Raw genomic sequence first — 102,688 nt, 5'->3', positions numbered from 1 at the left:
TAGGCCGCATGACAGTTTTATAAGACACCGTTAGGTTCAACTATACTGCTAATAATTTCATTCTCGGACCGGGAGTTTTTAATCCCGGACATAATACCACACCTAGGCAGACAGTTTAATAGCTCGTTTGTATCTCATTCTCTCTGACTTGTTTCCTTCATAAGGGGCGCAAACGTCAGACCGCTGTTTCTAGCTGTGGTCAATACAGGAGAGAGCAAATTCGTTTCTTTCGTTTAAGGATTCTTCTGGCAAATGTCAGACCGTTATAACTGGCAGTTTTGTTGCTTCCTACACTCAGCTGTAGGGCTCTTGGGATCCTTTCTAAAGGGATTGTTTCAGGAGAGGCAAGTAGGGTAATTAGAAGTTGCTATTACACGGTGCCAACGGTGGCTCCCAGGTATGAGATGTAGGTCCTCAAACACCAGTAAGGCTCTCAAATGGGGTGCTTCCTAGAAATATGGATTCCTAAGGCTGCACCTCCCTGAGATCCAATTCCCAAAGTCCTCGGATGAAGCTAAGGAGTCTTAATTTTACAGAAGTTAATGATAAAGGGCAACTAAGGGAAAACCTTCACTTAAAATGGGGGAGCCTGCCTTGCTCAGTCAGAAGAGCATACATACTACTCTTGATCTCAGGGTCGTGATTCAAGTCCCACTTTGGGCGTGGAACCTACTTAAAAAAAAATCATACTTCATGGTGAGCCTTCATACTTTCCCTTTAAGATCAGAAACCAAGCAAGGACACAGGCTCTCTTCATCTCTATTCAACATTGTACTGGAGGGTGTAGTCAGTGCAAAAAAGGCAAACAAAAGGCATCCAGATTGGAAGAAACAAAACTGCCTTTATTTGCAGGTGATGTGATCCTCTGTTGAAAATCATAAGGAGCACGCACAGAGCAAAAACAAAAGTACTGGAACTTCTATGTTTAGTGAGGTTGCAGAATACAAGATAAGTATACAAAAATCAACTATTTCTCTACACTAATATAAAAAATGAAATTAACAACTGCATTCATAATAGCATCAAAAAGAATAAAATATACTTAGGAAAAAGTTTAATAAAACAAATCCAAATTTATACACCAAAAATATAAAACATACTGAGAAATGAAGATCTAAAGTAAAGAGACTTTGCATGTTCATGGTTTGTTAGACTCAGTATTAAGATGGCAATTCTCAAATTGATTAGATTCAATGCAATACCTAACAAAATCCTAGCACGTGTGTGGTAGAAATTGACAAGCCGATCCTGAAATGTATAAGGAAATACAAAGGACACAGAATAGCTAAGCCAATTTTGAAAAAAAAAAGTCTGAATTACACTACCCGATTCATAACTGACTACAAAGCTACAGTAATTGAAACAGTATTCACGAGGATAGGCCTATAGAGACAGCGAAACAGAATTGAGAGTCCAGAAACAAACCCTTACATTTAGGATCAATTTTTGACCAACATGCAAGATAATTCAATGGGAAAAGGATAGTGCCTTCAATCCAGGATATTGGTAGGGTCAATTGATATTTAGTTCAGTTATTAAAATATTAAAATACTTACACACTTCGCATTTCCCATTTCCCCAGACCCAAGGTTGCCTTCTCTGCCTCCTCTTATACTCAGGACCCCTCCCTCCCATACTTATCCTCTATCCAGCAACTGAAGGGTTTACTGCCTAGCACAGCAGAGGATCTATCTCTACGACTTAGCTCCAGCCATACATTCTGATAGATCAGTGCAACACTAGCTAAAAATAACTTCCCATTATAGATGTATTTCTTCCTAGGGCACAGGCAACTAGGAAAGAACCAAAAACAAAACCATAAAACAGTGTCAACTGGGATAATACAGACTGTTTCTCATTTATTTCCTCAACAATCATGCCCTTCATGTTAAAAAAGTTTGCAGATGTACCTGTGTGTTCCTAAAAACAAAAACAAATACAAAACAAATACACACACACACACAAAATAAAAAAATATTTTTTAAAGATTTTATTTGTTTGTTTGACAGAGAGAGAGCGAGCACGCAAGCAGGGGGAGCAACAAGCAGAGGGAGAGGGAGAAGCAGGCTCCCGCTGAGCAGACGTGGGGCTCGATCCCAGGACCCTGAGATGATGACCTGAGCCAAAAGCAGACGCTGAACTGAGCCACCCAGGCGCCCCCCAAAATAAAAATATACATTTTTAAGATTTTACTTATTTGACAGAGAAAGACTGCGAGAGGGAACACAAGCAGGGGGAGCAGGAGAGGGAGAAGCAGGCTTCCTGCTGAGCAGGGAACCCAATGCGGGGCTCGATCCCAGGACCGTGGGACCACGACCTGAACCAAAGGCAGACGCTTAATGACTGAGCCACCCAGGTGCCCCTAAAAAATATTTTTGAAAAATAGTGTTATATATACAGGGAGAACCTACTTAGTATGTTATGAACCAATAGGCAGGAATTCTAGATCATCTAGGTAAACCTCTGTTGTAATTTAGGAATTCTCCAAGATTCCTGACAAAAATGGTCATTCAAGATTTTGCTTAAGCAATTCTAGCAACTAAGGGCTAGGGAATGCACTAGTTTTTGTGATATCCTGTTCCTCATTTGAATAATAATTAAGAAATTCTTCCTTAGGAGTGCCTGGCTGGCTCAGTTGATGGGAGTATGAGATTCTTGATCTTGGGGTTGTGAGTTCAAGCCCCATGTTGGGGACAGAGATTACGTAAAACTTTAAAAAAAATCAATTTAATTAAAAAAAAAATTCTGGGGTGCCTGGGTAGTTCAGTTGGTTAAGTGTCTTTCAACTCAGGTCATGATCTCACCATTGTGATATTGCATCCCACATTGGGGTCCACACTGGGTGTGGGGCCTGGCTTAAGATTCTCTCCCTCTGCCCCTACCCCCACCTTAAAACACACACACACACACACACACACACACACACACACACACACACACACACACACGTGGGGCCTGGCTTAAGATTCTCTCCCTCTGCCCCTACCCCCACCTTAAAACACACACACACACACACACACACACACACACACACACACACACACACACACACGTGGGGCCTGGCTTAAGATTCTCTCCCTCTGCCCCTACCCCCACCTTAAAACACACACACACACACACACACACACACACACACACACACACACACCCCTGTTTCTGAAGAGGCTGTCCTGGCTGGCTCATTGGTAGAGCATGTAACTCTTGATCTCGGGGGGTTTTGGGTTCAGGCCCCAAGTTGGGTGTAGAGATTACTTAAAAATAAAATCTTAAAAAAAATTGTTTCTAAAGTCATAGTGTGTGTGTGTTTTAGGGAGTAAGATTTTCAGAATAAAACACTAAAAATCTGTTTAATGGTGCTTGATATCTATTATAGCAGACAAGAGAACTTATTTGATTAATTCTTATTTCTGCAACCACATTCAGGTATAGGATATAACAATTCACCTACCTGGTTCAGTTCTTAAATAGACTGCAAAGGGTGGTGGAAAGTGTCAAGACCATGTCTCCAAAGTCTTTCTAGTTTCGAGAAGAGGTCAGAATCTAGTGCTTAGAAGACTGAATAGAGAAGAAAACTGAGTCTTGGCATCTCAAGACCAAATCCTTGATCAACTTCCACCGCAGGTTAAGATGTCAGGCTAGTTGCTTACTCCATCTTAGAAGACATGAGGCTCCTCACTGTGGTCTGCTCCATCCCAGAGATGGGAAGAAACTGCCTGCAGTACCTCACAACCTTATAGGTAAATCTCCCATCACTCCTTGGTGTAGAGGAAAAGAAACTCTAAATTGAAGTTTCTACTAAGCTAGATGTTAAACAGATCACAGATCTGTATTAGAAAATACCAGCCACCTTTAGTTTGAATCGTTTGTTGACTCAAAGCTCAGTCAAAATGTGAATTTAAGGGCCCCTGGGTGGCTCAGATGGTTAAGCGTCTGCCTTAGGCTCAGGTCATGATCCCAGAGTCCTGGGATTGAGTCCCACATAGGGTTCCCTGCTCCTTGGGAGCCTGCTTCTCCCTCTGCCTCTCTTTTTCTCTCTCTCTCCTCTCTCATGAATAAAATCTTTTTTTAAAAAATGTGAATTTAGGGAATTTCAGTCCAGTAATGACTTCCTTCCAAGCAGTTCTGCTCTCAGTGTTTGGGAAACAGGATAAATACCTGGTTTATAGTATAAGAAACCCAGTTTGTAAAGATAGTCCTCTCTGAGGCATCTCTGCAATGAATGTTTGCTTTAAATCCTAATCAACACAGTTTATTCTAGTATTTTATTTTTAAAGATTTATTTATTTTAGAGAGAAAGAGAGCATGAGAGAGTGGGGGAGGGACAGAGGGATGGGGAGAGAATCTCAGACTCCCCACTGAGTGCGGAGCCTGACACAGGATTTGATCTCACGATCCTGAGATCATGACCTGAGCCAAAATCAAGAGTGGGTTGCTTAACCGACTGAGCCACCCAGGTGCCCCATATTCTAGTATTTTACATACAGAACTTGGTAACATGATTCTAAAAGCAATTTGAAAAAATAGATGACAGTAAAGACTCTTCTGAAAAGAAGAATGAAGGTAAAATAAAGTAATTCAATTACTTGTAGCAGTTTGACATTCATTTCTTTGGAGACATATCAAAAGCTTTAAGTACATGTCCAAACCTTGACCTAGTAATCCCACTCCTGTAAAATCTTTTCAAAGAGCTCTGTGGAGAAAGGTATTCATTGTATCATTAGAACAGATAAAATTGGAAACAATAAACAAGGTAATAATTAAATACTATATCTAGTCTGTAAAATGTAACCATTAATATAAGCTAGGAAGAACAGGTAACATAGGGAAATATTACATTAATTTTTTAATTTATTTTCTTATTATGTTAGTCACCATACATTACATCATTAGTTTTTGATGTAGTGTTCCATGATTGTTTGCAAATAACACCCAGTGCTCCATTCAGTACGTGCCCTCTTTAATACCCATCACCAGGCTAACCCATCCCCCCACCCCCCTCCCCTCTAGAACCCTCAGTTTGTTTCTCAGAGTCCATCGTCTCTCATGGTTCATCTCCCCCTCCGATTCCCCCGCTTCATTGTTCCCTTCCTTCTCCTAATGTCCTCCCTGCTATTCCTTATGTTCCACAAATAAGTGAAACCTTATGATAATTGACTTTCTCTGCTAATACATTAATTTTTTAAAGCTGATATAATCTTGTGTTATGTTCCATTTATGTTCAAATATGTAATGCATGGACAGACCAAAAAGGAACAAGAGAAATCAAGTTGGTTGAGGGGATTTTCCTCAAACTATATTTAATGCTGTAATATGTTTATAACATTTTTACAGTATTGATTATGTTCTACTTTAGTCACAAGACTGCTGTTCCTTTGGCCATGGCCAGTAACATTCAGTTTTTCCCAAAATGGACCGCTTGGTCCTTCATCTAGTTTCCACTTTCACTGAATCCTAACATTAGACTCAAAGTGAAACAAAGCTTAAACACCATAGCAAGTCATTTGGAATGAATTTTTGAGGCAGACGGATGGGAAAAGAAGAGGGTATCATGTTAGAATTTGTATAGCTGATTCCAGCTATTATTACTGCTTTGAGTCCAGTGGCATGCCCCTAAACCTAAGGCGAGATATTCGCACCTTACAGATGAATTAGTCACTGAGTCTTTTTTTTTTTTCCTTAGGTAGACTCCACACACAGCATGGAGCCCACTGTTGAGCCCAAACTCATGACCCTGAGATCAAGACCCAAGCTGAGATCAAGACTCCCCAAGTCACTGAGTCTTGAAGATGTGAAAAGCCATGTAATGATAGCTGGGTATAATGTGTCATTGAGGCTGCACATGCTTGAGGGGGTGGATGACTTAATAACAAGCAATAAACACATACCCCATTTTTAGGCCTTTTCTACATTTAAAAAGCCAGGGAGTCAAGAACAGAAATGGAGTCCTACCTGGAGTGAGTGGGAAGTGGCCAAGGTAACAAACCTGTGCCCAGGGGCACTCAGTGCTGGCCCCTAGCCGAATACCCCCACATCAAAGGTCCAGGCAGCAGCAGAGCAAACATGCATTTGACAGCACAGACATAAACCTGAGTAAGGGAAACACGGTTTGGGATTTCAAACTTGAAGGAGGGGACTGAGCTTTATAAAATTCTTAAAAAACACTTAAGACAAAACTGACCCAAGTTATTTTGTTTTAACCACAAGTATTTATTGATGGATCGAAGAATACAATTTTAATGGAACAATAAGGCACAACCGTGGATTAAAACAGTTTGCTATACAGCCAAAAGGAGGAAAAAGCCATATCTTAAGGAACTTTACATATGGAAGTCAAGGAGCCTCTGAAGTACCTCTCTAACAGATGAGTGTCAGAAAATTCTTCCCTTTTATCCATTTCCTATATTACATCACTTGATCACAAAGTCAGACTGATACTTCATCCAGAATTCCTCAGTCATTTATACTTGAGTCATCCGGCCTGGCCACTCCTGTTTCCCACTCTTACCAATCCCTTTGCAGTATCTTGTTTTTGTTTTTAAGCAATTCCCTGCCAAAAGTATTCCAAAGCAAGGAAACAAGGCCTTCCAAAGCAAGGAAATAACCAAGCGAGCAAGCAAGGTGTCAGAGAAAATCAGCCAAGGGCAGATATATAGACGAAGAGACTCATAAAGACAGGAGGACAACAGTCTGATTCACTGAGGTCTACACTAAGCTGGATAGGCAGAGAAGTTGCTCTGGCTCATGCAAAGGCCTGTAAATGCCACCTCAGGTTGTGCCACTGGTGCCAGACTCCTTGTTTCTAAGAGATGAGTAGTGGTTTGCAAGAGGAGCTGGGAAGTCAATGTAACCAGGCAGCTTATGATAATAATACATTCAATGCTTGGGACCTCTTCCAGGAGCGGACTATGGCTTCCAGCATTAACATTTGCCAAGTGTAAAATTCATTGAGAATTTTGTGCAAAACTTCAAGACACTGAGGACAATCTTTAAATCTCTCGGACTGGGCTAAGTTAGGCACTTCCGTTAACACTGCTCATCCAATTTGGAAATGTGACGTGAAACACATTCCAGGGCACATAACACTGAGGCATAAGCCATGCTGCAGAAGTTTGGGGATACACCAGGCTTTCAGAGTGCCCAGGCTCCCTGACCAAAAAGCCACGAGAAAGGCCCCAAGCACAACATCAGGGCAGCCATTGTGGTGGTGATGGTTTCCGAAAACTAAGCAAACCTGCCGGCATATGGCCCCTTTCTGAAGAGTCAACACTGTACTAGCAAGAGTAGCCACGTAGTTATGTAAGTTGAGAATCAGAGGCCAGAGGTAGAGCGATCCGGGCAAGCCACGTGGAAGCCTTGGCTCTATACCTCTCACCAAGGCCACCACCTTTCAACAAGAACATCTAACCAATAGCCCTTTGATGACAGAGCAGAGTACAGGGGACCAAGAGATGATCATTCTTTTGAGAGAAGTGTTGGTTGTGGAAAAGCTCCTGTAGAGGCAACATCCCAGAGACCCATTTAAGAATAAAGGTAGACAAAAACCGCCAGACCGCCACACTATCCTGCCAAGTGAGAAATACGCTTAACGGGCATAGCTTGGGGGGCCAAGTAGAACAGAGGGACTGAAGCTTAATGAAGAGCAGGGAGACTGAAGAACTAAGTGACAGAGAAGTAGGAAGGAAAGGACATACTAAAAAAGGACGAAGGAGCATGCCGAAGCCTGGCTGGAGGGGAGGCAGCAAGGCTGTCTTCTACATCCAGAGAAAGAGCTTTGCTGGTTGGTTCTTGGCATGGATTGCCTCTCTCACTTTTTCAGACGGGATGGACATGTGGCCTTCAGCAGGGAACCAGGGGAGATGATATTTAGAAATGGAGATAACTGGTGAATGATACTGAACAGAATAGACTGGGGTACCATTCTGTAATGCCCTGTTTATACACCAAAGGCAAGTTTACGTTGACAGAACATAGTTGGGGTTGTCATGCAACAGCAGTAGTACTTTGGGAGAAGGGGAATGACGGGGTGTTGGTGGGGCTGGTGGACAGGAGGACTCTCAAGTTCCAGTTCTTAAATACTAGAAAGCAGGGAACCGTTTGGTCTCAGTCCTTCAGTGAAGAAATCGGATGCTCATTTTCTGTTCTACGTCCACCTTCTCCAAAACCTGGGGGGGAGAAAACCCCCCCAAAACCCAATTATGGTTATGAAGGTCAAAAGAGGAGATACTGCCCCAAGTTCTTATTGGAATGTTTTTCTCCCTCCCTCCTACGCGACAGAATTTTCAAACTTTTTCAAACCAAGAGGTGACAGACTGACCTTAACAAATTCTGTGAAAGATATGGCGCTGTCCCCATCCTGATCAGCCTCCTGGATGGTCCTGTCTGCAATGCTGCCCAGCTGCTCATCTGAGATATTTACTCCAACCATCATGCGTAGCACCTACAGGACCAAAAGCCAGGAATAACAGGAGACTTGGGGGTCAGTGGGACTCTTTTAAAGAAAAAGATTAAAGAAAAAGCCACCTCCACCCTCTTTTCCTTTGATGTCCTCAAATGTAACAGCCAGAAAGCGGAAACCCTTGTCTTCTCATCTAGGCCATTCTAGACAATGATATGAGCAGAACTCTCTGGCAAGGTCACTGGATAGGAAGGCAAAGCTTCACTGGGGGAAGAGTCCTTTGCATTTTGCTCTTCCCATTTTTTTTTTTTTGTAAATTTTTTTTATTCTGTTATTTTTTTTTTAAAGATTTTATTTATTTCTTTGACAGAGAGAGACAGCGAGAGAGAGACCACAAACAGGGGGAGTGGGAGAGGGAGAAGCAGGCTTCCTGCCGAGCAGGGAGCCCAATGCGGGGCTCAATCCGAGGACCCTGAGACCATGACCTGAGCCGAGGGCAGATGCTTAACGACTGAGCCACCCAGGCACCCCTTATTTTATGTTATGTTAATCACCATAGGTTACATCATTAGTTTTTGATGCAGTGATCCATGATCCATTGTTTTCGTATAACACCCAGTGCTCCATGCAGTACATGCCCTCCTTAATACCCATCACCGGGCTAACCCATCGCCCCACTCCTCTCCCCTCTAAAACCCTGTTTGTTTCTCAGAGTCCATAGTCTCTCGTGGTTCGTCTCCCCCTCCGACTTCCCCCCCTTCATTCTTCCCTTCCTATCTTCTTCTTTTTCTTTTTCCTTTTCCCTAACATATAATGTATTATTTGTTTCAGAGGTACAGGTCTGTGATTCAAGTCTTACACAATTCACAGCACTCACCATAGCACATACCCTCCCCAGTGTCTATCACCCAGCCACCCCATCCCTCCCACCTCCCACCACTCCAGCAACCCTCAGTTTGTTTCCTGAGATTAATGCTCTTCCCATTCTTTTTGTCTGGAACATAGATATGATGCTTTGGTGGTAGAGCAGCCATCCTAGGGACTGTGAGATGAAAGTCTTCTGTGTTATGCATGCCAGAGCAAGAATACAGAAGCCTTGTTCCTGGACATCACGTAGGTTCTGTATCAACCCAGATAATCTATCCCCAGACTTCTTGTTGCGTGAGGCAAACTAGTTCCTTATTGGTTTAAGTCACTTTGGCAGGGCTTTCTAAGAATCCCACATGAATGCAGTCCTCTCTGAAGCAGTGCATTAACCCAGCTATTCCTAAAGGACAGCCAAGAAACATAAAGATCTTTGAAGGTTTAAATACTAAACCTTTTTTTTAGAAAAATAAGCACATTTAAGGGACTGTAGTCAAGAGAATTTAACACTGTTTCACCAAATTTGCTCCACACATAACAAAAAACTCCTCCCAATTCAGCTAACATTTTAGGGTGTAAATATATTTTGAAAATTATGACTTTAGGCAAAATAAGCAACTGTAGTGATATGACTGTTAGTATGAAATGGGGGACAGGGTGCTTTTGTGATGTCTCACATCACTGTAGTCAGCCACCTCTGCCTTCAGAGGTAAGAGGTGAGCTTTTCCATAGGAGAGAAAGACCTTCTGGCCCAGGAGTTCACAGGCCCCACTCCTTTACACCCTTCTCCAATCTCATGACATAGATTTTTAAAGAGTAAATTATAGGATTTTCTGAAAAGAAAAAAAGAGCTGAAATACTGATTTGCCTCAATACTAGTTATTTCTTTTCACAAATTGATTCTTGAAAATTGAAAGTTGTACATTTGGGGGTACAAAGATAGGCAAATGGAAGGATTAATAAAAAGAGGCAATCTTGGGGCGCCTGGATGGCACAGTTGGTTAAGCGTGACTCCTGGTTTCGGCTCAGGTCATGATCTCAAGGTTGTGAGATGGAGACCCACCTCGGGCTCTGTGATCAGCATGGAGTCTGCTTGAGATTCTCTCTCTCCCTCTCCTTCTGCCCCCCCCCCAACTCTCTCTCTCAAAACAAGAAAAATTTAAAAAGAGGCAATCCTGGCAAAAATACTGAATGGCCAAGCCATTTGCCATCTTCCTTGATTGTGTGTGCCGGACTAGACAAGTCCATCCTCAAATAGCAGCTTCTTCTGATCTCAGTCCAATTATTCTCTGAAGTGTTTTATTTTTAGAATTAGAGAACCCTGTTGAGCACATGTGCTCTGTGGGGAGAGGAGTGGTGTTGTCTGAAGAATCACTCATCCAGTCTGTTAGCGAGGACAAGAGGGTCTAGAAGTGGCTTGATCCAGGTCCCAGCAACCAGTGGCCCTCGCTGTCTGCCATGCCTCTGTGCCCAATCAGCACTCCACAGAGCTACTCAGGGTTCCAGTTGGAAGTTCATTAGCAAATAGGACTTTTATTATTACTACCTTTTTTTAAAAGATTTATTTCTTTGAGAGAGAAAAAGAGAGAGAGAGGGAGCACAAGCAGGGGGAGTGGGAGAGGGAGAAGCAGGCTTCCGTGGAGCAGGGAGCCCCACGTGGGGCTCGATCCCAAGACCCTGGGATCATGAACTGAGCAGAAGGCAGACACTTAATGACTGAGCCACCCAGGTGCCCCCCTACTTTACCTTTTAGGTGTTATCTTGAAATAGACAAATCTCCCCCAGAAAGTCTTGAATGTATTAGCTTCCTAGAGTCCTCCAGAATCATAAATATTAAAGAAAAGAAAAAAGGAGAACTTTCTCCCCTCTGAACTTGTATTTAAGGAAGTGGGGAAGACAAGAGGAAGGCAATGCTAAGAGGATGAAATGCTAATCACTGCTAGTAGGAGGACAGGGGATTGTCCTCAGGAGTAACAGAGGACAGTGAGCACTTGGCTCTGTACACCAGCCCAGCAAGAGTTCCTTGACTCCTACATCAAGCCCACGGACAGGCGGGACAGCAGCATTCACCTAAGTGTCATCAGAATATACCTGGATATCAATAAACTTATATAACAATAATGGAACTATCTGACTTAGACCATCTTGCATAGTTTAGCTCTGCCAGTCAGCACCTAAAAGACATTAAACTGGCTTTTAAATAGCAGAGACATCTGTCGTTGAGAACTCAATGAGCCATTTCACGTTCCCGCGGGGTCATCCGGCTCTGCCTTATATTTAAAACGGTACTCTGCACTGGCAGGTGTTAAATAAACACTTGCTGAAAGAACAATTCCCGCCCAAAAGGACAAGCAGACAGAGCCCAAACAAGTTGTCCACATGCACAGCAGCTGTCCCACATACCTGTAACAGCTCATCACGGGAAATCTTGTCATCTTTATCCAAGTCATAGAGTCGAAAAGCAACTGGTAGGGGAAAACGAGAAGTTACTGGAAATTAGCAGTGTTTCACCCTTTCGCAAGGAAGTAAATACATAAAGAACACTAGACAGGAAACTGACAAGTAGTTTCTCAAGAGCAACTGACATGACCTCTAGAGCTTTTAAAGACATTATACCATTTAAAAAATTGAAATGCATCTCATAATTGATGACATCTTAACCCTGATAAAATAGGGCCCCTCTTCAGGCAAATCAGAAAACTTAATAAAAAGAAACAACTGGATGTTCTTTTTCTTACCTTAGAATGTTTAAAAAAAAAAACACAAAAAACAAATCTGTAAATGGTTCTAGACATGAGGTCATCTCACAAAACCCACCAAAGTCTACTGTGCACTGCTCAGAGGGAGCCAGGAACAGGAGCCGTGCAGGTGAAGGAGCTGACTACACAAAGTATTGCTTGGGGAAAATGGCCATTTTGGCAAATTTCTGCCAAATTTCAAGTAATTGTCTTCCATCTTGGAACTCTGAAAGTAAAGAACATCACTTTTTTTTTTTTAAGGATTTTATTTTTTAAGAACTTCACTTTTAAATAAAAATGCCAAGAATTTGATGGTTTCCTGGCCTTATCATGTTTCTCTCCCTTAAATATATACGTAAGTCTTCCGGAAACTAGGATACATGAGAGAATTCAGAAGAGCAAAAATCATTCAGACAGGGCCACGTTGCTGAAGAGCTACCAGGTGAGGTGTCATACCACTGGATGATTTTACTGGCAACTGTGAGAAATCGTCACACTGAGGAAGTGACTGCCTTGTAATTATAGTTGAATGAAGTGTGGTTTTGAAGCTCTGAATCACAGTATGCTACTAAGGTTTTTGGGTTTTGGTATGGTGCTGTGAATACTAAAAGGCCAAAATCCACTGTTCTAGTTATTAAGATAGATTTAGATCTTGTCCTCTGCAGCTCATGATCTAGTAGAGGAGAGCAACATACTTCTCACTTTAATACATTTGCAATGTTATCATACATATGAAATGCTAGGGAACAAAAAGTATGGCAGTTACGCCTTTCTGGTTCAAGGAACATTTATTTTATTTATTTATTTATTTTTTTAAAGATTTTATTTATTTATTTGAGAGAGAGCATGAGAGGGGGGAGGGTCCGAGGGAGAAGCAGACTCCCCACCAAGCAGGGAGCCCGATGCGGGACTCGATCCCGGGACTCCAGGATCATGACCTGAGCCGAAGGCAGTCGCTTAACCAACTGAGCCACCCAGGCGCCCTCAAGGAACATTTAAACATGGTCCTGAAAGACAGAGAAACCTGATGACGGGTGGGATTCTAGGCAGAGCTCATACTAGGCACAAAGGCATTAGAACATGGATGAATATCTCAGTGTTGAAACCACCCCTTCCCCTGCCAAAAAGGAGTGAGTCCACTAAAAGTTGAAGTAAAAATTTTAATTTTTTTTTTAAGATTTTATTTATTTATTTGAGAGAGAGAATGAGAGATAGAGAGAGAGCATGAGAGAGGGGAGGGTCAGAGGGAGAAGAAGACTCCCTGCTGAGCAGGGAGCCGGATGTGGGACTCGATCCCGGGACTCCAGGATCATGACCAGAGCCGAAGGCAGTTGCTTAACCAACTGAGCCACCCAGGCGCCCGAAGTAAAAATTTTAGAAAAATTTAACTTACTTGTTGTAAGGTACATATTAGAATTCTAGGGGGGGCCACCTGGCTGGCTCAGTTGGTATAGCATGTGACTCTTGATCTTGGGGTTGTGAGTTCAAGTCCCACATTGGGTGCAGAGATTATTTAAATAAATAAACTTAAAAAATTCTAGAGGGGGAAATAACTGGGAGACTTTCACTAATGTTTGTTTTCTTCAATTTGGTTAGTTGGTTAACTTTATCAAATTTGAGAATTTATATGCTTAGGAGGTTTAGATTGCAAAGGAAAGAAGGATCATTACTATTCCTAATGGAATATGTGTTTATTTTATTTTAAGATTTTATTTATTTATTTGAAAGAGCGAGCGAGCCCAAGCAGGGAAGACGGGCAGAGGGAGAGGGAGAAGCAGACTCCCCGCTGAGCAGGGAGCCTGAAGTGGGGCTCAATTCCAGGACCTGGAGATCATGACCTGAGCCAAAGGCAGATGCTTAACCAACTGAGCCACCCAGGCGCCCTAGTAATATGTGTTTAATACAATCCCTAGAGTGAACACACAGACACACACATACCTGTATATGTTGTCAAGTTTAAAATACACAAAATGTGTTATCTACTAAGCACTCTTCAGGATGATTTCGGAATGGAAATCTGTTTGCTATATAACCCATAAATATCTGTTTCTGAATTTTTTTATTTAAACAACCATTTATTTTCATTTTTTTTAAAGTAACCTCCACGCCCAAAGTGGGACTCAAACTCATGAACCCCAGATCAAGAGTCACATGCTCTACTGACTGAGCCAGCCAGGCGCCCCTGTTTCTGAATTTTTTAATCAGGTAACTATTATAAACACATCTCCTTCTGCCAAGGTATTTACAGAAGCCTGAACCGCTAATTTTTTTTTTTAAAGATTTATGTATTTATTTTAGGGAGAGAGAGAAATCCTTAAGCAGACTCCCTGCTGAGTGTGGAGCCAGACACAGGGCTTGATCCCAGGACCCTGAGATCATGACCTGAGCTGAAATTAAGTCAGATGCTTAACTGACTGAGCCACCTAGGTGCCCCTGAAACAGCTAATTCTTAAAACTCAGCTGCCAAGGACTGAATATTTGTATCCCCCCCAAAATTCCTATTTTGGAACTCTCAATCCCCAATGTGATGCTCTTAGGAGGTGAGGCCTCTGGGAGGTAATTAGGTTTGGATCAGGTCCTGAGGGTGGGGTCCTCATGAGAGAATTAATGCCCTTATAAAAAGAAGAGACAGGAAATTTCTCCTCCTCTCTGTCTCTACCTCCCTCCCCATATGAGGATACAGTAAGAAAAAGGGGGCTCTTCTGGGTGCAGCAGGAGGACCCTCACCAAGAACCTGAATGTGCTGGCATGGTGTTCTGAGACTTCCAGGCTCCAGAAATGTGAGAAACATCTGTTGTTTAAGCCACCCAGTCTATGGTGAGCAGAGGAAGATATCAGCAGAGAGGTAAATACAGAGATTACCCGATAGGACCTTTGAAGAAAAACTGCAGCATTAGTAGTTGTTTCTTAACTGACCTGGATTCCTATCAGGCAGTTCTGGCCCTGAACCAGCAAAAACATTTTCCCCAAGATAAACGAATGGTCAAATGCGTAAATGACTGAGCCATTTTGTTAACATTTCTCTTTACTCTTCTCATCTCTCTTTTATCTCCCCATTCTTGGTCCTATGATTTGGACTCTCCCAATCCAGAGCTATCTTCTTGCATCTCTGTTTCCATGGCTTTAATTAAACGCTTTTCAGTGCTTGTGATTCCCAAACGTGATCTGCTTGTGATTCCCTCTGCTCTGAGCTCCTGACACTGATGTCAAAGCGATATGGTACACTGGTTAAGACCCTGGCTCTGCAGAATTCTGGCTCTGAGGGTTACGAGCTATGTGAACATGAACAAGTTACTTGAACTCTCGGTGCCTCAGTGGTCCAAAAGGGGTAAGCAAAATGAGGATAACAGAATCCACCTCACAGGGTTGTAAGGACTGAAGGAATTATACACAAAGGGCACTTAATTTTTTTTTAAAGATTTCATTTATTTATTTGAGAGAGAGAGCATGAGAGGGGGGAGGGTCAGAGGGAGTAGCAGACTCTCTGCTGAGCAGGGAGCCTGATGCGGGACTCGATCCTGGGACTTCAGGATCATGACCTGAGCCGAAGGCAGTCACTTAACCAACTGAGCCACCCATGTGCCCAAAAAGGGCACTTTAAAGAGTGCTGCACACACAGTAGGAGCTCAATAAATATCACCTACCTTCCATTACCTCCCTCCCCTCTTTTCACACTACTCACCTCTTTCTTGGTAATGCTTTGTTCTCTGAACATTCCGAGTACTCACTTACCCTGGTTATTCCTGTGCCCAGAGCTCTCTTCTGTTCTTTGCATGGCTGGCTCATTCTTAGCTCAGAGAGGCTTTCTTTCACTCACAACTTCTTCTAATGCAGTGGCACCCCTCACCACTTTCTCACCTCACCTTATCCTTTTCCTTCACAAGACTTGCCACACTCATAAAGTTTTTCTTCAACTGTCATTTCTTTTTCTTCTTGTTTTTTTTTAAGTAGGCTCCACGCCCAGAGTGGAGCCCAACACGGGGCTTGAACTCATGACCCTGAGATCTAGACCTGAGCTGAGATCAAGAGTTGGACACTTAACTGACTGAGCCACCCACGAACCCCCATCTGTCATTTTCCATGTTGTCTGTTTCCCTTATTAGATCGTAAGCTCTATTAAAACAAAGACCTTATCTGATTTAATGCATCATTGTATCAAGGGACTAAATTAGTGCCTGGCATACAGTAGTTGCTCAAACATTTGCTTAATGAAAGACCAAATGAATGATCGCAGTCAAACCTTTACCTTTTCATCACTGATTCTTCTTTAAAAAAAAGGGGGGGGTAAAATATACATAAAATTTACCATTTTGACTCTTTTACAATTACAGTTAAAGTACTTTCACATGGTTGTGTAACCACCACCACCACCAACCATCTCCAGAACTTTTTCATCTTCTCCATGAAACTCTGACCCACTAAACAGTAATTTCCCATTTCCCCCTATCTCTAGTCCCTGACAACTTTCCATGAATTTGGGCTACTCTAGGAACCTCATATAAGAAGAATCAAACAATATTTATCCTTTTGTCTGACTTACTATTTTTTTTAGTATCATCCATGTGCATGTAGCAGAATCTCCTTCTTTGAGGTCAACTACTGTTCTACTGTATGTATATAACGCATTTGGTATATCCTTTCATCTTTCAATGGACATCTGGGTTGCCCCTACCCCTTAGCTGTTGCAAAATGGCTTTCACTGTTTCTTCTTGGCTACTCTCCCTAACTCTACTTTATAATACTCCTCATCCTCCAAATAAAAGAGCTTCATGCAGACTCCTTATTTCCCACATCACTCATTATGTGTTGTAAAAAACTTCAGGGGCGCCTGGGTGGCTCAGCTGGTTAAGGATCTGCCTTCGCCTCAGGTCGTGGTCGTGGGATCCTGGCCGGGGGGGGGGGGGAGTCCCTGCTCAGCACGGAGTCTACTTCTCCCTCTGCCCCTCTCTCCTCTTTCTGCTCATGCTCTCACTCTCTCTCTCAAATAAATTAAAAAAAAAAAAACTTTTTTTAATAATGAAGAGGGTTTTTTTTTTTTAACATTTTATTTATTTGACAGAGAGAGAGACAGTGAGAGCAGGAACACAGCAGGGGGAGTGGGAGGGGGAGAAGCAGGCCTCCTGCCGAGCACGGAGCCCAGTGCGGGGCTCAATCCCAGGACCCTGGGACCATGACCTGAGCAGAAGGCAGACGCTTAATGACTGAGCCACCCAGGCGCCCCTTAAATAAATAAAAAATCTTAAAAAAAACTTCAATCATTTAAGAAGACAATTAGAACATCAACAGGGAGGCTTATAGACCTCTTCCTTACCACACCTTGAACCACCGTAAGGTGGGTGGTACCTTTCATATAAGACATTATAACCTCACTGATCCGAAGAGGAGAGCACTTCTCCTAACCATTCCTCGAGACAAACAGATCAGTAGTACTATGTGTGCTTGGGCCTGTGCCTATATAGGTACAGTTCAGCCCTGGTGGCTGCCTTTAACACTTACACTGCAGCATAAAAAAGAAATAGGACCAAGTATGCTCTCAGAGTTCCTATTCTATGTAAAAGATGGTTCATAATCAAATTTGGTTCTAGAAACTCGTATTTTTTTTTAAAGATTTTATTTATTTATTTAATTGACAGAGAGACAGCGAGAGAGGGAACACAAGCAGGGGGAGTGGGAGAGGGAGAAGCAGGCTTCCCGCCGAGCAGGGAGCCCAATGCGGGGCTCGATCCCAGGACCCTGGGATCATGACCTGAGCCGAAGGCAGTCGCTTAACCAACTGAGCCACCCAGGCGCCCCTAGAAACTCATATTTTTAAGCAGATAAATGTGGAAGGTAAATGTATCTTAGTGGCAAATATGTTGTTAGATGTACAACGTTCAATTGCTCTTAGTGTACACCAAAAAGTGCTGTCTTGCTGCTGCTTTAGCTCTGTGGGAAATTCAGAGAAAACCAACATATAAACAGAAGTAGACATATAAGACTCCTCCTGTAGCTTTGGTTTCATCAATCGAATCACACGAACGTGATCCCAACAGATAGACTGCAACAGAATTCTAATTGGTTTTCAGCTCTCTGTAAAAGTTGGTCTGAAAGCCAAGACTAAAGTAATGGAAAAACTATGTATAACGTACACAGCACTTTGCTATTATTCTATCTCATTCTAAATTTTTTTTTTAAAGATTTATTTATTTTGAGAGAGTGAGAATGAGAGAGAGAGAGAGTACATGAGGGGGGAGGGTTAGAGGGAGAGGCAGGCTCTTCGCTGAGCAGGGAGCCCGATGCGGGACTCGATCCCGGGACTCCAGGATCATGACCTGAGCTGAAGGCAGTCGCTTAACCGACTGAGCCACCCAGGCGCCCTCTATCTCATTCTAAAGTTTGCCATTTCTGGGGATGCCTGGCTGGCTCATTTGATAGAGCATGTAACTCTTGATCTCAGGGTTATCAGTTCAAGCCCCACACTGGGTGTAGAGCCTACTAAAGAAAAGAAAAGAAAAGAGAAAAGAAAGGGAAGGGAAGGGGAAAGGGAAGAAGGAAGGAAAGTTCACCATTTCTGTGGCATTCAAACCTTCTTCCTTCCTAACAGACTCTCATCCACAGCTGTCTGTCTCTGTCCCATCAGATGTGAACAGGGAAACAACACAGCCTAGTTGCTGATGAAAGCCATCATGTGACCACAAGGAGCCAGCCCTTTGGATGAAGCACATCCTAAGGATGGCAGAGCAGAGCAATAGAAAAAAACACAATTAACTCTGACACTTGCCTCACCTGATTTGTAAAGTGAGATAAAATACTTTCTTATTGTTGAATCCAGATGAGTCAGCTAAAGGAATCCTAACTGATACACCAATAACTACCAAATCTGTTTGGAATGTTTTCGTCAAGGTCAGTGTGAATTAATGCACTTAGACCATAGCAATTTACAAAGGAAATGAACTACAAAGAAAAGACTAATCCACGTGTTGCATAAAATATCTGGATCAAGCCATGGGAATACAAAGCTAAAGAAGTATAATTTTTTTTTTCTTTTCTTACTATTAACTGCTTGCTGATTTCAAAGGACTATAATGCAGAAATTTTAAAAAACCACAAGGGATTCAATTTGTTTTACCTACTAGTTTTCCTTTTTTTCTATTGGGGTAAAATACACATAGAATTCACCATCTTAACCATTTTTAAGTGTACAGTTCAGTGGCAATAAATACATTGACATTGTTATACTATCATCACCACCACCCATCCCTAGAACTCTCTTCATCTTGTAAAACTGAATCTCTATACCTATTAAATAATAACTCCCTATTCTCCTCTCCCCCTATCCCTGGCAACCACCATTATATATTCTGTTGATTGTGACTACCTTTAAGTACCCATATCAGTGGCATCATACACTATTTGTCTTTTTGTGACTGGCATCATGTCCTCAAGGTTCATCTGTATTGTAGAATATTGCAATTTCCTTCCTTTTTAAGGCTGAATAATATTCCATTCAATGTATATAGCACATTTTTGCTTATCCACTCATTTATGGATGGACACTTGAATTGCTTTCTCATTTTAGCTATTATGAATAACACTGCTAAGAATGTGGCTATAGCAGTATCTCTTCAAGACCCTTTCAATTCTTTTGGAAACATACAGAGAAGTGGAAGTCTGAGTCATATGGTAGTTCCATTTCTAATTTTTTGAGGAACCACCATACTGTTTTCCACAGAGGTTATACCATTTTGCATTCCCACCAACAGTGCATGAGGGTTCCAATTTCTCTACATCCTTAACACTTGTTATTTTGTTTTTGGTTTTTTAAAGATTTTATTTATTTACTTGAGAGAGAAAAAGTGAGAGACAGAGCACGAGTGGAGGGAGAGGGGCCAAGGGAAAGGGAGAAGCAGACTTCCTGTTAAGCAGGGGGCCCGACGTGGGCTCAATCCCAGAACCCTGAGGTCATGACTCCAGCCAAAGACAGATGCCCAACTGACTGAGCCACCCAGGTGCCCTTATTTTGTTTGTTTTTTATAGTAGCCATCATAATGGGTGTAGGGTAGTATCTCATTGTAGTTTTGATTTGCATTTCCCTAATAATTACTGACGTTCAGCATCTTTTCATGTGCTTGTGGGCCATCTGCATGTCTTCTCTGGAAAAATGTCTATTCAAGTCCCTTGCCCATTTCTGAACTGGGTTGTTTTTGTTGTTTTAGGAGTTCTCTATATATTCTGGGTATTAAGCCCTTATCAGATATATGATCTGCCAATATTTTCTCCCATTCTGTGGGTTGTCTTTGTACTTTGTATTGTCTTTTGAAACACGAACACATTTTATTTTCATGAAGTCCAATTTCTTGATTTTTAATTATGTCACCTGTGCCTTTCGTGTCACAGCTAAGAAATCACTGTCAAATGCAATGTTATGAAGATTTTGTCCTATGTTTTGTTCTAATAGTATTACTGTTTTAGGCCTTACATTTAGGTCCTTGATCCATTTTGAATTAGTTTGTGTCTATAGTGTTAGGTAATGGTCCAATTCATTCTTTTGCATCTGGATATCCAGTTTTCTCAGCACCATTTGTTAAAAAGGCTGCCTGTTCTCTTTCTATTGAATAGTCTTGGCACTATTGTCAAAAAATCAATTGACCTGGGGCACCTGGGTGGATCAGTTGGTTAAGCGTCTGCCTTCAGCTCAGGTCACGACCGCAGCGTCCTAGGATCAAACCCTGTGTAGGGTTCCCTGCTCAGTGGGGAGTCTGCTTCTCCCTCTCTGTCTGCCCTACCCCCCACCCCCGCTTGTGTTCTCTGTCTCAAATAAATAAAAAATAAAATCTTAAAAAAAAAAAAAGCATTCTACAAGATGTCCTTTTCTTCTTGACCAGGAATTACCTGTAATTCATATGTAAATATCTCGGTTAAAAAAATTCTTCCAGAGGCCCCTGGGCGGCTCAGTGGAACAGCATCTGACTCTTGATTTTGGCTCAGGTCATGATCTTGGGGTCATGGGATTGAGCCCCTTTCCAGGCTCCACAAAGCCTGAGTGTGGAGTCTCTTTGTCCTCTTCCCTTTGCTCTTCCCCTGCTTGCGCGTGTGCTCACTCTCTCTCTCTAAACTAATTAAAATCTGGGACGCCTGGGTGGCTCAGCCAGTTAAGTCACTGCCTTTGGCTCAGGTCATGATTCCAAGGTTCTGGGATCGAGTCCTGCATCAGGCTCCTTGCTCAGTGGGGAGCCTGCTTCTCCCTCTGCCTGCCGCTCCCCCTGCTTGCTCAGTCTCTCGCTCTCTGACAAATAAATAAAATCTTTAAAATAAATAAACTAATTAAAATCTTAAAAAAAAAAATCTTCCTTCTGGGGCACCTGGGGGACTCAGTCCATTAAGCACCCAACTCTTGATTTTGGCTCAGGTCATGATCTCAGGGTCGTGAGATGGGAGCCCTGAATAGAGCTCTGTGCATCTCAGGTAGTCTGCTTCTCTCCCTCTCCTTCTGTCCCTCCCCCCGAGCTCGTGTACATGCATGCGCTCTCTCTAAAATAACTAAATAAAATCTTTAAAGAAAATGGTTAAGATGAAAAATTTTAGGGCAACTCTCTCGGTCCCCTCCCTCTTTGGGAGGTTTGTACTATCACTCCATAAACTTTGCTTTGCTGCCCACCAAAAATTTTTTTAAAAAAGACAGGTTTTATGTTATGTGTTTTTTACTATAATAAAAAAAATCTTCCTTATGATAATGATTTATGGTTTTCAGTGCCTCAAACTTCCAGGTACTTTCTTATAAATGTGCTTTAGTCTACCTCTGGGATCCAAAATCAAATATGGTTCCTAAAATGTATTCTCTTTAGCATAGAGTGGGATTACCATTACTCTCATTCTAAAGGATACATTTCTGTTCCTGTGGCCTGATATTACATGACCCTGAGGTGAGGGTAAAGGTGCTGCAAGCCAGGCAGTCACAGTGTACAGTGGGTGCATCTTAGATTTATCCCTTAGGTCTTGTTCAAACATGGACCCAAGTGCAGCACTCTAGTATATCCCTTACAGCATTCATTTTATTAGATTTAGTCCAACTCTTTGCAGCCTATCAGTATCTCTTTTGGTTCTGATTCTGTGGTATCTTGTATTCATTATGCCTCCAAGTTTACAGTCAACCAGAAACTTGATATATTTACTTATTACAGCTTCAACGAAAGCCACTGATAAAAAAAAAACAAAAAGCTAAAGGAGCCCCACAACATACCACTGGGAACCTCTTTCTGGTCTGACACAAATTCATACCTTTTGGGTGTTCTAACCTACTGCTCCATTGTATACAACAAAATACTGAGAAAGATTTTATTAAATGTTTTTCTGAAAACTATTTTATGTCAACAAATGCCATAGAAATAAGCAAAGAGAAGCACATGAATGTATTTCTCTATTGCTTTCTCCAATGTACTGTTGGCCGTTTTTTGGTTTACTTTTTATTTTGGAGTAGAGATTCACAGGAAGTTACAAAAAAAAAAAAAAAAAAAAAACATAGGAAGGTCCCATATACCCCTCACCAGTTTTCTCTGGTGGTTAATATCTTGCCTAACCGGGGCGCCTGGGTGGCTCAGTTGGTTAAGCGACTGCCTTCAGCTCAGGTCATGATCCTGGAGTCCCAGGATCGAGTCCCACATCGGGCTCCCTGCTCGGCGGGGAGTCTGCTTCTCCCTCTGACCCTCCCCCCTCTCATGCGCGCTCTCTCTCTCTCAAATAAATAAATAAAATCTTTAAAAAAAATATCTTGCATAACTGTAATATACCATCAAAATCAGGAAATCGACAGTGGTACAATTCAAAGCTTATTCAGATTTCACTCTGTGTTTCTGTGTAAGCACACGTGTGTGTGTATAGTTCTAAGCAATTTTACCACCTATGTAGTTTTGTGTCACCACCACCACCACATTCAAGATACAGAGCTGTTTGAAACAGACTCATAAATACAGAGAACAAAATCGTGGTTGTCAGAAGGGAGATGGGTAAAATGAGCAAAACAGGTGAAGGGGATCAAGAAGAACTTCTAGCTATAAAATACATTAGTCACAGAGATGTAAGGATGTAAAGTACAGCACAGGGAAAATGATCAGTAATAACTGTAATAACTTTGTATGGTGATGGATGGTAACTACACTTACCATGGTGAGCATTTCATAATGTATATAAATGTCAAATAGCTATGTGGTACACCTAAAACTACTATATTGTATGTCAATTATACTTCAATAATAATAATGATGATGATGATGATGATAAAAAAAGATAAAGAGCTGTTCCACAGCCTCCAATGTTACATCCTGCTATTTAATAAATAATTGGGATGCCTGGGTGGCTCAGTTGTTTAAGCGTCCAACTCTTGGTTTCAGCTCAGGTGATGACCCTAGGTCCTGAGATAGGACTCCGTATCAGGTTCTGCACTTAGTAGGGAGCCTGTTTGGGGATTCTCTCCCTCTGCCCCTCCCTCTGCTTGTGGGCACATGCATGTGTGTACACACCCTCTCTCTAATAAATAAATAAATCTTAAAATAAATAACAAAGAAGCACATCTATTACTCTCACAAAGTTGCATTAATACTTTGGCAAGTGGGGTGCCTGGTGGCTCAGTTGGTTAAGCGACTGCCTTCAGCTCAGGTCATGATCCCCAAGTCCCAGGATCAAGTCCCGCATCAGGCTCTCTGCTCGGTGGGGAGTCTGCTTCTCCTGCTGACCCATTCCCCTCTCATGCTCTCTCTCACACTCTCAAATAAATAAATAAAATCTTAAAAAAAAATACTTTGGCAATTGTATTTTGATATAATTGGTTTCCTTTATAATCCTACGTATTTGATTTTATGCTTTCAAAAGTGTTCTGAGTGGGGTCAGTAGGATTCACTAGACTGCCAAAGGAACTCATGACTTAAAACAAGTAGAGTCCCCCCTACCCTCAAAAGCAGAGCCCATGCTAGAGAGGGAATTCAGGTAACAGGTATGATTTGGTCTGATGACCTTTAAACTCTCCTCTAATCCTGGATTAGAAAAGCAAGCATAGTTTCATTCTGTGCTTTCATAACAGCACAGAACGTCTCTTAACTGTCTTCTCCTTAACCAACTCACTTGATTCACCGATTCTCTCCCTACCTTTGCAAATCGTTCCAACTGATGTGGTGGCAAACTGCGTACTCGTAGCTAATGGGCAACACCTGAGTGTCTACTCCACCAGCTGTGTTGGATGTTCACCAAGAGTCAGGTGTATACACTGCCCTTACAAGCTATTTGTATTGTTAATAAGAACTATATATAATTAATAAACAGCGAAACATGTATGTGAAAACAAAGTTATTGCTTCGTGAAATTTAGACTGATTACTTCTGAAAGACTCAAAATTAAGTTACTAGAAAAAGAAAACACCTGCTGCTGGGCGCCTGGGTGGCTCAGATGGTTAAGCGTCTGCCTTTGGCTCAGGTCATGATCCCAGGGTCCTGGGATCGAGTCCCACATCAGGCTCCCTGCTCCTTGGGAGCCTGCTTCTCCCTCTGCCTCTCTCTCTCTCTCTGTCTCTCATGAATAAATAAATAAAAAGTTTAAAAAAAAAAACCTGCTGCTAATATAAAGTGTGGCAGAATAAGTGTAAGAGATTGAGGAAAAATGTAAACAACAGAAAGATTCTATTTTTGGAATGCTTTACGAGTATCTTTAAGCTCTTTTTCCACTTAAAAGAAACTGCAACCAGAAACCTCAGATTATACATTATAGATGTGCTCTGTATAAAAAGTTACATGACTCCCATCAGCAGACTTTTATGAAAACAAATAAAAGCCAAAAACTCTTAGTCCCACACCAAAAGACTGGACAGTGAATGTGTTTTTAAATATTTTAAGGTAAATTAAAAAAAATGAAATCTTGCTGTCTGCAATGATGTGGATGGAACTAGAGGGTGTCAAGCTAAGTGAAATAAGTCAATCAGAGAAAGACAATTACCATATGATCTCACTCATATGTGGAATTTAAGAAACAAAACAGAGGATCATAGGGGAAGAGAGGAAAAAAAAATAAAACAAGATGAAATCAGAGAGGGAGACAAACCTTAAGAGATTCTTAATCATAGGAAGCAAACTGAGGGTTCCTGGAGGGGAGGATGGGGTAACTGGACATGAAGGAGGGCATTTAATGTGATGTGATGAGCACTGGGTGTTATAAGACTGATGAATCACTGACCTCTACCTCTGAAACCCATAATACATTATATGTTAATTAATTGAATTTAAATAAATATTTTAAGGTAAAATAAAATATTAAACCATGTATCCTCTTCTGTGATTCTATGCTATCCCTGGCTTTTTCAATTATTATTTAAGCTCTGGTCTGACAACACTGAGTAATAAAATTTCTATTATGTTAATGTCAGAATCAGGCAAACTTGTACTAAACATATGCTGAAACTCAACACGTGGAGAGACAGGCTTGGTTTTAAGTCATATTTAGTCTTGAAAGAAGAAATTAGAATTCACTAACAAACAAAGTAGGCAATACATTTGAGAGCAATTCGTTGGAGTTCTATTTTCTTTTACATTGTTTTGTTTGTACTTAAGTTTTCTGCTCTTCATTAAGGTACATGATATCGTGTTAAAGAAGAGCAGTATTTTACTATTTTGGTTCAAAAATCTTCCCTGTCTCATATAACAAAATTTATTTCAGTGCTTCTGAAACTCTTTACCCGAAATATCAAGAAAGTGAAATCATAATGCCATAGCTAGGGAGATCTGACGATGTGGCCCAAAAGCTACAAGTTAAAAGTTTAAGTCTCACATACCCATCTTTCTTCTTCTATTATTTTTTATTTTTTTAAAGATTTTATTTATTTATTTATTTGACAGAGACATAGCGAGAGAGGGAACACAAGCATGGGGAGTGGGAGAGGGAGAAGCAGGCTTCCTGCCGAGCAGGGAGCCCAATGCGGGGCTCGATCCCAGGACCCTGGGATCATGAACTGAGCTGAAGGCAGACGCTTAAGGACTGAGCCACCCAGGCGCCCTTTCTTCTTCTTCTTTTGTTTTTAAAGTAATCTCTCTGCCTAACATGGGGCTGGAACTCACAATTCTGAGAACAAGAGTCACATGCTCTACTGACTGAGCCAGCCAGATGGCTTGCCTCTTTCAAATGTGTGTAAATTTGGCATTATATTCTATGATTTATCTATATTTGTTTCACTATTTAAAAGCCTTTTATTCTTCTTTAAATCATCCAATTAAAAACTTGATGGGCCCCACTTATTCTGTGGCTTCGAAGACCTCTCTGTATACCACTGTGCACTCTTGTAACAGAAGCCTGGGCTCAATCAATGCAACACAATTTCCATTTCCATTTCAACTTGTGTTGAATGAAAAGAGAAATTCAATTTCAATTTCTGGAGAAGTGTTGTAAGGGACTGGGCAATCCCATACATGAATCAACAAGGACAGAGGGAAATCTAACAAACAGCCAAGGAAAGGAGGCAAGAGGAATGGGGACAAAAGTTAAATCTTGCACTAAGCCAGCTGTCTAAGCCTACTTGAGTCACATCCAGTATCCATCAAATTCTTAGATCAGCTGAGACTGCCATTCCTCCTTACAGGTGGGGCTAGGTCTTACTCACTGTTGTTGCTCTAGCACTCACCGCACTGCCTGGTGCACAGTAAGCATTCTGTGAATTTTAAGGATAATATTAGCAGCTAAGTTCTTATTGCCAGGTACTTCACATACTTTAACTCATTTAATCATCACAACATCCTTATGCAAAACCCCTTAACATCCCATTTTAGGGACGCCTGGGTGGCTCAGTTGGTTAAGCGACTGCCTTCGGCTCAGGTCATGATCCTGGAGTCCCGGGATCGAGTCCCACATCGGGCTCCCTGCTCAGCAGGGAGTCTGCTTCTCCCTCTGACCCTCTTCCCTCTCATGCTCTCTATCTCTCATTCTCTCTCTCAAATAAATAAATAAAATCTTTAAAAAAAAAAAATCCCATTTTACACAAGAGGAAACCAAGGCCCAAAGATTTTAAATAATTTACGCAGTCACATGGCCAAAAAGCAGCAGAGCTGGGATCCGAACTCAGTCCGTGTAATTAATCACTATGCTCTTGTAAATACTTGCTCAATGAATGAATGAGTAAATAAATGATTTATAAATGCAAATGAAAGCAAATATTTTAAGTCAGAAAACTTTATCTCCTTACAGTGCAGTTTGTTGCTTCGGCTATTGAGTGGCTCTGGTCCATTCACATCTTTGCTCTTTTCGTTATCCTCAATAGGTCGAAAATGAGCCAAAGTTCTCATGAATCCACGGAAGTTTACCTGGTCCTCTCTGATTGGGAAACAGAATAAACAGAACACCATCTCAATCAGGGTGATTCTTTGTTATGAATCCAATATATTGGCAACAGTTTTAGCTAGAGTGGCCTGAAAGTCTATTTAATGAGGTCTTTCCCCATATGCACAATTCTTTAGGACTCATAAAATACCTTCATTAAGCATCACCCCCACCTTGTAAGGTAGGTATTATTTTTCCCACATTATAAATAATTAATCAGACTTAGAGAGGTAACAGAACTCAGCAGAGTTACCTACTCAAGTTCCTTATAGCTCTTTTCCCAAAAGGGATTTCAAGTAGCACTAGGGCTACACTATCAGGCAAGCCAGCACTTGAACTCACTGCTTCAAACTCTACAGCAAGCAGTAAAAATTAGCTATGTCAACCCAATGACTTCCCAGCCATCTCTCATGTTTCGCCTGCACTCACATACACCTAGTGATATTTTAAGGTTGAAGTGGAAATGCAGCTTTTAAAATAAATATTTTGCTATGAAAGCAATAAATACATTTTTGGAAATTTGGGGGGGAAAGTAGAAAGAAAATACCACTCCTAGCTCTAGCAATTACTATTACTGTTAATATCTTTTCTTCTACTCATTTTTCTATGCTTTTTGGATAATTGTGAACATACTGCATATACAATTTCCTACCCTTTTTTAAACTTTTAAGCATGTCTTCAATCAATATAAACACTTTGAAACATTTTAAATGTCTGCAAAATAATTGTGTTACTTATTATGATTTTATTATCCCCTCACAAGTGGATAGATGTCTCATGATCATAATTTTGGGAAGACTCTTGTATAAAGCTTTTCTGGAACTTAAGACTAGAAAAAATCTTTCTATTGTGCCACAGGCAAATCAGTAACTCTGTGAGAAATAATTCTAAAACTTGAATGAACAACATACTTCAAAGAAGTATAACCAATGTGACATAGTTATTTATCTATGGCAATCATGGAAAGAACAGGTTGTGTGGAACCACACAACCACACAAGTACAAAGAATGTACTTCTTTTGAGTACATTCTTTTGTACTCAAAAGAATGACTGTTAGTTTTTCAAGTTAGCTAGGTTGCTAATGGAGCAGTAGATATGAGGAATCAACTAATGTGGAATAAGATTTGAGTCATATGCCAGAACAACAGATTAATGAGTACAAATATTGCCATTGGTCTGAGTAAAAGGAAACTAAATATCAATGCTCCACTTTCAAATCTCATTAAAAAAAAATTCCACTTGCATAAGACTAGAGAAGAAACAAAAAACCCAGAAACTGAGGATCTGTATCTTCTTAGAGTAAGAAGCAGAAGTGCAGCCTGCCGAGAGCTTGGTAGTGCAGCCCAGTCCAGGCCTCAGCTTCCTCATGTACACCTGCCTCATGTCCTCAGCAGAACGTTGCATAGGATGGCAGGCGACACTGCAGTCAAAACCGCTTCCCACAAACTGCTTTTTCTGATAACCAATGGTTACTATGGAATTCTGAAAAAAATGTTGGCAAAATGACTCTACTGGGTTTACTTTTCACTGCAAAAGGTTTGGATACAAAGCATAGATGTGTAAGTTATCTCCGAACAGGGTCAATGCTCTGCATGGGCTAAGGAGGAAGTAGGAAAAAAACACAAGATTTCAGCACAAAAACCACACCTGAAACAAACAGGGCAGTTCACGGAGAGAAAAGGGAGAAAATGAAGATGAGGGGGCAGGAGATTCCTCATGGTCAACACGAATCTGAAGAGAGCAGGTCTGTTTGATTCAATTCCTGTCTTCACACAAACTAGCTGCTAGTCCTCCCCCTCTGTCACTCAGCTTTACTGAATGCCCAAATTCTCAACTTGCAAATTCTTTTGCTCTCAGTTTAGAGTTCTAAAATTTCCTCTCCATTTTATCTGATAATATCTTCACTGACATTTAGTCTCATTATTAAGAAATTGGCAACCACTGAACTTTTTAAAGTCCTTTGGGTCATACAGATAAGTCACAAGGAACCAGGAAGAAACTGTTGAAGAGATTACTTAAAATAATATAACATAATAAAGCTTTATTCAGAAAAAGGTACCGAATCAAATTGATAAATATTTACTCAGTACTCTGAAGTCAGTGTATTACGTAGTGAAGCATATCAAAAGCCTAGTTCTACATTAGACAAACCCAAGTCTATTGGCAAACTGTGTGTGTGGTGGAGGGGACTGTATCCTTAGCCAATGTTGTAAAGGAAAAATAAAGGCTGTGGAAATGTTCCACATTAAAGGAGGCCAAAGAAACATGACAACTGACCCAGCCTGGATCCTGTACTGGACAGGGGGAAAGTGCTATAAAGAAGATTAAAACAGGAATATGATTGATATATTAGAACAAAATAGACAATGGGAGAAACAGGTGAAGGGGGTCAAAGGGTATACACTCCCAGTTATAAGAGGAGTAAGTTCTGGGGATGTCATGTAGAGCATGGTGACTATAGGTAACAATACTGTGCGGTACATTTCAAAGTTGCTAGGAGAGTGGATTATAAAAGTTCTCATCATACAAAAACAGTAACTATGTAAGGTGATAAATGCATTAACCTTACTGTGATAATCACAATATGTACATATATAAAACCACTGTGCTGTATACCTTAAACTTAAACAATATGACAATTATTTCTCAATAAAGCTGGAAAAAAGAATACAATACATAATATTTTACATTAGTATTACAGCAGCTGATAGGTGTTGTAGGTGTAAATTACACACAAGATTTCAAAGACTTAATATTAAAAAGAATGTAATATATTAGTAATTTAAATATATTGATTACATATTAAATGAAATTTTAAATACACTGGATAAATAAAATATATATATTGACAGCGTTAACTTGTTTTTTACTTTTTTTATGTGGGTACTAGAAAATTTATAATCCTGTACATGACTTGATTATAATTTCATTGGCTGGAACACAAGGAGACAGAGAGCACATGCCAATGAGGCAAAAGGTTAACGATGTAACAAGAGATGACTCTGGGTGAAAGAAATACAGGAGTTCTTTGTATTATTTTCAATTTTAGCAACTTTTCTATAAACTTGAAATTATTTCCAAATAAAAGTTTTAAAAAATTTTAGTTTTACATTAAAGCTAAACAGAGATTAAAGACAGAATTTTGAAAATAGGCTCATATACCTCTTTGAAGAGATATTCTAGATATGACCAAGTTAAGGATGCCCAATATAATCAGGAGGATCGTGGTTTAAAATGACCCAACCAATAACATTATTCCAGATTTGCCTCAGAAAGGAACCCAACAACTGCAGGGACTTACCCCTCTGGAAAGAAGGCATTGATAATCCGGTCCCCCAATGGGTTGATGGCAAGTTCTGGAATTCGCTGGAAATCTTCCCGGCTGCCAAGAGAATCACCTTGAGTTAGAGACTACTGGCCCTTAGCAGGAACTCATTCAGTCATGCAAGAGTAGAACCTAGCAAGAATATTACCTCGTGGAATTTACTTCTGTGGCAAATTATACCAAATAACTGCAAAGAATAGCACTTTAGCAGCTGCCAAGCGTTTCTTGCACCAACTCAAGAGTGGAAGAAGCCAGATTTGACTACGCCACATTCCAGTGAATTCAGCACACAAGTTACGTCAATAAAACAACTAACAAGCAAATACTGAGCTGTCCCTGTAAATCATTCTTTGAACATTACCATTTTGTACTTAGTTATTAAGTTTGGAGAGTGAAGAGCAATGCAAACTATCAACACCATAGAGCTTGTGTATAGTAGCAAAAATCCTGTATCCTTGGTAAGATCTACAACACCTATGAAATGCAAGGAATTCTTAAGGCAATATCCAAGGAAAGAATAAAGTGTGACAACTAATTGATTTCCATCCTTCCTTGCTCTGATTCTGGCCTTTTCTCCATTTGCCTTCTACAGACTCAGACCACAGAAATAATTAAGCCTTGAATGTGGCAAGAGCAGTCATCCTCTCACAACTTGGAAGTTATGCTGAAATGAGTATTATTAGTCACCATTCACTGTACACACATCATGTGCCGCTCTGGGTATACACATTATCTCATTTCTTCAGGCCAACATTTTATCTGTACTCTTTTCAAGTTGAGGAAACTGAGAGTCAGTGAGATAAAGTAACCTGCCCAGTGCTATGAGCTAGTAAGTGGCACAACTCGGATTTAAATCTAAATTTAAATTTAAGTCACAGCACATGTCCTTTTTTCTAAAAAAAAAACAAAAAACAAAAAACAAAAAACCACATTTCTGGGGCGCCTGGCTGGCCCAGATGGTGGAGAGTGTGACTCTTGAGTTTGAGGCCCATGTTGGGTGTAGAGATTACTTAAAAATAAAATCTTAATAAATAAAATAAAATGGAATGAAATAGAATAGAACAAATGATTAAAAAACACAGGGCGCCTGGGTGGCTCAGTTGGTTAAGCGTCTGCCTTCAGCTTGGGTCATGATCCCAGGGTCCTGGGATTGAGTCCCACATCAGGCTCCCTGCTCCACAGGGAGCCTGCTTCTCCCTCTGCCTCTGCCTCTCTCTTTCTCTCTGTATTTCATGAATAAATAAAGTCATAAAAAAAATATCCACCCACTTCTTGGGGTGCCTGGGTGACCGAGTTTGTTAAGCATCGAACTTCAGGTCAGGCTATGATCCCAGGGTTGAGGGATCCAGCTGCACAGGGCTCTGCACTCAGCGGGGAGTCTCCTCCAGGTTCGATCCCTCTACCTCCCCAACCCCCCTTGCTCTCTCTCTTTCACTCTCTCAAATAAATAAATAAAATCTTTTAAAAAAATTATTCATTTATTTTAGAAAGAGCGAGAACATGAGCAGGGGGAGGGGCTGAGGAAGAAGCAGACTCCCCACTGAGCAGGGAGCTCAACTATGGGCTCAATCCCAGGACCCCGGGATTACACCCTGAGCTGAAGGCAGATGCTCAGCCAACTGAGCCACCCAGGTGCCCCAATAAACACACACACACACACACACACACACACACACGCTCAGCCAACTGAGCTACCCAGGTGCCCCAACACACACACACACACACGCTCAGCCAACTGAGCTACCCAGGTGCCCCCTCCCCCCCCCACACACACCTTTCCCATATTAAACATTCTGAAAGAAAGGTGCTCTCCCAAAAAATATTCAAAAAATGTTTTCTAAAAACTTCTTAGTTTATATTCTGTGCCAAATATATAAAGCTGTCTGTAACATATCTGTGCTGTCTCCTCAAAAATATGAATGTCATGAAGGACAGAGGAAGGCAGAAGATTGTTCCAGATCATAGGAGACTAAAAGATATACAACTGAACTCAATGCATGACCTAGGCTAGGAATAACATTGCTACAAAGGACATTACTGAGCCAATAGGTAAAAATGGAACACAGGCCATACAGAATATGGAATTATATAATAGTACTGTATCAAAACGAAATTTCTTGACTTTGACACAAGAATGTGACACTAAGGTATGTGGCAAAATATTAACAATTGGTAAATCTGGGTATCAGGTATGTGGAAGTTCTTTGTATTATTCTTGGAACTTTTCTGTAAGTTTGAAATTATTTCTAGGTAAGAAGTAAAAAAAGAAAAATAAAACTCAAACGAACCTGATTCTTGCCTTCAAGACATTTACTAACAGAAGAGATAAAACTTATTCCTCTACCCCCTTTTACTAAGTGCAAAGGAAATCCTTATTTTAATTAATTTATTTTTTTAATCTTTTTTTTTTTTTTTTTAGATTTATTTACTTATTCATCAGAGAGAGAGAGAGAGAGCACAAGCAGGGGGAGCGGCAGGCAGAGAGAGAAGCAGGCTCCCCGCTACACAAGGAGCCTGATGCAGGACTCGATCCCAGGACCCTGGGATCATGACCTGAGCCAAAGGCCAATGCTTATCCGACTGCACCACTCAGGCATCCCAATATCCCTATTTTATCCAGAAGCCTTCAATACTCTGTTTCTCTTAGAACGGTTTAACATTTAGATGGTGCTGAATTAATTCAAGAAGCTCATCTTCAACACATCTGGTGGTGACACAGGTCAAAACTGACCTGGGTGGGCGCCTGGGTGCTCAGTCGTTAAGCATCTGCCTTCGGCTCAGGTCATGATCCCAGGGTCCTGGGATCGAGCCCCGCATTGGGCTCCCTGCTCCACAGGAAGCCTGCTTCTCCCTCTCCCGCTCCCCCTGCTTGTGTTTCCTCTTTCACTGTGCCTCTGTCAAATAAATAAAGAAAATCTTAAAAAAAACTGACCTGGGGACTAAATGTAAAGCTCTGGAACAATAACTCTGAATTCTAATCTTCCTTGATCACTTCGGGTAGTAATTTTTTAATCAATGAATGAACCAGAAGAAGCCATTGCTTAAGATGCTAAAAGATAAAGGAAATTATGGAGGTCCTGAATTATTTGATTCCACAAACATGTACTAAGCTCTTATTACATAACTCGTTCTGTAATACAAAGTCCGCATTATCACCCAAAGTGGCTCCTCTTCTTTGACAGAGGTTAAGAAAAGTAACTACTCCCTTTTAAATGAAGATTAAGGCTCATTTGAATTGCATAGCCACATACCTCAGCTTAATGTCTAACAAGCTGGAGTAATTTTAGCTGAGAAAAGGCACAGTTTAAATACCAGGTCTAATATCAAGTGGTGAGTACACAACCTAGCCTGAACTTCAGTCTCAAAAGGGATCTAGTCTTGGAATTCCAATGTCAATAAGACCTAAACTTGCCCTTTGACACTTTTTTTCTTTACTCTTGGAATTTAGATTGTATATACAATGCAGTTCTATAAGACCAAGAATACTGTTGATAGTATCAAAATTAAAATAAAAGTACAAAACAATAGTTTGTAAACTGCTAAACAATACAGTTTGTTATTATTAGTTGTTCTATAGTAGAATGGAGATCATCTGAGCAATTTTTCTAAAACATAGCTTCTTACATTTGTCCACTAACACAGACCTAATAGAGAAAACATAGACTCTAAGCAGTCTATACACAAGTAAGATTTGTTCAAAATTTGTGTACTCATAAAAAGCATGCCAGTGTTATATTTTACCTTACAGTATACCTAGGAAAATCTTCCTCAAAGATATTTTAAGAAAAGATGTTATACCTAGAAGTAGGCAAGTCTGAGAAGAGAATCATATATAACAGCATTCTTTGTGGCCAAGAAATTCCCAGGGAAGAGTGGTTTTCCAGACCTTCACAGGCTCAGGGATGTTTGAGAGACCTAGAGTAACCAGAAGTGCCAGCTGTCTACACTGATCTTCATTATGCAAGTTCCTTCTCTTACCTGGAAATTCAGCCTCAGTTAACTGTTTATATTTCAGGCCCCAGGGTCGATGGTGAGATGACATGCATAATGAGGACATTAAAATCTGTTAAAAGGACACACTTGTGGGAACATACTCAGTTAAGAAAAGTGTTCCAGGGCCACCTGGGTGGCTCAGTCGGTTTAAGCGTCTGCCTTCAGCTCAGGTCATGATCCCAGGGTCCTGGGATCAAGTCCCATATCCGGCTCCTTGCTCAACGGGGAGCCTGCTTCTCCCTCTGCCTGCCACTCCCCTTGCTTGTGCTTTCTCTCTCTCTCTCTCTAAGAAAAGTGTTCCCTATTTAAGTGATATAATAGAAATAAATAACTTATTATTTAGATTTAGCACTGAAATGATTTCCATTATTTGAAGCATTTAATTAATAGTTTATTTATATTTTTTAGTAATCTCTACACACAACGTGGGGATCCTTTTGTCTCTACCTGCTCCCCTCCACAAAGGGTAATCATTATGCTGACTTCTAACACCATACATTAGATCAGTACAGAAGATATTTTTCTTTAAAGGTTTATATTTGAGAGAGAGAGAGAACACGCTAGCAAACACGAGAGGGGCAGAGGGAGAAGGGGCGGAGGGAGAAGCAGACTCCCTTTCCCTATGTGAGGCTTGATCCCAAGCAACCTGGCATCACGACCTGAGCCAAAGGCAGACACTTAACTGACTGAGACACTCAGGTGCCCCAGTACAGAAGATATTTAAACAAAAGAAATCATCTTTGTATTCAGATGCTGATGAGATTCTCATCTTGACCTGACCTGCAAAGGACCGCTGCAAGACCCTTTACAAGACAGATGCTCAGGGTGCCTGGGTGGCTCAGTTGGTTAAGTGTCTGCCTTCGGCTGGGGTCATGATCTCAGGGTCCTGGGATCGAGTACCGCATGGGGCACCCTGCTCAGTGGGGAGTCTGCTTCTTCTTCTCCCTCTATGTGCTCTCTTTCTCTCAAATAAATTAAGTCTTAAAAAAAAAAAAGACAGATACCCATTTCAGGAAGATCAATTTCAACAGCAGTGGTAGAAACATTTTACCCAAAATAATAGCATCTGAAGAAAATAAGATTTGTGAGGTTACAATATATTTTTTTATTCTATGAAATACAAATCTGAAAGATGATCCATGTAAAAAGAAAGTCTATAGGAAAACTGCAAATCATTTGACAAATACTGTTTACAATATTCCCTTCTTAAAGAGGCCCAATTCACTTGAGCATATTAAAGATGCCAGGAAATCCCATAAAAAAGAATCCTGTTAAACCATGCTCACAAAGTTTTGCATAAAGTTTAGTTGATAGTTTTTTCTTCTTCTTTGTATACAACACCTATAGGTAGACCAAAAAACTAGTATCCTATTAAACATAGTTTTGGGCGAATCTCTGAAAGCATCTTGGAGAAGCTCCATTTCTAACCAAAGCCTTCCATAGTTTCTGCTTTATGTTCCCACTGGGACTGACACTACAAAGGAATACAAATGCTACGGATGGTACATGCCTCTTGCTCTGTAGATCTGGCTTCAGGCCCAGGCATGGAGCATCACGGGAAGAGGAAAGTGAAGAAAATGTAAAAAGGAAATTATTTTTGCTAAAAGCCTTCTTAAGAAAGTGGGGCCTGTTCCAGGTAACAAAAGATTGGTCACTTGAGTTTGGCTAAGCACCCTGATGGGTTCTGGAAAGATCAAGACAGGACTTGAGCTGGGTTTGGCAGTAAAGGCTAGAAAGATCCATTATTATACTGTAGTATAGATTTTAAGAGTCCATCAGGTATTCTCTAAAGCTGGAGGGAGTAGAAGAGATGTGGCTGAGGAAGAGGGTAAGACAATCTAACAGATGGCCAGAGGCAGATATGGCTGTTGTCAGGAAGCATAGCCAGAGTGAAACCCCTGATAGTGGGTGATCCAACAAAATGATTTACATCTCATATGCTCGTTGTTTACTATGTAGTACAACAGGGTAATTTCTTCTTGTACTCAAGGTGGCCTGGGGCTTCTCCCATATTTGAATCCACACCACATGGAGATCAAAGCACAAATTTAGGACCTAGTGCTTTGTAAAGCTGAGTACAAAAAAATCAGTTAGATCCAGGCAGCTATGAAATAAAAAATTATCACTTTCTACCACCTCTTCTCCAAGAATATGTAGAAACAAGCACAGAGAACAGTGCCTCACACATCAGATAGTCAATAAATACCTATCAAAAGAGTGAATTAGCTCACTGGCATTCCAGAGTACAAAACAGTGTTTTAGGAATTGAGCAAATCTTAGCTAGATTTTAATGAACGGGTAAATACTAGCTGACTCCTGCAAAGTTTTCATCCTTTCTAAGAGACAGCTCCTTTTATAAGAGTCTTTCCACTGTTTTTCAGCACATAATGAAAGTGATTAAAACACACACACACACTTACATATCACTCAATTTGCACAAAGAAAAGGACTCAAAATGAATGTGAATTATATATCTTTACTCAGTGGTTAAATCTGAATTTATGAGGAAGATATAACCCCAAACTCAAGTAAATTATTCAAGTATTAGGGCTGAAAGAAAAATAAAAGGTTTCTGGGGCATCTGGCTCACTCAGTCCCATAGAGTAAGCAACTCTTGACCTCGGGGTTGTGAGTTCGAGCCCCACATTGGGTATAGAGATTACTTAAAATCTTAAAAACAAAACAATTTTTTTTCTTTTTTTTTTAAGATTTTATTTATTTATTTGAGAGAGAGAGCGTGCAAGTAGAGGGAGAAACAGAGGGGGAGGGACAAGCAGATTCTACACTGAGCCCAGAGCCAGACGCAGGGCTTGATCCCATGACCCAGAGATGATGACCTGAGCCGAAATTAAGAGTCAGATGCTCAACCAAATGAGCCACCCAGGCACCCCTGTTTTAATTTTTCAAGTGCAAATCTACATTGTCTCTTCAACAAATGGTACAGGGACAGGTAGATATCCCCATGCAAAAAAAATAAAGTTTGACTTTAACCTCACACCATACATATATATATATATATATATATATATATATATACACACACACACACACACACACACACATATATGTATATATATATAGTACATATATACACATACAAAATAACTCAAAATGAATCAAAGACCTAAATAGAAGAGCTAAAACTATACAACTCGTGGAAGAAAACATAGGGGTAAATCTTCATGACCTTGGATTTGGCAATGGTTTCTTAGCTATGATACCAAAAGCACATGGACCAAAAAAGAAATTAGATAAATTAGACTTCATCAAAATTTAAGACTTTTGTGCTTCAAAGAATACTACAGAGTACCAAAACAATCCACAGAATAGGAGAAAATATTTGCAAATCATGTATTTCATAAGGATCTAGTTTCTAGAATGTAGGAAGAACTCTTACAATTCAACAACAAAAAGACAAACCAATTAAAAAACAGGCAAAGGATTCGAATAGGAATTTCTCTAAAGAAGATATACAAATGGTCAACCATGAAAAGATGCTCAATAGCAACAGCCAGCAGGGAACTGCAAATCAAAACCACAATGATACACCATTCACACCTACCAGGACAGCTAGCATCAAAAGACAGTTAAGTGTTGGTGAGGATGTAGAGAAGTTTGAACCCTCAATATACTGCAGGTGGGAATGTAAAACAGTGCAGCCTCTGTGGAAAACGATTCGGTGTTCTTCAATAAATTAAGCATAAAATTACCATATGACCCACAACACTACTCCTAAGTATAAGTCCAATGAGAATTAAAACATATGTCCACACAAAAATGTTCATATAAATACTATTCATAATAACCAAAAGGTGTGAAAAACCCAAATGCCCATCAACTTATTAGCAGATAAACAAAATACGGTATATGCATACAATGGAATATTATTCAGCCATAAAATGGAATGAAGTATTGATACATGCTATATTGTTGAAGAACCTTGAGAACACCATGTTAAATGAAAGAAGCCAGTCACAGAAGGCCACCTACTGTATGATTCCATTTATATGAAATGTCCAGAGAGAGAAAAAAGTAGATTAGTGGTTGCCCCTGCCCCCAAAATAGGAAGTGACTGCTTACTGGGTACAAGGTTTCCAACCGGGGTGATGAAAATGTTCTCTAACTAGATAGTAGTAAGGGTCATACAACATTGTCAATGAACTTAATGCCAATGAATTGTATACTTTAAAATGGTAAATTTTATATTATGTATATTTTCCTCAATATAAAAAAGAAGAAAAAGCACCCAGTGTGGTCTTTGCACATGGTAGGTATTCCATAGTTGTTAATGTTATTTCATAGACATTAATGACTATACAGCATGGTTTGAGTCCATCCCAGCTTCCAGTGACAGCAGATTTTGCCCTGTACTAACATGGCCCTATGGTTTTATCAGCATTCTCTAGCTATTCTGCCTGAGGATTATGTACAAAGGCTTAGCAACTATATGCCTTCCCCCTTTATACCACACCCCACAACTGTGCTAAAAGTCTTCTAAAGAATTCCCAAACTACTTCTTGCTTCCTGCCAGCCACTAGAAAAGCTAACAGCTTCATTCTATATTAGTTAGTTAAAGCTGAGCTTGCTACTGAGAGTTAGGGTGGGAGGTGATGGTAAGGAGAGATTTCATTGGACTATGATAAGACAATTACAAATAGGAAGTGGTACAATATCACATTACTCTGAAGTCATATAATTAACTCTAGACAAGTGTTGCTCAACTTTGGCGTGTTTGCTATTTATTAAGAAGACTGATTCTTTGTTGTGGGGGGGCTGTTCTGTATTATAGGACATGTAGCTGCATTCTGGCCTCTACACACCAGACATCAACGCACGCCCCAGTCATGACAATCAAAAACGTCTCCAGATATTTTGTTGTCTAGGAGCAGAAGAGCCCTCAATTGAGAACCAATGCTCTAGACTAAAACACTGAACATCTTATCTAACATTAATACATACAAAGTAGTGTACCTTAGGGTTATGGGGCTGGAGTAGAAAATGACAGGGGAGGGCAAAACAATCTAGACCACCCTGGATTGCTATGGGTTGACTTCCTGAAAGCTAACGTGTTTGGGAAAGGGCCATGGGAAAACTCAAGTAGAGAGAGCTGAAATTTTCAAAAGGACCAGAACAATGGCCACCCAAACTTAGGGGAGTTAAGAGTAAAGGCAGAAAGTACCTAGTGATAAATGTAATGCCATTCTGCTGCTTAACTTCCTTGCGAATCCATGATGCTCAAAGACAGTGAAGAACTGGTCCCTGCCCTCTGCACTCTAGATGCCTATACCTCTGCCCTGGGGATAAAGGTTCCTGTTCAGATATTGCCCGAAAATAAAGATGGGAACTGCCTACCTGAGAGTCCCATTCTCTCCTTTGTCCAGGCTGGTGAACCGGCTGTAGAGGCGGGTGATCTGACTGTGGGAAACTAAAGAACACAAAATTAGTCCCAGCTGGCGAAGTCACCCTCCACTCAAACTGAACTCGAGTGTGGTCCTTCAGAAGTCAACTGCCTTTCTGGTCCCAGTCCACCATACACTTCAAAGAGAGTAAAATGGGGAGATGTCTCAACTCTAACTCATTTCTAGAGTGTCAAAACAGAAATTTTAAAAGCTAAAGAAAGAAAGGAGTTAGAAAATAAATAAACTGAGAGCAATCAAAATTGACTCTCAGGAATGAAGTCTAGGCTTCATTAGGACTATACATTAAATGTCAAGTGGTTAAGATTTACCAAAACAAAGCCAAATTTAGTTTAAAAGGAAACTGTAAAACTAACCTTTTTTACTTTTCTCACCTTTTCACCTGACTTAGAGGCTATTAAATGTATGCTTTGATTAAAAACACATACCTATTAATTAGTTTGATGTTTCAGGTTGGCAATGCCAGGCTGGTTAACTTGTACAGATTGGGGCAGATTCTATTTTTATCTTATTTTTTTTAAAGATTTTATTTTTATGTAATCTCTATACTCATCGTGGGGCTTGAACTCACAACCCTGAGATCAAGAGTCACAAGCTCCACCAACTGAGCCAGCCAGGTGCCCTGGGACAGATTCTATTTTTTAAAATCTGGCTTGCTCCTGCACCAAGCTTTCCTGGCTTTCTTTTCCCTCAGGACTGACATTTAGGTAAAAGATCACAGGGTCAGGTCAGCCTCTTTTCTGTGATTGCATGAGCTCCACTGAGCTCCCAGTAAAGGAATGGGCTCCCAGAAAGCAAATTAAGCAATCTGTAAAAAGATCAGGTTGTCACGAGATGATATCTACAAGGAAGCTATTTTCCTCCTAATTTTTTAACTCAAGCACAAGCTGGCAATTAAAATGAGGTAATAACTGCAGGTACACAGTAAGAATTTGAAAACGCATAAAGGAATTTCTGGGAAACAGTTTAGTTTCCCGGCTGACGGGAAGTAGGAAGGGAAAAAAAGGAGAGTTATCAAAGGGGAAAAGACAAGAGCCAAAAAGGGTGTGGTAAGTGTGGACTTTGTCCTAGGCTGTACCTTCAGGGGTTTAAAGGGGTGGCTGAAGGCATTCTGATAGTAGCCCTCCTCCCCCAGCTCAACAAAATCTACTTGCAGTTTTAGGAACAATGGGACAAAGTAAACCGGGGCACAGCGGGAGAAGCAGGAAGTGAATGGCCTGGAGCTAGGATGAGAGGACACACTAGGGGCAGCAGTGAATTCTTCAGCATCAGATTTCACCCCAAGCTGGGCTGTTGGGTACTAGCTCTCCAAAGAGAGCAGAGAAGAAGAATTAATCCCAGCCAGCCCAGAGCCAGCCCAGAGCCAGCCTAGAGCCAGCAGGTGCCAGGCACTGAGGAGGCAGCTATGGATCCACTCAGTGCCAGCCAGTGCTCTCTGGTGGGGGTCAGGTAACAGGCTGATCCCATTCATGGCACCACCGCCTACCTAGTGAGGGGTGACCACAAAGGGTTGCGGAGAGAACTATGGGAGTCCAGGAGAAGAAAGCAGTTGGCAGAGCATCTGGTACAGGGTAAGCACTCCAGGTTAGCCACTATCATCATCATCCTCACATTGTGAGCCGGAAGGTACAGTTTCACTGCTGCATTTATAATTAATCTCTACCTTTCTCTGGACTCTGGTAGCTACAGCCGTTTTCTTCAGGAACCTGACCTGTTTACCCTGGCTCTGGCCTCTGGCCTCAAAGGATGCTCTAGAACTAAAGTTCCCTTTAGTTTAACAAAAATAAGTCAGTTAAAGAATGACTAACTTTCCCAAAAGATTTTTTTGAAAGAACAAAACTTGTTCACAGTCTCAACACCACTGTTTTCATTTCTTTATATACCATCTAATATCAGCCACTTGTATACTTTCCATAGTTGGAACAGCTTCTCATTTATTCACTCATAATTATTCTGTGTTGCTTTGGAGTCCTTTTAAATAATTGCAGGATATTTAGTCCACTGGTTCAGTTTTTAGTACTTAGACTATTAAATATTCAGATTACTTTCCTTTTAACAAGGAAAACATTGAATTGTATTTCTTTTTATACCAGGTTTGTTTTTTAAGATTTTATTTTTAAGTAATCTCTACACCCAACATGGGACTCAAATTCACAACCCTGCAAGAGTTGCATGCTCTGTGGACTGAGACAGCCAGGTGCCCCTTTTTTTTGAGAAAATAATCCATGCACATTGTAAAAATAAAGATAGTACAAAAGTGTATACAATAAAAAGTCTCCCTAACAACCAAGTTCCCTAGTCTCCCTTGCCAGAAGCAAACACTATTGCCAGCTTTTTGTGAATCCTTCTAGAAATTCCATATATGTATATATATGTATGGCTATTGCTACAATTTTAAAACTGGCAGGGATGTTGTCATCTAGTCCAACCCCTTCAACTAACAAATGAGTCAACAGACCTCTTTCTAATCTAGACCATCTCAAAGAACCTCTTAAAGTATGATTCTAAAAATTCCCTAAGTACTGGCATGGTATTACATCCCATATTCAGAAAAAAGATCAGCTTATGGCTGGTTTCCTTAAAAATATGGAATGCCTGGGGCGCCTGGATGGCTCCATCTGTTAAGGGTCTCTTGGTTTCAGCTCAGGTAATGACCTCCCGGGTTGTGGGATAGAGCCCAGCAACAGACACTAAGCTGGGGGGGTGGGGCATCTGCTTGAAGTTTCTCTCCCTCTGTACCACACACGCGCTCTCTCTCTCAAATAAATAGATAGATAAATAAATAAATCTTTTAAAAAACATGGAACGCTTCACAAATTTTCGTGAACCATAAACCTGCTATCTTCCAGGAGGAAAGAGGCTATATGGAAATCAGTAGAGAAATGTACAAACAAATGTCAACTTTTAATACAACTCAATATGGTCAAATCTCAATCTATGTCCTAAACTTCAGAATTAATGTTTATTTTTTTAAAGATTTTATTTATTTATTTGTCAGAGAGAGAGAGCACGCACGCACCCACAAGCAGGAGGAGCAGCAGGCAGAGGGAGAGGGAGAAGCAGACTCTGCACCGAGCAGGGAGCCTGATGCGGGACTCGAGCCCAGGACCCTGGCTGGGATTGTGACCTGAGCCGAAGGCAGACGCTTAACCGAATGAGCCACCCAGGAGTCCCTAGAACTAATGTTTATTAAGAAGAAAGAAAAGGAGGGGCGCCTGGGTGGCTCAGATGGTTAAGCATCTGCCTTCGGCTCAGGTCATGGTCCCAGGATTCTGGGATTGAGTCCCGCATCGGGCTCCCTGCTAGGCGGGGAGCCCGCTTCTCCCTCTGCCTCTGCCTCTCTCTCTCTCTCTGACTTTCATGAATAAATAAATAAAACATTAAAAAAAAAAAGAAAAGGAGAAAGGGGAGGAGGAGGAGGAAAGTAAGCTTTAATCTAGGTGCTAAATCCACCATGACAGAGAATATAAAGCAATCTCCAAGGTGTAGAGCTCAGAGCAACTTTAAGGAGCAGAAAGATACTGGAACTGCCACAAATGAAGGCAAGAAAAGTTTCCAGTAAACTTTTCTCACCAGAAGGCACTAGGCTAACAGGACAGGTGCCCCAAGCCTACACCAATTCTCGGTAACCCAAAGGAAGTCTCTGGAGTTGACCTCCCAGAAAAGGCTGTGGACATGGTCAAGTCTTGAATGAAGCTATATTTTTCTCCACTAATGGGCAAATAATTATCTTATACTGTTGAAAGATTACTTGAAAGACCATGCCAATCTGACCACAAAACTCTGTATCACTGCCTCATGCTCAGAGGACAAAGGCAGTTCAGAGAAGTACCAAGCACTAGGCAGGAATGACAGAGGGAAGAATAAAATGAAAAGGGAGTAAGAAAAAAGTTATTTTTCCCTTGCCTTTATCCTACATCTTAATACAGAAGAACAGACTGATAACCTAGGTAAAGCATACTACAACAACCAAAGGTAACTCCAGATAAAAGATTGAGAAACTGAAGTCTGAATCCCAACCATTCCACACTCCAACACTTCCTGTTTCCCGTGACATAGGGCTTCAAGAGCTGGCCTACTCTCTAAGGGAACCACTGATTAAAAGAGACTTAAAAGACATTAAAAAAACAAGAACAAACCACCTTTTTTTTTTTTAAGATTTTTATTTATTTATTTAACAAGAGATAGAGAGAGAGCACAAGTAGGAAGAGCGGCAGGCAGAGGGAGAAGGAGAAGCAGGCTCTCCGCTGAGCAGGGAGCCCAATGCGGGGCTCGATCCCAGGACCCTGGGATCATGACCTGAGCTGAAGGCAGACACTTAACGACTGAGCCACCCAGGTGCGCCAACAAACCACCTTCTTATAATTTGGGAAATTTGAATATGGACTAAATGGTAGATAATATTTTTAAATTATTGTCAATTTTCTTAGGTGTAATATAGAACTGAGGTTATGTAGGAAGAAAAATCCCTACTCTCAGGAGATACATACAATTATATTTAGGTGAGGACTTCTGTTATCTGCCATTTAAATGGTTCACCAAAAAATATATATACACATATAAATAGATAAATCAAATAGACAGCTAAAGCTATATATATATGTAGATAAAGCAAAATGTTTAACTGTTGAATTGAGGTGGAAGTTATACGGATGTTCATTACACTACTTTAACTTTTCTATATATTTCAAATTTTTCATAGTAATTTGGGAGAAAAGGTACATAGCTTTACAAATCACTTAACCCCAAACCAGCTAAAGGTGTTAGTTTTAAGCACATTTCCATTTCAAGAGGAGCCAAAAGATAGCACCTTCAGGCAACAGGGCTTGGCAGGTGAGGGCCATGAAGTGGCCCTTGCATTTTGAGATAGCAGGAGCCTGAAGTTGAACTTCCACGTACATTCTAGTCCAGGAAATTATTCTCAAGCAATTGCCATTGCCAGGCTTGTGTTCTTTGTAGAAACTACAGAAAAACCCACACTAGTTCTATCATCACTATACCTTCTCAAACAAACAAAACCTCACCAGCCTGTAAAACTTACTTCCTAAACCTGTTCAACACCATCCCCATACCACATGACACACACCAGAACTAGAGACTAAAATTAAATGAATGTAAAAAAAAATAATAATAATTAAATTAAATGAATGGGCATTCATTACTACTCCATTGGTTTGAATTGTTTCTCACAGATTAAGCGGCTGTTTTTTAAAAATGGTTTTAAGTAATTCACAGCCAGTTTATAGCTACAGTTAAGTGAACTAAGAGTAGAGATTACAGAAACTCCCAAGACCGTTGTGATTTCCCCCCAGTGATAACTTATTCAGCTGGGCTTTCATATATGAAAATGCTGATGTGTGAAAGAAGGTAACAGAACAAAGACAATATAGCAAATGTTTTATGCAACACAAAATGTTTTAAGGGGCGCCTGGGTGGCTCAGGTGGTTAAGCATCGGACTCTTGATTTTGGCTCAGGTCATGATCTCAGGGTTGTGAGATCAAGCCCTGCATTGGGCTCCGAGCTGGGCATGGAGCCTTCTTAAGATTCTCTATCTCCCTCTCTGTCTGCCCCTCCCCTTCCCCCACGCTGCCAGTCTCTCTCAAAAAAAAAGAAAAGAAAAATATTTTAATTTTTTTAGACAATGTTTTTTAAACTGTTAAAAACATTAAGATGTCTATTCCTTTAAAAGTTTTATTTCTATAGAGTTGGGAAAATGACTGGATTTCTAGTCCGATGCTCCCTGAAAATAGGAAAAGCATAAAATGCTGTCACCTCTCCACTTATATAGCCCTAGACATAGTTTTATAACTAGCACATACAAATATTTTCCCAGTAAGATGAGTCTTATCTATGGTTCAAAATAATAGCTAACACTTACCTGACACTTATATATCAGGCACTATTCTAAGTAGTTTACATAATTATCTCATTTAATCCTCATAAGAATCCTATGAAGTAGGTACTATTATTTTTTTTTAAGATTTTATTTATTCATGCCCGGGTGGCTCAGTTGTTAAGCGGCTGCTTTCGGCTCAGGTCATGATCCCAAAAGTCCTGGGATCGAGTCCCACATCGGGCTCCCCACTCAGCGGGAAGCCTGCTTCTCCCTCTCCCACTCCCCCTGCTTGTGTTCCCTCTCTCGCTGTCTCTGTCTCTGTCAAATAAATAAATAAATAAAATCTTTTAAAAAAAATGATTTTATTTATTCATTTGAGACACAGAGATACAGAGAGAGAGAGAGCATGAGCAGGGGGGCAGACAGAGGGAGGAGAAGCAGGCTCCCTGCTGAGCCAGGAACCCGACCTGGGGCTCGATCCCAGGACCCTGGAATCACGACCTGAGCCGAAGGCAGACGCTTAACCATCTGAGTCACCCAAGTGCCCCAGTAGGTACTATTATTATTCCCATTTACAGATGACAAAACTGAGGCTTACAGGTAATTCTTACCTAGAATTAGTCTGCCAAATACTTGAGAGATTACATTTCAAATACTGGCTAAACCGGTCATGCAAGAATTCTAATCAATTTAGATTTACGGAAAATATGTTTAAATATAATCATCATTTCCAATGCAAAGCTTTCATATTAACTATAAAGTCACCTTTCCTCAATTATGCCACATTTTCTTACTGGTAAAGGGAGTACTGAGATGTCATATTACTTGTTCTTAACTTGAAGTGTTTCTGATAGTTCCCTAAAGTCTCAATGGAACAAGAAGCAGATGAAAATTGGACAAATTCCACTTCTCCACCTCCCCCTCAGGTATCTGTTTTTAGTCTTCTAAACCTTTTGCATCATGTTAAAATTACTGCTTTAAAAATCAACTCTGCTGGGGCGCCTGGGTGGCTCAGTCATTAAGTGTCTGCCTTCGGCTCAGGTCATGATCCCAGTGTCCTGGGATCGAGCCCCATATAGGGCTCCCTTCTCAGCGGAGAGCCTGCTTCTCCCTCTCCCACTCCCCCTGCTTGTGTTCCCTCTCTCGCTGTCTGTCAAATAAATATCTTAAAAAAAAACAACAACACAACTCTGCTGATGGACACTAACCAGATAAAGGGAAGGCTCAACTCCCAGGGCAGAGGAATGACTGTGTAGCAGGCTGGGGGAGAATGCTTCTGGAAGCCACCCAAAATGCCCTAGGTTAATTTATCTAAATCTAACTCATCCATGCCTGTATCAGAGCCCCATTCCTATCCTCTCCAAGACTAGCCCACAGACTCAGTCTTCCCAGAGTCTGAAGGTGCATGGCACACCTTTTCAGCTACCTTACGTCGTAATGCTAATCCTAATTCCTCTGGGCATCTTTTGTCACCATCTGCTTTGAGTACCTAGCATAGTACTAAATACAGACAATGCAAAAATTCAGTAACTACTTGCTCATTTGGCTTTCTGGCTTAACATCCATTTGTACTGGTTGTGGTTGAGAATATTCTTCAGGCTTGATGCACTTTTTGGCAACTAGGAAAACAGGTCTTCCAGAAGTATGTAGGTCTGTTCCTTCACAAGCCACAGTAAAATAACTCCAGTCCTATAGAGTCCAGGGTCTTTCCATTTTGTCAAATGTAAATAAGCCCAAATGGGACTGGTGCTCCCTTCATCTTGAGGCAAAAATAGCTTTTTCCCATCCTCACTATGCCTTGCACTTCATTATGTGACTTTCTATTTTAAGTATGAATGCTTTAACTCGGGTGTCACCTTAGACCTAGAGTAGTTCTTATATTCACAAGTGTGGCCAGAGGTCATGACCACAAAATTTAACAAAATGCTTGCTGACTCCAAACTGCCTATATTTCTACTCTTAAAGAGTCACAATGAGTCATCAATTGACCATAAGGTCAGGTGGCCAAACAAGTATTATACATTATAACCAGCTAACTACTTTCTGTCTTTCATCCAAAATCAGTAGGTGGTGCGCTTATCATCTTTAAAGGTATTTATGGAGAGGCTACTGGCCATCTGTTAGGGGATGCTAAAAGCAGTAAACCAATCTGACAAGGGTGGGGCTAGATTAACATCCCTTTGAAATTGAAGATTCTAGAAAGTTAAATTTGTCCAAAAGCACAGGACAGCATTCAATTTCTCTCAGGCCACCACTGCCTGTGTAATTCTGTAGCTCCCCCAGCACCCTTCAACATTACCTGCATATGGGCCACTGAGTTACCTACTGGTCACCTCATCACATTAAAGACAGGTTATGACGAAGGGACAGAGCTCAGACAGTTACATAACTTATGTAAAATACAAGAGTCATAATGGATTACTGAGAAAATAGTGTATTCATTACCAAGGGCTATACAAAATTGTGTGATGATGTTACACAGAACTTCTGAATTCCCAAAGCCCTGTGGCCCCTATGTTCAGGTTAATGAGGAAGAGACTGGACTATAAAAAATCAGTTCCTAGTACAAATTTGCACTGAGATTTTGGAGCACATCCAATTTCCATAGCGACTGCATAAAGTACACCAGCATAGTAGAAATCAATAGATCTGAAATTAGGACAGCAAGCATCCTCAGTGTAAGTAAAAAACTGGTGGTCACAGTATCCGTGCTTTTTTTTCTCCACAGGTTCAGAATGAAAGAAGTTTCATATTCTCAGACCCCTCATTCTTTAAAGGTCTCCTGTCACCAGGTCACGTCTTCCAAAGCCTTACTATAGGATCTTGTTCTCTGGATTTATTTTTCCAGTTGCGGAAAGAATTTATTTGTGATTTCCCGCAGTTGACAGTGATTTTAAGTGCTTGCCCAGAAACATCATAGGAACGGATTATGTTTTCTACAGGATCCATCCAAAGCTCCTGAATTCAAGGTTAGTGAGAAGGAAAATAAAAGAAAGGAGTTCGGGGACTTTCATGAGCAGGGGGAAGAGTAAAGAGCGGTGCCTGTGCTAAGGGTGATCGCGACTCCTGCCTATGAGGGGAAGGACAGCCCCACAGGAACCAGAGCCCCGCTCCAAGTAGCCGTAAGAACAGGTCCTTCAGCCCTCGGCCACGAAGCTCCAGCACTGGAGGCTGCCCAGTACCCGACAACCGCCGGACACCCCAACTCCGGACCTCAACGACAGCCGCCGTCGGTTCTGAGGCCAGCCACAGGCGCCCGGCCGCTTTCCCACCCCCTACCCGAACTCACAGCCGGTCTCCTTCTTGATCTCCTCGAGCTCTTCGTCCCGCAGTAACGTGGAAGCCCGAGACCCCATCACCGAACCGGGAGCTCCTTCGGGAGCAGGGGCGTCTGAAGCGACGGCGGCGGCGGGAGGGAAGGGAGGAAGGCCCAGGGGTCAAGATGCGAAAGGGCAGTGTTTCTACTGCGGACCCGGGAGGGGACCCAAGGGTGGCAAGAAGGGGAGGGCGGTCCCCCAGAACCAGCCAATGAGGAGCGAGGCTTCGCCCGGCGCAGGAGCCGACGTCGGCGCTTCCAGCTCCAGCCCCCGAATGAATCAGCCCAGCGCAGGGCCGGGTATTCCTAAGGACGGACCACGCCCCCGGAAGCGTGATGCCACCGGCCTTAAAAAGGCAATGCCACTCTGGCTCTAGCGACCGCAGTTAAAAGGGAAACGCCATCGACCCACAGTTTTATAACGAACTAACCTGAGGCAGGCAGCGTAGCCAACCCGTTTCTCACAGAACTCTGAAAGTGGAAACCCCACCCACAGGTGGCAGGGATTGCAGAGAGAAACCATAAAAATAGAGCAAACGTCTCTTGGGGCAACGCTAGGGTGTGTCTCTTGGGAACTGCATGCCGGGAGTTCCACCTCCTCCTTTTTTCTGTAGGTCCTCCGTCCTCCTCGCCGCTGGGGGCGCTCGGGAGCCAGCCTCCGGGGCGCGCGCCGATTGGCTCCTCGGGAAACAGCCGGGACCTCTGGTTGCGCCAGGCTGGCGTCCGCTGGTCGGTGTGGGTTCTCAGTCCTGTGCACTTTTCTCCTGTTTTTTTTCGTCTCTGTCCTTTGATAACCGCCAGCGCCGGCTTGGAACTCCCCGAGAGTTCTTCCTTAACAGCAGTACCTCCTTTTTTAGTTCTAATGAAGCTCGAGGAAGTCACCATTTGGCTGGAACTGGGACAGGATTTCCCAAACTTCCTTCGGAAAAAAATAACCTAACGGTGGACGAGATTGAATTCCTAGCGTATGGCCCACCGTTTATTTGGAGTTTCTTATTTTGTCTTAAAGATGAGGAATTTTGCATTTTATTTTTATAATATTTTTGTTTTCTTGAAAATGTTTAAGCCACCCGTTAACTGATTTAGCCCTCTCCGTGAACCAGTTCTTTTCCTGTGGCTTCAATGCCTTTTCACCCTTCTGAGTGTTGCTTTGTGCATAACGGGTTTGAGATAGGGAAGAATCAAATTCTAACAACTGTCATTTGTACCTAAACTACTTTTAAGCTTTACCTACGGTTTTGACGACTTAGCATGAGGTCAAGGTTCTAGGCTAAGTTGTTTTCATGATTGACCGGCTCTTATCTGATCTAGTGTTGTCTCCCTTCAAAGGCACTGACATGGCAGCCGGATTGGTCATGCATAAATTGTGATAGTTCTAAGTCACTTATGCTTTGGTTGGTAACAGTGTCAAATTCTGGAAATGTTACTAATGTAGAAGAGGCCAGAAGAATTTAGATCCTAGATATTTCTGGGTGAGCAGCTTATGGTAGCAAGTATTGGCAAATATTTTGCCAGCATCAGTTTGTGTTTTTTTTTACTAGTTATTTTAGAGTTTCTTTCTTTCTCTCTCTCTCTTTTTTTTTTATTGGTTGGTGTTAAAAAGATACATGTATGTGCCATTTAAAAGCCTCTAAAATGTTCTGCTTGTTCCATTTAGCTAAGGTATGAAAGGCAGTATTACCCTATTTTATAGACAAAGAAGTCAAACCTACATGCCTGAAGTTTTAGGCCTTTCAGTTTCCCATGTATAAATTAGAGTTGATGCTTGCAATAGTCCTTTTCTCATTATTGTTCTGAAAAGATGAGCAAAACTGAATTACTCTCATATTTTTCTTTTTCTTGTCCCTTCCAGGTATGTGAAAAGGGAAAATAACCTCATTCCCCAAAATATTTTTTAAATCCTAGATCCCTTTTAAAAATTTTCAAGTGTTTGGATACTTAAAGAAGATTATTTGAAGACTGCTTTTGGAATCAAATAGCATGGATCCCAGCAGTGACTACCATTTCCTCAATCAGATTTTGTGGAGAAGGGTGAAACTCACGTTGGTTTGTGGCATATTTGAGGGAGTACTCCAGCATGTGGACCCTAACAAGATTGTTGTCCTGAAGAAAGGTCTAATTTTATTTGTCATTATCTTCTGCCTTTAAGAAATTAATAGTTAAGTTTGGGTGAGGGCTCTGGGGGCTTCATTAGCAACTGGGAGGGAGGCTTTCCTATTCTAAGGAAGAGTTAAGAGGAATATTAGAATGCTATTTTCCCTAACAGAAAACGTAGCTGCATCTGCAGGCTTGTCCCCACTTTTATACTTTTATTGACATGATAGTGGAAATTTTCGGTGTATAGATTCTTTTTCATTGGGTGCTTCTTATAATTTCTTACTATATGCATATTGAAATTAAAAATAACCACTCTACTAGATAGAATTACGTTTGGCTTCAACAGATAAATTCACAAAGACGGGTTAATTTTTGTCATGCAAAAAGATGTCCAGAGGTAGGCTGCTAAGGAATAGTGCAGTGGCTCAAAGATGCCAGGAGGGACCAGGTATCTTGTGGGTTTTGCCACTTCAGGGATCATGTATTACCTTCATGGTCACAAGGTAACCTTTACACCTCCCAGCTTCAATTCTGTTCATTGTAAGAGACGCAACTCAGGAACAGCCAAGTGGGAGAGATGCATAGGCCAAGGTCTATGGGAAGGAGCTCAGAGTTTCCATGCCTCCTCTGGGTGTACCACCCTCCTAGTTCCTACGTGTGTTCATCTTTAAGATCCAATATGTGGTTTTTATTCATCTACAATATAGACTTGCTAGGGTAGTTGTTTACCTGGCATAAGTTTCAAGTTCACAATTGAAACATGTATAAATGGCATTTGAGAGATTAGTGTTATTGTTAAGCCATATTATAGGTTAAAATAGACCTTTGTGGACCAGGGTGGGACTACATCAGACTTTTGAAATATTAATTCATTCAGTAATCATTTATTGATAGTTTTGTATCACAGGCACTGTGATAGATACCAGGGATATAGATAAGAATAAGATGGTCCCTGTTTTTGTTTTTTTTTTTTAAAGATTTTATTTATTTATTTGACAGAGAGAGACACAGCGAGAGAAGGAACACAAGCAGGGGGAGTGGGAGAGGAAGAAGCGGGCTTCCCGCGGAGCAGGGAGCCCGATGCGGGGCTCGATCCCAGGAGCCCGATGCGGGGCTCGATCCCAGGACCCCGGGATCACGACCTGAGGGGAAGGCAGATGCATAACCGACTGACCCACCCAGGTGTCCCAGCATGGTCCCTGTTCTTAAAAAAAACTTAGTCTGGTAAAGAGACAGATAAGCAAGTAGAAAGGTATAATGCAGTGTGATATTCTCTCTGATAGAGAGATGCACACGATGCTATGGAAACACAAAGCTTCAGTTAATTTAGATCTGGGAGTGGTAGGGTTAGGGTAGTGGGGAAGGTGTCCCAAAGGTGAGTAAGATTTAGCTGGATGGGAAAAGAGTAGAAAGTGTTTTAAGCCAGTGGTTCTCAAACTTCATCTGTGTATCAGAATCACCTGGGGGACTTGTTAAAACACAGATTGCTGGGCCACCCTCTAAGAGTTTCTGATTCTTAAGGTCTGGGGTGGGGCCCAAGAACTTACATTTCTAACAAGTTTCCTGGTGATGCTGACACTCAGCTGGAGAACCACACTTTGAGAGAACCATAGTTTTACGCAGAAGTAGCACCATGTACAAAAAATGTAGAGACGTGAAAACTTGGTTCATTCAGAAAACCTAAGTAAATTTCCTTATGGGGATGTCGTGAGACTTAAGGCTGGAGAAGTAGGTATGGGACTGATCAGAAGGCCTTAACATATTGTAGCATTTGGACACTTCTGAAAGTAATGAGGAACAATTTGAAAGATATCCTTTTTTAAAAAATTTTTATTTATTTGTCAGAGAGAGAGAGAGAGCACAAGTAGGGGGAGCAGCAGAGGGAGAGGGATAAGAAGATTCCTCACTGAGCAAGGAGCCCAATGTGGGACTCGATCCCAGGACCCTGGGATCATGACCTGAGCCGAAGGCAGACGCTTAATGACTGAGCCACCCAGGCATCCCGAAAGATATATTTTTTTTAAAAGTGGGCTCTAGGCCTAGTGTGAGGCCTGAACTCATGACCATGAGATCAAGAGTTGCTTGCTCTACTCTCTGCTGCTGTTAGCCAGCAAAACACCCCACAATTTGAAAGATTTTTAAGTGGGAGGCATCTAAGTTTTCAAACTCGTTGCCTTAAATTGTTAATGCTGTATTATTTAGGAACCATGCTTAGCTGCTGGAAACAGATTATGTCCAGTGGCTTAAACAAAGTAGGAGTTTATTCTCTTATATAAAAGAAGGCAGGCCTCCCAGGGCTGTTGTGAGTCTCCCCAGAGTTGGCAGAGATTCAGGATTATCCATCTTTCTGCTCTACCATCTTCATGGCTTTATTTATTTATTTTTTTAAGTTTTATTTATTTATTTGAGAGAGAGAATGAGAGACAGAGAGTACAAGAGGGAAGAGGGTCAGAGGGAGAAGCAGACTCCCTGCTGAGCAGGGAGCCCGATGTGGGACTCGATCCCGGGACTCCAGGATCATGACCTGAGCCGAAGGCAGTCGCTTAACCAACTGAGCCACCCAGGCGCCCATCTTCATGGCTTTAAACCTCAAGATAATGTTACAGATAGGAGGAAGAGGAAAGAGGGATAGGAGGGTGTGTCGTCGTCCCCCCCCCCCCCCACTGAGTCAGTCCCCTTAAAGAGATGCCCTGGAGGTCCAAGAAACCACCATTGTCTGTGGGGAGACTAAGCTCGTTGCTAGCCTGAATAAATGACATTGAGCTGAAAACAATCAAGATATGCCACATGCTTGTTCAACAAAGCATTCAGTCTAAATGAAATATTTTGGTATATTTTTCTCTAGTCTTTAATTACATAGATTTTATACAGTTGACATATTAAGTTAGGTATATTATATATTTTTTTACTTAACATGAAAAAAGCATTTTCTCATGTTATTTGAAACTCCAATTTAATGGCTAAGCTTTTTATGTTTTTAATTTTTTTTCTTTTTTTTAGAGAAAGTGCACGTGAGCAGGGGGGAGGGGCAGAGGGAGAAAGAATCTTAAGCAGGCTCCATGCTCAGGCAGAGCTGAGGTGGGGCTCTATCCCAGGACCTTGAGATCATGATCTGAGCCAAAGGCAGACGCTTAACCAGCTGAGCCATCCAGGTGCCCCTAACATTGGATTTAAAAAAAAAAATGCTGGTGTGTATCTTTCTTAAATTTTTGGTAGTTTTATAGGTAAAAAATGGTATTTCATAAAAAATGATATTTCATCTTGGCATGTTTAAAAAATATTCCTAAAGAAGTTGAAAATATTTCTTTATACTTGTTTACTAATTTTAGGTACTATTTGGACAAGGCAGGGAGTATTTTCACTATGACAACAATGTGAAGGAAGGACTGAAGTAGGGAGAAACTAGAGGCAAAGAGCATAGATGGAACTATTTTGACAATCAAGGGATCCAATAAAGGGAACATGATAGGGGTCAGAGCTAAGGCTCAGCAACGAATGGAAAAGAGAAGGCAGATTTTAGAAATACGTAAGAGATGGGCTAAATAACCTGGTAAAGAGCAATGGAAGGGTGCCTGGGTGGCTCAGTCAGTTAAGCATCCAACTCTTAATTTTGGCTCAGGTCATGATCTCAGGGTTATAAGAGTGAACCCCACATCAGGTTCTACACTGAACGTGGAGCCTGCTTAAGATTTCTCTCTCTCCCTCTCCCCAACCCTGCAACATGTGCTCTTAAATAAATAAATAGCAATGGAAAATGATTACTACATTTATGACTCAGAAGATTAGGTATATAGTACTGTTATTAGTTGATAGAAATGGGAAGAGGAAGTTTGTTGGTTACTGGGAGAAGATAATGATTTCAATTTGAGAATCTTAGAGTAAGTCTGCTATTAGTTGGATATGAGTGGAGCTCAGAGAAATAATCTGTGCTGTAAAAATAGTGGATGTGGGGGTGCCTGGTTGGTTCAGTCCGAAGAGCATGTGACTCTTGATCTCAGGGTGGTGAGTTTGAGCCCTACATTGGGTGTAGAGATTACTTACATGGAAGGAAGGAAGGAAGGAAGGAAAAGGAAAGAAGAGAAATGGGGAGATCAGGTTGTCAGAGGTGGTGGAGGCAGTTGAAGAGACAGGAAGGAGCAAATGAGGGAGACAATGTAACATTGGTTCATAGTTGCATATTAAAATACCTGAGGCCTTGGTTTGAATCCTGACTCCGTCTTTTATTAGCAGTGTGACCTTGACCAAGTTATTCAACCTTTCTGAGTCTCAGATTCCTCCATAACATAGATAATGAAATACCTCTCTTGTTATGTTACTGGAGAATTAAATGTAGGCAAATAATTAGCATGGTGCCTAGCTCTGAGTCAGTGCTCAGTATGGTAGCTCTAGGAAATTAGTAGGAAAAGAACTAAACTTGAGATATGTCCCATAAGCCAAAGAAGAAAGGAAAGAACTGTATTGTCAAAGGATACATGGGAGCCAAGGATGATAAGACTATAAACTTCTTTTTGGATTTGAAAAATAGGCAGTTGTGGGGTGCCTGGGTGGCTTAGTCAGTTAAGCCTCTGCCGTAGGCTCAGGTTATGATCTTGGGGTCCTGGGATCAAGCCCCACCTCTGGCTCCCTGCTCATCGGTGAGCCTGTTTCTCCCTCTACCTCTTCCCCTCCCCCTGCTCATGCTCTCTCTCTCCCTCTCTCTCTGTCATATAAATAAATAAAATCTTTAAAAAAAAAAAAAAGAAAACTAGGCGGTTGTGATTTTTGACCTCAGTAAGAATATATTCAGTGGAACAGCGAGGGTGAAACTGAATTATTTTGGATTCCTGAGCGATACGGAAATATACAGCCCTGGGAGCACTTACATCTAGAGAAATGACACCATATTGTAGATATGACATCTAAACTTCTCCTAACCTCTTACCTGTTCACAGAAGATCCTTTATATTTGGGCCAGGAGTTGGGTTATTGTCCTTGACAGTATTTTTGAGCATGTAGCATGGCATGAAACAGGGTATGGACTCTAGAAGTAGTCAGCTGCCTTAAAATTTTATCTGGAATTAGGTGGAGTAAAAATCAATAGAAATATAATAGGTAGTCCTGAGCCTCAAGGGCCTTAGAATAGTCTTGGGATAAGTTTAAATTCACCATACTCCTGCCCTTTAGGTTCATCTCGGATTCGGAGGTTCTCTGTTCTTTATGCTACTTGTTTCAAGGCTGTAGCTTTGTAATTTATTATTGACTCTTCATTTCTTGGAGAAAATAATTTGGGGATTTTTATAAAAGATATGGCACTTTTTAAAAAAGATTTATTTATTTATTTGAGAGATAGAGTCAGTGAGTGGAGGGAGGGACAGAGGAAGAGGGAAAGGGAGAAAATCCTCAAGCAGACTCTGCACTGAGTACAGAGCCCAACACAGGGCTTGATCTCAGGACCCTAAAATCATGACCCAAGCCAAAACCAAGAGCTAGACGCTTAACCAACTGAGCCACCCTGGCACCCCTAGATATGGCACTTTTGAGAGGCATTATTTTCTTACAATTTTAGGGAAATACTATTTTTTATTAACTGAATGAATCGTTTTCTGTAACAGTGAAGAATGTGGAGACTGGTCGAAGTGTTCCAGGAGTGAAGATGTTTTTTGGGCATGAGATTCTGAACGGTGAGAGCTGCATGTTCCATGACTGTGGGTATTGGGATTTACCGTAATAGTAAACTCGCTGCTCTGCCTCATTCCAGTATTTGCAAAAATATGAGATGTTGTATTGCCATTAATATTGCACTTACGAACTCTTTAAGTTGGTATTTGAGAATTGACCTTTATCTTACTTTGTCAGTGGGTACTATGAGCAGAATAGTCATAGAGAATTTTAATCATCTTGGTTTTACAATGTGAGGACTGCTGGTACTGGTTACTAGAGACTCAGCCAGTGAGTAGTTAGGAATCTGAACAGCAAGGAATTGTCTTGCTCAGCAATTGAATTTAACACTATGGAGTCACAGTACATTCACTGTCCCTTATCTGAACCCTGGGGGCCAAATGTTTCAGAATTCAGAAATCTGGATTTTTGGAAAATCTAACACAATGTATACTCTTTATATTATATAACATCTCAAGCAGGTCTGGGAAACACTCTAATAAAACACATTTCTACAGGGAAACATGTGGATAATCATTCTAAATGGAATAAAATAGGACTATAAATAGTATGTCAGTTTTGCTGCCAAAAGAGGTACAGACAGTTTTTAGTTTTCAGAGATTTTTGGATTTTGGAATTGCAAGATGCAGCTCTCGTCTTCATTTCTGCCAGCAAAAGCCACTTAACAAGAGTAGGTCCAACTGTTTGCCAAGAAGAGTAGATATGGAAGCTCTTCTGGTCAGTGTGCTTCAGCCAAGCCAAATAGGATAAAAGAAAAGGAGAGCAAGAACTGTTCTTACTTTGAAGAACTCATAAGCAGAAAGCCCTCCAAGGAGGAGTAAAGATCAGTGCAGGGTAGAGGAGTGAGGAGAGCGGGAGATCTGGGACCTTCTAGAGTTGTTCATTTCTTACCAGTGGGGCAGATAGGAGGAAAGGAAAGGACTCCTGTAGACCAGAGACTACTGCTGCTTGAAAGATTACTTTGGTTTGTGAGGGAGGTAGAATTGAGAGAGAGATGAAAGTCTCACCAAATTAATGACTGCCAATCCAGACTTATTTCAAGGCAGACAGTTCCAGACAGCTATCCAAGGGTCCTTTCTCATGGAGTATGCTACTACAAACACTCTTTGTCCCTTAACACCTTTTTATAATGGCTTTGAGGGTGGTGGTAGTAGTGGGATTCTTTTTTTTTTTTTTAAGATTTTTAAGTAACCTCTACCCCTGACATGGGGTTCAAACTCACAACCCCGAGATCAGGAGTCCCATGCTCTACCAACTAAGCCAACTTGGCGCCCCCCTCCCCCCATAGTGGAATTCTTATTGTGCTTTAGCTATTAGCCTTTGCACTGGATCAGAGCTAGGCTGTGGATGGGTTTGTAAAGAGAAGCAAAGGAATCACTACTACCATCTCCCTAACTTCAAAGAAGGCCAGCTTTGTGAACTGTATACATGAATTTCATCTCTTTCTAGATTCTCAAGACTTGGCCTTTGTTCATAATTTTTAGTTCAAAGGACAGCTTTCTCCTTCTTTGCCCTGTGGTTCAATCAGCCATGGATTGAGACTTTTTCCACTCTCCCTGAAAAGCACTTTGAATAAGAATTATTAAAATGGGGTGTCTGGGTAGCTCAGATGGTTAAGTGTCTGCCTTCAGCTCAGGTCATGATCCCAGGGTCCTGGGATCGAGTCCCGCATCGGGCTCCCTGCTCCTTGGGAGCCTGCTTCTCCCTCTGCTTCTCTCTCTCTCTCTCTATCTCCCTCTCTCTCTCTCTCCTCCTCTGTCTCTCATGAATAAATAAATAAAATCTTTAAAAAAAAGAATTATTAAAATGAAGAAGAATATTAACTGGAATTTAAATAAAACCTTGAAACAAAAATAAATAAGTAAAATGAAGAATAATAATTGACTAGTCAGTATTTTTAGTGACTTTCACTTTCTCTGCCCCAGATTCAAGACCCCGATAGTGCAGGGAAAAGAGACATTTGGAAATATAGTGGCCCCTGAGTGGATCTTCTCTGCGTAGTAACTAAGTATACTTAATCGACTCTAAAGTGCCGTTAATTATAAATTATACTATTACCTTTCACATCCCAAGAAAGAAAAAAGTAGCTGCCAATTAAACTGTTACGTGCACTTACTGTAAATCATACCTGATATCAGAGTTCTTTAAAATGTGCATCTTAGAATCAATGATATGCAGTATTGCTCTACATTCCCTGCACTGTTAGGTTAAAAATAAAAATTTTCAGAATCTGTGTAATCTTTCATGTTTCTTTGGTGACTTCTAGTCTAGCTTCTATTGCCTTTCATGTTGCTGAACTGTTTAAATTTGCAACCGTGGCACCTCAGATAAATCTCATTGGCTACGGTACTGCCACTGTGCAAAACTCACATCACTGAGCTGCTACCGCTCCAGCCTGTGAGAGCAAAAGGGACAGATCTGGGAAGGATCTGAGAGGAAACCCCCAAACAGTACACAGTGTGAGGGAAGATGCATCATGGTGGGAATGAATAGGAAAGAAAATCTATCTCTAGAACCAATCTGTATGACTACGAGGTGCCTTGGAACATGTAGAGAGCTTTCTAATCCTGCTGAATGACCAGCGAAGCTAGGTAGGAACATAATGTTAGGTGTCTTCAGTACTTTGGATAGGCTCTTCTGCTCTTTATTGCTGGCCAGTGAAGGCCTCCATGGACTAACATTTCATTTCCAGTTACTGTGTGTGGTACCTAGTCAGCCTGTGGTAGAAGGAGACAGGGGAGTGATTAATTGGGTTCAGATTGAAAACTGTTGGAAGCCATTTGGTTATTTTACAGTGGAACTACTGGATGAAGTAGAACAAGGTGTGATGAGAGAAAAGGCATCTTCTGTCAGGTATGGTGGAATAATTTCCTTAATGATGATTTTACTCAAATGTACACATTAGGGTAGAAAGACTTACCTCTAATTCATTAGCTGTGTAATTCCTCAAATGGACCGAGGTAATAGAAATGAGAAGAAATAGATGGATATTTGCTTCCATCTTTAGATGTTATCTTCAAATCAGTGTAAAAGTGGTGGATGAGTGGGTCCTCTATGAAATGGAGGTCCAGATTCTTACCACCGATGTGTGGCAAAATCTGTGTAAGCATCAGCAACAAAGAACAAGTTCATCTGAGTGTTGTTTTTTGTAAGCATAGTCTAAATACAGAAAGAACCAGGATGGATAAAGGTGAAGACCTAAACATACGTGAGCCTCTTTCTCCTGCCTCTGAGGCACTAACCACCTCTCTGCTGAGTGACCTCAGGTACAGCCCATCAGGTGAGTACTGGGGCTCTGAATTGTCTAGGCTCTCTTCATTGTAGTTCACAGCTCTTTAGAGTTGGCATAACTCTGAGTTAAGGTTCTATATGGAATGCTCAGCTAGGCCATTGCTTCTAGGCTCTGAATTAAGTTAAAATATTGTGATTCATTTATTTATTTAATAATTGAGGGCACACTATATGCCAGACACTGGAGATACCAAAATGTGGTATCTCTGCCCTCATTGAGTTCTGGTGCAGGAAACAGACACTAAATGAGATAAAGGAGGTTAACATATAATATGCTAGTGCCAAATGCTAAGGAGAAAAAAATAGAAGGAAGAGAAGTGTGTGAAGAGGGTGGTTTTACAATTTTAGGGTGTTCGGGACAGGCCTCACAAAAATGGTGACATTTGAGCAAAAGCCTGAAGGAGATGAGGGATTGAGCTGTGTGGATATCTGGGGGAAATGTTTTTTAGGCAGAAAGAAGAATGAATATAAAGGCCCTGAGATAGGAACGTGCCAGGATCTTGAAGGAACAGCCAGATCAGTGTGATCAGTGCAGTTGGAGCAAGAAGAGGTAGTTGGAGATGAAGTGGGGTAGGCATACCATGGAGGTCATTGTAGATGTCTTATAGACTGTTTAATGTTTCTTTTGTTTTTTTTAGGCTGTTTTTGTTTACTGTTGATTGATGATAGATCTTAAAATCTGGTAGTGTTAGTTCTCCAACTTTGTTCTTTTTCAGAGTTGTTTTGGCTATTTGGTATTTTTTCCCTATTCATTTCCCTATGAATTTTAGAATCAGGTTGCCAATTTCTACAAAAAAAAAAAAAAAATCCACTGGAATTTTTACCGGGATTGCAATGAATCGATACATCAGTTTGGGGAATATTGGCATCTTAACAATATTGAGTATTCCAATCTATTAACCTGGTATATCCCTCTATGAGATCTTTAATTTCTCAATAGTGTTTTGTAGTTCTCGGTGTATAAGTCTTATACATCTTTTGCTGTATTTATCCCTAAGTATTTCATATTTTATACTATTATCAATGGTATTTTTAAAAATACTCTACTTCCTATTGCGTAGTTTTGAGCAGAAGAGTAACATGATCTGACTTCTGTTTTAACAAAGTTACTCTACATACTGTGTGGGTACTGAGAGGAGGAGGAAGGTAAAAGCATGAATACCTGTTAGGCTATTGAAATCATTTTAAGGCAAATTGATATGGTGGCTTGGACTGTAGTGGTAGCAGTATGATTAGTGAAAAGTAGTGGACTTCTGGCTGTATGTTGAGGTGTAGCCAACACAGTGCACTGGTGTATTAGATGTGGATGTGAAAGAGGAGAATCAAGGGTGACTTTGGGGGTTTGGGTCTGAGTAGCCTGAAGTATGGAGTGCTCTTCAGCTGACGTGGGAACAATTCTGGGCAGAACAGGTTTTGGGAAGATGATTAAGAGTTTAGGTCCACCGAAGTTTGAATGTACAGCCTAGAGAGGAGGAGAAAGGTCTGAGATGGAAATACAAATGTAAGAATTCGCCGATAGATGATATTTATAGTCTTGAGACTAGATGCGATCAGTAGGAGAGTGAGTATGGATAGAGAAAAGGAGGTATGTGGACTGTGTGCTCTGCCACTCCTAAGTTTTAGAAGTTGGAGATGAAGAGAAACTATATGGTATGCTATACCTCTAATCTTTTAAATTACATGATTTAAAACCATAATTAAGGACCCAGAGAATTCCAAAAGTGTGAACTATGGCCCATCTCCAGGACTGATTTATTTTAAACCATTATTTTTTTATTATGAACATCCTTTTAAAAGTGCATGTCTTGAAATATTTAAGACATAAATCTATGAGGAAGGAAACATTACTGGATTTTCACAGGAAATGATTAAATAGTCTAATTCACAAGATTATCATTGGTGGGGCTTTTATTCTCATTTGAGAAACAGGATGCTGGAGTGTTCACTGTGTGTTGGGCTGACACAGGTGATAATGAAATAACACTAGACCTTTGAGCTGCAATAGAGGAGGAGTTTATGAGGATGGCTAAAATGAGTGGGAGGGCTATTCTATTGCCAAGGAAGACAAATATGTCTATTACCATCATTCTCCTGCAGAGGAAGAGGAGGTGACATATACAGTCATTGATCAATTCCAGCAGAAGTTTGGTGCTGCAGTAAGTATTGCTCTTGATCATTCTGAGTGTTGTCTATATATGGGTATCATGTTTATATCTCATAAATTTCGTACTATAAGATTATTGATGCTTTCCCTAATAAATTCCCAATAAAATATCTGAGTGCCTGCTAAATGTCAGGTATTGTTCTGAAGTCTAGGGTAAAATAATAATAAAGACAAAGTTCTAACCATCAAGGAGTTTACATTTTTTTTCAAGATTTATTTATGTATTTAATCACTACACCCAGTGTGGGGCATGAACCCACAACCCCAAGATCAAGAATTGCATGGTCTTCTGACTGATCCAGCCAGGCACCCCCGGGAGTTTACATTTTATTGCAAGAAAATAAACAGCTGTCTACCAACTGGTGATAAGTGTTATGAACAAAAATAAAGTGTGGTTTGAAGAGTAGAGGAACAAGGAGTTCCTATTTTATGTAGGGTGGACAGAGAAAATCTTTGTGAAGAGGTGACATTGGAACAGACGTTTGAAAGAAGTAACAGAGCTAGTCATGTAGATATTCAGCTAAAGAACTTTTAAAAAGCATGATTAGCAAGTGCAGAGGCCCTGAGGCTGAAGCACACTTAACTTGTGTAGAGGAACAGCAGGGAGGCAGGACCACAGTGAAGAAGAGTGATTAGGAAATGGAAGTGGTCAGAAGGCCTATCAGGTAGGGTTTTTTTGGACATTGTAAGGAGTTTGAGTTTGACTTGAGTAAGAAGGAAAGCCATTGGCAGTTTTAGAGGAGAGTCTGAAATATTTTTGCTTATATTTTTAAAAGTCCATTCTACATGCTCTGTTTAGGCAATTTCTCTACAATCATTTATGAATTTCAGACATGACAGTGACTATTCAGCCTAGCATACAGTTCACAGGGGAGTCATTAAGCTTCCTGTAGACGCAAGCTTATGCATTTCTTTAAGGGAGAGTTAGCTTTCCACAGATTCTTTTTTCTCTAACCACTTAAGTGAGATACAGTTCACATACCATTAAATTCACCGATTTGAAATGTATAGTTCACTGGATTTTAGCATATTCACAGAGTTGTACATCCATCACAATTTTAGAAAATTTTTTTTAAGATTTTTGTTTTGTTTTTAAAGTAATCTCTACACCCACCGTAGAACTTGAACTCACAACCCTGAGATCAAGAGTCACACGCTCTACTGCCGGAGCCAGCCAGGTGCCCCTAGAACATTTTTGATACCAACAAAAGAAACCCTAGACTTCATAACTGTCATCTCCATGCCTCCCCCCCATCCCCCAGCCCTTGGCAACCAATAATCTATTTTTGCCTCTATGGATTTGCCTGTTTAGGACATTTCACATATTATTTTTATTTTTATTTAGAGAGAGAGCATGCACATGTGAGCGGGGGTGGGGCAGAAGGCAAGGGAGAGAGAGAATCTTAAGCAGGCTCCATGCCCTGTGCAAAGCCTGAGGAGGGGCTCCATCTCACAACCCTGTGATCATGACCTGAGCCGAAACCAAGAGTCAGACACTTAACTGACTGAGCCACCCAGGGGCCCCTAGGACATTTCATATAAATGGGATCATACAATATGTGGTCATTTGTGACTGGTTTCTTTTGCTTAGCATGTTTTCATGGTTGATCTGAGTTATAACATATATCAGTAAATTTCACTTATTTCTGTTGCCAAATAACATTCTTTTATATGGATATACCATATTTTATCCTTTCACCATTTGGGTTCTTCTACTTTCTGGCTATTATGAATAATGCTGCAATGAACATTCATGTACAAGCTTTTGTTAGCACATATGTTTTCATTTCTCTGGGATAGATACTTAGGAGTGGAATTGCTGGGTCATATAATAACTCTGTGTTTAACATTTTGAGGATTGGCCATTGTTTTCCAAAGCTGCTACATAGTTTTACATCCCACCAGCAGGATTCCAACTTTTCCACATTCTCACCAACACTTGTTATCTGTCATTTTGATTTTAACTACCTTAGTGGTGTGAAGTGGTATCTCAGTGATTTTGATTTACATTTCCCTGATGGCTAATAATGTAGAGCATTTTTCATGTGCTTATTGGATGTTTATATATCTTCTTTGGAGAAATGTCTATTCCTTTGCCCATTTTTTAAGTAGGCTCTACTCCCAATGTGGGCCTTAAACTCACAACCCTGAGATTAAGAGTCACATGCTTTACCAACTGAGCTGGCCTGGTGCTCCTCCTTTGCCTTTTTTTTTTTTTTTTTTTTTTAAGGAGCCTCCATACCCAGCGTGGAGCCCAACATGAGGCTTAAACTCATGACCCTGAGTTCAAGACCTGAGCTGAGATCAAGAGTCAAACACTTGACCAGCTGAGCCACCGAGGTGCCCCTTTTGCCCATATTTTAATTGTGTTGTAAGAATTCTTTATATATCAAAAGATTTTTCAAAGGGTCCAATGACAACAACAAAAAATGAGGTAAGAAACCAGAAATTTGAAGAGGTAGTGGGAAAGTCTTGTCAATAGAAAAGTGCAGCTTTTGTTCGCAGTTCCACAGCCTTCTTGCTGTTGGTTGAGGGTAGAACTGAAATTCAGTTCCCCTTTTTCATCATTGATGGAAAATACTCAATGTAGAAACACTCTATGCTCACTAAAGGAAAATATCGTGCTAGTGAAAGTTACCATGCCCTTCTTTCTCGAGTAATTTACTTACCTGTAAAATGGGGAGAATCTTGTATTGTGTAGGTATTTTCATAGATTATGGGTTAAGGATTTTAGAATGATATAATGTTTTGAAATAGGATAAGATTATAATCAAAGATCAGCATGTGTTCCTGGAATACCACTATATCAGTTTTGAGTAACTTAATGAATCTAAGACTTTAAGGGACCTGTTGAGTTCTTGTTTCTCTCATTCTAAATAGTATAAACTGTGGGAATCAGCCACTATATGAGTTCCCTTCAGGTACAGTAAATTGCCCTGTGTTGGGGCACTGTTCTTTGCATAAGGAATCTGGTCATAAAGATAGAAATTTTTTGCTGTAGCATCAGTGTTAACACAAGGTACCTGAGTTTTCAACTTATATTAGCATTTAGGATATGAATGATTTATTTTCCAGTTGTGTTATAATTTTGCAAAAACAAAAAGAAATTAGAAATATTCAGTGTGCTCTGTGTGTGTGTGTGTGTGTGTGAAAAAGAGAAGCTGACTTGTGTTTTGGATTAGTTCAGTTTTGTAAGTTTAAAACGTATTATCCACTTTGGTTTTTTTTTTTTTTTAAGATTTTATTTATTTGACAGAGAGATAGAGAGAGAGCACAAGTAGGCAGAGCGGCAGGCAGAAGGAGAGGGGGAAGCAGGTTCTCCCCAGAGCAGGGAACCCAACGTGGGGCTCGATCCCAGGACCCCGGGATCATGACCTGAGCTGAAGGCAGACGCTTAACCAACTGAGCCACTCAGGTGTCCCTATTAACCACTTTGTTAATTGCTAGCCATTTTACTTGTGCCATTCATGATGTCATAATTGCAATATTTATTCTCTGAAGATTTCCTTCCTTTTTTTTTCTCACCAGATGCTCCACATTAAGAAGCAGAGTGTCCTGAGTGTGGCAGCCGAAGGTGCTAATGTGTGTCGTCATGGGAAACTATGTTGGCTTCAGGTAAAAGATATTTTCAGCTTTTTATTTTGAAATAATTGTGGATTCACTGACAAACTGATTTTTTTTTTAAAGATTTTATTTGTTTATTTGACAGAGAGCAATAGGGAGAGCAGGAACACAAGCAGGAGGAGGGAGAGGGAGAAGCAGGCTTCCCGCCGAGCAGGGAGCCCGATGCGAGGCTTAATCCCAGGACCCTGGGATCATAACCTGAGCCGAAGGCAGACGCTTAATGACTGAGCCACCCAGGCACCCCTGACAAATTGATTTTAATTGTCTTCTTTATGTCACCTCAGTGTCACTATCCTGTAACTTGTTTGGAATGTCTTTTACTTTTCTAGTACTGAGTTTATTCTTTTCAAGAGGTAAGAGCTTCTGTCTCTTCATAGGTTCACTTTTATAATCATCATTGCTGATGATCTATAATCTCACAGGCTCTGCTTGAGGTCTTTCCCTGCTCTTTTCTCTCACCTTAGATATGTGAAGAATTTTAGGGGCGGCTAGCTAGCTTAGTCAGTGGAGTTTGCTACTCTTGATCTCAGGGTTGTGGGTTCAACTTCCATGTTGAGTATAGAGATTACTTAAAAATAAAATCTTTAATTTTTAAGTAAACTCTACACCCAACGTGGGGCTTGAACTCACAACCCTGAGATCAAGAGTTGCACGCTGTAGGGGCTCAGTCGTTAAGCGTCTGCCTTCAGCTCAGGTCATGATCCCAGGGTCCTGGGATCCCGGGGTCCTGGGATTGAGCCCCGCATCAGGATCCTTGTTCCGCAGGAAGACTGCTTCTCCTTCTCCCACTTCCTCCTGCTTGTGTTCCCTCTCTCTGTCAAATAAATACAATCTTTAAAAAAAAAAAAAACAGTTGCACGCTGTCCCAATGACCAGATGCCCCAAAAATAAAATCTTAAAAAAAATATATGAAGATTTTTTTTATATGAAGAATTTTTATCTTTCTTTCTGGTTGGTAGCGTTCCACAGCAGAATTCTGCCACATCATTTTCATTTTCCTGGGCCTGGGAGTTGTCAGGTGAGGGTCCCCATTGTGTCAAAAGAAATTCGTAGTGAGCCTCAAATAGCTATAGGTTCGGCAACCACCTTTGGATCAAACTCAGCAGCATCAGTTTTTAAGCGGTGGGGGAGCCAAGAAAGCAGACTGAATCCCCAACCACTGTCTTCTATTCTTTGAGTTGGGACCTACCTCCACCTACTGAGAGAATAAATTTTATTATGATTGGCAGTCTGTCCACTTCTCAGGGCTACATCGAGGTATCTACCCTAAATAATTCAAAATACAAAAAAAAAATATGTGAGAACCTAGTGATCTTGGCATCATTTTCTGGCGAAAAATCAGAAACCACTTAAGTAGTTAAAAATAGGAAACATTACTGTAGGTTTGATCTTATGCAGCTGCCAAAAATTGATGACGAGTGCAATGTAGAAAAATGTTTGCAAAGTTATGAGTGGAAGAAAGGATATAGATTGAATGCATATTATCAGAGCCATATACATTGTTTGCATATGAAAAATGGAAGGGAGTATTGTATGGCATGCCTTGGCTCACTGAAGAAATGTCTAAGCCATCCATGGGCTTGGTTCTTTTCTAGTTGATGCATGTACAGTGGTGAATCCAGCATAATCTCTCCTCTCACAGAGTTTGCAATCTAGCAGAGAATTATTTTTCAAACTTTTTGAAAATCTGAAAAAATTCAGTTTCTATAATTAAGGAGGTAGAGAAAAAGAGCAAGGAGTGACTATTTTAGGTGTCCTGTTCTAGCAAACAACATGAAAGGTCCAAGAATGGGTGTCAGGTATGCCTGGCAATTGTAGCTGTATCAGCACTTAGCTCCTGAAATGACAAAGATGACATCAGACTGCCTTGTCGCTGGCTCTGTAGACCCATTAGGGTCTCTTTGCCTTCATTCCCTGACTCAGTAGATGATCCAGCTATAGAACTGCCTTTGTGAATTTTATGATCAGAAACAATCTACAATTCTTATGATTGTATAAAATTGATCTAAAAAAACAGTGTCTCACATCCTACCATTTGTGTCAGTTTATTTGTTACCTATTGAAAACTGCTAGAGAGGGGTGCCTGGGTGGTTCAGTCGGTTAAGCATCTGCCTTTGGCTCAGGTCATGATCCCAGGGTCCTGGGATTGAGCCCTGAGTCGGGCTCCCTGCTCAGCAGGGGAGTCTGCTTCTTCCTCTCCCCTTGCTCATGCTCTCTCTCTCTCTTTCAAATAAATTAGTAAAATCTTCTAAAAAAAAAACTGCTAGAGAGCAGGGATCTTCTCTTATGAGTAATTTTATGTAACACCCAACACAACCCTGCATATTATGAGACTCAGAGAAATAGCATGTTGTGTTATCAACAATGAAATGCTGTTCATTCCTCTTAAACCTATAATCCTTTGAGTATTAAAATGTCATGGGTGAGATGTAAAACATTAAATTTAGGACTGTAAAAAGCAAAAGGCTATATCTACCAGCTTGTCTCTTTCTGTGATTGAAAAATCACAATGAGGGGCCCCTGGGTGGTTCAGTTGATTAAGCATTTGACTCTTGATTTCAGCTCAGGTCATGATCTTGGGGTCATGGGATTGAGCCCCGTGTCAGGCTCTGCACTTGGCATGGCGTCTGCTTGAGATTCTCTCCCCCCCTCCCACTCCCTCTGCTCATGCTCTCTCATAAGGAAGGAAGGAAGGAAGGAAGGAAGGAAGGAAAAGAAGAAAGAAAGAAAGAAAAGATCACAAATGATAGCTTCTTTTCTTAAGATCAGTTTAAACTTGTTTTCCCTGCGAATCACTGAATGCCTATTGTTTTCTTTAAAAGTGAGGGTGTGAAATATTTTATCACATATCTTTCTTGATCCTCAGATCCCCTTTGTTAGTTCTTTTATATCCTATAATATGTGTGTCTAAATGGTCTATTGTAGGTGGCCACAAATAGCCGAGTTTACTTATTTGACATTTTCCTTCTGGGAAGTCGTGCTTTCAACAATGGACTTCAGATGGTGTTAGAAGACAAGAGAATTTTGAAGGTGAGTGTGTAAGCTGATTCCCCCACTAGTAAGATTAGCAATCAGGATCTAATTACTCTGTCTTCTGATTCCTTAGGTTATCCATGATTGTCGTTGGCTTTCTGATTGCCTCTCTCATCAGTATGGAATTTTGCTGAATAATGTCTTTGACACACAGGTACAAGCAGGAATTCAGTCCAGCATATGTAACTCTTATAGAAAATAGGCCTCATTTGGTGAGTGATTGAGTCTTTTTGTGTGTGTGTGTGCCTCATTCCTGTCTTCTTCTTCATGTAAGTTGTCTATACAATAGGTGAGAACATTTGATGAACTATAAAAGCACTACAGAAAAGTTACTTAAAAGTATTTAGGGGGTGCCTGGGTGGCTCAGTCGGTTGAGCGTCTGACTCTTGATTTAGGCTCTGGTCATGATCTCGGGGTCCTGGGATGGAGCCCTGCGTTAGCGAGGAGTCTGCCTCTCTCTCTCCCTCTGCCCCTCCCCCTGCTTGCATGTTCTTTCTCTCTCAAATAAATAAATAAATCTTTAAAAAAAAAAAAAAGAAAGTATTGAGGATTTTACCCCTCATTTTGCTCCGGAATTTGTCAAATAAGAAAGCTCTGGGGCACCTGGCTGGCTTAGTCAGTAGAGCATGCAACTCTTTTTTTTTTTTTTTTTAAAGATTTTTTATTTATTTATTTGAGAGAGCGAGAATGAGAGAGAGAGAGAGCACATGAGAGCGGGGAGGGTCAGAGGGAGAAGCAGACTCCCCGCTGAGCAGGGAGCCCGATGCGGGACTCGATCCCGGGACTCCAGGATCATGACCTGAGCCGAAGGCAGTCGCCCAACCAACTGAGCCACCCAGGCGCCCGAGCATGCAACTCTTAATCTTGGGGTTGTGAGTTCAAGCCCCACACTGGGTGTAGAGATTACCTAAAAAAATAAATAAAATCTCAAAATTTAAAAAAAAAGCAAGATCCATACTCTATAGCATTCAGAAACTTGAACAACTTGGGGGGTCATTCAGAAGTCTGACATGAGATAGTGTGAGGTCAACAGTCACAATCTGTGTGTTTAGTGTTAGTGTGAGGTGAACAGTCACAGTCTGTGCCTTTAAGCTCATAATTATCAGTTAAGACTAATAGTGAGTTAGCATCTAGCTCAGAGATGCAGGTTGTCTTAGATATGCCCCAAAAGCCTATTCTGGGCCAAAATAGTCTGATTATATATGATTCTTCTCTGCCCTAAAGAATCCTAGAGAAATGAGAAGTCCTTAGTCTATACTAACTAGCTCTTAGAGCTGATGTGAGTTTCTGGTTTGGCTGTGAGAATAGTAAAACCACTAGCTTTCATTATGTCTTCTTTATATTCTTCTAGTCTTCTAGGTTTATGCCAGTCAAAAGGGACATGTTGAATACACAAATCTAGAACCTTTGGAGAGGGGTTAAAATAATGAGTTAGCCAGTTATTTTTTTTATTATTATAATTTTAAGTGATCTCTATACCCCTCACCAATATTTTTGAGCAGAAATTCCTAAAAGTTCAACTTTATGTTATTAAATATGGTTCAAGTTTGCTCTTTATGTATCTTCCCATAATGAACTTTATGCCACTTCTCTTGTTGACATGTTCCTTGGGCCTTCTTTCAGGATTTTTCACTATATAGGTATTATTTCTAGCTTACTCCAAAATGTAAGAGAATTGCTCATTGTTCCCCTGAGACCATTAGGTTTCTTGATTAGACCCCATATGAACACGTTGGCACATCTTTCCATGTTCACTTTTCAGATTTCCATATTACAAGAAGCAAGAATTCAGAATTTTTCCAATTTTTCCCCTTTAACACAGTATATTCATTTCTTATTGTTACTGTAACAAATCACCACAAATTTAGTAGGTTAAAACAACAAAATTTACTCTCTTACAGTTCTGGAGGTCAGAGCTCTAAAATCATTTTCACTGAGCTAACATCAAGGTGTCAGCAGGGCTGGTTTCTTTTGGAGACTCTGAGGGAAGTCTGTTTCTCTGCCTTTTCAGCTGTTACCTGTATTCTTTAGCTTGTGGCTCCTGCCAACTTGAAAATGTACCACTGCTTGCAATCACAAATTGGTAGTCAGTTGGTGGGCTGGACCAAGAAAACACACACAAACCCAGTGACATTTGGCCCTGGCCAGCAACTAGAGGGAGATAGATAGTTATATTAGTATACAGAATTCTTTTTTATTTTAGTTTAGTTTTGGCAAAACTAATTTTTCCTGAAGTGCTTAGGACCCTGTTGGTGTTTGCTCAGTGGCAGTGGGGTGGGGGTAGAAGGTTAAGAAGGAGCGGTTATTGGGGCGCCTGGGTGGCTCAGTTGTTAAGCGTCTGCCTTCGGCTCAGGTCATGGTCCCAGGGTCCTGGGATCGAGCCCCGCATCGGACTCCTTGCTCGGCAGGAGGCCTGCTTCTCCCTCTCCCACTCCCCCTGCCTGTGTTCCTGCTCTCACTGTCTCTCTCTCTGTCAAATGAATAAATAAAATCTTTAAAAAAAAAATAAGGAGCGGTTATTGAGGGCTAAAGGAATCAAGAAGTCTGGAGAACTTCGAGTTTTTCATGGAAATGAGGAGAGCTGGCATGAATGTTTTCTAGAGTACCGGACTTTTTTTTTTAAGATTTTTTTTTAAATTTATTCCTTTGACAGAGATAGAGAGAGAGAGGAGTATGAACTGGGGAGAGGGGGAGAAGGAGAAGCAGGCTCCCCGCTGAGCCAGGAGCCCGATGTGGGGCTCGATCCCAGGACCCCAGAATCATGACCTGAGCTGAAGGCAGATGCTTAACCATCTGAACCACCCAGGCGCCCCTAGAGTACTGACTTTTTTTATTGAAACCTTTTTATTGGTCCCAGTAAGAGAGGACTGCCCACTGATTGCCCTGAAGCTGAAGTGTTGTGACAGCACATTTGTCTTTTAATAGTACTATGATACTGGCGTAAAGAAGTATGAGTGTATATGCAAGAAAGAAAGGTAAAAATTGTATTTGTATTTGGGGAATGACATAATTTTCTTTTTTTCTGGGAAAGAATCCCCTTAAAAAACCTCTAAGTTTTAGAAAAGATGGTCAGTTGATTCTGAATTGTTTGTTTTCAAATAAAGAGTTTGTTCTTTTGTTTGTTAAAAAAAAAAAAAAATGCACCACGGCAGTCTCTGCTTCCATCGCTCCATCACCTCCAGTGACTGTAGCCAAATTTCCCTGAGCCTCCCTCTTACTACATTTAGGTCCCGCCCAGATAATTCAAGATAATCTTCCTATCTCAAGAGCCTTAACTTAATCACTCCTGCAAAGTCCGTTTTGCCATATAAAACAACGTTGACATGTTCGCGAGGTTAGGATATGGATGTCTCTGGGGGCATTATTTAGCCTACCACACACAGATAAATAGTCCAATTCTTAATTTTTTTAAAGATTTTATTTATTTGAGAGAGAGCGTACACGGAAGCATGGGGGAGGGGCAGAGGGAAAGGAAGAAGCAGACTCCCTTCTGAGCTGGGAGCCCGATATGGAGCTCGATCCCAGGACCCTGAGAACATAACCTGAGCCGAACAGGCAGATTCTTAACTGACTGAGCCACCCAGGCATCCCAAGATTTTACTATTTTTAAGTCATTTCTTCACCCAACATGGAGCTCAAACTCACAACGAGATCAAGAGTTGCGTGCGCTACCAACTAAGCCAGCCTGATGCCCCTCCAATTCTTAATTGTATTAGCTTTCCTTACCAAAACTTTGCCAGAGTTGCTGATAAGTAATACAAATAATTCTTGAAATTTATCTTCCTTTTTCCCATTGCCTGAAGGCACCAGGGAGTAATAGATAACCATAAGGCAGGCAAACAAAAGGTGTGGAAAAGAAAGTAGACAAGGGTACATTAAAGTTGGGTGCTCCTTTTTTTTTTTCTTTCCTAATTTTTCAGAATTAGTTGACTGAACAGTTTTTCTGATGGCATTTTCTATCATGTGGGTTCTTGGGGAGAATGGTATTTAAAGACATTTTTCTAAATATTTTTTTGCCATTTCTGCCATGAGATAGCTATGTATTCTATAGACAGGTTTTTATTTTGTTTTGTTTTGTTTTTTATGCCACAGGTAGCAGATGTCCTTCAATTTTCCATGGAAACGGGTGGCTTTCTTCCAAACTGCATCAGTTCTTTACAGGAGAGTTTAATCAGACACCTTAAGGTAGCCCCTAAGTATCTCTCCTTTCTGGAAGAAAGACAAAAATTGATTCAGGTGAGTACTGAAGCATGTTCCATTAATTTTTCCAAGGGTTTGTGAGCGGGATCATCAGCATATTATATAGACATATGCTGGTATGTAAGCATATGAGCATTGCCAAAATTTTAGCTGGTTCAAATGGCAAGTTGGTTTGTGATTTCAAGTGGATAAAAGCCAGGATTCAGAGTTAGTGGTTATCAGAAAGTACTCTGAAGTAAATTTACAATCCTCCAGGGGAGGTTTTTGTTGGGAACGTTGTTTAAGGTGATGAAACAAAAACCATCTTAATTATTTCTCTCAAAGTAAGATAAATTTTCCTTAGCTCCTGGGCGCCTGGGTGGCGACTGCCTTCGGCTCAGGCCATGATCCTGGAGTCCCGGGATCGAGTCCCACATCGGGCTCCCTGCTCAGCGGGGAGTCTGCTTCTTCCTCTGACCCTCTTCCCTCTCGTGCTCTCTATCTCTCATTCTCTCTCTCTAATAAATAAATAAAATCTTTAAAAAAATTTTCCTTGGGGCGCCTGGGTGGCTCAGTCGTTAAGCATCTGCCTTCGGCTCAGGTCATGATCCCAGGGTCCTGGGATCGAGCCCCGCATCAAGCTCCCCGCTCTGCGGGAAGCCTGCTTCTCCCTCTCCCACTCCCCCTGCTTGTATTCACTCTCTCGCTCTGTCTCTCTGTCAAATAAATAAATAAAATCTTTAAAAAAAATTTTTTTTCCTTAGCTCCTAATAGCCTCACCTGCACACTTAGGTCATGACAATATTGACTACAGTTTTGGTTCTATAATCAAGTCTACTCTCTTCAGTTTTGAATGAGAAGCCCTGATCAATTGATCGATGGATTGAGCTTTCTCTCTCTCTCTCTCTCTCTCTCCCTCCCTCCCTCCCTCCCTCCCTCCCTCCCTCCCTCTCCCTCCCTCCCCCCCCCCCCCCCCCCCCCCCCGTCACTCTGTCTTTTCCCTCTCACATAGACACACTTAATGTATACATACATAAGGGGTGTGTGTGTGTATTTTCAGAATATACTGTCATTGAAGAAAATGATGGTAATAGTGATTTAAGTTAAGCAACCCTTATATAAACAGTTATCTTTAAAGTTTTGCTTATTATTCAGAGAAAATTGTTTTGGTATCTCTAGGAAAATCCAGAAGTGTGGTTCACACGACCTCTTTCACCTTCCTTACTGAAAATTTTGGCCCTGGAAGCTACCTACCTACTGCCCCTTCGTTTGGTACTCCTGGATGAGATGATGTCTGACCTAACCACCCTTGTGGACGGGTACCTAACCACCTACCGGGAAGGGTCTGCAGACCGCCTTGGGGGGACAGAGGTAGGTGCGGCTCCCTGTGACGGTGTTTTTCGGACTTCCGTCCCTGCCCCATTGCTCATGGAGGGCACAGTGATAACCCCTCTTCACAGCTACAGCAAAGCACGGGGCTGACTTGGTAATAAATATTTGAAGGGGCTATAGCTTGGGCTTCATTCATCTCCTTGAGTACTTTTTCACAATATTAAGTTATATCCTGTCAATGAATGGATAAATTTAAGATTTCTTTTTTCTTTTTTTTTTTAAGATTTTATTTATTTATTTGACAGAGAGAGAGAGAGAGAGCACAAGTAGGCAGAGAGGCAGGCAGAGGGAGAGGGAGAAGCAGGCTCTTCGCCTAGCAGGGAGCCCAATGTGGGGCTCGATCCCCAGCACCCTGGGATCATGACCCGAGCTCAAGGCAGACGCTTAAACGACTGAGCCACCCAGGTGCCCTAAATTTAAGATTTCATTACGAATTTGTAAGAAGCCAGCACAGTGTAACAGAACTATAGACCTGGAGTTGGCAAAATATTGCCTTAAGGCCGCATCTGGCCCACAGCCTGCTTTTGTACAGCTCACAAGGTAAGAATGCTTTTTACGGTTTTAAAGGATTTTTTTTTAACAAAAGGTATGCAACAGAGATCACTTGTGGTTAAAATAGTTACTATTTGGCCCCTTACATAAAATGTTGCCATCTGGGGCAACCTGGAGTCCGGGGATTGAGTCCCGCATCAGGCTCCTTGCTCAGCAGGGAGTCTGCTTCTCCCTCTGACCCTCTTCCCTCTCATGCTCTCTGTCTTTCATTCTCTCTCTCTCTCTCAAATAAATAAAATCTTTAAAAAAAAAAAAAAAGGTTGCCATCTGGGGGCACCTGGCTGGCTCAGTCAGTGGAGCATGTGACTCTTGGTCTTAGGGTCATGAGTTTGAGCCCCATGTTGGGTGTAGAGATTGCTTAAAGGTAAAATCGTTTAAAAAAAAAAAAAAGGTTGCAGTCTGCTGCTATTGCTGTTATTAGCCATTCTTACTTAGGAATACTGAAGCAAAATCCTAAATAAAATAATAGCATTTTTGATACGATCCCTACTTAGATGTATTATACTTTTCTTTTAATGTGTTGCTGATTTCTACTTGCAGGCATGGTACAGTGTTAGGAAATTCTCCATTTTCCTAGAACAAAGAAAGTCTTATTATCTCATATATGCTGAAAAAAATGTAACCTTTCTGTACTTTGCTCTCACTGTTTAGCAGAAAAAGAGCAACATAAAAATCCTTGCATACCTTGTTCAATTGGAGAATTTAAATGTCTTTCATTTATCATTGTAAAACCAAGGAGTTTTATAACTTTTTGTATTTTGCTCTCACTGTTTAATGCTGAAAAAAATGTGATAATATCCTATATACATTACTGATTAAAATTGGAATACATGATAAAACATATCTCAAGCAAGAAGTCTACATAAAGTTTGATTGGAAGCACTAAAAGCATTCCCATTAGTATCAAGAAAATACAAAAATTGTAATTACCACCACCACTTTAACATTTTTTGAAGCTATTAGCCAATGAAATTTTTTTTTAAGATTTTATTTATTTATTTGTCAGAGAGAGAGAGCACAAGCAGGGCAAGTGGCAGGCAGAGGGAGAAGCAGGCTCCCCACTGAGAAGGGATCCCTATGTGGGACTTGATCCCAGAACCCTGGGATCATGACCTGAGCTGAAGGCAGATGCTTAACTGACTAAGCCACCCAGGCGTCCTGCCAATGAAATTTGAAGAAAAAAAAAGGCAAACTATAAAAAACGAATAGGAGGAATCAAAATTATGACTTGCCCATGATACAACTGAAAACTGTAGAAAATCAATGGGAAAAGATTACTACAAACAAAAGAACAATTTAGTAAAATGGGTACAAATATAACATGAAAATTGATAGTTTTCTTGCATCCATATACACAGCAAGAAAATATAATGGGAGAAAACATCCATTTATAATTTTAACAAAAAGATAAATTACCTAGAAATAAATCTTCCAAGAAATGTGAAATATAAAGAAAACATTAAAATATTACTGAATGGTATAAAAGCAGACTTAAATGAATGGGGACACTAAGCATTTTTAGCTATACATTACTCCTAAATTTACTTTTGAATTTACCTCTATTCCAAGAAAAATACTAACACCAGCATTATTTTGGCAAACTGTGATTATAGTGTTTATAAAGATAAATATATATAAATAAGAATAGTCCTGCCAGATATTAAGTCATATAAGTGGTCATTTGTGGGGCACCTGGATGGCTCCGTTGGTAGATCATGAATCTCTTGATCTCAGGGTTGTAAGTTTGAGGCCCATGTTGGGTGCAGAGATTAGTTAAAAAAAAAACCCAAGAGTTTGTGACTGGTACATGTGTAGGCACATCAGTGGAACATAGTAGAGGAACACAGCAAAAGATCCAATATATAGGGGCACCTGGGTGGCTCAGTCGTTGAACGTCTGCCTTCGGCTCAGGGCATGATCCCAGGGTCCTGGGATCGAGCCCTGCATCGGGCTCCCTGCTCCACGGGAGGCCTGCTTCTCCCTCTCCTGCTCCCCCTGCTTGTGTTCCCTCTCTCTCTCTCTGTGTGTCTTTCTCTGTCAAATAAATAAATAAAATCTTAAAAAAAAAAAAAGATCCAATATATATCTGCCAGTATGGGGGCACCTGGGTGGCTCAGTCAGTTCAGCATCTGCCTTCGGCTCAGGTCATGATCCCAGGGTCCTGGTATCAAGCACTGGGCTTCCTGCTCAGCAGGGAGTCTGCTTCTCCCTCTCCCTTTGCCTGCCGCTCCCCCTGCTTGTGATTTCCCCTGCCATCTCTCTCTCAAATAAATGAATAAAATCTTTAAAAGAAAATATCTGCCAATATCGTTGGGATAAAGGTAGAATTGCCAATTAATGAGAAAAAGATAATCAATAAATGGCTATAGGTAATTGGCTAACCATTGTACGTGAGGAAGGTCAGAGTTGGATTACCAAAATAAATTCCTCGGATCAAGTATTTATGTAAACAATGGGATTATAAAATTATTAGAAAAAACAATTAAAAGAAAATTATTTCACAGTAAGGAATGCTTTTCTTCCCAACCCCCCACATCCATTGAAGAATAATTGACAAAATTAATTGTGTATAAAGTGTACATTGTGATGATAGACATATACATCGTGAAATGATTATCAAGACTAAGATAATTAATGTATCCATCATCTCACATAATTAACTCTGTGTGTGTGGTGAAAATGCTGAAGATTTGCTCTTAGCAACTTTCAAGTATACAATACTAAATTATTATAGTAAACATGCAATATATTCAATCCTCAGAATTTATTTATTTTTTACAGTTTATTTTTCTTATAATTGAAAGTTTGTACCCTTTGACCTCCATCTCCCCCTTTTCCCTCCTGCTAGCCACTGGCAACCTTCATTCTATACTGTTTGTATGAAATCAGCTTTTTTTTTTTTTTTAAAGATTCCACATATAAGTGATACCATATAGTATTTGTCTTTCTCTGTCTGGTTTATTTCACTTAGCAAAATGCCCTTTAAGTGCATACATGTCACAAATGGCAGGATTTTCTTCTTTTTTATGGCTAAATATTCCATTGTGGGTATATGTGTATGTGTGTGTGTGTGAGATCTCTCTCTCTCTCTCTCTATCTCTCTGTCTATCTCACATCTTTTTTATCCATTCATCCATTGATGTAAACAGGTTCTTTCCATATGTTGGCTATTGTGAGTAATGCTACAGTGTAAAGGGAGTGCAGACATCTCTCAAAGGTAGTGATTTCATTTCTTTGTATACACACCCAGATGTGGAATTGCTGGACTGCATGGTAGTTCTATTTTTAATTTTTTGAGGAACTTCCATACTGTTTTCCATAGTAGCTGTACCAATTTCTATTCCCGCCAACCATGAGTAAGGGTTCCCTTTTCTCCACATTCTTGCCATTATTTTGACAATAGCCATCCAAACATGTGTGAAGTGATAACTTATTGTGTTTGGGGTTTGCATTTACCTGATGATTAGTGATCCCAAACACCTTTTCATATACCTCTTGGCCATTTTAATGTCTTCTTTGGAAAAATGTCTATTCAGGTCCTTTGCTCATTTTTAAACTGGATGACCATTTGCTTTTTTGCTATGGAGTTGTATGAGGGAATGCCTTTCTATGCAATGCAGAAATACTCTGAACTCATAAAGGATTAATAAATTTGACTTAACATTTTTCTGTGGTGAAAATACTATGATGAAAGTCAAAAGGCAAGCAACCTGGGAAAAATTATTTGCCTCATGTAACAAAGAGGACATTTTCTTAATATATTCTTTACTATAGCATTTATGTAATGACAGAATACTGGAAACAACTATCCATCCATCCATATGGGTTTAGTTAAATAAATTATTGCATATCCATTCAGCCCTTAAAAATGCTAACAGGGAAAAATCCAAGACAAATTTTTTAGTTTAAAAAAATCAAGATGCAGAAGAATAGATAATACTATGTTACCATTTGTGTAAAAGAATTTTTAGAAAGAGTTATCAAAATAAAAGGTTGGGAGAAAACTAAAATTGAAAAATGCAATGCAATGAAAAGATAGATAAACACTGAGTAATGGATATATATACACAAACATGATTACAGATGCATAGACTCTCTGGGAGGCTACGTACGAAACTGCTTTCTAGAAGATGCACTCGCTGAGGCAACTGGGAACAGGTTGGAAGGGACACTTAACTTTTCACTGTTAATCTTTACACTTACTTAACACGCAGTGCACAACATACACACACACTGTGGATTCAAAATATTTAACTTAATCAAAAATAGGCCTACTATAGTTGAATACGCTAGAGGGAGCCATAAGAACACATTTGAATTGATCCTCACTTTGTCAAATACTGTTAAGTATAGCAGAAGTGATTTAAGGACCATATTCAGAAGTTTAGTTATAGTAGACTTATTTTCCCGTTCTTTTCTTAGCCTACGTGTATGGAGCTTCCAGAAGAACTGCTTCAGCTCAAGGACTTCCAGAAGCAGCGCAGAGAGAGAGCTGCAAAAGAATATAGGGTGAACACACGGGGCCTCCTAATAAGGACAGTGCTACATCCAAAGAAATCAGTGACAGAGACCGTGGGGAAAGTAGGGGTTTCCTTACTTTGTAAAAACTCTATGCTAGATGAAACTCCAAGTTTTACATCTCATCAGGATGTAAATTTGCTGAAAGAAGAATCTAAAAATAAGCAAACTCCGACAGAACCTCAACATCTACCTCCCATGAAGGAAGAAACCAGTGAGGATTGTGTCAACAAACTCATTTGCTCTGAGTCAGAGATACCCAGACAGGAGTTTCAGACAAATTTATCTTTGAAAGAGGAGATAGAACAGTTAATGATGGTGGAAAACAAGGAAGATCTAAAATGCACAAAACAAGATGTTTCAGTGTCTCTTTCCCTTCCTCAGGAAACCGGAGTGTCTCCAAGTGACACCTTTCATCCTCTTAGAAAAGCTGTGCTTCCCACACTTCCTCCCTGTCCGGCCTTGGAGAAAACAGATTCTTGGATAAATCTCTCTCCAAATTTATCTTAGAGATGCACTACTTATTCTTGAGACCATGAAGGTGGCTCATTTCCTCTACCAATAAGGCCTTCCTCAGTGCTTAAGTTTGTCATGTTGTAAATTTAGTTTTGCCTCACTCACAAAGAAAGGAAGGCTTCAGCAAAAATTATATCCTGTTGCTTACTCCTCATGCCTAGAATTTTATTAGAAGGGAATGAATAAGTTAAATGGAAGAAGTAAATGTTTTGATTATGTCACTGTGCAAAAATGTTCCCAGTGGTCAGAGTGAATGATTTCTCATAATTTGCGTTTAGAGGATTTGAGGAGGGGAAAAATCCTGGCCTTAGTATCTGGAAGAATCTATACTTTTAAACTTTTTTTTTTTTTTTAACGTAAGCTCTATGCACTAAGTGGGGTTCGAACTCACAATCCCAAGTTCAAGAGTTGCATGCTCTACCAATTGAGCCAGCCAGGTGCCCCTACTTTTAAACTTTTGTTGTATTTTTTGGTTTGAAAGGGATTGGTAAAACTTCTAAGGGTAAGTTTAAAAAAATTGTCACCTGATAACTACCAGTACTATTTTTCTTTTTTTTTAAATACTATAATTTATCAATTATATATCAAAAAAGCTGAAAAATACTGACTTTAGTCTTGAACTTTAATGTTTTGTCTGTCTTATGTCATAGACAAACACTAGTTAATGTTATTACAGGAATCAATATCCCAGTTTTAATTTCTTTTGATTCCATTTACTTTTAGAAGGTCTGTCCATTTTTGTAACAAAGCAGAGACTTCTTTTGAGTACGTCTGTTATGTAAACTTGAAGTTTGATTCCCCTCTATTTTCCTGGAGTTGGCATACTTTCTTTTGTTTTTTTATTAAAAAATTTTTTTTAATTTTATGTAGGCTCCACACCCAGTGTGGGGCTCGAACCTATGACCCTGAGATCAAGAGTCACATTCTCTACTGATGGAACCAGCCGGGTGCCCCAGTTTGGTATACTTTCTTAGGGTAAAAGGAAGGCAACTTGTACTAAGCCCTTTTTATATTGAATACTTGCAAGTTGCTCACATTCTTTTGTGTACAATGACCAATAAACCTGTTGTACCACTGGATTATCTCTTTTCTTCATTAGGTCACAGTAGGAATAAGTTGGAATATGTATGGATTTCTAGGTCTAGAGTCCAGTCTAAAAATCTATAAGTTGACTCTCATACAGAACTCTATTATTTATTGTACTTATGGGAAACTTTGGGACAACCTACAATTAGGAACATCCTTATCGGATGCCTGGGTGGCTCAGTTGGTTAAGCAACTGCCTTCGGCTCAGGTCATGATCCTGGAGTCCCGGGATCGAGTCCCACATTGGGCTCCCTGCTCAGCAGGGAGTCTGCTTCTCCCTCTGACCCTCTTCCCTCTCGTGCTCTCTATCTCTCATTCTCTCTCTCTCAAATAAATAAAATCTTTAAAGGAAAAAAAAAAAGGGAACATCCTTATCTGCACTAGCCGATTCTGAGTGCACTGAAAAAATAGCTGTGCCCTTCCAAACTCCAGGATGCAGATCTAGTCTAAACTGAAGATAAAGGCAGGTCCCAAGAGCAGTCAGCTCATTCCTGCAGTTGTGGTGTCTCACTTTGTCCTTAGTTTAGAAGGTCACTTGGGGCCAAGGTAGTTTGTGGTTCATCTTGGGTGAATACATCTTCAGGTTGGGCCCAGAGTGTGGTTAATCTAGGTTTACTCTGGAAGGGGCATGAATTCTTGTGAAATTCCTAGAGTTGATTTAACTTCCTGTGGAACCATTAAATTATCATACACAACATATATACATAAAGGCTACAAAGAAAAAATATTCTTCATATTCAAAAAAGGAATTCTTGTTTCATTAGGTATGTTTGGCTATATTTGAGAAGAACCAGGGTGCTGGGTGGTTCAGTTGGTTAAGCAACTGACTCTTGATATCAGCTCAGGTCTTGATCTCACAGTTATGAGTTCAAGCCCCACGTTGGGCTCCACACTGGGCATGGAGCCTACTTAAAAAACAACAAAAACAACAACACAAAAAAAGAAAAACCGCTGGAATGTGTTAGGCCTTTGCTGTGCTGCTCAATATGGTAGCCACTAGTCATATGTGTGGCTATTTAAATTTAAAATTAAATTAATTAAAATTAGAAATCCAATTCCTCATTTGCACTTGCCATATTTCCAGTATTCAATAGTCCCATGTGCCTAGAGGCTATATAGTATTGAATGTCACAGGTGAAGAACATTTCTACTGTTTGAGAAAGTTCTTTTAGACAGTGCTAGTTGAGAGGTATTTTGACTCCCAGAACTAAATGAGACTTTTGGGTTTCTTCACAGTATTTTCTCGGTGAAACACTCATATACCTGGGCTCCATACCCTCATTCTAGCCTGGAGTGCCAACCTAAACCCCATGTATGCACCCAGCTCCTACCATGAAGTTCTGTTTTGGCTAGAGCGAAAAATTCGTGCATTGTTCAAGCCCTGTTGCTGGTACTCTCTGAGATTATGCAGACTTCTTGTCTAAATTTTGCCCAGAATTTTGGGAAATCCTAGGTTCTTGTCCCAATCCACCACTGAGTTCTTTTTTTTTTTTTTTTTAAGATTTTATTTATTTGAGAGAGAGAGAGAGAGTGAGAAACAGCACGAGAGAGGAGAGGGTCAGAGGGAGAAGCAGTTTCCCCGGTGAGCCAGGAGCCAGATGTGGGACTTGATCCCAGGACTCTGGGATCATGACCTGAGCCAAAGGCAGTCGCTTAACCAACTGAGCCACCCAGGCGCCCCACACCACTGAGTTCTATACTTTGTATTTTCTAGTTGAGAGTTAATAAACCACACTACTTCGTTTCCCAAGCTCTTGGGGTCTAGTTTCAGTCTACACTAATTTCATGCATCTCTTCTACTCCTGTCTGACTTTTCTCATATCACCTTTATGTACATGACTTACAATTAGAGCTTCTTACAAGCTCTGACCCTTTTACTTTGGGAATTAGGAAATGGAGTTAAATGACTTCCTTGGGCAAAAATGCAGAGAATAGAACCAGTGTTCTTTTTTGGTCCATTCAATGTTCTTTCAACTTTATGATGAAAAGTCACTGCAGCAGCTTTGCCTCCAATCTAGCTGTGGGCTTGATAAATCCTAACATGACACAATAGAATTGCAATGCCCTACAGACCTTTCTTTGTTTTGACACAAGGCAAGTCCCAGTAGTAAGCTGAGATGAGGCCTGGCCCAAAGTAGGGGGCCTCAGGGTGATTAGTGAGGTATACTTATAAAGGCATTTATTATAATAGTAACACAAATAAATACCTTACAGGAAATTTAGAGAATAAAGAGAAAAAAATAACTATCAACCCTTCCTAGTATTTTGGCATTTTTCTTTCAATCTTCTTTCATTTTCTCTCTCTCTCTCCCTCTCTCCCTCCTCCCTCCCTCCCTCTCTCTTGTCTTCTCTCTGTGCCCCCCCTACACTTGAAACAGTCATATCATAACATAAATACACTTACTGTGCATTTTATATCATGTATTTTTCCATTTCCTTATCCTAACAGACAACAGTAGGTGTTTAATTTTAGAATTTAATTTTACTATAGTAGGTGTTTAATTTTAAAATTTATGTACTTTTAAATAGAATTTACAAAATACAGGAAAATAAAAAATTTACTCTTATTTCTCTAACTCAACAGGAAAAGGTAACATTTTTGTTAATTCCAGTGTTTATGCATAGGTTCCCCCCATATCATTGTAATCATACATATGTGAATATATTCTACCCTATGAGTGTTCTTCTATGCTGTTGCACAACCTTTGTTAAGATTTTCAATGACTGGGGCGCCTGGGTGGCTCAGTCGTTAAGTGTCTGCCTTCAGCTTGAGTCATGATCCCAGGGTCTCGGGATCGAGCCCCACATCGGGCTCCCTGCTCCATGGGAAGCCTGCTTCTCCCTCTCCCACTCCCCCTGCTTGTGTTCCCTCTCTCGCTGTCTCTCTCTGTTGAAAAATAATTTAAAAAATCTTTAAAAAAAAAAAGATTTTCAATGACTGCATAATATTTCTTTTTTTTTTTTTAAAGATTTGTTTAGAGAGTGAGCATGAGTGGGGAGAGGGGCAGAAGGAAAGAGAGAGAATCTCCAGCAGACTCCCCATTAAGCCCTGATGTGGGGCTCGATCCCAGGACCCTGAGATCATGACCTGAGCCAAAACCAAGAGCTGGACACTTAACTAATTGAGCCACCCAGGCACCCGATTTCTAAGAGAATGTTATATGGTTTATTTAACTAATTGTGGTACATTCAGCTTATTTCCATTTCCTTATTTCATGCTTTTTCAAAGCTATCTCAAACCTTTTTCCATGTTTTGAATCATTCTGTTAGAATGAAATTGCAGAAATAGAAACAGCAGGTCATAGAGGTTTTCTTGTTTTTGTTATCACAAAAAAATTTTTTAAAGCTCTTGCTAAGTTACTTTCCAGAAGTGTTAACCAATTATATTGCCACCTCCAATTTTTGTAATAATGATGTACCATTGAGAGCATTAGATTTTTTTCTTGAGAGGCATGGCATACTTTTGACTTTCAAAATTCTAACTTCTTCATTTATACATCTGAAAGATTTCCTGTCATATTTTATAACTTACCTGCATTGGATATTATGAAGCTTAATGAGAACATAAATACTGGGGACATTTGAAACCCAATAAATGTCCCCGATCTCTAAGTAAGGACAACATTATAGGTAAAATATTTAAATCATAGAAACCCTAAAATAAAATGAAAGTCTGTATACTCATGATAAATTGTATCTTGGAAATGTCTTCAGAGCTCTCTTTAGGGATATCATGGAGAGTGATGTTTACTGTTATATGAAACAAGAATCTTAGTGGCATTGGTAGGTTCACCCTAAGACACAGTTTGATACCTTCTGTTTCACATACTCTTGGGATCTGAGCCTGTGACTCTACAATTTAATACACCTACTCAAACAGGAAGAGCTGTCAAACTGTAATCAAGGCATAATCAGCAATCTGATCTTAACATAAGTCATTGCAAAAAAAAAAAAAAAAAGCCTAGACTATGTTCAATTCAATCAGTCATGAGCAGCATTTCTTAAACAATGGGACAGAATAGAAAATATCAGAGTGCATTGCACATAGTAAGGGAAAATTTTGTTTTGTGAAACCTTCTTTTCCTCGGCTGTGTGCCTTGGGTAGGTGTATTTTTACTGTTGGTTGCAGTAAAAAAAAAAAAAAAAGATGGGGCGCCTGGGTGGCTCAGTCATTAAGTGTCTGCCTTCGGCTCAGGTCATGATCCTAGGGTCCTGGGATCGAGCCCCACATCGGGCTCTCTGCTCAGTGAGAAGCCTGCTTCTCTCTCTCCCACTCCCCCTGCATATGTTCCCTCTCTTTCTGTGTCTTTCTCTGTCAAATAAATAAATAAAATCTTAAAAAAAAAAAAGTTAAGCGTAGAAGGAAATTTATATCTTCGAATACTTATACAATAAAACAAAGATCTAAAGTCAATGATCTTAGCTTCTATCTTAAGCTAGAAAAGGAATAGTAAACTTGGGGTAAGTAGAAGATAAAATGAATAACGTTAAGAGTAGAAATCAATAAAAGTGGACAGAGAAAAGCAATAAAACCAAAACCTGACTGGCTGAAAAGATCAATAAAATTGCTTAACCTGGGGTGCCTGGACGGCTCAGTCGGTTAAGCATCTTCCCCGGCTCAGGTCATGATCCCAGGATCCTGGGATTGAGCCCCACATCAGGCTCCCTGCTCAGTGGGGAGCCTGCTTCTCCCTTTCCCTCTCCCCCCTCCCCCCTTCCCCACTCGTGCTCTCTCACTGTCTCTCACTTGCACACTTTCTCAAATAAATAAAACCTTTAAAAAAAATTGCTAAACCTTTGGGGTGCCTGGCTGGCTCAGTTGGTTGAGCACCCGGCTCTTGGTTTTGGCTCATATGCTGACCTCAGGGTTGTGGGATTGAGCCTTGCATCGGGCTCCACACTCAGGGGGAGTCTGCTTGAGATTCTCTCCCTCTCCCCCTCTCAAATAAATAAATAAATAAATCTTTTTAAAAAAATTGCTAAACCTTTATACTGAACAAGATTAAAAAAACACCAAAAACATAAATTACCAATATCAGTAATGAGAAAGAGATTATTAATACAGATAATGCATATATTAAAAGGATAACAAGGGACTACTATGAACAATTCTGTGCCCACAAATTGAACAACTTGGGTGAAAAGGACAAATTCACTGAAAAACACAAATCACCAAAATTGATTTAAGAAGAAATAGAAAACCTAGGGGCACCTGGGTGGCTCAGTCTGTTAAACGTCTGCCTTCGGCTCAGGTTACGATCTCAGGGTCCTGTGATCGAGCCCTGCATCCAGCTCCCTGCTCTGTGGGGAGCCTGCTTCTCTCTCTCCTGCTCCCCCTGCTTGTGTTCTCTCTTTTTCTCTCTCTGTCAAATAAAGTCTTTTAAAAAAATAAAAAAAGAAAACAGAAAACCTGAATAGCCCTAAATCAATTAAACAAATTGTATTCATAATTTGAAGCTTTCCCTAGAGCAAACTTCATACCCAGATAGCTTTACTGGTGAATTTCCAAGGAAGCAATGTTAGTAATTCTTACAGGAAATAAAAAAATGAGGTGTCACAGGCGCCTGGGTGGCTCAGATGGTTAAGCATCTGCCTTCGGCTCAGGTCATGATCCCCGGGTCCTGGGATCGAGTCCCGCATCGGGCTCCCTGCTCCTTGGGAGCCTGCTTCTCCCTCTGCTTCTCTCTCTCTCTCTCTCCCTCTCTCTCTCTCCCTCTGCCTCTCATGAATAAATAAATAAAATCTTTAAAAAAAAATGAGGTGTCACTTCTCAACTCATTTTATGAGGCCATAAATATGATATTACTCTGATACCAAAACTAGACAATAATATTGCAAGGAAAGAAAACTATACTCCAATATTCCTTGCAAACATAAATGCAAAAGTCCTTAACAAAATATTAGCAAATAGAATCTAGAAATATATAAAAAGGAAATACATCATGGTTAGATGGAATTTATCCCAGGAATGCAAGTGTAGTTTAACACGAAAATACAATCCATGATATTTTTTTTAAAAGATTTTATTTATTTATTTGACAGAGACACAGCGAGAGAGGGAACATATGCAGGGGGAGTGGGAGAGTGAGAAGCAGGCTTCCCGCTGAGCTGGGAGCCTGATGTGGGGCTTGATCCCAGGACCCTGGGATCATGTCCTGAGCCAAAGGCAGACGCTTAACGACTGAGCCATCCAGGCACCCCTATAATCCATGATATTAACAGAATAAAGGAGATAGATCACATTAATATCTCAATAGCTACTAAAAAATATTTTGGACAAATTATACATCAATTCATGGTAAGAAAAAAAACTTTCAACAAACTAGGATTAGGAAAGTACTCCTTTACCTAATAAGGTGCTTTTAAAAAACGAAAGGTCTTAAACAAACAAAGGTCTAGGCAACAAAAGAAAAAAATAGACAAATTGGGCTTTGTGATAATTTAAAAAATTTGTGCATCAAAAGACACTATTAAGAGTAAAAAGGCAATCCACAGAAGGGGAGAATATATTATAAATCATATATCTGATAAGGGATTCATATTCAGAATATATACAGAACTCCTAAAATTCAACAACAACAAAAAATCTGATTCAAAAATGGGTAACAGGCTTGTATAGACACTTCTCCAAAGAAAATATATAAATGTCCAGTAAGTACATGAAAAGATGATCAATATTGCTAATTATTGAGAAATGCAAATTAAAACTACCATGAGATACCACCTCATTTCCATTAGAATGGCTACTATCAAAAAGCAGAAAATAGGGGCACCTGGCTGACTCAGTTGGTAGACTATGTGACTGGATCTCAGGGTTGTGAGTTCGAGTTTACTTTTAAAAATCATAATAAATAATAACAAAAATAGCAAGTATTGGTGAGGATGTACAGGAATTGGAGCCCTTGTGCAATATTGACAGGAATGTAAAATGGTATAGTTGCTGTGGAAAACAGTACAGTGTTTTCTCAAAAAGTTAAAAATAGAATTACCAAATCATCCTTCAGCTCTACTTCTGGGTATACACCCAAAAGAATTGAAAACAGGGTTTTGGGGGCATCCGGGTGACACAGTTGGTTAAGTGCCTGACTCTTTATTTCAGCTCAGGTTGTGATCTCAGGTTGTGAGGTCGAGTCCCACATCAGGCTCCATGCTCAGCAGAGTCTGTTTGAGACTCTCTCTCAAACTTCTCAGACTTTGCCTCTGCATGTGCATGCTTGCTCTCTCTAAAATAAATCTTAAAAAAAAAAGAAAGAAAACAGGGTTTTGAATAGATATTTGTAGCCCATGTTCATAACAGTATTATTCACAATGGCTAAAACATGGAAACAACCCGAGTGTCCATTGACAGATGAATGGATAAGCAAAATGTGATATATACCTACAATGGAATAAGATTTAGCTTTCAAAAGAAAGGAAATTCCTGGGGCGCCTGGGTGGCTCAGTTGGTTGAGTGTCTGCCTTTGGCTTGGGTCGTGATCCCAGGGTCCTGGGATCGAGCCCCAGTTCGGGCTCCCCACTCAGCAGGGAAGTCTGCTTCTCCCTCTCCCTCTGCCCCTCCCCTGCTCATGCTCTCTCTCTCTCACTCTCTCAAGTAAATAAATAAAATCTTAAAAAAAAAGAGAGAAGAAAAGAAAGGAAATTCTAACATATGCTACAACATGGATGAAACTTGAGGACATTATGTTAAGTGCAATAAGCCAGTCACAAAAAACAAATATGTGCTACCTAGAGTAGTCAAAACCATAGAGTCAGAGAGTAGATGGTGGTTGCTGGGGACTGGGGAGAGGAAGAGATAGGGAGTTACTGTTTAATGGCTATAGAGTTTCAGTTTTGCAAGATGAAAAGAATTTTAGAGATTGATGGTAGTCATGGGTCTACAACAATATGAATGTACTTAACACCAGTCCTCTGAACATGTAAAATGAACAAGAACAAGATAGTAAATTATATATGTATTTTACCACATTTTTAAAATTGGGGCAAAAAAACCCGATTACTAACATCATACTTACAATGTTGAAAGCCTGAATGTTTTCCTCATATAATTTAGAACAAAGAAAGAATATATGATCTCACTACTTTGACATATACTATAGTTACTAACTAGTGAAATAAAGCAAGAAAAATAAAAGCAAATAGATTAGAAATTTAAAAAGTAAAATTACATTTTTTTAAAGATTTTTTATTCATGAGAGAGAGAGAGGGCATATGCTCGAGAGTACAAGCAGGGGGAGGGGCAGAGGGAGAGGGAGAAGCAGACTTTACACCGTGCAGAGCAGGGAGCCTGACATAGCACTCAATTCCAGGACCCTGGGATCATGACCTGAGCTGAAGGCAGAACCTTAACCAACTAAGCCACCCAGGCCCCCTAGTAAAATTGTATTTTTACATGACATGATCAGGTGCATATAAAATACTACAGAATCTATAAAAAGCTACTAGAACCCTTAGTGAATTTAGCAATGTCACAGATAGACTATCAATATACAAAAATGTGAATATACAAAAGATACTAGCAAAGAACAATCAGAAATTAAAATTTAAAAAACAGTACTATTTATTATAATGTCCAAAATCAAATATCCTTAAAGATGTATTTAATAAAATATGTGCAAGACCTGTGTATATTGAAAACTACAACATGTTGCTGAGAGAAATTATTTTTTTTTAAGTATTTTATTTTCTTATTTATTTGAGAGAGAGAATGAGATAGAGAGAGCATGAGAGGGGGTAGGGTCAGAGGGAGAAGCAGACTCCCTGCTCTGCAGGGAGCCCGATGCGGGACTCTATCCCGGGACTCCAGGATCATGACCTGAGCCGAAGGCAGTCGCTTAACCAACTGAGCCACCCAGGCACCCTGCTGACAGAAATTAAAGATGTAAATAAATGGAAAATATACCGTGGAAGACTCAGTATTGTTAAGATGTCGATTATTTCCATATTGATCTTTGGATTTATTTATTTATTTATTTATTTATTTATTTATTTATTTAAGATTTTATTTACTTATTTGACAGAGAGAGAGAGAGAGAGAGATCACAAGTAGGCAGAGAGGCAGGCAGAGAGGAGGAAACAAGCTCCCTGCTGAGCAGAGAGCCCAATGTGTGGCTCGATCCCAGGACCCTGAGATATTGACCTGAGCCGAAGGCAGATGCTTAACCGACTGAGCCACCCAGGTGCCCCTGATCTGTGGATTTATTAACATAACAGTAAAAATCTAGCGAGTTTTTATGTGGTAATTGACAAGGTGATTCCAAAATTTATATGGAAACACAAAGGACTTAGATAAGCTAAAACAATTTAGAAAAGGAAGAGTAAAGTTGAAGGATTTGCATAACTGATTAAAAGACTTGAAGGTGGGGCACCTGGGTGGCTCAGTTGGTTAAATGGCTGCCTTTGGCTCTGGCCATGATCTCAGGGTCCTGGGAAGGAGCCCCATATCAGGCTCGCTGCACAGTGGGGAGTCTCCTTCTTTCTCTTCCTCTGCCCCTCCCCCTGCTCATGCTCTCTCTTTCAAATAAATAAATAAAATCTTAAAAAAAAAATAAAAGACTTGAAAGCAACAGTAATCAAAACAGTGTAGTATTGGTGTAAGGTGGTCATAAAATCAATGAAAGAGAATATTAAACTCAGAAACAGAGCCCACATATAAGGCTATTTTTTCTTTTTGACAAAGGTGCCATGGTAAATTCAATGGGGGAAAGAATTGTCTTTTGAACAGAACTTTGCCAAAACAAGTAGGTATCCATATAAAAAAAGGAAGCCAATCCTTATCTCATACCATACAAAAATTTAACTCAAAATGAATCATAGACCTATATGTAAAAGCGAAAATTATAGGGGGTGCCTGGCTGGCTCAGTTGGAAGAGCATGTGACTCTTGATCTCAGCGTCATGAGTTTAAGCCCCATGTTGGGTGTATAGATTACTTAAATATGAATAAACTTAAAAAAAAAGGCTAAAATTATCCAAAATGTCAGAGGAAACACAGAGAATTGTTATGACACTGAGATAGACAATAATTTCTTAGGATACAAAATGCACAAACCATAAAGGAAAAAATATGAGTTGGATATCTTATAAAATCTAAAAGTTCTGCTCTTTGAAAGAGTCTTCAAAGAAAAAGAAGAAGCAAGCCACAGACTGGGAGAAAGTATTTGTCATACATGTATTCTGACAAAGGATTTTCCTTCAGTATATATACAGAAATCTTATAATTCATTAAAACAGTCTAATTTAAAAAATGGACAAAAGAATTGAACAGAAATATCACAAAAGAAGATAATAAGAATGGCCACTAAGCACTGTATTACTCATTATCATTCATTATCAGAGAATACAAATTAAGCCACATACTCACTGCAATGGCTAAAATTAAAAAGAGAAAAAAAACCTAACACCACCAAATACAGGTGAGGATGTGGAGCAACCAGAGAGCTCATGCACTGCTGGTGGGAATGTAAAATGGTACAAGCACTTCGGGAAAGTTCCCGCTATTTCTTTCTTTCTTTCTCTCTCTCTTTTTTTTAAGATTTTATTTATTTATTTGACAGAGAGAGAGGGAGCGGCAGGCAGAGGGAGAGGGAGAAGCGGGCTCCCTTGCTGAGCAGGGAGCCCAATGCGGGGATCGATCCCAAGACCCTGGGATCATGACCTGAGTGGAAGGCAGATGCTTAACCGACTGAGCCACTCAGGTGCCCCAGTTCTGGCTATTTTCTGGTCCAATATTCATTTACCAAACAACCTGGAAATTCAGCGCCTAGATATTTATGCATCAATAAAGTTGATTTTTTTAAAAGATTGATTGATTGATTGATTGAAGAGAGAAAGCATGAGTGGGAGGAGCAGATTGGGAGGTGGAGAGAATCTCAAGCTGACTCTGTGCTGAGCATGGAGCCAGACTCGGGCGTCCATCTCACAGGCCTGATATCAGGACTTGAGCTGAAACCAAGAGTCACACGCTTAACTCACGGCACCACGGAGGTGCCCTGATAGCCTTATTCTTAGCCCTACACGGGGATCCAAAGTTCCAACAACAGGCAACTATATAAAAAAATAGTGGTACATCCATACAATGGACTAGTACTTAGCAATAAAAAGGGCAAACTACAATGCACATAACTTAAACAACTCTCAAAAAATTTTGCTGAGCAAAAGAAGCCAGATGCAAAAGAATACATACTACACAATTCCATTATATGAAACTAGTAAAAACAAAATGAATCCAAGGTAACAGAAAGCAGATCAGTGGGCGGATCAGATCTAGTGGGACCAGAAGATGGAGTTGAGAGTTGATTGCAAAGAGGCATAGGGTATTTTTTCAGGTGAATGAATGTTACATATCTTGATTGTAGTGGTGGTTACACTGGCGTATACATTTGTTGAAACCCACTGAGCATGTATTAATATTATTGTACATATACTGTGTCTCAAGAATTTATTTTAGGGCGCCTGGGTGGCTCAGTTGATTAAGTGACTGCCTTCGGCTCAGGTCATGATCCTGGAGTCCCGGGATCGAGTCCCACATCGGGCTCTCTGCTCATCAGGGAGTCTGCTTCTCCCTCTGACCCTCCCCCCTCTCATGTGCTCTCTCTCTCTCATTCTCTCTCTCAAATAAATAAAAAAATTAAAAAAAAGAATTTATTTTAAAAACATTTAGAAGCCACTGGTCTAGTGGGTAGAGGGAGAAATAATCATTAGGATTATAACATTCTGTTAAATGATGTCAACGAACAGAAGCAAATATATGTTGCTAGAATAATCAGATAAAATCAAAACAAAATTTAAGAAGAAATGGTAATATATGCACATAGTTGTAAAATAAACAGTACAGAAGAACTTATAGTAAAAATGAATATCCCCCTGTCCCATCCTTTCCCAGCCTCAGCAGTTTTCCCCAGAGGCATCCACTTCTAATATTTTAATTCCCTGCCCCCTCTTTTCCCCAATGAACTAGAATGTAAACTGGTAGATATGGAACAGTTGATGAAATACACTTAATTGTGATGTAAACCAGAAGGGCCAATAACGTGCTGATGCTGCTCATCTGTGCACATTGCAACAGTAGCCTGTCTGATTTGGATGAGATAAGTTCCACATTCTGGAGTTCTCAAATTCCCCAAAGTGCTTATTGTTTATAACTTGAAAGCCACCTGATGGCTAAACCCTGAATGTTTTAAATAAAAGCTTTGTAATGGAAACAAGTTCTAATAAAAACATTCCTCAGGAAGAGCCAAAGCGGCAAGTTCCAGGAATGAGGGGTCAGGGCAAAAGCTCTCTTAGGTATCGTGGTATTGTGTAACTTGTCCGGGTGCCGTCCATCATTTGCTCTTTAAGAAGCCATTAACATGGCAAATTTTGATAGAGGCAAGGAAACTTCTTCAGTCCTTCTTTCTGAGAAGGTATAGGCATGTAAAAGAAGTACAATATGAATGAAAATATTACATGTATGAGTAGCTCATACCCCCACTTGCCTCTACAGTATTGAACCCCACACTGTGGAACCCATATGAACTGCGGTGTCCAACACAGCAGGCTTCATTTTTGCATTCATTAGCAAACATTTTGGACTGCCTTTTTGGAGCCAGGCACTGGGTGGGTTTGGGGAATCAGAGATAAAAAGACCCAGCCCTGGGGCACCAGGGGGGCTCAGTCGCTTAAGTGTCTGACTTCAGGTTGTGCTCTGGGGGGGGGGGCTGGGATTGAGCCCTGCATTGGGGCCCCGCGCTCAGTGGGGAGTCTGCTTGTTCCTCTGTCCCTCCCCCTGTTCATACTCTCTGTCTCCCTCAATCTCTCTCTCTCTCTCTCAAATAAATAAATCGATCTTAAAAAAAAAAAAGACAGTCCCTAGTCTCAAGGAACAGTCTCGTGGGAGACATGTACAAAATATTATAATTGAAATAATACTTACATTCAAGGTGTACCAGTGCATGGGTGGTGGGGGTGGGAGTATGGGAGACAGAATAGCCTTGGAGAGGAGATAGCACTTGCCCTGGAACTGAGATGGGTGTCAACAGGCTTGTTAAGAGGTAGGGAAGGGTGCTTTTTGGGTAAGAGAACTACAAGGAGTTCACTATTGCGAGAGGGGAAAGCATATGGGGTATCATGGTCAGAGGTAAGGCTGAGAAACGGGGTCCATGTGTCCGTTAAGGGTTTTTGGTCATAAGCAAAAAAACTGACTTGGCTACTGTGAACAAAAAGAGAATTTATTGGAAAGATTAGTGGTTCACAGAATTGACGGGAAAGCTGGAGAACCAGGGCTGGAAATAAGATCAAGGACAGCTGCAGAACTCTGGGCAGCAAAACTATTCAACTGTCTAAGGGAACAAGTGCCAATGCATTTTTCCCCCTTCCCTGCATAATTTGACTCAGGATTCAAAATCCTGAGAGAGAATATAATTGACTTTATGTCATGCACTCACCCATGTAAGTCACTTTGATTTATTGTCCTACCAACATTGCCAACACTTGGGAAAAGGTAATTCCCAAAAGAAATCTTAAGTGCACTGCCAAAGGAAGGGGGAATTGAGGATACGCCTTGTTGAATTTAGGTTTTATCCTACTGTAGACCATAGAAAACCATTGAAGAATTATAAACAAGAAACCAAGATGATTAGAAAAGTAGATTTTAAATCATCCTGGTTTAAATTGGAGGATGGACTGAAAAGGGTCAAAAATAGTATGAGGGAGAATCATATAAAAACTCTTGCATTGTTTCAGGTGGGAGATGGTGAATGCTTGAATTTTTATAGGGATACAGATATTTAAGAATGAATAGTAGAATGAGCCAAATGACCAATTGAATATGAGCAGTAAAGGGGAGGGAGAATTCTTGGTTGATTCCCAGGTTTCTTACTTGGACATCTGTTCGAAAGTTGGCCATTACAGACAATGCATTGAGAGGGCAGATTAAGGAATGGTGACTCGATGGTAAGTGGGATTTTACATGTTTGCGATTTAGGATGCATTTGGGATTTTGAAATGGCTATGTTTAATGGGCAGTTGGGTGTGTGGGCATACAGAGCAAGAAAAGGATCTGAGCTAGAAAGATTTGGAAGATATCACCATGTAAATAGCCTTTGAATATCATATTTTCCAGGGTTTGAGTAGAGAGTGTAAGAGAAAGGGAATGAGAATCACATTCAAAAAGGAGAAAGAAACACACAAATACCAAGAGGGAGCAAAGAGGAAGAAAATTAGAATAGGATCATGAAACCAGAAGATAACTCATTTATGGTTTGATGAACACTTATTGTGAATATATTCACCACAAACTCTTTCTAACAGCTTTATTGAGATAAAATTGACATACCATACAATTCACTCACTGAAAGTATACAATTCACTCTTGAGTATATTCTCAGGGTTGTGTAACCATTAACACAATCTAATTTTATTCTCCCCTAAAGGAAACACCATACCCATTAATTGTTACTCCTCATTTCTCTCTTGTACCTCTCTTCCAACAATAAGCGATCACCAGTCTGAATATTTCATATAAATGTAACCATACACATTGTGGTGTTTTGTGACTGGCTTCTTTCATTTAGCATGATATTTCCAAGGGTCATATGTATATTTGTATCATATAGATGTATCATATTTTTATTTATTTTTTTAAGATTTTTTTTTTCATGAGAGAGAGAGAGGCAGAGAGAGAGAGAGAGAAGCAGAGGGAGAAGCAGGCTCCCCACTGAGCAGGGAGCCTGATGCGGGACTCGATCCCAGGACCCTGGGATCATGACCGGAGCCAAAGGCAGATGCTTAACCATCTGAGCCACCCAGACGCCCCTATTTATTTATTTGTTTGTTTGTTTGTTTTTTAAAGTAAGGTCTAGGCCCAATGTGGGGCTTGAAGTTACCATCCCAAGAACAAGAGTCACATGCTCCACCAACTGAACCAGCCAGGCACACTGTACCACATTTTATTTATCCATTCATCAGTTGATGGATGTTTGGGTTGTTTTTACATTTTGTTTATTATGAATAACGCTACTATGAACATTTGCGTACAAGCTTTTATGAGGACAGTTTTCATTTCTCTTGGGTATATATAGCTAGGAGTGGAATTGCTGTGTCATTTGGTAGCTATATGTTTAACTTTTTGAGGAACTGCCAGTGTTTTTCAAAGCACACCATTAACCACAAATTGTTTTAAACATTTCTTTAGCCAATATTTTGTTTTATTATTTATTTTTAAAATTTGTTTATTTATTTTTATGTAGGCTCCATGCCCAACCTGGAGCCCAACCTAGGGTTTAAACTTACGACCCTGAGATCAAGACCTGAGCTGAGATCAAGAAACAGACACTCAACTGATTTAACCACCCAGGTGCCCCTCTTTAACCAATATTTTAGATATATAATTACTTCAGGAGCTATGCATTTTTTTAAAGATCTTTTTTTAAAATTTTTATTTATTTGACAGAGAGACAGCGAGAGAAGGAACACAAACAGGGGGAGAGGGAGACGGAGAAGCCGGCTTCCCGTGGAGCAGTGAGCCCGATGCGGGGCTCGATTCCAGGACCCTGGGACCATGACCTGAGCCGAAGGCAGACAATTAACAACTGAGCCACCCAGATGCCCCAATAAATAAATCTTTAAAAAAAGATTTTATTTTTAAGTAACCTCTACACCCAACGTGGGGCTCAAACTTACAACCCTGAGATTAATAGTTGCATGCTCTTCCAACTGAGCCAGCCAGGAGCCCCTAGGAGGTATGTATTTTTATAGCATAGTAAAATAAGATGAACATTCTTGTAGCAACCACCCAGGTCATGCAAAAGAACTTGGCAGACATTTCAGAAGATCCCCCACATGCCCCAACTCAATCACAGTCCCTAACTTCTCTCCAAAAGTAAGCACCATTCTGATAATTATATTACATCTGTATCTCTTCCACGTAAAGAATTCTGGTTCCTAAGGGCACGAGGGATGTTAGAATTAGACTATCCTGTAACTACTCATTTGTTTTATCAACTTTATACGTGCACAAGTTTCATAATATACTAGTACCACTACCATCACCAAATTATGATTACTAAAATCAAAGAATATTTTTCTGCATATATTTCCTAATCTCCCCCTTCTTTTTAATAGTTATATTATATCTACATTGTCAGATCTGTAGCTATTACATACTGTAATCTAACTCTTTCACCTTCATTTAGTCTTAGTTCTATAAGAAACCATATAATTAATGTTTACTACCAGCTCTTATGTCAATGACTTTCTAGTCATTTTGATTGTCTGTAGCTCTTCTAGTAGATTCATTAGCAGGAGCTCATGGAAGCAACCTTCCCTGAATTCTTGCATGTTGTAAAAAATTTATCTGTGCTTTATATTTACAGGTCAGTTTTCCTGGATATAAAATCCTTAATTTGCATTTTCCTTCCTCTAGTATCTTAAATATATTACTCCATTTTTTTCTGGAACAAAATGTTTCTGTTAAAGTCTAAGTATACTAATCTAACTTTCTTCCTTCCCTCCTTCCTTCCTTCCTTCCCTCCTTCCTTCCTTCCTTCCTTCCTTCCTTCCTTCCTTCCTTCCTTCCTTCCTTCCTTTCTTTCTTTCTTTCTTTCTTTCTCTCTCTCTCTCTCTCTCTCTCTCTCTCTTCCTTCCTTCCTTCCTTCCTTCCTTCCTTCCTTCCTTCCTTCCTTCCTTCCTTCCTTTCTTTCTTTCTTGGAGAGAAAGAGGCATGCCTGGGTGGGTGGCTCAATCAGTTAAGCATCTGCCTTCGGCTCAGGTCATGGTCCCAGGGTCCTGGGATCGAGCCCCGAGATGGGCTCCCTGCCAGTGGGGAGCCTGCTTCTCCCTCTCCCTCTGCCCTCCCCCTGGCTTATGTTCTCTCTCTCTCTTGCTCACTCTTTTTTTCTCAAATAAATAAATAAAATCTTTAACAAGAGACAGAGAGAAAGAGAGAGAGCACATGCATGCATGTTCATGCATGGGGTAGAGAGGGGCAGGAGAGGAAATCTTAACTAGTCTCCATGCTCAGTGTGGAGCTCAAGGTGGGGCCCCATCTCACGACCCTGAGATCATGACCTGAGCTGAAATCAGGAGTTAGACACTTAACTGACTGAGCCACCCAGGTGCCCCTAACATTATTTCTAATTTTATGTCACAAAGTTCTTCCTGGAAGCCCAAAGTATTTTTCTCTTTTTCTTTAAAGATAAATAATATTTGGGGGCACCTGGGTGGCTCAGTCATTAAGCGTCTGCCTTCGGCTCAGGTCATGATCCCAGGGTCCTGGGATCGAGCCCTGCATCGGGCTCCCTGCTTAGCGGGAAGCCTGCTTCTCCCTCTCCCACTCTCTCTGCTTGTGTTCCCTCTCTCGCTGTGTCTCCCTCTCTCTCTGTCAAATAAATAAATAAAATCTTTAAAAAAATAAAATAAAATAAAGATAAATAATTTTTTGAAAAAGATTGTCTATTTATTTATTTGTCTATTTATTTATTATTTATTAGAGAGAGCACAGCCGGGGAGCGGCAGGCAGAGGGAGAAACAGGCTCCCTGCCGAGCAGGGAGCTCGATGTGGGACTTGATCCCAGGACCTAAGGACCATGACCCGAGCTGAAGGCAGTTGCCCAACCAACTGAGCTACCCAGGTGCCCTAAAGATAAATAATTTTTAAAAAGATTTTAAGTAATCTCTACCCCCAACATGGGCTCGAAATCACAACCCCAAGATCAAGAGTTGCTCGATCCACTGACAGAGCCAGCCAGGCACCCCTACAGCATGCCTTTTTAATAAGTAGTTTTAAGCTTATTTGTTTCTTAAATTTCAGGAATGCTTTCTTGAATTATATTTTTAGTATTCTCTTCCCTTGCTTTGTTTCTATTCTTCAAATGCTTTTATTTTCCTTGTGCTGGATTTTCTTTGCTTGTCCTTATATTTGTCACTTTGAAAGCCTTTTACTTTCCTTTTACATGTCTTTTCAGTTTAAGGAATGTTCCTCCTTTTCTCCTCTTTTTCTTGATACATCACTTGTGTTTATTTGCTTGTGTCTTGCTTCCATTTTAAGTCTTTTTAAAAAATGGTTTATTAAATTATATATCTAATTCTCTTTCAGGTTCTGTCACCTGATTTCTAAATATTTCTAATTCTTATTATGTTCTTTTTTATCTTGTATAATATTTTTTAAATTATTTTTTTATTTATTTTTATTTTTTAATATCTTGTATAATAATTTTTTAAGTAGGCTCCATGCCCAATGTGGGGCTTGAACTCAAGACCCTGAGATCAAGAGTCGGATGCTCTACCAACTGGGCCAGTCAGGCACCCCTCTTGTAAAATATATTTTTTTAAGATTTAATTTATTTATTTGAGAGAGAGAGAGAGTGAGCAGGGGGAGAGGCAGAGGGAGAGGGAGAGAATCTGAAGCAGACTCAGTGCTGAGCACAGGGAGCCTAACACAGGACTCAATCCCATGACCCTGAGATCATGAGCCAAAATCAAGAGTGGGTCGCTTAACCAATTGAGCCGTCCAGGCGCCCCTCTTGTATAATATTTTTAATGACTTTTAGCTTGTCATGCAATGGTACATTTGAGTGTTGTTCTGTTTTTGAGTATGTCTCTTTTTCATGATTTCATTGGGATGTTATTCTGCTTTTTATTCTCTTTTTCCTTATAATAAACTTATATGGGATTTGAGTGGCATGCTTTTTTGTTGCCCATATTTACGTGAAAGTAGTTTTCCTAAAATTTTGATAGGAGGCTTGATTCGATTGGTTTTTTAACTTCACAGAGCTCCCTCTTTTCTTGTTTCTGTATCATGTTAAAACTATTGTGATTTTCTTTCTGAGGTTTCCTGACTCTATTTTTCTGCCGCACTTTGATCTTGAACTTCTCTTTCCTTCTTTTTTGTTGTCTGTGTCCTGCTCAGTTTTGACTCCATTTCTAGTGGTTTCTCCTCAGTGTGGGAACCTATCCGGGAAGGGAGGCATGGTTGATTATTTTCTGGAATATAGGGTCTAGGCTGTTCCAGCCAACATAAACCTTTACATTATGGGTCCCTTACACTCTTTTGCTATTGGAGTGGGCAAAACCCTCTCAGTTTCAGCCATTGTTCTCAAATTGGCCCTTACTTTCTAATGAATAACTGCTGGCTATTTTAGGGGTTTCTTTTTAGTCTGTCACGTGTCCCATTGTTTCTATTTTTTCTTACATGGATCCCAAAAGCTTTTTTTTTTTTTTTAAAGATTTTATTTATTTATTTGAGAGAGAGAGAGAATGAGAGATAGAAAGCACGAAGGGAAGAGGGTCAGAGGGAGAAGCAGACTCCCTGCCGAGCAGGAAGCCCGATGTGGGACTCGATCCCGGGACTCCAGGATCATGACCTGAGCCGAAGGCAGTCGCTTAACCAACTGAGCCACCCAGGCGCCCTTTTTTTTTTTTTTAAAAGATTTTATTTATTTATTTGAGAGAGAGAGAGAATGAGAGATAGAAAGCACGAAGGGAAGAGGGGGATCCCAAAAGCTCTTGTTGGTTTGTCCTCACCAGCTTGTAAGGTTCACAGGATACTTTGTCACCAATTTTTATTGCAAATATTTTCAAGGCTTCGAGGTGATTTAATTATTCTGTTTTTGTGTGGGAATTTGGGCACATTTAAAAACTATGCCACCACGGCTACTGCTGCCATCTTCCCAGAATCTTGGTATACACTTATTTTTGCTGAAAAGTCTAATAGTGTGGCTTTCTTCTTGGGTGCACTCTCTCTCAGTTCACTTGCTCTGAGGTAAGTCAGCTGTCCTGTCAGAACACTCAGGCAGCCCTATTGAGATGTCAACCTGGCAAAAAAAAAAACCAGAACTCCTACCAATAACCTGTGAGGGACTTTATCTTGCCAATAACCACATGAGTAACCTTGGAAGTGCATCCTCCCCAGTCAGGCCTTCAGATAACCTGCCCCAGCCAACAGCCTGACTGAAATCTCATGAGAAACTCTGAAGCATAACTACCCAGGTAAACTGATCCTTGATTCCTGATCCTCAGAAATTGTGAAGTAATAAATGTTTGCTGCCTTAAGCTTCTAAGTTTTGGGGTAATTTGTGATCTAGTAATGGATAACAAATACACTTATAAACAGAGATGATCTCACTTTGTAGGCCTAGATATCTTACTGAATTCAGGGATGTTTTTCTAACATCTTATTATAGAAAATTTTAAACATACAACAGAGTCAAAAGATTTTACAGTGAATTCCCATAAACCTACCACCTAGATCCTATCAACATTTTTCTGTGGCTTTTAATGACATCATATAGACTTGTAGGAAAACAACTATTTGTAATAGTTCAAAATATTTACAGAATTACGGATTCCAAGTTTGCCACTTTTCAAGGCAAACTGTTCCCCTTTTTAGATAGTCCTGTTTGTTTGTTTATTTATTTATTTTTAAAGATTTTATTTATTTATTCATAAGAGACAGAGAGAGAGAGAGGCAGAGGGAGAAGCAGGCTCCCTGCTGAGCAGGGAGCCCGATGTGGGACTCAATCCCAGGAACCTGGGATCATGACCTGAGGCGAAGGCAGACGCTTAACCATCTGAGCCACCCAGGAGCCCAGTTCTGTTTATTTAAATGTTCATCTTTATTTTGAGTTGAACTTCATCTTACTGAATTTTCCGTATGTTGATCCTCCCATGGTGCCATGGAGAATAAATCCTTTCCTTCTCCCAAGTGGTAGCCCCTTTGACTTTTTGGACGTGTTATGACTTCTCTGAATCTCCTTTTTCCTCCAGGTCCCCCCATTTCTTGTGCTTTTTTTTACAGCTGGTGCTGGCTAATGGGAAGCACTGGTGGAAGATAAAGAGAAGGAGAGTTCCAGATATTCACAGCCTTTCCCCCCTTTGCACCCTCGGTGGTATCTCCAACGTTGACCCATGGCTTCATTGCCAGCCTGCCAGGCCTGCCATGGTTTCAGTTTCTATAGAATGATCCTGGCCCCAGGAATACCACTTCTTCTCTTTGTTCCTCCAGCTTAGATGTAGTAGAGCATTCCTGCTGTTGATCATCTCTGGACCACCTCACCATCCACTGTTAACTTCTCATCTCCTCCATCAGCTCTGTAATTAATTTCCTGCATTAAATTCCATCTATTTCAAATACTTAGAGTGTTTCCATTTTCCTGGTTAGATCCTGACTGATATAGGGGTATACCACATACTTTTTGAGATATATCATAAGAGCGTACCTGTAGTGTTTATCACAAGCATGTGTGATTTCTTCCAGAGACAGGAAATGATATTGCATGGATTTATGTTGTGTTATCTGTGCCCTGCCACCCATGTCATGACTGAGGGTATAAGGGAAACCCTGTTTTCAGATATGCAGTTGGAATTAGATGAAGAAAACTTAAAATGATGATTTTT

General features: G+C 40.4%; 2 protein-coding genes across 2 annotated transcripts; one reads left to right on the top strand and one right to left on the bottom strand.

The window, feature by feature from the left end:
• Window positions 1-6,183: 6,183 nt before the first annotated feature.
• On the bottom strand, window positions 6,184-49,334 carry CHP1 (calcineurin like EF-hand protein 1). The gene is made up of 7 exons (XM_028119562.2): window positions 49,184-49,334; window positions 39,993-40,065; window positions 30,624-30,704; window positions 27,188-27,315; window positions 11,663-11,724; window positions 8,315-8,437; window positions 6,184-8,162 (listed from the first exon to the last, which is right to left on the bottom strand). The coding sequence occupies exons 1-7, from the start codon at window positions 49,248-49,250 to the stop codon at window positions 8,109-8,111; spliced, it is 588 nt and encodes a 195-aa protein (XP_027975363.1). The 5' UTR covers window positions 49,251-49,334; the 3' UTR covers window positions 6,184-8,108.
• Window positions 49,335-51,121: 1,787 nt separating this feature from the next.
• On the top strand, window positions 51,122-80,766 carry EXD1 (exonuclease 3'-5' domain containing 1). The gene is made up of 11 exons (XM_028119487.2): window positions 51,122-51,323; window positions 56,899-56,967; window positions 59,761-59,818; window positions 60,124-60,245; window positions 62,354-62,412; window positions 65,949-66,035; window positions 68,970-69,074; window positions 69,151-69,231; window positions 73,170-73,313; window positions 74,436-74,627; window positions 79,623-80,766. Exons 1-11 carry the CDS (start codon window positions 51,191-51,193, stop codon window positions 80,226-80,228), a joined length of 1,656 nt encoding a protein of 551 aa, XP_027975288.1. The 5' UTR covers window positions 51,122-51,190; the 3' UTR covers window positions 80,229-80,766.
• Window positions 80,767-102,688: the final 21,922 nt, after the last annotated feature.

This window comes from Eumetopias jubatus, unplaced genomic scaffold, assembly GCF_037043125.1.
Source record: "Eumetopias jubatus isolate StellerSeaLion01/CBP00866 unplaced genomic scaffold, mEumJub1_p1.0 scaffold_7, whole genome shotgun sequence".
Lineage (NCBI taxonomy): Eukaryota > Metazoa > Chordata > Mammalia > Carnivora > Otariidae > Eumetopias > Eumetopias jubatus.
This window is presented reverse-complemented; position numbering and strand designations above follow the sequence as displayed.

What these genes read in the sequence shown, in the direction of transcription:
- CHP1 (XM_028119562.2), bottom strand. Translation starts at nt 49,250, where the DNA reads ATGGGGTCTCGGGCTTCCACGTTACTGCGGGACGAAGAGCTCGAGGAG. An exon ending in GATCAAGAAGGAGACCGGCT is followed by an intron (nt 40,066 to 49,183) that starts GTGAGTTCGGGT and finishes TGTGTTCTTTAG; the next exon opens with TTTCCCACAGTCAGATCACC. An exon ending in CCGAAGCAACAAACTGCACT is followed by an intron (nt 11,725 to 27,187) that starts GTAAGGAGATAA and finishes TTCCCCTACCAG; the next exon opens with TTGCTTTTCGACTCTATGAC.
- EXD1 (XM_028119487.2), top strand. Translation starts at nt 51,191, where the DNA reads ATGGATCCCAGCAGTGACTACCATTTCCTCAATCAGATTTTGTGGAGA. An exon ending in GATTGTTGTCCTGAAGAAAG is followed by an intron (nt 51,324 to 56,898) that starts GTCTAATTTTAT and finishes TTTCTGTAACAG; the next exon opens with TGAAGAATGTGGAGACTGGT. An exon ending in GGAAACTATGTTGGCTTCAG is followed by an intron (nt 66,036 to 68,969) that starts GTAAAAGATATT and finishes GGTCTATTGTAG; the next exon opens with GTGGCCACAAATAGCCGAGT.